We start from the raw sequence: 142,733 nt of genomic DNA, 5'->3' as shown, positions 1-142,733 counted from the left end.
TTCAAAAAAGAGAAACAAAACACACAAAACGAATAAAATAATTAAATTTAAACGAATGAGGCGTAAAAACTCTACGGCCCACAAAAAAAAAAAAAAAACCCAAAATTCAAAATCTGGGAAAAGCAATCCTCTACCCCTACATTGGTTAGAGCATCTTTGGCCATTGCTCAAATTTGAGTACTCCTAAAATTTGAGCAAAATCTTTATCTCATATGAAGTACCCAGTGGACAAATCAAAACATATTTACAAATTTTTTAATAAAAGCTTTATTAATGACATAGATGTAAAATTATGAAGAACAAAACAAGCCTTCAAAAATTTGAGTAAAAATTGTGCAAAACTTATCTGATACTACTATAAGTTAGCATCAATGATTAGAGTGCATTTAGAATGATTTTTCTCAGATTTTGGTTCTGAGTAAATTAAAAATTGTAAGAACGGAAGATGCTGTTACTAACTAGAGTCCTAGGCTCTTAGCCTAAGACAATATGAAAGTTTTGAGTGAAAATTTGAGTTTCCTTTGATAAAAATGTTGAGTAAAACTCAATCTGGTAATACATTTTGAGACAATGGTTATAGTACATTTAGAAGAGTTTACCTAGATTTTGGTTATGAGTCGATTAAAAAGAGCAAGAAATGGAGATGCTTGCCGAGCAAAAAAAACAGAAAGAAGAAGAAATGGAGATGCTCTTAGAGCATGTAAAATTTGATCTAAAAATGCTAGTGAACAGTTTACATTTTGCTATCCATCATTTTCAACACGGTACCAATACTTTCTATTTTACCTATACTCTATTACATTCCCTTTTTTTTTCTTTTCTTTTATATTATTTTCCTTCTTCCCCATACCAGATTTGTATTTGAAGCCCTAGCGCAAATCGAATTCCACCCAATTCCCTCGTGCACCCAGATTTGAGACTTTCACCAGGGGCACAATCCTCCATCCAATTCCCTAGCACATATGGGCAAACATTAACAATCAATCCTTTCCATGCTAACAGATGAGTACTAAAACTCTAAAAGGAATTTGGAGATAGCGGCATAAGAGTTGTATATCGTTTGATATTCGGCACCAATAAATTTAAGGCCGTAAATGAACTGAGCCATTTGCAAACTGTTCGAGGCTCGGTTCGGCAAGAGCTTGTTCGAGTTCGATTCGTCTGCTAAACGAACTGAACCTGAACCTCAATTCTAAGCTCATTCCGTAAATGAGCCGAACCTGAGCCTAACGGTAGTCAGCTCAGTTAGGTTCACGAACCTATACTTAAATTTAATTAATAATTCAATAGGGGTCTATTTGTAAATGTAAATTTTTTAAGGTTGTATATATAATTCAATACTTATTTTTCTCCCAAATTCTATACAATCAATGAGAGAGTTTGGGTTCGCTTGAGTTTAATGAACTGAGCCGAACCAAACCTGAGTCTTGACGAGCTCAATTCAAACTTAGATTCGGCTTGACTTGATTCATTTGAGTTTAACGAGCCTAATTCGAGCCAAGATGTACAAGTTCGAATCGAACCCGAGCCGAACTCGAGCCAGACTATTACCTTAACAAACCCAACCGAGCCGAACCCGAGCCATGAAAAATTTTAACGAGCCGAACTCGAGCCAAGTTGTTCAGGCTTGAATCGAACTCGAGCCGAACTCATACCTTAACGAACCCGAGCCAAACTTAACAGGATTCAACTCGATTCAGTTCGTTTACGGCCCTAGGCACCATCAAGCAACGTATCATGCATTACAGGAAAAAACCAGCTTCAGAAGTTACATGGCCGTAGTTTGCACACGACGAGGAACAGCCAAACCAGAAGGTTCATCCATCAAGCTTTTTATGTTTTTAGACCAGTACAATAAGCAAACGGAGTGTTCATAATTCATTCAACAAGGTAAGACAAACTTAAAACAACACAAGCAAGTCCAAAGGCATCGAAGTGGATACTAAATCCCCCACAAACCAAGGAAGGGACACTGCTTCCAGGCATGTTCAAGTAACAGTTTGGCTGGCTGCTCCAGATATGCTCCTTTCAGTTCTACAACCAAAGCATTCTCATTCAGAAAGCACGCAAAAAGAATGAGAAAAGTGAATAAGCAAAAGGTGAAAACAAACCTTGAGGTTTGAGGCTGAAGAGAGAAGGCACAAGGACGGCCATTAGGGAGACAAGTATATATTAAACCATGAAGTTCAACAAAGAATGGGTGGATGAAAGCTTTTAAACCATAAACTAAACAAACACATGGTAATACTACAACCACCTTTAGCACTTCTAGTACAGAAGAGACTAGAGAGGTCTCCCATGATGAAACAAGAACTGAAATTCTACAATTGCTTTTACTGTAGCAACTGAGGTGAGCAGCATCCTTTAGAAATCAAAACAACTCGAAGGAATCAATTTCTATAAATGAACAGCTCTCCTTTGACATCTCTTGAGGAGAATGATTGTATTTTCTATTCTCAATTTCTTGATTTGCCTTGAAATTCAACTTAATTTTTTAAACAAAAAATCTATATGAGCAATTCAAACATAAGACACAATATGTTAGAACTTATTGTGCAACCAAGAATTGCTCTCAAACGTTTGTTAGATACAAAAACAATGCATTTGGACAAACCAAAAGCATGTAGGAAACAGCATAGGAATGATCCGTCTGCCCCCCCTCGAGAGAAGGGAAGGTTGCCAGGTAATTCCAAGGGCGTGACACTGCATTCGGGAGGTTTCTTCATAAACTAATGAGGGATAAGAGACTTCAAGAAAGAGGGAACGTATCACTTTTCTAGGTGAGTGATAGAACTACTTCAAACACATTATTGGTTCTTCTCAAAGGTAATTTGACTGGTTCGATGCTCCACATGTCTCTTGAATATTTGTGAATCAGTTTGTCACTCATTAACTTGTACAAGCCGGCTGTATTCAAAGTTGACATTATTGTCCATCTCTGCTCGGCCACCAATCATAACACAATTTTAGGCAACAACAAACTCAGAAAAAGAAAAAGGAAGAAAAGATTATGATAATCAACATGGAACATAAATGATGCTATAATATAGCCAAAATGAGTGTTTCCATGTCAAAATTTTGTTCAAAAGAAAAATAATTCAAATTAGGATCTTGCACATTGTGTAAATCATGTTCTAAATTGTGCAAGCATAAATCTATATAGAGCTGGAACATATGTCTGGTGTAAATACCTTAGCAGCACAACTCAGAGCATGCAAAGTATAGCAAAAAGGTCAATTTCCATTTTAACAGCAGGATAAACATAATGTCTTTAATTGTAATATTGTCATGAATATTCAGAATGGTTCACAAAGACTCAACTATTTGCAGAAGTCTCAATTTCTTGTGTGATCCAGGAAATACTGAAGGATATGTTAAGAATATGTAGTGATTAACTTTTTTTAAGTGTAAAACACATGGAAGCTACAAACGTTTTTATTAAATTATTTTATTTTGCTATCGAGGGTATCCAAAGCCCTGCCTCGACTAATTGCTCCGGTATATGCAGTCCCCTTGTCCTACATATACCAGGTAATTACCGAAATGCTTTGTGGTCCCTCACCTTCGGTCCACGAACAGAAGTGACAAACATGCAGCAACAGAAATGCTTTGGTCGCTCACCTTTTGGCCTCAACATGCTTCATCGACCTTCTCTTGGCATTCTAATTCTATGTAACTAGGGAGGTCCTTTCCCCACAAGGAAATAGTCTGCACGGCCATACCCTTCGCTTCCTTCTAAAGATCCTATTAGTTCATCAGAGTCATACGGTCCAAAAACACCACCTCTAACAATCCCTTTACTTTTTCAAAACCTTGGTCGGGGAAAAACTACATCAACCAATAAAATAGAGGTCAAATCGGTTGGCGACCAAAATGAAATTCATACAGAGTGATAAAGATCAACATTTACAGCTTTCTACTTTTGCTTTCTTAAGAAGAAAGACACCGGTGGCGCACCTACTGAATCTTACTAGTACACATTCCATGGTAAAAACAAGGACTACATGTATGCCTTGCCTCATCCCTTTCTTTCCTAAGCCCCACAATCTCATGAGCTTGAGCACCGAAAAGACAAATGTTATCACTTCCAACCTCTTGCCTTATTTCCATATAAACTCCATCCAAGGTCCCAATAAAGATGCAACAGTTCATGATAAGCTCCATGTTGCTGGATCCACTGGCCTCCATCGCAGCATGAGATACATACATATATATATATACATATATATATACATATACATATATATATATATACATATATATATACATATACATATATATATATATACATATATATATATATATATATTATCTGGATTGATCGACCATGACTACATAAGCCAATTTCAGCAAAGCACGTCAGGGAAAAATGCATCAACCACATAAGTTAGTTTTCAATGAAAAATCAGAAAGCTCCCAGCAAGTGTTTCCAAATTTCAAAATGGCTAGAAAATATTTAGCTGAAAGCTTAAAGAAACCCATTTCAAATCTACCACTGGAGCAAATAAAATTTAGCCACTATAGTTAGAATCTCTCTCCTAATTCTCTTTGTTCTTGCTACTGCACCTATCATGAATTAAGGGAGCCTATTCTTATGCTCTTGACTGCAGAGCGAGTGGATCAAGGAAACAGCTAAGCAATTGCTACAAATCTTCAATTCTCATCGCTATTACACCTTAAATGGAATTAAATGAGAGAGAAACCAACCAAATTTCCAGATCAATATTTCATACTGGACATGATCGTGCAACTGAATCACTAGCATCAAACAATCAAAGAAGTCCCCTATTTTTAGAGAGCAGCCTAAGTGCCGGGAGTAACTTTTTATACATATAGCTTGGGTCAGATATGTGCTCCATATATCAAACTTGGTTTATTCCAACTCAACCATGTGCTTCCTCACAACCTTAACTCTATATGGAAACGGAGAGGATAAGATATCTGAACAAGAAATGTGGTCCAATTGGATGGCAATCATAAAAAAAATATGCCTTCTGGTTCATTCAATTTTCGCTATGCAAGTCAAGCTGGGTATCCCCACAAGTTCAATTCCAAGCACAGAAACTGAGCTTAATCCCCTCCCCATAATATTCTCAGCTAAGTGACCCAGCCTGAGCTTAGTAAGCCGTCATGGAATCAAGCAAATTTTTGGCAGCTAAGTTTAAACAGCATGATAGTATAGCTTCCAAAAGACCAAAGCTACCATTGCGTTTGGTAACCAAAAGCTCCTGCTACATGATGTTTATTGTATACCAATATTTCATAAGACAAGACAATAGTATGCACAGGTAACCACCGTAGCCGCACTTCAAATGAAGCTCATCACAATGGACACTTCTACCAGCCTTGCTGAACAAGAGGGGCTAAGAAATTGAAGCTAGATAGCTAATTCGGGCTACAGCTCCAATGACAGAAAAACCATTTCATCATCCACTTCTATCAAAATGCAGAAATAGAAGTTAAAAGTACGCAATATGGAGAGAATCGATGCGGTGTGGTTGAAGGCTGACAAACCTACTATAAATAAACACAGGAACACAGAAGAAACAAGTTCACTCTCCACACCTTCAATTACCTATGCATCTTGGAAATCTCAACCTATGCATCTTTTCCAGTTTCCTTTTCCATTTTCAATTCGTGAAGCAAATTTAGTATGGATAATCATAGAGCTTGCATCTTTATGTGTTTCCTTTTACTTTTTCAATCCATGAAGCAAATTTAGCATTGACAATCACAGAGCACAAACTAGATTCTTGATGCAACACGAAAATAGTGACATAAAAGTACCATACAAGCTTCATTCACCAAATCTACCCCATAACCAAACAGAAACAGATATATCATAAACAAGAAATCAAACGAAAAGTACATGCGAGAGAGAGAGAGAGAGAGAGAGAGAGAGAGAGAGAGAGAGAGAGAGAGAGAGAGAGAGTACTAACATGCCCTGGGGTCCAGAAGACCAAGGTAAATTGTAGATGCACAAGGTGGATAATAGGTCATGCGAGTCTTGCACCTAGTGCTGTAGAGTTTTTGGTGATGTGATCACCATAACAACTCAATCTGAAGGATTTACTGCATAGATCAACACGTTTCTTCAAGCCAATCCCTAAGCTTGAAGTTACCTACTGGTGGTATGCACACCATAAGAACTCTCTTTCAACAGGCCAGAGACTATGCAAAACATAATGGTTCACTATACATAAACCTACTACAACATGAACACAGAAACACAAAAGAAATAAGTTAACTCTCCACAACTTCAATTACCCACACATAAAGCATTTACTGCACGACTACCGACAAAACGAATCAACAGTAAAACAAGGATAATAAGTGTTCCAGCTGAAAGGTCCGACCACTACTACAGAACTAACAACTTCACTCACGTCTGTCGCAGCCAATGATAATAGCTAGTAGACGCATCGATCATTGCATATTTACTCCACTAACTTCCCTAAAAGGCAGATGATCCTTCCGAATGCTCTGCCCCCAACTTCCCATTCCTGCACAATAACATTCATTAAAAATAACGAACAACATGGAGGACCCTCCTCAGTAGACTCCAGTGCAGCCAAACAAACATATTCTCAGTGAGAAAAAAGATTGTGCATGGTTTACAAAACAGTGTTACGGGTTGTTGAGAATGATGCATACTCTTGTGCAGTCAAACAAACCTATTGTGAGAGGGAAAGTGAACACATAAAGATGATTCAAAACAATGTTACAGGTTGTTGACTATGATGTCGAAACATAAAACATACATCCCATGAATCATTGAAGTTATAATCTTCTTCGACACAAGTGAAAAGATGAGGATGGAAGAAAAGCAAGAAGAAGAAGAAGAAAGAGAGAACGCAGCACCAGGTGATGTGTTCAAGCACAAAGAATGATGAGGGTCGTTTATAACTTAGGGAGATCTTTGTTTTCTAAAGTGGCCTCTATTATTAGTAATGATTCCTGGTGTTGGCCCAGAAGTCGGAATGCTGTCACCAAAGAAATCATTGAGCACACTCCTACTACCTTGGTCCCTAATTCTGGTCAATCTGATTCTGTGGTTTGGCTACTGAATGCTCACGGGTTTACTATCAAATCTGCTTGGGATAGTATTAGAGAGGTTAAAATAGATGTTACTTGGTGGAAAGTGGTCTGGTTTAAGGCTCATATTCCTCGTTGGGCAATTATTCAGTGGCTGGCTATTCATGGTAGGCTTGCTACGAAGGATAGATTGCAGAATTGGGGTACAGTGCCCAATACTTCGTGTTCTCGGTAATGCATCTCTTGAAAGCCATTTACATCTCTTTTTCATGTGTCCTTATTCTTCCTATATTGTGGGGCAGCTTTTGAGAATCTGTGGCTATAGGAGGGGCTTGATTAGTTTGGATCAAGAGATTGGTTGGGCTAGTCAACATATGACTGGCAATGGTTTGCAGCAGTCTTCGTATAAGATGGTGTTGGCTGCCTCTCTTTATCATATATGGCTGGAGAGGAATAAGCGAGTTTTTCAAGGCTCTCAGAGGGATGCTTTATCTCTTGTCTCAGTGGTGAAGACTGATATCAGGAGTTGTTTGAGTCTTTGGAGGAAGGTGAAACGCAGTGCCAAGAACCAAAGGTTGTGTGCTATGTGGAATATCTCTAAGGCTATTTTCTCCACCGTTTGATGACGGGTCTAAGTATTTTGTTGGTGTTATCTTTGTTTTGTTTGGGTGAGTAGTTGGTAGGCTTTGTTTTCTTGTTGTTGTTAGGGTAGGAGCATGTTCCTAGCCCCTTTTCCTTTTTCTTGGCTGTATGCTGTGTTCGGGGGTAGCTCCTCTGTTTTGTTATAAATTTTTACCTTACCCAAAAAAAAAAAGAATGATGAGGGGGACAGACGGCTTATTCAATACAACTTGGAACACTAATAAACAAGTAAATCTCAACCTATGCATCTTTTCCAGTTTCCTTTTCTTTTTCAATTCACGAAACAAATTTAGTATGGATAATCGTAGAGATTGCCGCTGTGTTTGGTTGCCATTTTACTTGTTTTTGTTTTGTTTTCTAATCATTACTTTATATCTTTCTCCAATCATTACCCTATATCTCCAATTATTAATTTCATTTCTCTCTCTATCTTTCTCCAATCATTACCCCTCCCTCCAATCATTACCCTATTTCTCTCTCTACCCACTACCAAAACTAAATTAAATTAAACTACCAACCAAACAGAGCCTGCATCTTTTCGGGTTTCCTTTTGCTTTTTCGATCCATGGAGCAAATTTAGTATTGATAATCACAGAGCATAAACTTGATTCTTGATGCAACAAGAAAATAGTGACATAAAAGTACAATACAAGCTTCATTCACCAAATCTACCCCATAACCAAATAGATCTATCATAATCAAGAAATCAAACGAAACGTACACATGAAAGAAAAAATCGAGATCTAAGCATCTAACCTGATAGCAACACCAATCCGTAGAACTTAAGGGCTTGACACTCAAAGTAGGAAGATCGACGAATATTGCACTATACGTGGTTTTAGATGTTAGAAAAGGACAGTGGCAATAGATGGCCTTATACACAGCTGGAACTGTTTCGTAAAACACACTCGATCAACTTGAAATCCATTGTTGGGAATAGAGTTTGACCTATTTGAGTTGGAGAAGCTTTGGGAACTTCACACGGTATAAGAACGTAAATACCAACACATTGTCGGGAATGGACTTTGACCTAATTGAGTTGGAACTTTGGCTTTGGCAACTTCACACCATTAGAAGAAATACCAACACATTAGGGATTAGGTGACCATTATGAACTATAATGTCCCCACCCAAAAGGCATGCAACGACTTCTCCCAGTTATAATCCCTTGGGAACCCCTAAAAACACGAATACCCTAGGGCACAAATCCCAATTGCATGCTACTATCTTCAGTTGAATTCCAACGTTCCAATTGTTAAACCACCAAACTAGCAACAGAGATATATGACTTACAAAGAATTGAAAACATAAAAGGGAAACGGCATGAATAATAACTTCCCCTGCCTGTGCCTGGTCTTATCAAAGATAATCCAAATATCAATGGAAAGCATCATCAAGCACTTTGTGCTGAGTATCATCATTCTACCTCATAAACATATTATGGCGCATAGCAAAATGCAAAGGAGCCATAAATTTGGGGAAAGGAAGGAAGCAAGATGGCATGGGGTGTAAACTCACAGCACGGGGCCATGCTTCAGATAAAATAAACTTTCCTTGTTTAACTGCTTGTACCAATGAGAACCTTCTTCCTACTATGAAAGGGAATTACGCATGTTGGATATCCATAGTTATGGTGTATATAATTCTTGATGCAACATGCAAAAGTTAATGATCTAAACCAAGATAATTATACCGCGTGATATATAAACTCCGTTGAGCATTTTATGTCAAAGGTAAATAGATCAACGTCAATATAGTGACAACAGAGGAAAAAAGGAGATAACTAAGTTCATCATATGCTACCTCAAAAACCACACAAAACATAAACAATCAAACTCAGCCATATGTTATGAAGAGAAATGGCAATAAAGTGACAACAGATGAAAAAGGGAGGCAACTAAGTTCATCATATGGTACTTGAAAACACACACAAAATAAACTAAAAACTCCTCACCATATGTTTCACTGAAATGCAAATATGTCACAATAGCTCATGGGATAGAAGATGAATAGACACAGAGGGAGAGGCAAAAGGGGAGAAACCTCTACCAAGCCACCAATCCTACCACAGAACAGAAGCGAGATTTATAATTCCCGAGTAGATGGGACTGGAATCCACCAGAAGGAGAAATAACTCTCAAGAGAAATATTATCAAAGACGAAAATGATTGCAGGCCTTATGCCTCACAAGAATATAAGAGCTGCTAATATCATAGCATTATGTCCTGCATTGGGGGAAACCCTATGATTGTTAGGGGCCTTGAATACGCAACAAGAAAAAGAGAAAAGGGAGAAGCCGAAGAAATACATGGAGACGCAGCTCTAACAAACCTAGGAGTTTGACACATCTTTGCAAGTCCTATTTGTAGAATCTTCAACAACAACAACCGAACCCATGTAGTCCCCAATGTTTGTAGAATCTTCAAAATCCCAAAATGTAAAGTTTGACAAGTAACCTTATCCTAACACTAATATGTATTAAGGCATTTTACCAGGCCATTACCATTACCTAACGCAATGGTAGTGGCGTGATTTTAACATGAAATTGGACCTGTAAGGGTGTAATGGTGCTAGGGAAAGTTGTCGCCCAATTCTTTAAAAACTCGCATCTAGGAACAATTCAAAACCCACTGAAGGCTGCAAGCCAAGCAATGGCCTTCTCCTAATTGAGTCTTGTACTTTGGTTTTGGGTGTGACAAGCTAATATGGGATCAAACCATTAGGATGGAAGGAACAAAGTTCAGCACCAAGGGAGTTCCTTTTGGTGCAGTCACTATGCAGGAAACCGTGGCAAGCGGTGGGCTGTCCACAACAACTTGAAAGCGCAAAAATGAAAGGACCAAACCCAGAGTGCATGGATAATAGTTCAAACAAAATGCACAAGGAGATAGGTATAGGATAGGGAGGGGTGAACTTACAAGACAAAGGCATTGCGCCAATTGATGTCTACTGGACAATCAATGATGCAAGTATTGCAACATACAACGGAAGCCTTGAACCAACCTTGGCGCGAAACTTGAAACTTGGTGCAGCAAACTTTGGTACGACCTTCGGGGAGATCTTTGGGGGTGATAAAGCAGAAGAAGTCACCCTCCAAATGAAGCAAAGTTGGTTCATTAAGAAATTGTTCTTCGAATTTTGAAATGTTATAATACTGAACAAGTCCAGAATCTACATCCCGGGTCTTCATATCTAAGGAGTAGAAATGTCCAAAAGTTGTCCAGTACAGGATGTTGCCAACACTGGTCAAATTGCTAGTAAAGTTGCGCATCTGCTCTGGGGGGCGGAATTCTTCCCAAGTTTGGGTATCCACATGGTAAATATACCGGCAGCAACTCAAGATTATCTTCTTTCCTTCCCCAAGACAGCCATAAACGACAGGGTTATAAACTAAATCGTGCATGAGACTATCATCAGGGAGTGCTGGTAGAGGCTCCCATTTGTTTTTTTCAGGGTCGAGAAACTCAGCCCATGGGCGGGTGGTAGAATTTTTATCTTCCACCATCTCATTATTTCCCCCAAAAACATAGATCTTACTTTCAACAGCCACGGCTTTACAACTACATCTGGCGTTAAGCATATCGGGGCCCTTAATCCAGCCCTCTTGGGTATGATTGGTATCAAAAAGGAATACCTGGTTATGGAATGCCCATTCCTGTTCGTTTTCAGGGTCATCTTGTTCATTCTCAGGATCTTCAAGCATACCACCAAGGGCGTATAAAACCGAGCCAACGACGACAGACGTGTTATAATATTCCGGTCGTCTTACCGACTCCGCTGGAGTAATAACCTGCATTCCAGGCCGCCGCTGCCGCTTTCCGTTCTCATCCTCATCCACTTTGTCATCTCCGATCTTACTTTCTCTCTCATCTAACAAGTCTAACAAGTTGAACAAGTACAACACCGGCCCCTTCTTCCCTTCGGGCCCACGCCCGAGAAGGCAGAGACATTTCTCCATCTCCGTCGCCCTCAACGTCTCCATCTCCCTCGTCTCCGTCTCCGTCTCCGTCTCCGTCTCCGTCTCCGTCTTCCTCATCTCCGTCTCAATCATCTCCCTTAACTCCGTCTCCCCCGTCTCCTCCTCCAACTTCTTCCACATAAGATACATCTTCCAAAAGTTTATTTCGCTCATCCCCCACAGCTCCCACATCTTCCTCTCCCTAATCTCCCTCATCTTCTTCTCCCTCCTCTGCTTCTCCCTCATCTCCTCTACGGCCGCCATCTCCTCCTCTTCAATCTCCTGCAAATCGGAGCTGGATGGCCTAGATCTTTTCCCCCCTCCCTCGCCATCGCCATCTCCGTCAACTGCGACTGCGTCCTGCATGACTGCATCCTCTCCCCCCGCTTCACCATCAGTCCTTCTTTCTAGCTCTAGGGTTTTCGAATCGAAGGGGGTAATCGTCGCGTCTACTACTCCTCCCTGTATGTAGTTTGTGGGGTAAGATACACCTGACCTCCCCTGATATTTCTCTACATTGCAAAAATCTGCCTCCAGGTTTCATAAATGACACAAATTTTCCTTCTTGTTAAGTTTCGGTTACAAAGTTCCCCTTCCGTTAGTGCACTGTTAATGCGTGAAGTCAGCATGTTTCTCACATTTCATTTCCACTTTTGCCCTTATTAGGCACGTGTGCATACATGACCATCTTCCAAAGAAAGATATAAGCAACCTTTTTATTTTCAAAAAATCACTTCAGATTATGGAGTAATACCTTATCACTTAAAAGCAATATATTTAAGTCTTTGTCATCCTGAGATCGCGTATTCAAATCTCACGGAAGTAAATGTTGGGGCCGCTTTGTCCAGTCGTTAACTTCATAGCCTTGAAATTAGTCGAAATGTGCGCAAGTTAACCCGGACATCTGGTCATAAAATCAAATCTTTGTAAATTCAAGGGAAAAAGCATGACAATTGTGAGAGGAACATCTTTTTGGGTTGAACAATTTAGTTGAATGTCTCTTTAAAGAATTACTCATAATACAAGTGCTAATTAGTCTACTGATTTATTATTGACGGGTGACCCAATGAGAATTGAATTGATGCCTCCGTTTCATATTACTTCCCCACTCCCTTAAAAGTGTCTATAAATTAACGTCACTTTCTTCAACCAAGAACCAACCCATAAAAAAAAAACCCAAAAAAAACCTCCATTGCATAAGAATTAATCAGGGTAACGTATTCAAAATCACGAGGCCCAGTCAGAGGGTGTTCCGGTTTTGTAAAAAAAGAACTTTTAGAAAAGAAATGTAATTTCAAACTCAAAAATTATGTGTTTATGCAAATAATTTTTCTACTAATATGGATCTTATTTGATAGATCTCATTGAGATCTCTTAAACAGTGCAAAAAAAAATTGAAAATTATTTTTCATTTTTATTATATTTGAACTTGAAATTACCTTCTTTTTAAAAAGGAATGTTTAAAAAAAAAGCGGAACGAGGCCTCAATTTATGATAGGGTGCATAGTACTGTTTGATTATGTATATACGTTTGCAGAGAAAAACTTCTTTATAGAGTTTTTTGTGAAGAAAATTTTCGGAGCTCAATCTCGGCTGTCCAAAAGTATATTGGATGGTCCGGATTGAAAATAATTTATTAACGTTAACGTTAATAGATTATCAATTAGCGGTAATAGATTGTTTTTAATTCGGACCATTCAAAACACTTTTGGACGGTTGAGATTGTGCACCTCCGTAAAGCGGCTGCATGAATAAGTATCTCTCATGTTTGCGTTTCCTCAAAAAGCTTATGATAGTTAATTATATATATGTATTCTATCAGAAAATCTGGCATACGTTGACCCGGAAAATATATCATTCGAAGTACTTAAGTTTGACTTCAATTACCCTTTGAACTAATTGAAAAAAAAATATGACTCCAGCAATGAAACTATCGTTCAGCTACAATCAGGACCCAAAGAACAATCAAATGTTTCTGACTAGCTAAAATTCCAAATTTACTACTAATATTAAAATTTATTTTTTAAGAAAAATACCCGAAACAATGCGGGGGCCGTGGCCCCATATGCCCCTCCGTTCATCCGTCTCTACAACGGAAGATGACACCACCTAAAGATAATGCCCCAAATGATTTGCTCCACAGTCATACTACTACCATGGATCTTCACATCTAACGCTTGGATATAATCATATTTTTCTATGTTAAAAAGAACGAGGCACTACTGAAGCAAACGCAAACTAATAGCTTTTTTCTTTCTGGGGGTGACTTTTTATGTTGACAAACTTAAGTGGAAAATGAGTAAAACCGGCTTGCACTTGTATATTATTAGATGGTTAGCTGCTTGCTTTTGCCAATTCGTGCGAGTTGCTCGTTTGTTTTGTGAGCCTATTCTGTCCAAGATTAAGGATTTGGATTACATTTGCTTGTTTTGGCTTTTTATGTTGAGAAACTCAAGGGAAAAATGAGTAAAACCAACTTGCCTTTTCCTCTTCTTTAGTCTTCCTCTTTCTCACGGTTATTAATCGATGACCTTTGCTATAACATAATAGGTAATATGTTGAAAACGTGCCTTTCATTCAATTGGTTTCTCAACCTTTGTCCAGGGATGTAGAAACTAGACAAAACTAGGATTAACAGAAGATGATTTTCATACGGGTTAAGCTCCCGATGAAATTAGCATGTGCCTAGAAACCATGTATGTGCTAAGCTTCCTTTAAATTTCATAACGAGAAAACCTAAATTGCTTGACATTGTGACCAAAGCCTTATGCTTAGGAATTTACTTGCTGCTGTGGTTTTCAGTTTGAAACCTACCTAGCTATTAGCAACTTCTTCGAGGCTAATTCATATAGACGTTTGCTAGAGTAAACAATCGAAGTGGCATCTAAAAATCAATTGAAAATAGTGCAACATCACATGCCAGATAGAAAATGAATTTCCTCCTACAAAATCATTTTTTCCATCTGCTTTCCAATGGACCTAGAACAATGTAACATTCCAAGTGATACACTTCTTCATCCTATCGCTCTATTTCCAGCACATTTTTTAAAGTTCCAAATACATTTCCTTTAATTACACAATAAATCTAGCTTCCCTTCTATGCTACACCGCCAGTTTTCCTTGCCTATCAGAAAATGCAGGCTACAATTTATGTATATATCTGTTTCTTCTTCATCGAAGTTCTTATCATTGATACGATATATAGTCAGCCCTCTTCCCTTGTAAATTTTTAGACACTTAAGCATTATGGCAATGATATTTTTGTGTTTTTGGATTCTATATTTTTGCTTTTCCTATTTGGTTTGGTTGCTTATTCCTTGGGTGTGCTTAAGAGCGCATTTTATATTTATTCATATTATATTCTGAATATAAATCTTGACAACGTACCGTAGTGCATTGTTTTCAAATAAGAACTCCCACTCTACTTGCTTTTCTGCACCTTCAAGTTCAGTTTTGCCACTTCTTGGCTGTGCTTACACAAACTTCACTTTAATTGTGATAGTTAATACTATCATGATGGGTTGTGTACATATTTTTGAAATAGGAGGGGTTGCCATCTATCTATGGAGTATGTCAGAATAGAAGTACCCGACGTCATCTTTCTTTCTTTTTTTCCCTCTATTTATATAGATAGATTAAAGAATCATATGATAAGAAACTTACTTTTAAATTGATCAACTGAAGTCAAGCAAAGTGAGGCCAATATTGATAATGACATTAGTAAAGGAGTATAGTTTAGATAATGCACAAGTCTGAGACAACAACCTTTCAATGACTTCTAACCATAGAGCAGTTATGTTCTGCCTTCAATAATTTTCACGTCAGAGGATTCAGCTCTCTGTTCAACTCAACTGCCTTATTGATGCTAACCAACATCACTTTATCAAACTCCTTAATAATACCACCATCTATGTAGCACGGACACGGATACAGATACGGACATGGACACGGGACATGGCAAAATGGGGATACGGACACAGCGGGAGGACACGCCACGTGTATAAATAAAGGCATAATTATAGTTTAACCCAAATATTTTTGAATAATTTCATATTAACCCTCAAAATTATATATATATATATATATATATATATATATATATATATATTACATTTTGACCCCAAGCCGTGTCCCCGGCGTGTCCCCTATCAAAAACTAATAAAAATTACTGGACGTGTCCCCGTGTCCAATACGTGGACACGGCGCCCTTTTGGAGTGTCGATGCTACATAGACCACCATGATTGCTTTATGAGTGGCCAAGTTTTTTCTTTTGATACCTGTGAGCAATTTCAGAACCAGGATTCCAACCTCTACCGAAAATTCCCTTTAGTTGCCTCTTATATCATTCTTGCTTGCTTCCAATTCCTTTCTTTTTACCCTTTTTATTTGCCTTAGTTAATGAACTAACTTTCAACTGTTTTAATTAGCTGTTCATGTGATGGTGTAATCACATTTTGGCACAAATCATGCCCTTTTATTGGTGAATGTTCAATCTTTGGACTTGTTTTAATTATGGTTCTTGATAAATGTAAAATATACTGAATATCAATTATTTTTTAGTTGCTTGAAATGACAAGGTTTGACACTACTGGGCTGATATCCTCTCTTTTAAGAGCTCATTATGCACATGATCCAATCATTCCTATGGCATCAAGATACTTGCAAAGGTGATTCATTAATTTCTCATTCATTCACTTTCAGTGACTATTGCTTCTCTCTGTCGCTCTTTATTTGGTGTAACATTTCTTGATGTTCTACCCATGATACGTGGCCTTCACAAAAGGTTTTGCTTATGTTAAAAAAATTCATCTACCATTTTAAATCTTGCTGAGAGGTGATATAAACAAATGTTGTGTGTGTGAGATTTTTGCGTGTGTTGAGAGAAGTTAACTCATGTGTTTGATATTTGAGGCACAACCTCTGGTTGAGACACTGGGTGAGGCAATTTTTGGTCTGTGGAAAAATCAAGGGTGTAGGTCATTGAGCTATACTTTGGTGGGGTTCCAGTTGGTTTATTTGAGGTTCAGCCCAGTTTGTATGGGGTGCTCAGTTAAGGAGATGGTCAATTTACTCATGAAAATCAGGTATCGTCGCATACAAATCTCAAGCCTTGTTTTCATGCTTTGAGGCTGCAACAGCTTAGTCATTTCTCCATTTGCAATCAGTTCCTGTATTTTCTGCATTCGTATCTGTTCACTTTCTATTATAGTCTAGCTTAGTAATGCAATATGCGACTACATCAGATAGTTTGATAATGTTATTTCCATTCTACTACTTTTATTCACACTGTACTTATGCTTCATGGAAACTCACCTGCTGTCCAAGTTTAAGACTACGGATGATTGTAAATTATAAACCCATGTAATTATAACTAAATTGTAAAACTGTATGTTCGACTTCTTGCTATCAATGTGTATAGCTTTATCTTCTCTTGGGTGCAATACAGGATGCTTACAGGTGGCCAACCATCAAGAACCACTTTAGCGGTTAGCCTCAGCTGCTTCAGATCCTACCCACAAGCACACCTAATAAATGCACCAAAACAATGCGCACGAAAATTCTCGTGCCGGCTTTGATAAAGAGAAGGGTGGTAATTTGCATGAGAGCAATATTTGTGATTGATAAATTCCCGGTACAAAACTTGAAGTTTCATTTCAGCGATGTGAGGGAATTGGAAGGTTTTAGAAATTGCATTTAGTCTTAGTTTTTCTTCTTTTATGGTGTTGTTTCTTTTCTACTCCAAATTGGTACTTACCAACAATTGACGTGAAAAAAAAAAATTTGCCATTCAAAAAAAAACAATTGGCGTGATTTTGGCTTTGGGCAAATGTTTTGATTTTGGTTTTGGTTCAGCACATGATTTGATCTGAATTATCCTGTTATTGGTAGCTTCTTGCCTAAAACGAACACTCCTACTTCCTACCCCTATTCACTGAAATATATAGGGGTATTTTCAAGTTCAAAACCTTGTTATTTACTGAAATAGGGAGCTAAGTTTGCGAGTTAAGAGCACTAACGTTTACCTCTCAATGTACACGCCTTAAACTTCCTCAAGCATAGAGTACATCACAAGCACAAAATTCACAGGCATGAGACTACGCGTGCTAGCACACGCAGTTCACCTAGTGTTAGAATTAATTGTGAAACCAAGAATTGCTCTCAAACGTTTGTTAGATACGAAAACAATGCATTTGGACAAACCAAAAGCATGTAGGAAACAGCATAGGAATGGTCCGTCTGCCTCCCCCTCGAGAGAAGGGAAGGTTGCAAGGTAATTCCAAGGGCGTGACACTGCATTCGGAAGGTTTCTTCATAAACTAATGAGGGATAAGAGACTTCAAAAAAGAGGGAACGCATCTCTTTTCTAAGTGAGTGATAGAACTACTTCAAACACATTATTGGTTCTTTTCAAAGGTAATTCGACTGGTTCGATGCTCCACATGTCTCTTGAATATTTGTGAATCAGTTTGTCGCTCATTAACTTGTACAAGCCGGCTGTATTCAAAGTTGACATTATTGTCCATCTCTGTTCGTCTACCAATCATCACACAATGTTAGGCAACAAGAAGCTCAAAAAAAGAAAAAGGAAGAAAAGATTATGATAATCAACATGGAACATAAATGATGGTACAGTAATATAGCCAAAATAAGTGTTTCCATGTCCAAATTTCGTTCAAAAGAAAAAAAAAATGTTCAAATTAGTATCTTGCACATTGTGTGTAATTCATGTTCTAAATTGTGCATGCATAAATCTATATAGAGCTGGAACATATGTCGGATGTAAATACCTTAGCAGCACATCTCAGAGCATGCAAAGTATAGCAAAAAGATCAATTTCCATTTTAACAGCAGGCTAAACATAATGTCTTTAATTGTAATATTGTCATGACCATTCAGAACCGTTCACAAAGACTCGACTATTTGCAGAAGTCTCAATTTCTCGTGTGATCCAGGAAATACTGAAGGATATGTTAAGAATATGTAGTGAGTACTTTATTGAAGTGTAAAACACATGGAAGCTACAAACGTTTTTATTAAATTATTTTATTTTGCTAACGAGGGTATCCAAAGCCCTGCCTCGACTAATTGCTCCGGTATATGCAGTCCCCTCGTCCTGCATATACCAGGTAATTACCGAAATGCTTTGTGGTCCCTCACCTTCGGTCCACGAACAGAAGTGACAAACATGCAGCAACAGAAATGCTTTGGTCGCTCACCTTTTGGCCTCAACATGCTTCATCGACCTTCTCTTGGCATTCTAATTCTATGTAACCAGGGAGGTCCTTTGCCCACAAGGAAATAGTCTGCATGGCCATACGCTTCGTTTCCTTCTAAAGATCCTATTAGTTCATCAGAGTCATACGGTCCAAAAACACCACCTCTAACAATCCCTTTACTTTTTCAAAACCTTGGTCGGGGAAAAACTACATCAACCAATAAAATAGAGGTCAAATCGGTTGGCGACCAAAATGAAATTCATACAGAGAGATAAAGGTCAACATTTACAGCTTTCTACTTTTGCTTTCTTAAGAAGAAAGACACCGGTGGCGCACCTACTGAATCTTACTAGTACACATTCCATGGTAAAAACAAGGACTACATGTATGCCTTGCCTCATCCCTTTCTTTCCTAAGCCCCACAATCTCATGAGCTTGAGCACCGAAAAGACAAATGTTATCACTTCCAACCTCTTGCCTTACTTCCATATAAACTCCATCCAAGGTCCCAATAAAGATGCAACAGTTCATGATAAGCTTCATGTTGCTGGATCCACTGGCCTCCATCGCAGCATGTGATACATATATATATATATTATCTGGATTGATCGACCATGACTCCATAAGCCAATTTCAGCAAAGCACGTCAGGGAAAAATGCATCAACCACATAAGTTAGTTTTCAATGAAAAATCAGAAAGCTCCCAGCAAGTGTTTCCAAATTTCAAAATGGCTAGAAAATATTTAGCTGAAAGCTTAAAGAAACCCATTTCAAATCTACCACTGGAGCAAATAAAATTTAGCCACTATAGTTAGAATCTCTCTCCTAATTCTCTTTGTTCTTGCTACTGCACCTATCATGCATTAAGGGAGCCTATTATTATGCTCTTGACTGCAGAGCGAGTGGATCAAGGAAACAGCTAAGCAATTGCTACAAATCTTCAATTCTCATCGCTATTACACCTTAAATGGAATTAAATGAGAGAGAAACCAACCAAATTTCCAGATCAATATTTCATACTGGACATGATCGTGCAACTGAATCACTAGCATCAAACAATCAAAGAAGTCCCCTATTTTTAGAGAGCAGCCTAAGTGCCAGGAGTAACTTTTTATACATATAGCTTGGGTCAGATATGTGCTCCATATCTCCAACTTGGTTTATTCCAACTCAACCATGTGCTTCCTCACAACCTTAACTCTATAAGAAAACGGAGAGGATAAGATATCTGAACAAGAAATGTGGTCCAATTGGATGGCAATCATAAAAAAAATATGCCTTCTGGTTCATTCAATTTTCGCTATGCAAGTCAAGCTGGGTATCCCCCCAAGTTCAATTCCAACCACAGAAACTGAGCTTAATCCCCTCCCCATAATATTCTCAGCTAAGTGACCCAGCCTGAGTTTAGTAAGCCATCATGGAATCAAGCAAATTTTTGGCAGCTAAGTTTAAACAGCATGATAGTATAGCTTCCAAAAGACCAAAGCTACCATTGCGTTTGGTAACCAAAAGCTCCTGCTACATGATGTTTATTGTATACCAATATTTCGTAAGACCAGACAATAGTATGCACAGGTAACCACTGTAGCCGCACTTCAAATGAAGCTCATCACAATGGACACTTCTACCAGCCTTGCTGAACAAGAGGGGCTAAGAAATTGAAGCTAGATAGCTAATTCGGGCTACAGCTCCAATGACAGAAAAACCATTTCATCATCCATTTCTATCTAAATGCAGCAAATAGAAGTTAAAAGTACGTAATATGGAGAGAATCGAAGCAGTGTGGTCGAGGGCTGACAAACCTACTATAAATAAACACAGGAACACAAAAGAAATAAGTTCACTCTCCACACCTTCAATTACTTATGCATCTTGTAAATCTCAACCTATGCATCTTTTCCAGTGTCCTTTTCCTTTTTCAATTCATGAAGCAAATATGGATAATCATAGAGCTTGCATCTTTATGCGTTTCCTTTTACTTTTTCAATCCATGAAGCAAATTTAGTATTGATAATCACAGAGCCTAAACTTGATTCTTGATGCAACAAGAAAATAGTGACATAGAAGTCCCATACAAACTTCATTCACCAAATCTACCCCATAACCAGACAGAAACAGATCTATCATAAACAAGAAATCAAACGAAAAGTACACGAGAGAGAGAGAGAGAGAGAGAGAGAGAGAGAGAGAGAGAGTACTAACATGACCTGGGGTCCAGAAGACCAAGGTAAATTGTAGATGCACAAGGTGGATAATAGGTCATGTGAGTCTTGCACCTAGTGCTGTAGAGTTTTTGGTGATGTGATCACCATAACAACTCAATCTCGAGGATTTACTGCATATTTGATCTTTTGCTTATAGTGTGTGATAACTATTTGTTTGTTCACCGTAAATGGCTTGTAGTCGAGGACTCCATCAGGGAATAGTTTCTACAATCTTATTCCATTTGCGAAATACCCATACAAGGATGACCCTCTCTTTGTCCTCAAGTCCAATTGTAATTTCTATGTAGCATCCAAAAGAACACGAAGTTTATGATATCAACAATATTGCCATGCATTTGTTGATTGCAGAGATTCTGACTATGGAAGTGAGGAAGTAGCTGAATCTGATAAAGAAAAAAAATTGAAAACAAATGTAGGCTATTGCTGAGGACTTATTCAACAACGAGAAGGTGAACACTGGAACTTATATTGTCTAAAATTTCAACAACGATTCCCTGATAACCTATCACCTTTTCATTATTGGATTCCAGGGGCGAAAACGAGTAGTCACTGGTTCTCTCCATGGAATTTTTACACGTAGTTGACACAGGTAATTTGCTTTCTCTGCTATTAAGGGCATTACATGAATAAACCTACCTTCATTTTTTCTTGTAATTTTTTGGAAAACATGTCAACTCCTCTATTTTCAGAATTGTGTTGTAGTTGTTGGAAATTTACGGAATTTCGGTTGAATGAAACCGGGATTTTGGAGGGTCTTCCGAGGCAACCAGTCCCGGGTTCGTTGTATCTGGACGCACCACCACAATCAATAGACGTATTGATGTGTGTGGCCGTAACTCCCGCAGCATTACTCCTCCCCATGATGGCCATGATGATGTTTTATTCAGCAATTGATGGCTGTTATATTCTTGTAACCTCCAAGCTCTTGATGGCAGAAATCAATACTGAATTCAATGGGCAGAATTCACTGCAGGAGTTATTCAGCCCTCCTCCACTCTATAAATTGAAGCATCTCGGTTTGGAGGAGCATAGGCAATTCCACAATCCTCTTGCATATTCTGAAATTCGTTTTTTGAGAGAGAAAGACAGGCAGTAGTCAGTTCGCCAAGGCGGTCGACGGCGGTGTTCCGATGGCTTGCGGTTTAGCCGAGCCAACCCTGGGAGGAAGACGCCGAACAAGAACCTACAACACCGACGGTAGGCGGCGAATCTTTCTTAAGGAGACTGTGGTATCACACAGGACTCGGTTTGATTTTCATTCAATCTGTTTGTATCTCGTTTCATAATCTGTCTATTGTTATGTATTCTGTAACTTCGAATTATCAATGGAATTGTTCTCTGGAATTTTTCTGTTATTGCAATTTTTCCCAACAAGCTTAAGAAAGATTTTTGTTCTCTGATCGGCAATGGATTCCAGAAAATAATTTCTGTTTTGGACTAACGTTTGGGTTGCAAGAACAGATTCTAAACAGATTAGTTCTCCATGGTGGAGTTCCACTGGTGTAAGGCGAGAAAGCAATCTGTTCAACTGTTTGGGCAGATTGGCTTTCATGCGAGATAATAAAACAGAAAGCAATGTGTTCAGCAGATTAATTGCTCACTCCATCAAACCTGGTTGCAAATTGGCTACGGCCATGGCCTGTCGTGCGCGACATGGCCACTGCTCGGAGATGAAATTAACAGAAAGGCTACGGCCTAAGGCAGTCGTGCGCAGCTTGGCCTTGGATCAATTTTGGTTGGCCTCTGGGGTGATCTACTTGGCGTCTGCCTGGACATCGCCTGGCCTTGATCCCACTGTTATGATTTGCTTGGCAGAGGCGATTTGGGTGCTAGGCATGTGATTAGCCAGAGGTGGCTTGCGGCCTTGTGTGTGCCTTGCCTGAAGTGATTAGCCAGTGGTAGGCGTGAATCACTCAGCCTTGGTGCGCGGCCTATGTGGTGTTAGCCGGTACCCAAATTACGCTGCTTTGCAGAAGGGGAAGTCAGATGGCCACAATCATGCTAGTAGCAGATTGTGTATACCGTTGGTCGATCCCCGCTGAGGGCGCTGCCCTCAGACTCCCGCCCAGGGGCGCTGCCCCCAGGACCCCCGTCAGGGGGCATGGCCCCCTGAGACCCCCGCCAGGGGGCGCGCCCCCTGGGACCCCCAGGTTACATGGTATTGTGGGGGATGTTAGACTTAGCTTATTTGATAGATTGTTAATCTATGCTATATAGCTTGTCATTTTGATATTGAGATTTGTTCTCTTATATGTGGTTGTTCCTAATTTCAGGAAAAGCATGACTACTGAGCAAGGGAAAACTACTGGCACTGGCACTAGCAAAGAGAAAGAGACTGGTAATGTCAGTGGCAATGGAAAAGGCGGTGTGGCTATTTCAATTCATGCTCCTATTCCTGGGATTCCCTCCGTTCCAATGTCTCACGTGGAGAGACCGGGCAAATTTGTTGGGGTCGATTTCAAAAGGTGGCAACAGAAGATGTTGTTCTATCTCACCACCTTGAACTTGGCAAAGTGGCTTGTCGAGGAAGCACCCGTTATTGCTGAGGACGATCCTGACACTCAGAAGCGGATTGATGTGGCTAGGTGGAAAGAGCATGACTACATGTGCAAGAATTACATCTTGAATGCTCTAGATGATTCGCTGTATTCTGTGTATGGCGAGGCTCCATCGGCCAAGGAGTTATGGGAATCCTTAGACAAGAAATACAAGATCGAGGGTGCTGGGTCCAAAAAGTTTGTTGTGGGCCGGTTCCTTGATTATATGATGGTGGACTCCAAGTCTGTGGCAGTCCAAGTCCAAGAGCTGCAGCTCCTGCTCAACGAGATCAGGACTGAAGGGATGATTCTGAGTGAAGCATTCCAGGTGGCCGCGGTCATCCATAAGCTACCTCCAGCATGGAAAGAGTTCAAGAGCTATCTCATGTTCAAGAATAAGGAGATGACCTTGGAGGCTCTTTTCATCAAGCTCCGTATTGAAGAGGAGAATCGAGGTATGGATAGGAGTGCAAAGGCCTCCTACATGGCCAAGGCAAACATGATGGAGCATGGTCAATCTTCCGGTGGGAGGAAAAATCAGAATGACAGGCGTTCTGACAAGCGTTCTGACAAGCAAGCTGGCAAGCAGAAGGACAAGAGTGTCAATCTGGGACCGAGAGGTGGTGTTACCAAGAAACCTAGAGAAAAGTTTCAGGGTACTTGCTTTAACTGCAACAAATTCGGGCATAGAGCTTCGGAATGTACGAAGCCACCAAACCCTCGCACTCAGGCGCACTTGGCTCAGGTGGAGACAGGAGTGTCCGATATCAACCTCTCGGCTATGGTATCTGAAGTGAACATGGTTGGTTCAAACCCGCAGGAATGGTGGGTAGACACAGGGGCTACATGTCATATCTGTTGTGACAGGCAGTTGTTCACTACCTTCGAGCCGGTTGCTAACGGTGAGAAGCTGTTTATGGGGAATTCAGCTACCTCGGATGTTGCGGGGCAGGGGAAAGTGGTCCTGAAGATGACTTCGGGAAAAGAGTTGACTCTGAATAATGTGCTGTTTGTGCCAGATATTCGTAAGAATTTGATTTCTGGTTCGCTGTTGAGCAAGCACGGCTTCCGCCTGGTTTTCGAGGCTGATAGGGTCACTCTGACTAAAGCTGGAATGTATGTAGGGAAAGGTTACATGACCGATGGTCTCTTTAAGATGAATGTAATGACTGTTATCCCTACTATCAATAAAAAGAAATCCCCTGTTGCTTATGTGCTTGAGTCTTCCTTTTTGTGGCATGGTAGACTAGGTCATGTTAATTATGATTCTATGCGTAGATTAATTAACTTGGACCATATTCCAGCTTTCCAATTTGATAAAAAACATAAGTGTGAGACTTGTGTAGAGGCTAAAATGCCGAGAGCATCTTTTAAAACAGTTGAAAGAAGCACAGAACCTTTGGGTTTAATCCACACTGATGTGTGTGATCTGAAATATGTCCAAACTCGGGCCGGTAACAAGTACTTCATTACTTTTATCAATGATAGCACTCGGTTTTGCTATGTGTATTTGCTGAAAAGCAAGGATGAAGCCCGGGACAAGTTTGTTCATTACAAGACTCAGGTTGAGAATCAACTGAGCAGAAAGATTAAGGTGGTCAGAAGCGATCGTGGTGGTGAATTTCAGTCACCATTTGGAGAATTCTGTGCCCAACACGGAATTATCTATGAAACCACGGCACCTTATTCGCCTCAGACTAACGGTATTGCTGAGCGCAAGAATCGTACATTGAAGGATATGATGAATGCAATGTTGATTAGTTCTGGGTTGCCTCAGAACATGTGGGGAGATGCCGTTCTCACCGCTAATTATATCCTCAATAAAATACCTCGCAAAGATGTTGGTAAAACCCCGTATGAATTATTTAAAGGTAGGAAGCCTACCTATACATTCTTACGAACATGGGGTTGTCTAGCGAAGGTGGCTGTACCTCCTCCTAAGAAGGAGAAGATAGGCCCTAAAACCGTTGATTGTGTGTTCATCGGCTATGCAGACGATAGCAGTGCCTATCGATTTCTTGTGTATGAGTCAGATATACAAGATATTCACAAGAATACTCTCATGGAGTCTAGGAATGCAGTGTTTTTTGAACACATATTCCCTTATAGATCCATTGGAGAGTCAAGTTCTGCTAAACGAACCTTGCATTCGGCTAATGAAAGCAGACAAGACCAAGAAGAGGAAGTTGATGTTGAACCACAACGTAGCAAGCGTGCTAGAACATCAGCATCTTTTGGTCCAGATTTTCTGACTTATCTGGTAGAAAATGAGCCTCGGACGTACCAGGAAGCTGTAAGCTGCCCTGAGGGTCCTTTGTGGAAAGAGGCCATTAAGAGTGAGATTGACTCCATACTGCAAAACCATACGTGGGAATTGGTGGATTTGCCACCAGGCAGTAAGCCTCTTGGCTACAAGTGGATCTTCAAAAGGAAGATGAAAGCAGATGGGTCAATTGATAAGTACAAAGCTAGGCTTGTTATCAAAGGATACAGACAAAAAGAAGGCCTAGATTACTTTGATACTTACTCACCAGTCTCGAGGATTACTTCCATCCGTATGATCATCGCAATCGCAGCTTTGCGGAACCTTGAGATACATCAAATGGATGTGAAAACAGCTTTCCTGAATGGCGATTTAGATGAAGAGATCTACATGGAACAACCTGAGGGTTTTTCTGCGCCAGGCCAACAAGGGAAAGTATGTAGGCTTGTTAGATCTTTGTATGGTCTAAAGCAAGCACCGAAACAATGGCATGAGAAATTTGATAGTGCTGTGCTGTCAAGTGGTTTCAAGATCAACGAATGTGACAAGTGCGTTTACGTCAAAGACACAGACGAAAGGTACGTCATTTTGTGTCTCTACGTTGATGACATGCTCATTGTTGGTAGCAATGAAAGGGTCATTCAATCTACCAAAGATATGTTAAACTCAAAGTTTGACATGAAGGATATGGGCCTTGCAGATGTCATTCTGGGTGTCAAGATCACCAGAACATCTGTCGGACTTGCGCTGTCTCAGACACATTACGTTGACAAGATTCTTGAAAAGTTCAACTCGTCTGATTCAAGTGTCGCAAGAACCCCTGTGGATTTAAGTCTACATTTATCCAAGAATGGGGGGGAAGGCGTATCTCAATTAGAGTATTCTCAGATAATTGGGAGCCTGATGTACCTGATGAGTTGTACAAGGCCCGATATAGCTTATTCGGTCAGCAGACTAAGCAGATACACGAGTAATCCAGGTCGTAATCACTGGAAGGCAATAGTCAGGGTTCTGCACTATTTAAGGTATACTCGTGATTTGGGGTTGCACTTCACCAGATATCCAGCAGTACTGGAAGGGTATTGTGATGCAAACTGGATATCCGATATGAAGGACTCAAAATCCACAAGTGGATACGTCTTTATACTTGGTGGTGCAGCTGTTTCTTGGAAATCCTCCAAACAGACGTGTATAGCACGTTCAACGATGGAATCAGAGTTTATTGCTCTAGATAAAGCATTTGAGGAGGCCGAGTGGCTCCGTCAGTTTTTGGAGGATATTCCAAGATGGCCGAAACCTGTGCCAGCAATCAGTATCCATTGCGACAGTCAATCTGCAATTGGTAGGGCACAGAGTAATATGTATAATGGTAAGTCTAGACATATTCGACGTAGACATAATACCATTAGACAACTACTCTCAAGTGGGGTTGTCGCTATTGATTATGTGAGATCAAAGGACAATATTGCAGATCCGCTAACCAAAGGGTTAAACCGAGAGTTAGTTGAGCAAGCATCGAAAGGGATGGGGCTGAAGCCACTACGCTCATAGTTACCGCGGGGGTAGCCAACCTAGCTGACTGGAGATCCCAAGATCTAGGTTCAATGAGACTATCTTTCGCGAGTAGCTGAGAACGATCACTGAGGAGACTCGGTCTCCTGCCCATTCCTATGGTGTAAAATAGTGATACCTGTAATTGGAAAGAGGTTAAGCATTGCTTTTAATGACTCCTATGCGCTGGATTGCCAGGCGGGGTATAGCAGGATACCCTTTATAGGAAGGTCACCTATGTTAGTATGAAGTGGGGCCGCTTCTTTGAGAATTGTGGCAAAATTCTCGAGAAAATACTCGCAGAACCAGGTAGGGGGTGTCATGGCCAAAATGAACCCAACAGTGAGAACTGAACTACGTCAGGAGAAGTCCTGTGTGACGTCTATTGTCTCGGTTTACATCGACGGCGGAACAGTTCAAAGCGGGACCGCACACTGGTTTGCTAGTAAATCCGATAGGCTATCACAAGGGAAGGTTCCAGGCCAAAAGCCACCTATCCTATGCAGGAATTATCTGTTGTCGCTCTTTCGGATCAACTTTGTACTCTGCACCAGATGCCTGCCAATTCCATTCATGGGGCGGATTGTTGGAAATTTACGGAATTTCGGTTGAATGAAACCAGGATTTTGGAGGGTCTTCCGAGGCAACCAGTCCCGGGTTCGTTGTATCTGGACGCACCACCACAATCAATAGACGTATTGATGTGTGTGGCCGTAACTCCCGCAGCATTACTCCTCCCCATGATGGCCATGATGATGTTTTATTCAGCAATTGATGGCTGTTTTATTCTTGTAACCTCCAAGCTCTTGATGGCAGAAATCAATACTGAATTCAATGGGCAGAATTCACTGCAGGAGTTATTCAGCCCTCCTCCACTCTATAAATTGAAGCATCTCGGTTTGGAGGAGCATAGGCAATTCCACAATCCTCTTGCATATTCTGAAATTCGTTTTTTGAGAGAGAAAGACAGGCAGTAGTCAGTTCGCCAAGGCGGTCGACGGCGGTGTTCCGACGGCTTGCGGTTTAGCCGAGCCAACCCTGGGAGGAAGACGCCGAACAAGAACCTACAACACCGACGGTAGGCGGCGAATCTTTCTTAAGGAGACTGTGGTATCACACAGGACTCGGTTTGATTTTCATTCAATCTGTTTGTATCTCGTTTCATAATCTGTCTATTGTTATGTATTCTGTAACTTCGAATTATCAATGGAATTGTTCTCTGAAATTTTTCTGTTATTACCGAATTTTTCCCAACAGTAGTATCCTAATTGGCGTGCCCTAGGTCCTTGTATTTAGCCCGTGAGTATCTAGTTTCTCTAGTCATTTGCTTTAGGAGCCCCTCAATCTTTCATTCTGTGGATATTGCAGTTTGTCTACTTTCCTTTAAACATCATGATTCGTAACTACTACAGCTCCTTCACATCAATTTTGATGTCACCAGTATTCTCTTATCCTATTGGTGTGATCTTATCAGAGCTAGCAAATGAAATGTGCCACAGGTTTGTGGAGTTGGACCTGGGTAGAAAGTTTGTATATTAACTATGATTTTCTCACTCTGTTGTCAGCCCTTCGAGATCATTGGACTGGCCTATAGTCTGCACTTGGTCTATTTTCCAAGCTAATAAATGACATGCTTCAAACAGCTAAACCTCATGCCTAAGGTTCTGGCTTCATCACTCCTAAAGTCATAACATTCCCTCCCCCTTTTATTTTGATTTTCCTTATTTTTTTTATATTGGCTAAGGAAAAGATCTTTTCCAGCAATCTTTTCTAAGCCTACTCTGTGTCTTGCATTACTATGTAGTTTGGTATTTTGGCTATGGTTACTACTTGTTTTTTATTGGTTAAATTGCGGAAAATGTTAGGAATGCCAAAATACTTCTCGTACATTTCCTCTCCCTAGGAAGATGAACGAGAATTGTGTCAAAGGCACGATCCAAACACTACGTAAATTTGCTCAATCTCCCACTCCTTTATCCTACCAATATGTTCCCTCACTCTCTATGTTTGTTTGATCCGTTCACAGGGCCGCCGACATGATGAATTGCAGCTTAACACGGCTCCAGCCTTTTTTCCTTGGATTTTTCCAACCAATATACAAGAAGAGATATCCATGTAGCCTTGTACTCTTTCTCAAATTGTTGCTAGGGCACTGATTCCCTCTCTCATCCATTCGTTATCGATCATGGTTAGCTTTTGCGCCATCTCCTTTGTGGTGGTGATTTAGGGTTGTCTGTAACTGACCAACCATTTTATGTTCTTAGTCCCCTTTTCCGTTGATGCTAGGGCTCTGATGGTCTTGTACGTGTAATATAGTCCCTCCCGGAGACATGAATTATCAAATGAAAAATGCGAAAGTCCCCCTTTTGATTTTTGCTGGATGTGTTCTTAGAGCCCGTTTCAGAAACGAAATAAGAACTTATTTTTTGTGTAATAAGAAGGCTTGTTCCTGAAAATAAGAAGACTGCTACTTATTTTGGAAGAATTTATATAGGTACCGACCGGTCGGGGAGGGAAATCGTACCGGCAGTCGCGCCTGACCGTCTCCGGCCACCGGACGGCGGATCCGAGCCGTCCAAAAATTCTATAAAAAAAAATGAGGGGGCTCTCGCGGGAATCAACGGCATCCAAGGTGTGTAGGGTGCTTGATCCGAGCACCCCTTTTCCGTGTAGGGTGCTTGATCATATATACACGGAAAAGGGGTGCTCGGATCAAGCACCCTATACACCTCGGATGCCGTTGATTCCCGCGAGGGCCCTCTCGTTTTTTTTTTTAGAATTTTTGGACGGCTCGGATCGGCCGTTCGGTGGCCGGATACGGCTCGGCATGGCCGCCGGTACGATTGCCCTCCGCCGGCACCCATTATCATAGCAACAGTCTTATTTTTTGTATAAGGCAACTTCAAACTCATAAATTATGTGTTTACGCAAATAATTTTCCTACCACTATGGATCTTGTTTGATAGATCTTATTGAGATCTTTAATACGGTGCAAAAAAAAATTGAACTTTTTTTTTTCATTTGCATTATTTTTGAGTTTGAAAATGTAAAAGGAATTTTTTATTTGAATTTTGTGGAATGACCCTTCTTATTTTTGAATGAGAAGTGGCAAAATAAGTATTTATTTTTTAAGAAGGTTTCCGGAACGGAGCCTTACTCTCATGTGTTTGATTTCCATTTCCAGAACAACTTTTTCCAAGAGGTGGGTTTGGTTAGTACCAGTTACAAAAAATTACAGTTCCAAATTGTATTTGGTACTACCCTGGCCTTTGGATGTGCAAACTCAACTGGAGGATATTGTGGGCTTGGTGGGCTCACTACAAGCTATGATCGAAATCGTTTTTGGGCACTCAAGCAAATCATATGATCGATAAATTAGGTTGACTGAACGATTATAATTGTCGCAACTTACAAAGAGTAGGTCATGTTGATGTTCAATAAAACAAATGGCGATACTGATTTTGAAGATAGACCGTCAGTTTCTTTCTTCCTTTTGGCCAAAAACTTTTCCCCTTTTTTGAAGCGGGTGTTTGGGAGCTTTTCCCTTTTTTGCATTTTAAATTGTGAATTGTACATTTTTTTTTATTATGGTCAGTATAAATTATAAATCTGCACGTCCTTACTCGTTATGAATTGTTCCTTGGACATTAATTTCAGACGGACAGACAGACAAGAAAGTTGGTAAAGGGGAAGAAGGGAAGGGGAGAGAGAAGAAGAAGCCAATGAGAGTAATGTTTCCTTTTTTTTCATTTGATTGGGTGATTTTCCTTTCGAACAGGGTAAAACCATGCACTAATAATATCAGTAATTACACTTTATTTTCCATTTTACAGTTGCTTTGGCAATTTTTTTTATTACAAAATATAGAATTGTAATGGTACTTAAAACTCACAAGCGCACTAAATCCAAACGATAATAATAAATACAAAGATGAATGACGAAACAAATGACCTCTATTCAGAAACATAGATTGACTCCTTCCAAGGCCGGCTCATAAGTTTTGGAGGTCGGAAGCGAACCTCTTGAATGAGGCCACCCTATATTTTTCATACAAAAGTGATCTACAAATTTTACCAATTAGGTCAACTGGTTAAGATAATAAAAAACTTACTTGGTAGAGGTGAAGAGTTGGAGATAGTAAAAGAGAGGCCTCGAGGAATTCCTTGTGCAAGTGTTTTCCGTCCACAGTCGTTGGTTGTTGTCTTCCCTCCCTTTCGACTCCTCAAGCATGAAGCGTTTCTAGTTCCTGCCGTACTTACTCCTTATGATCGGCTATATCTTCTTTTTCTTTTTTGATTGGCTATATCTTCCTTGCTAGTTCCTGCCAACCCTTAAGTTATTTTCTTTTTCTTTTTTTTTAATGCATTAGTGTTTCTAATGAATAATTCCACAATTTGGGCTTATTTTGTGGCTCCTAAATTTCAATTGGGCCTATTTTGTGGCTCCTAAATTTCAATTTGGCCTAATTTGTGTAAAGAAGTTATATATATATATATAGGAATCCTAAAACTTTGGGGGCCCTCATTTTTTATTTTTTTCGGAGGCCCGAAGCGCTCGCTTCCCTCGCCTTGGCTATAAGCCGGCTCTGACTCCTTCCAACAGAAGTCGTTTCCTTTTTATTTTGATTTTATGGCGTAGCAATGATTATTACCTACATTATTTTCAAAACTTTTCTTTTGAAGGTTTCATTATTTCAAAGCTAATAAGCCGATAACATCATATATTTTTATGTTTTCAGGTCTGCAAATAAAAAGTTTAATACGCACATAAATACGTTCATAAATATATAAAGTGATAAAAACATATGCATAGTAAGTTTTTAGTTATCTTATAAATGTTTATACTTGTACAAATTCAAAAAATTTCATTATGCATATAAATAAAATTCTCTTGATATAAATATACTTCAGGTTTGCGTGTCTAATCGAGCCGAATACCGCTAAGTTCATGTTTGACTCATTTATGAAACGAGCCTAAAATTAAGGCTCAGGTTTGTGTTAGAGTTTTAAGATCGCACATAAAGAGTATGGGTTCTTGTTGATACTTATTAAATTCTTGAAATTTATGTGTTGTTGGAGTGTAGAGTTGTTTAGTGTTGGGAATATACAAACTTTATTTGAGACCTTGTATCCATGTTGCGCGTTGAACATTTAGAGGGAAAAAAGTATGTTTACTTGAGGAATTAAGGTTGGTTTAAGATGCAAATACGATGACACTTGCACTTTTAGATTTTATTTTCTTACGACTTGGGAAAGTTACATGTGTCAATTTGGAAGAGTTTATGTGTGGTTAAAATTTATTGAACGCTTGGGGCTTGGATACTTGGTTAGGACTTTTGTGGACGATGTTTGGATGTGAATTATTCTATTCGGTGGGATAGGTTGAGATGATTGTGCTCGGATTGTGCTTGGATTATGTTGGTCTAGATCTAGGTGGTGCACCAAAGAAAAGCAAGTCGGGCTTGGCGAGCTCCTCGGTGAAAGATCAACAATTATTGGGGTGGTACACCGTACCTGATTACCCCGGTGTAAGGGTGTTGCTTGTATCCGATTACCCCGGTTCATGGGGTGGTACCTGTACCTGTTTTGTAGAGACTCGTCCCTAATTTTAATTTTTATTTATTGATGATGTGGTTACGTGGAATTATAATTTGATAATTTTGTGTGCAATGAATTTTATTTTATATATGTAGATGTATGTTTGGTCGTGCGAGCCCGAGCCCGTGGGCCATAGGGCGAGAGTGTTGGGAAGTGGGAACCCATGTCGGATAGCTTTTAAAATTAGTTAAGACTTATTTTTAAAACTCATGGGGTATTAGTGTAGCTACATATTAAATTCTAGGACTTGAGGAAGTGCCTATGGTAGTTGAGGGGGTGTAGTGTAATAACTACACATAAATCTCTAAAATGGGATCAGAGAGCCAATTCCTCATTTCTTCTTCGTTTTTTCTTTTCCTGCGTCTCCTTTCTCTGTATTCTCTCTCTCAAACCCTAGACTTCAATCCCAAAATCGGAGGCCAAGACTCGCAAATCTCGCAAAAAGGCAAGAAGAAAACGTGATCTACGGACAAAGGGCTATGCCTCTATCCAAACAAAATCTCAATCGGTCAAAGTTCGAGATTCTTGCATTTTGGGGATTTCACTCCTTGAGGTAGGATTTATGCTAAGTGATTAGATATGGGTGTGTATATGCCTTGGTGTGCACTTAATTTGAGTTTTGGTTAGAGTTAATCAAATGATAGAGTAAGCCCTAGCTTATTTGTTTGGATATGTTTGCTACACATGAGTTTCGTTAGAGATCTGGTAATAATATTCATAATTATGTTTGAGTCATGCTATTTTCTTTTTTACTGTATTGATATTCACATGTATAGGGTTCTCTTTGCTAGAGAAATTATGACTTTTTTTTACTCTTAAGCATGGGCTAGTCATTACCATGCACTGTGTTTAAAAAAAAAAAGCAAGTAGCGTAGATGGCATATTTATATACCAAGTCTAATTTTCTTGTCAATTTAGTAAGTATGTGGAAGGTACTTGATATATGGTTTGGGTACTTGTTAGTTAGTATATTTTGTGGACACTACATTGAACCTATTCTATATTGACTTATTTTGAAGCATTTGGGCGAGTTATTCAAGGAAATTTGGTTGATTTTATCCGATTTGGGCTTTAGGCCAAGTATTGAGATATTTTGGGATATGATAGTTTTGTGATTTTAAGTTGGGTCACCGGGGAACTTGGGTCAATTGTGACGCCGTTGGTGAATGTCCGTAAGCCCGCGCGGGGTAGGTTGCTTCGTCCTTCGGGTTAGTTGCCCATAAAGTGCATGTGCTAGAGATGTCTAGCACGGTTGTCGATTGGTTGTATCGGTGAGCAACTCATAGGATTTAATTTTATGATTCGGTGTTGAGTGAATTGATATTCGAGTTGGTTGGCTATTATATTTTGGACTTTGTTATATTCCGTATTGAAATTTATGGGTTATTTGCTCTATTCGGGATTAGATTTGATTTGTTGGCCTAATAGCATTCTTTAGATTATTAAGGAAAAAAAAAGGAATAGAAACAGTTAACATTATGCCTGGATTATTTTCGCTTCTTCGTACTTGACATTGTATTGGAAGATTTAATAACTTCATTTAGAACATCAGACGAAAGGAAGCATGGAAAACTTTTCAATACTTGTATATAAAAAAAGTATATTTTGTATATCAAGCTTTGCATGTTCATATCTTTTCATTTAGCGTATTTCCTGCACGAGCTGTGGCTCATGTTGTTGTTAACCCAAATTTTTCAGGTTTGGAGGTGGATTCGAGGCTTAAGAATCATGGGTCTTTTTTTTAAGAGCGTAATGGAATACTTGTATATTTTTGACTCGTAAGACTTGCAAACTTTTATTTTGGGTTGTAAGAACTTGAATTCTGAGATATATTAATTTGGTAATGTAAATTTGGATATTGGAAGAATAGGGCTTGGATGTATATAAAAAATAGCGTATTTTGGAATTTATTTCTAATAAAAGGCGGGTCGTGACACGTCTACCCTTGGTTTGTGAGGGTGGTGCTTGCACCCGATTACCCCGATTCATGGGGTGGTACTTATGCCCGGCTACCCTCAGTTAGATATTAGAGTTAGCGTATGGTTATGAATGAGTTGAATGTAGGAATGTTGGGCTAGGTTGATTAGTTGGGGAACGTATGAGGTCATTAATATGGTAATTTATGGACATTTGAGAATTATATGTGGATTTTTAATTTATGATTATTTTACGGCATTTATGTTAAACTTGAATATATTATTTGGTTTAGTCTTGTTTCCTACGGGCTCCGGCTCATGTTGTTTAAACCATTTCAAATGAAGTGCCGAGTACTTAGTGAAGTGTAGCTACATGGAGTCTCTTTTGCCTTGTTATTTTGTTAGCATATGTCATGAAACGTGCAAGGCCATAAGGTCGTACTTGATACAATGTCTTTTGTGGTTTGATTGTGGAACCGAAAACTTATGTTATTATTTTAGAATTGTAAAATTAGGAATTATGTACTCATCTTTTGGGAAGCTTATCTTATGGCTTGTAGAACTTCTTTTTGGCACTAAAGATTATGTAAAGAACATGTTGTTTTGTAGACGTATGGGAATAAAATTGTATGGTTTGATTATGAAGAGTTATGATTGATGAAATATTTTTTAAGGCATAGAAAACTTATTTGTTTTGTGAAAAAATATATTGAAAAAAGATAAATTGCTTTAAGATTTTAAAGAATGAAAAGTCTTTAATTTGGTCAACCCTGCCAATGTTTGACGAAGACTTGACTTTTCAACGCAATATTTATGCATTTATGACGTGTGTTAAGGTTGAATTTTTCTAGGCATTACATCGTGGTTGTTATGCGTATCATCGTCACCCCTCAACTCCTCGTTGTAAAGCACATCTCTAACAAGGCTTGCCCAAATCCCTTCCCTTCTCCCCATATCTCGTCCATTCCTATTCAGATCCTCATGTATTGTTGTCTCGCCAATATAGTAATACCGTACGTCGGTGGTGAGTACTTCTATTTCCCTTTCCCATCTCTCTAACGATTTGATGATAACAGAAACAAAAACAAAAGCAATCCGCTAATCCGAGTTCATCCTGCTCCGGTGAGTTACTGCAATTGGTGGAACTGTGAAAGTGGGGCTGTAAATTGAGATTGTGTTCGACGAACTAAAACCCTAAAACTCTAGGGCTATAAATTGACCCTGTATTTAGGGTTTTAGTTCGTGGAACACAACCTCAATTTACAGCCCTAGTTTTCCACTCCCACGGTTCCACCGACTGCAGTAACTCACTGGAGCAGGATGAACTTGGGTTAGTGGATTGCTTTTGTTTTTGTTTTTGTTATCATCAAATCGTTAGAGAGATGGGAAAGGGAAATAGAAGTACTCACCACCAACGTACAGTATTACTATATTGGCGAGACAACAATACATGAGGATCTGAATGGGAATGGACGAGATATGGAGAGAAGGGAAGGGGTTTGGGCAAACCTTGTTAGAGATGTGCTTTACAACGAGGAGTTGAGGGGCGACGATGATACGCATAACAAGCACGATGCAATGCCCAGGAAAATTCAACCTTAACATGCGTCATAAATATTGCGTTGAAAAGTCAAGTATTCGTCAAACATTGGAAGGGTTGTCCAAATTAAAGACTTTTATTTCTTTAAAATCTTAAAGCAATTTATCTTTTTTCAATATATTTTTTTCACAAAACAAACAAGTTTTCTATGCCTTGAAGGATATTTCATCAATCATAACTCTTTATAATCAAACCATACAATTTTATTCCCATATGTCTCCAAAACAACATGTTCTTTACATAATTTTAGTGCCAAAAAAAAGTTCTACAAGCCAAAAGATAAGCTTCCCAAAAGATGAGTACATAACTCCTAATGTTACAGGTTGTTGGTTGTTGAGTATGATGTCGAAACATACTTCCCACAAATCATTGAAGTTATCTCAAGCTTCTTCGACACAAGTGAAAAGATGAGGATGGAAGAAAAGCAACAGGAAAGAAAGAACGCAGCAACAGGTAATGTGTTCAAGCACAAAGAAGGACGAAGGGGAACAGACTGCTTATTCAATACAACTTGGAACACAAGTAAATCTTAACCTATGTATCTTTTCCAGTTTCCTTTTCATTTCATGAAGCAAATTTAGTATGGATAATCATAAAGCTTGCATCTTTTCACGTTTGCTTTTAATTTTTCAATCCAAGAAGCAAATTTAGTATTGATAATCACAGAGCATAAACTTGATTCTTGATGCAACATGAAAATAGTGACATAGAAGTACAATACAAGCTTCATTCACCAAATCTACCCCATAACCAAACAGATCTATCATAATCAAGGAATCAAACGGAAAGTACACAATAAAGAAAAAATCGAGATCTAAGCATCTAACCTGATAGTAACTATACTCAGTAGAACTTAAGGACTTGGCACTCAAAGTAGGAAGATCGACGGATATTGCACTATATGTGGTTTTAGATGCTAGAAAAGGACAGTGGCAATAGATGGCCTTATACACAGCTGGAGCTGTTTTGTAAAACACACTCGTTCAACTTGAAATCCATTGTTGGGAATAGACTTTGACCTAATTGAGTTGGAGCTTTGACTTTGGGAACTTCACATAGTATAAGAATGTAAATACCAACACATTGTCGGGAATGGACGACCTAATTGAGTTGGAACTTTGGCTTTGGCAACTTCACACCGTTAGAAGAAATACCAACACATTCGGGATTAAGTACTGACCATTATGAACTATACTGCCCCCACCCATAAGGCATGCAACGACTTCTCCCAGTTATAATACCTAGGGCACAAATCCCGATTGCATGCTGCTATCTTCAGTTGAATTCCAACGTTCCAATTATTAAACCACCAAACCAGCAACAGAGATGTATGGTACAAATGCAACTTACAAAGAATTTAAAACATAAAAGGGAGACAGCATAATGACACCTTGCCTTGCCTGGTCTTATCAAAGATAATCCAAATATCAATGGAAAGCATCATCAAGCACTTTGTGCTGAGTATCATCATTCTACCTCAGAAACATACTATGGCGCATATGCAAAGGAGCCATAAATTTGGGGAAAGGAAGGAAGCAAGATAGCATGGGGTGTAAACTCACAGCACAGGGCCATGCTTCGGATCAGAGTAAATTTTCCTTGTTTAACTGCTTGAACCATTGAGAACCTTCTTCCTTATTGTGAAAGGGAATTACACATGTTGGATATCTACAGTTATGGTGTCATACATATAAGTCTTGATGCAACATGCAAAAGTTAGTGATCTAAACCAGGATAATTATACCACACATTCTATGTCAAAGGTAAATAGATCGACGTCAATCTAGTGAAAAACAGAAGAAAAAAGGAGATAACTAAGTTCATCATATGCTACCAGAAAACCCACACATAACATAAACAATCAAATCCAGCCATATGTTACAAAGAGAAATGGCATACACCAGGTTCATTTAGGCATTTTACCAGGCCATTACCATTACCGAACATAATGGTAGTGGCATGATTTTAACATGAAGTTGGACCTGTATGGTGCTAGGGAAAGTTGTCAGTCAATTCTTAAAACTCGCATCTAGGAACAATTTAAAACCCACCGAAGGCTGCAAAACAAGCATTGGCCTTCTCCTAATTGAGTCTTGTACTTTGGTTTTGGGTGCGACGCGCTAATATGGGATCAAGCCATTAGGATGGAAGGAACAAAGTTCAGCACCAAGGGAGTTCCTTTTGGTGCAGTCACTATGCAAGAAACCGTGGCATGATCTCTGCCCCGTCATCCTCAGCAACCGAAGTTGTGCGTCCTGATTCAAGTCTTTCCTTCTCCCTCCCTCCCTCCCTCTCTCTCTCCCAAAAAAATCGAAAACCTCTTCTTCCTTTGTTAATGAGCTTCCATCCTAGACATGCTGCCAATTCTACCGAAAGCCATTGTGTTCTATTTCCCCCGCCAGCAACTGCCCTTCTTTCCCGACCCATCCTCAAACAGGTGATTTTTTGTGGTGGTTGTTTTTGAATTGTTTTTTTTTTTTTTCCCTTCTGGTTTTTCATGTTGATTGACGATAATGTTTTTTCATGTTGATTGACGATAATGTTTAAACGGTTAGAATGTTGTTGGCTTTCAAAGATATCTGTTATGGAATTGAGATTGTTTTTGGCATGCTAGAGTGTGTTTTTTTTGTGCCCTTGAATTAAGTAAAACAGCACCATGTTTCAGGTTTGGAACGTAAGAAATTGCAGAAGCAGATTGTTGGGTTGCGAGTAAAGGGTGTGCCATACTTGACAATACTTGGTCAATTACAAGCTCAAACTCTGTAGATCGAGATGCTTCATTTGTCATAGAATCTCACTTGTAAAATCAAGTAATTTATGTTTAAATTTTGAGGTGTGACAGTGTGTAGAACAATGAGCCCTGTAGATTTACTACACAAGTGTTGTGCTAATTAGTAGTAGTTGAGAATTTGTCTTATATGGGGCTCCCTTTGTTACCATCTAGAGTACTAATTTGTGTCATGCCCGAACTAAGCTTGAACCGTCAAAGGTGGTGTGAGGTAGGGGTGGACCCCCTGATTGTTGGAATTGAACAGTCTAGCCTCCCGTGTGCACATCAATATCTGGTTATATACGAATAATCTTTATCATCAACCTTTTTTCTTTTTCTGAAGGAGAGCGGTAGAACACACATATAGGCCGGGTGATATAATTTTCTACTAATGGGATTTGGAAAAGACTAAAACAAATGATGCAATCACATCCACATCGCAGCTCGCTTTAATTCTGTACATACGTCATATTATAACAAGCGACAACAGGAACCAAGGGTCTCTGGTTAACGTTCAATTGAGGATTATATATGCCTCCAATTCAGGGAAGACGCAAACAATGAGTTGGTGTCATTGCCTATCCCTAATGTCTAGTTTGGAAGCATTGTAACCTCTCGTGCCATTGGGCTTTAATGTCACTGTTTGGCACCCACTATAAAAACTAGAGCAAGTGAGAACTACTTGATCCAAATAACTAAGCCGCCAAATTTATACCACAATACTGGTTTGAAGCTTCTTACGAAGAGAAGTTCGAAATGGAGCGATTGAGAACCACTTATTTAAGGAAAAACAATTAATTGGTTGGTGGCGCTATGCAGAATGATGCTTACATTACTTCCACGGTTTCACCACGTATGTCGTTAGATATCAAAAGAGAAGTCGGGCAAATTAAAGTTCCAATTCACAACCTTTGTGAGGGCAATATAGCTCTATTACGAGTTTCTTTTGACAAAGGATTGATGCATGTGCTTCTGTCATATCCCACTTGTTGGCGGTCTGTCCCTACAAAAATTCACTTTATGACATTTGATTATCATTAATTCGAGATCTAGGGCCTAGCAACTTGGAAAAGCATCCTGATCTGTTAAAAATGAAATGTGTCTCATATGGGGTTTTGCTGCATTTTTACTTGCAACTTATTCAGGCTTGGGCTCGCTACCACCGCTTTTTATTAGAAGCACTTTATATAGAAACCAGAATAACAGCGAATGAGGCTTTAACAAAATTTAAGAAAGCCTAAACTTTTCTTCCTGTCACATATCCATAAGCAATGTACATTCAACTAGAATATGAAGAAAACTTTTCTTCCTACACTAAAGTTCCGCATTTGGTTTTCGTTATCAAATGGGTTAGTCTGAGTATTAACCTTATTTTCCGGTTAACTAAGAACAAAAGTAAAGTGAAAAGTAAAATTTGGAAATTAAAGTGAAGATAAGTGGGCATTTCTTTTGAATGCAGCAATTTTGTGATATGGTGTTTTCGTCGGGGGGTTTTGGTTCAACGTTCATTGTTGTCCAAGTTAACTTACACGCAACTCTCATATTCCCTCCCCTATCCGGTCAAAGACAAATCATGCAAGCCGAGACTAGGGAATTCTTTTGCGGCTTGTTCAAGAATCCTAACCCTCGTTCAAATAGATCTATGGTTAATAGATCTATGGATTTACATTCGGGATACTTCTCATTGATGACATTTGCCATGATAAGTGAGCTTCATACATTGTGATTCACTATGTCAATTACTCAATTCGGAATTGTTTTGTTCATACTAATATAATGTGTCGTGCTTCACACGTTTTCACGTGCTCATTGGTATAATTGGCAGTTAGAAAGTTAACATACGCATGGTGGTTGATCTAATAATGTTGGTATCTATTGTCGGAAGATATAATTGTTCTTGTAGTGATGATAAGTAGAAAACAAACATGAAATATTCAACACAATAAGTTCAGAGCTAAGATACAAACTACTTGAGATTACTCCTTAAAATGTGTGCGGCAATTGGGCCTCAAAATGACAGTTGATTATGCCCTTGTAGGCTTGTAGCAACACAATGACAAACAATTACTCCCTCCGTCCCAAATTGGATGTCAATTTTTGATATCTGTGCCAATTTCAATCACTTATATCTTTCAATATAGATCTCAAAATATATGCAATATGGATCTTGTTTAATAGTTCTTGATTAGCTCTATTATACAAAGTTTTCAAACTCATGAAAAATATTATAGATTGAAAGATATAAGCGATGAAAAATGACACAAGTTTCAAAAATTGTCATCCATTTTGGGACGGAGGGAGTATTTTTTTTAGGGCAAAGTACGGATTAGCTTCCTATGGTTTGATCGTTTGACAGATGACCTCCCTGAGTTTTAATGACCAAATCACCTCCCTGTGGTTTTGGAGTAAAATGCATCTCTAACTCCGTTAACAGAAAATATTAAATGACTATAATACCCATGTACTTTGTTTTAGGATAAATTACATCTATATATCTATGTCTTCTCTTCTCTTCTCTCTCCCTCTCCTTCTTGCCTAGAAAACGTAAATTGACAAAAAAAAAATGTTTTAATTTTTCAATAATGTTGGCCTAATTGTTTCCTGTTTTAATTTTCACATTTTTAGAAATTAAAGGAATATTTAAATATCCATCCTCTTTTTCCATACTACGTAAGAATTCATCCTCCCTTTTTTTTCATGTTTATGTTTTCATCCTTGCAATGGGTAAATTACCTTTATTACCCTTTATTTATATATAGATATAGATATTAAACATATATGAGAGAGAGAGAGAGAGAGAGAGAGAGAGAGAGAGAGAGAGAGAGAGAGAGAGAGAGAGAGAGAGAGAGAGAGAGAGAGAATTCCAATCCCTTTATTTGCTGCTCAATCTTGGTTCAAAAATAAGATACAACCGGGGGAAGGAAGGGATGAGTATTTTCAAACTTTCAAACTTCCCACAAATCCCACTGATTGTTCAGTTCCATTTTTTCCGGATGATATCGACGGTTTTCCCCAGTATTTAAGTCCCACGATCTCGTCTTGCTTCATACTCGTCCTTCTTCATCCTCATCCTCATCCTTCTTCATCCTATTTTCCGCAACAAGGTACACTCATGGTTAGAAAAAGCGTGGTAAATTTCGTGAATGTTCATGAAGGTTTCATGACCACACAAGATTGGATAATGTATGAAACATTGAATTTCTACACTCAAAACTGGTTGTGGACAAACTTATGTCATGCAACGTGGATTATTTTGCAACAAAATGGTTTTGACAATATTTATGCATAATAGATTAAGTTGCCCAACTAGACATGATGCAGTGACCATGTTAAAAGTGTGCATGACAAAGTGACCATATTTTATGAAATACTAACAATTAATTATTATTGGCTAATTTTTAAGTAGACTGGTCTTGGTCAATACATAAAATGGAAAATTTACCACCTGCTAGCATGTGTTGACAATGAATTCTGGTTGTCCAATTTATTTCATGCAACAAGGTATATATAGCATCCAAAATGTCATTGGTGAATTTAAATGATAAGTTTACCACATATTTGCTGTACATTCTTAATTGATCAAGTTGGCAAACCGGACTACCAAAAGTCATATTTCTCATTGTTTTTGTTTCACGAAACATGGCTAAATTACCATCAAAACCCGAAATAACATGACATAATCAAACCGTTACATGGTTAGATGGTTAAATTACCATGATGTTACATGGTTACATTACGTACCATGACGATTACAACGTTACATTACCGTTCCTAATCTACCTTTGAACCGAGTTAAAAAAACATGACATAAACAATATAGCATTCGGAATCGATTTTTTCAGGAAGATAACATGATAAGTTGACCACATCAATGAATGTTTTCTTCATTGTTCAAGTTGGCCAACCAGACAGCAAAAAGTCATTTCTTTCATGTCTGTTGTTTCACGGATCATGGCTAAATTACCATTAAAAAGAAAACCTGTCATACTCAAACCTTAACATGGATAAATGGTTAAATTACCATGACGTTAGATGGTAACATTACCATGACGATTATAACATTACATTACTGTTCCTAATCTAGCTTCGAATCCAACTTAGAAAGAAAACATCGCATATCATATCTACTTCATGACATATCTACTAAAGGAATCGATATTTTTAGGTAAACATCACATATCTACTTCATGACGAAATCATGAAATTATGAATATCGGCTTCAATCTTAATTAGGGACACGAAATCATGAATTGATGAATATTGGGTTCAATCTCACTAAACCCAGTCAATTACCCCACTGATTCATGCCTAATTGTGACACACAGCAACAAATTTAGCACAATGGACATAAACGAATCAGTTTTATAAGCGTAACCGAACTCCAACTGGCAAATCCAAACAAAACAACTGAAGAACAGAATGGGGTTTAAGGGATAGACTTACGAAATCTTGCCATGTCGGTTTCGTCACCTTCTTCTCTGCCAGTTTCTTCAACCATGTACGACTTGATTGATTTTTGGCGTCGTGAAGTTTTTCGGTAAAAACCCCATCCGGAAAAGACGGGGGAATGCATTCGCCGTTGGGCGCCGCCGGTATTTGAAAAAATGGACGACGGACAGGATTGGGTTCTCCGACTAGTTTGGGTTTATACAGACTAGGGTTTTCTGCAAATTTTGAGCTCTAAAATCGAATGGATTGTTTCCGTTTAGGATGGATATGGTTGATTGATATCAACAACGAGAATTTCGGGATGAGGACGCGATGATTTTGGAAAACTGCTTGCCGAAGGAATTGGGATTCTCACGAGGATGAAAGGCTTTATGATTTCGTCCCCAAATACACGTCTCTATATATATAATAGATAAAACAACAATGAAAGGGCAAAAATGGTATAAAAACTAGTAGGAGGACGTAATCATAAATAGTTAGGAATGGAAGGACGAAATCATAAATCTGTTAGGCTTCTAAGATGAATAATTAAGCCTGAAAGTATGTAGTTGAAAAAAAGAGACTTGCTATTCAAAAAAAGAAAAAGAAAAAAAGAATTGCAAGGAGAGAGAGAGAGAGAGAGAGAGAGAGAGAGAGAGAGAGAGAGAGAATGGAAATTTCGACACCCAATTTCAATCGGATACCCTTTGTAGCATACCCAATCCAAACCCCAAACCAAAATTATACAATTTCTATTTCCATTTTGCATTACTTGAATTAATTTCTACCGATCAGAAATTGGGCATCATACCTCTATCTGAATTCTGAACCCAAATGGAATCACAAATCGAATCGCAAATGGGTTAGTACAATTGATGCTTTCCCAATCAAAAATTGGTATTATTTTGCATTTGAGGAGATGTTCCTCCATTGGATTGTGGACCAGCTTCTCAAATATTCACGCTATGAAGTTGGAGATGTCCTCCTTCTCCTGGTGTGCTATAAAATCAAATGGGGTAGCTAATTGGGTTGCCCAAGCCATGCGTATCAAAAAACGGGACCGTGAGAGAGAGAGAGAGAGAGTCCAGTAGTGGCGTCAATGCTTATACCAGATCTCGAATCCCAACCTTCTATTCAAGAACAGGTTCTTCCATTTGAAGAACTGTTTGGGGATCGACTTCTGCACTAGTTTTGATCCATTCGGTCACTCTTTTAATTGATTTCATTTTCTGTACATTCGGTTTGAAGAAGCACAAAGGAGTCAACGGGATGCAGAGGAGATGGACAGTGGGTGGTGATTTCTAGATCTATTCCGGACCATGGTGGAGTCTGGCAGAGAGGGTTTTGTTGTTTGGGAGGATGTTGTTGGGGAAGATAATGGAGAAAGGTAGTGTGGACATCTTACACCAAAATCCATCTTTATTTTAATTTTTTTTCATTCCCACTCTCAAAATAGGCGTGTGTGTTTTACACCTTCCGTTAGTTTGGAAGGAGAATTGAACAGTAGCATTTTAGTCCAAAACCATAAAGAGGCAAATTGGTCATTAGAAAAACACAAGAATGTCATCTGCCAAAGGAAAGTAATCCGTACTTTGCCTTTTTTTTTATCTGCAAAAAGATTGATATATTAACGAACTCGATAAGGATACATCAAGAACCAACTCCTCGCACAACAAAAACCTGATATGGGTTGAATCAGGGTTTGTGGTGAGGGATTGGATAGATTTAGGGATTTTTGGTTATATTGTGGTTAAATCTGGAGCTTTTTGTAGATGTTGACTAACGGTTTTACCCACGACATCGGAGCTCTTGAATAAGAGCACTAGATTTCTTCTTGCTTCATGTTCTTACACTAGGTTTCGATTGTGCAAGTAAGTGGTTTCTTACCCTGTTTTGTTTTGGCCTCTCTTTTTTCAATTCCACAAGGTTCCCCCTCCTTTTGTGTATTTTCAGAGTAACACAGGTGCGAGATTTCAAGTTTATCTGCCTAACTTAGGTGGATATAATGGAATCAGCGTACAAGACATGGGAAAGAGAGAAGAGAGAAGGGCTAAATATCAGAGAGAAGTCGTCGGTTGAACTTTGTAGGGAGTTCCAGACTGCTTTAGGCACCGCAAAATGGCAGGTTTGTTTCCGAGATTCTGTTTCTGTTTTTTTTAGGTTGGGTTATTCTTATGTTTCTACGAAGTATGTGATTTGATAATTTTCATGGTTTACAGAAAGAGAAATAGGGTACACCAAAAGAAAAAGGGTCCAAACCTGTCTTGTGGAGGCGGGAGTGTGGAGATCGTCGAGAGGCAAAGGGAGGAATATTAAGATACTCCCTAAGGTTAGATTTGTGATCTTTTTTAAGAATACAATCTGCCTATCTGGTTATATTTACATATTTTGTTTGTTATGAAGCAAAGAGCTTTACTTAGCAGCCTCTGTTTGAAAACACTTGTTGATAGGCTGAATTCGGTTCAGGTCGATGAGGTTATTGCTATTGAATTATTTTATTTGCTTAAGAATGAGGATGGGTTGAGGAAGTGCTCACAACTGGTCCGTATACCTAGATATGGAGAAACTTAAAATTTGCTAATTCAATTGAATAAATCAGATGTCAAAGGAAGGAGTGGTTAATCTGGAAACCCCAAATTGGTCCTGAAAAATTTTGAGCAAAGGAAGGAGTCTCACTTGATTTGGATAAACAAAATTTGGGTAAAATTAACTTTGATACGAGTTTCAGTCAATATTTGACTAAGAGTGGAGGATGCGCTAAGCTTTGATTCTAACAGGAGGAGCGCAATGTATCGTGCAACTGCGACAACTTTAGCTAATGTGGATGTCGTTGTCTAATAAAATATGGGTGTCGGGACAACTACTGTAAGCAACAGGTGTGTGTAATATTCCTAGAGAACATTAGGTCGTCTCTTATTCTCTTTTCTTAACCTTCCACCTTGGTATGGCTTGTCTAATGTGGAAAAGGTTTCATAAATGACTTGAAGATGTTCTAAGAAAGAAACTGCCAGTAGTTGCATAAGTTGTTTAATATTTGACTAATGTGGAAAAGGTTTCATAAATGACTTGTCTAATATGGCTTGTCTCCTTCTTATTTGGGCATTGTTATGCTTAGTTTATGTTGGTTTGCCTGGCTGTTTTGTGGGCATGCTCAGTTTATTTTCCGATTACGAGTCATTTTGAATGATGAGAAGTTTAAAGGCTACAAATAACCATTTTTTACCAAATTATGGAGTACCTTGGAAGAAACACCACAAAAAAATGGAAAATTAAGAAACTGAATGTGATACTTGATTCTAGAAACTGAGTGCTAAGCTAGGAACTTGGGTATTTGTTTCTTAGCATTAATTTGACACATTAATACTGTTTGATACTCTACGACAAATCCAGGGAACTGAAATTACCTGTGAAGAGGCTGGCATGTGAACAATTGAGCTACTATGGGCAGGTACAGAAAATTATTCAATTTGTGTTGGAGTTTAAGTTATCATTGTGCAGTTTGCTGGGGTTCTTTCCATTTGGTTTTGATTTATGTTGTTTTGACTTGTTTATATTCATGAGGCTAATTTTTTTTTCTCTCAAGACTGCAACACCAAAAGATTTGGTTTTTCTTGATTTCTCTTAATTTATCGATTCAAAATCCGCTTAGAGAAAAAGATTCTTCTAAGTTCACTCGTTTAAGCTCACGGTAGCTAACACCAAAAGATCTGGTTTTTCTTGATTTCTCTTAATTTATAATTCCAGTGCTTATGTCCTATTTTTCTATTGATGCAGTTGAATTGGCAACTGAGAATGCAATTTGGGGTCCTTACATGTAAAGTGATGCCCTCTCTATTGACAGTTAGGCAATTTCTCGATAGTGACCCTCATGGCAGGAGGCTCAAAGAAATTTCTTTATATCTTGGTTGTATATTCTTGTTATCTGAATGAGACAATGTACCATAACTTGCTGGAGTATTATGTAGTGTACTATAAATTGCTGGAGTATTTTTTTGTCCAAACGTAAAGTCATATTTGTTGGTTGTGGCATGAGAAGATAAACTGATTGGTTGGACATCTATTTATATATTTTTTTTTAAAGAATAAAGCTTTTCCAGCAAAGGCTTTGCCGGACGGAAAAGTTGCCGATCAAGAACTTATTCCCGTAGTGGAGATGGGAAACGTTACAAAAGAAATCACATCCGACAGAGTGTCGAAGAAGAATACAGGAGGAGATGGAGAAAATAGAAAATATCAGTCAGCAGTAGCATTCACCAATCCCTAGTATAAGCACATCAGCATGGCTCCAATTAAGTAATAGCAGCAGCACATTGACAACATCATTGGGGCATGCATGGCCTTTGTAAGTAGACAGTAAATCCCAATCAGTGTCGAGTATCAAGCAAGAATACTAGACAACTCCAGGCACTTTATTAGCAGCAACAATAGAATACAGTCTTCAGGAGTATGTAGCAGCACCCAAATGATTCACCTCCGCATCAACAATGCAGCAACAGAGATGCATAAAGACTCCTTCCCATATGCACATCAGATTGCACAACAGCGAAAATGACGACATCATAAGATATTCTGCATCCAGAATAGCCTTATTGCAGTACCACGGTTGACCAAGGAATCCATTAGCATCCTTACACGAATAGCTTTATTGCAGCAACCACGGTAGACCAAGGAATCCATTAGCTGAATCTCAGACTATTTGACAAACACACACAGACCAACAAATACTCAACCAAATATGGACTGGTAGTGAATAAGTTGTAGATGGATATTATGTGAGTGATGAAAAAGTTGTTGAGACCAAAACTTGTTGATTAGTGTGAACGAGATGATAAAAACGCCTACGTTTTTTCCTCAAATTCTTAGTGGAAACAGAAGTGCAATCACTCACAAGGAGAGATTAGTAAACTGACTTTGATCCCATACCCAAAAGAAGCTAGACAAGAATATGAAAACGAATCACAAAACCACCATACAAATAATAATATTTATGCCAAACGAGAGGGGATTATTTTCTCTGAAATCTAAGCATCTATCCACAAGCCTAGAAAATAACATTAGATAAACTTCCAATTTTATAGTCCTCCAAGAAACAATTAAAGCCTAAATGGATTGCACCAACAATCTTTAATGATGGTTGGAAGATGACACCACCTAAAGATAATGCCTCAATCGATTTGCTCCAGTCATACTACCATGGATCTTCATATCTAACGCTTGGATAGAATCAGACTTTTCTATGTTAAAAGGCAAGAGGCACTACTGAAGCAAACGCAAACTAAAAGCGAACCTATCAACAACTTCTTTTCTTTTTCTTTTTTTTGAACGGAATTTTTTTTGAACGGCAAAAAGGTAATTTATTAGTCGAATGTAAATATTAAAGAGACAAGCGAAATTGGCATCGCAAGTTGCAACGAGAGAATAACATCCAACGAGGTTGGCATCATACCCCCGCAACAATCATATGTGACTCGAGCCCCAAAGGGTACAAGGTTTGCAAGAAATCAACCAAACAAACATAATAGCAATCGAGAGGAAACATGTCTATGAGAAACCCAGACATGACCAGACAAAAACAAAAAAAAAAATCGTGATAAAAACTTCCCAAGCAAACTGCTCCTAAACAAAGTCTCCATGGAACAGAACAGCAGTATAAACCAGCAGCACAGAGCAGACCAAGACTGGGCTCAGCAAAAGCAAACAGGACTATGCGCACCGAAGGCTGCAAGCCAAGTAATGGCGTCCTAATTGAGTCTTGTACTTTGGTTTCGGGTGAGACACGCTAATATGGGATCAAGCAGCAATGATGAAAGGAACAAAGTTCTTCACCAAGGGAGTTCCTTTTGTATACCATGGCACTTGCTAGGCTGCCCAAAACAACTTAAAAGTGCAAAAAAGAAAGGACCAAACCCAGATTGCATGGATAATAGTTAAAAGTTCAAACAAAATGCATAAGGAGATAAGTATTGGATAGGGAGTGGTGAACTTACAACACAAAGGCATAGCTATAATCGATGTCAAGTGGATGACCAATGACGTAAGTTTCGCAACATACAACGGAAGCCTTGAGCCCATCTCGGTGCACAATCTACATTTCGGGTCTTCACATCGAAGGAGTAGAGAGATGTTGCCATCATTGGTCAAATTGTGACTAAAGGGACGCAAACTTTATCGGGGGGGGGGGGGGGGGGGGGGGGCAGAATTCTTCCCAAGTTTGGACATCCACATGGTAAATATAGTAGCTGCAACTCAAGAAGATCTTCTTAATTGCGACAGGGTTATAACATAAATTGCGAGTGTGAATAAGACTATCGTCAGGGAGTGCTGGTAGGGGCTCCCATTTGTTTTTGGCGGCTGGTAGAATTATTATCTTCCACCGTCTTCCCCAAAAACATAGATCTTGCTTCCAATAGCTACAGCGTTACCATTATATCTGTCGTTAAGCATATCGGGGCCCTTAATCCAGTCCTTTTGGGGATGATTGGTATCAAAAAGGAATACCTTGTTATGGAACGACCATTCCTGTTCATTCTCAAGGGTCTTGTTGTTCATTCCCAAGGTCTTCAAGAACACCACCAAGGACATAAAATCGAGCCGACAACGAAAGACATGTTATAATATTCCGGTTACCTTATTGATTCAGATGGAGAAATAACCTGCATTCCAGGCCGCCGCAATGGCTTTCCGTCCTCATCCTCTTCTCCGATCTTACTTTCTCTCTCATCAAACAAGTTGAATAAGTACAACACCGGCCCCTTCCCTTTAGGACCACGCTCGATAAGGTAGGGACATTTCTCCATCCCCATCTTCTAATCCGGCAACGGCTCGGGTTCCTTCTCCTTCTCCTTTTGCCACATCTCCTTATCCTTCACCAACATCTCCTTCTCCCAGATCTCCTTCATCCACCACATCTCCTTATCATGTATAACTTTTATAAAGTCAACATGAACTACACAACTGAATTTCTCCATGTTTCAGTTTTGATATGCATATGTAGACATATTAGTGCTTGATGTTATGGTTGTTGTGTCTTCTCTTTAATGTTTCTTAGCTTGCATTTTCAGAGTGGTTTAAAGGACTACATTCAACCAACCATAATCAATGAATGTATCCTACCCGAACCTCCAGCGCTGAATTCAATTTACCACCTTTTCACGGAGATGAATAAATTTCGAAAGTACACAAACTTAGTTTTAATTTGTACTTTAACCAGGGATTAGGTGCATGACACCCAACAAGTATCAGTTAACCCTTTTTTAAGAGATACATAGACAATAAAGGAATTGAAACTAATTGGTAAAAGTGAATTGAGTTGCAAATTATTGAGTAAACCTATCTTATGCTCTCTTCTATTTCTTCTTTGTGTTGGAATATCTTTAAACGAAAACCAAATTGAGGTTATTAATTACTAATTTCTTGTTAATATGTATGTGATATATGTTTACCAAGAAAAGGTTAAGCAAACATTCAATTAAAATGTGTTTTTTTTATTTAAATGAACCCCACACTAGAAGTTAATCCTCAAGCCAAAAACAATCTCGAAACACCTCAAAACCCTTTCGATGTTCCTAATCTCGAACTAATCAGGCATAGGGAAAAACGTTATACTTGTATTGTATGGAAATTGAAGGTGAAAAAATCTACGACCATCTCCACCCATTGTATTCCTTAATTCAAATCATTGCTTATTACGGTGAATTACATGCAGAAGATTAAACTTTAACCAGAAGATTTCTTGTTAAATTTTTTTAGGGATTTCGCCACGTTTACCTATTGGGCCCCGATCTTTTACAATTGGCGGGATCGGAAAGACTTTTTCAACATCGTTGAGCAGTTCTCATTGCAAGACATTAACATGTTTACAGGAAAACTAATTTAAGATGACACACGCAGACTCTGTACTTGTAGAAGACAAAAGACATGTGATTTAATGATCCCTACATGTCAAAAACATTCCATTCTGAGCATGAATGATTGGGCGAACAAAGTTCCTCAATCAGCCACCAATCCACTAAGGGAAGTACTTGCATTCTCTTCGCAATCCAATGCGCAATCTGACAGGATATCCATGTTATATAACTATTCTGGAGGGATTTACCAGTTTCACCGCAATTGTCTCTACCATTACAATGGCACTAAGGACAAAGATTCCAATCAACGAGCAATGGAGGATCTTCTTAATGTGTTTTCCAATGCCATTCCGGCGATATTTATATTTAAGGCTCTGATTGATAAGTTACTTTTTCTGATGGAGTTAACTTATCAATCAGAGCCTTAAATATAAATATCGCCTGAATGGCGTCGGGAAACACATTAAGAAGATCCTCCATTGCTCGTTGATTGAAATCTTTGTCCTTAGTACCCTTGTAATGGTAGAGACAATTGCGGTGAAACTGGTAAATTCCTCCAGAATAGTTATATAACATGGATATCCTGCCAGATCGCGCATTGGATTGCGAAGAGAACGCAAGTACTTCCCTTAGTGGATTGGTGGTTGATTGAGAAACTTAGTAAGCCCAACCATTCATGCTCGGAATGACATGTTTTTGACATGTAGGGATCATTAAATCACGTCCTTTTCTTCTACAAGTACAGAGTCCGCGTGTGTCATCATAAATTAGTTCCCCTGTAAACATGCTAATGTCCTGCAATGAGAACTGCTCAACGATGTTGAGGAAGTCTTTCCGATCCTGCCAATTGTAAAAGATCATGGCTCAATAGATAAACGTGGTGAAATCCCTGAAAATTTTTAACAAGAAATCTTTTGTTTAAGGTTTAATCTTCTACATGTAATTCTCCGTAATAAGCAATGATTTGAATAAAGGAATACAATGGGTGGAGGTGGTAGTAGATTTTTTCACCTTCAACTTCCATACAATACAAGTACAACGTTTTTTCCCTACGATTGATTAGTTCGAGATCAGGAACATCGAAAGGGTTTTGAGGTGTTTCGAGATTGTTTTTGGCTTGAGAATAACTTCTAGGGTGGGGTTCATTTAAAAAAGATAACACATTTCAATTGAATGTTAGCTTAACATTTCCCAGGTAAACATATATCATACATATTAACAAGAAATTAGTAATTAATAACCTCAATTTGGTTTTCGTTTAAAGATATTCCAACACAAAAAAGGAAAAAAGAAATAGAAGAGAGCATAAGATAGGTGAGCCATTCCCTTTTCCCCACAACCTGGAGAGTTTACTCAATAATTTGCAACTCAATCCACTTATACCAATTAGTTTCAATTCTTTTACTGTCTATGTATCTCTTAAAAGGGGTTAACTGGTACTTCTTGGCACCTAATCCCTGCTTAAAGTACAAATAAAAACTAAGTTTGTATACCTTCGAAATTTATTCATCTCCGTGAAAAGGTGGTAAATTGATTTCAGCGCTAGAGTTTCGGGTAGGATACATCCATTGATTATGGTTGGTTGGAAATGGTTGAATGTAGTCCTCCAAATCTCTCTTCAAACTACTCTCAAAATCTGAAAATGCAAGCTAAGAAACGTTAAAGAGAAAAGACACAACAACCAAAACAATCAAGCACTAATATATCTACATATGCATAAAAGCATTTCAAAACTGAAACATGGAGGAATTCAGTTGAGTAGTTCATATTGACTTTATAAAAGTTATACATGATAAGGAGATGTGGTGGATGAAGGAGATCTGGGAGAAGGAGATGTTGGTGAAGGATAAGGAGATGTGGCAAAAGGAGAAGGAGATGTGGAAGAAGATGAAGGAAAAGGAACCTGAGCCGTTGCCGGATTAGGAGATGGGGATGGAGAAATGTCCCTACCTTCTCGGGCGTGGTCCTGAAGGGAAGGGGCCGGTGTTGTACTTATTCAACTTGTTTGATGAGAGAGAAAGTAAGATCGGAGAAGACAAAGAGGATGAGGACGGAAAGCCGTTGCGGCGGCCTGGAATGCAGGTTATTCCTCTATCGGAGTCAATAAGGCAACCGGAATATTATAACATGTCTATCGTTGTCGGCTCGATTTTATGTCCTTGGTGTTCTTGAAGACCTTGGGAATGAACAAGAAGACCCTTGAGAATGAACAGGAATGGTCGTTCCATAACAAGGTATTCCTTTTTGATACCAATCATCCCCGAAAGGACTGGATTAAGGGCCCCGATATGCTTAATGACAGAGATAATGGTAAAGCCGTAGCTGTTGGAAGCAAGATCTATGTTTTGGGGGAAAATAATAAGACGGTGGAAGATAATAATTCTACCAGCAGCCCATGGGCTGAGTTTCTTGACCCCGACAAAAACAAATGGGAGCCCCTACCAGCACTCCTTGACGATAGTCTTATTCACACTCGCAATTTACATTATAACCCTGTCGCAATTAAGAAGATCTTCTTGAGTTGCAGCTACTATATTTACCATGTGGATGTCCAAACTTGGAAAGAATTCTGCCCCCCCCCCCCCCATAAAGTTTGCGACCCTTTAGTCACAATTTGACCAGCGATGGCAACATCCTGTACTTGACAACTTTTGTTCCTTGAGACTCGATTGCCATGGATCACCTTGTAGATTCAAGAAATACCAAGCCTTGCATAATTAAAAGAGATGCTACCGAACGCCCCTTTCATACTATCAGGTGCCTTGAGTTGGACTTTTGGGTTTGGGTTGTCAGAATACTCAGAACTTCCAGCCATGGATTTAATGAAAATATACGGCATCTGAAGGCCATCTCGGCTTTCAAAAAATTCTGGATACCTGGAAAGATGTTTCACGGGTTGGAACAACCAGACACATGATCACAAAAGATTGTTATGTGTGTCATCTTACTTTTCACCCATGTTCATCACAGATGATGAGCCAGCTTTGAGTTTCCCTCCCGAGGATCTGTTTCAAGATGCAGGTAATAGGATGAACTAGACCTTGACGCTGTACAACTTCCACAATGTGCATCGATTACCAAAAACACTTCCAGAAAGTGGATACTATAAGGTCTTCCGGGCCGAATGGTTTTTGTATTCATTTTATTCATGTTTTTTGGCCAGGAACACATGAAATGGCAAAGTTTCTCGGTTTGTGAGCAGATCGGCGAACTTGCTCATTCACATCTAAACATCTTCCCAATATGTTACCCAAATACAATCGTATTACACCGCTGCAGATGTTGGTATCACCTGCATCTGCAGCAACAGGAACACTGCGGCCAGCATCTATGGGATAATCTCAGTCACATTGTTACTAGTTTTATTGAGTCCCATTTAACTTTCCGCATCAAGGAGATACTCGTATATGTTTTGCAATGCTTGCATCTGCGGAACAAATTATATGAACATGGAATGGAAACAGAAAACGGTGTGGGAAATTATCACCTTCAGGCATACGTCATCACTAGAAGAGAGTGTTGCATATGAAGTTTTCCCTTGATCTTCCAAGACTTACAATACAACTTGTCAATTTATGCTCCACATTTAATACTTTAACAAAAAGTATAAAAAAACCTATTTATTTGTTCATTTTATTCTTTTTTTCTATTAAACTTCTAGAATTCCCAACTAACATAAAACTTAACGAAATAAGACTATATAAAACATGAAACAGATCGAACAAAATATGAACTAGAGAAAAATATGTAGACTGGGACGTGTACAGCAGCATTCATGTGATCCAGATACAGAGGGTGCAGGTTCATGGACAAAGGATGAAACTGTGAAAGGGCATTACCTGCAAAGATCTGGCCTTTGTTACAATCTGCATGAAGATACTTTTTAAACAAGTTGAGGCTGTTCTTGAGAACTCTAATTCTGTCACTGCAGGATGTGCTCAACAAAGAGTTACCAAAACAAATAAGCAACCCAAGACGGAAAAGAGAGTGCCCAACTAGCCGAAATTTAACAAAAATGGTCATTTCTAAGTTTGTCTAGTTGAAAAAACAGAAGATCCTTTCTCCGATAAACATCGTAGAAAGCATTAAGAGAAACTCAAATCAACATCAAGGATAGTTCAAAACCACAAAATTGTCTCGTACATAGGAAATGGTACATCAAAATGGTAGTCCAAAGCTAATTATCGGTCGATGCAGGATGACTCTGAAAAACATAGCTATAATCTCAAAGTTTGTTCATAACCAATGAACTCTGACATGTTCAAAATAACCGAATTATCCAGCAAGTATGGGTGGTCCATTGGATTACAAAATCCTTCTCAAATGCAAATAATTGGTAGGTAAAATTCTTCTGTACTAACAAAACTATCACTAATGGCAAAACAGATGACTTTCTAACAGGCACAGAGGGTGTTTGTTGTGGCTTAAATTTAATGCCGCAGTTCATGGATTTTTCCTGTCTCGTAATCCGTGCCAATCTATTTGTCACAACTTGTGCTTTGTGGCTTATGGGTAAAAAACAACTCTCTTTTTTCTTTTGATATATGGGCAAGGCAAATCCTACAATTAATCTATTGTTGTGGAATAGGATGGTGGGAGTCGAACTCAAACTCGAACTCACCACCTGGTGGATGGAGGAGGCGAGGAGCCCTATTTTTGTTTTTTGGAATAGCGAAGTAGACTTTTATTAATCTATGAATACAAAGACTAAAGGGAACTTGGTTCTCCGGTTGAAGTTAGGGTTTTGGAAGTGAGATAGGCGGTATTGGTATTGAGAAGAGGTTCTGCCGCAATTTTACCATCAGGACAATACACTGAGTTAGCCCAAGACATATGTTGAACTGAACAGAGAAACATCAATTGTACACCTCGGAAACCCTGATGTACCAATTGCCCATTTCAAGTCACCAAAACTAAAGCAAATCTAATTTTGGATGTAGCACACGTATTTAACAAAGAGAATAGTACCAAACATGCCGACTAATCAGTCCTATTCCTATTGAGATTCATACTTCTGTTTTCTCCCAAGCTGGAACAAGAACTTGGCATAACATACCCACAAATTAACATTCGATTACACAAGAGTTGATGCATTTCAGAACTATACGTTACTAATAAGAATTCATTCTTCTCTATGTTCCATTAACTTCTTAATCAATTTAGGCATAGAGCCTTCAGATTTACTAATCCGTCCCCAATCACAAAGTCATAAAAATTGCCTTTTGATGCATGTTTAACCTTCCCTATTCAGAACACCCTTGACCGTAGATTACACAAGCCCAAAAACAAGAAATCTACAAATTGCCTATGAGCACTGTTCCATTATTTATATCAACCGATTGAACGAAACATCAAGAATAAAGAAACTTTCGATCTCTCCTATCATTTTAAAAGCAAATCTCCACCATCGTTTATTTTTCTCTATGCATAACATAAGCTGCGTAACTTCTAAGCAGGAAGGGAAACAGATTGTTCTTAAATGAAAAAAAAATTCAACTCAACCAAAATAAAATTTCTCAAGTGTAAATGAATAAAGAGATTAAGATTTAAGTATTGAAAGTTTAACCAACCACATAAGGAATTTTACCCACCACAAACCAATTTGTCAGAACTTCGACATCCCAATGTATTAAACAAACTTGCAGATTCACCCTATACTTCCTCCTCACAACTCGCAAGACAAATTATTAGGCATGTGTCATGCCTCTCAAGATATGCTAAAATCAGAATGATTTGATCAAACCATTGATCAAGGGATACACTAGAATCACTCCATGATTATAGAGATCTGTTGTAATTCTTCTTTCCTTATTTAGCTTATTTTGCACATTATCATGATGTATATATATGTATGTAGCCAGAAAATGCACAAGGATATTGCCAGGGGTGTGCACGGGGCGGGGCGGGTTTGGCCTGAACCTGTCACCCGACCCGACTGTCAGGTTAAAAATCCCTGAACCGAAACCGAACCAAGTAGCTGGAAGAACCGTCCAAAAAAACCAATTCTTCCCGTCGGGTCGGGTCGGGTTCGTCGGGTTGAACCAAAAGAGGCATAAAAATGCAGATCGGAGGAAAAAAAACAAGAAAACGCAGAAAATATCAACAAAATTGCAGATCGGAGGAAGAAAGACAAGAAAATGCAGAAAATATACCGATTTGCCAAGTGGGTCCAGTCGGTGGTGCGGGAGTAATCGACGGCCGAGGTCTTCGATGTCGAGTTGATGAGGTACCACAACATCGACGAGGAGATGGTTCGGCTCCTTCAGATCGCGATGGCTTGCGTGTCGAGTGTCGACCGTGCCGGATCAGTGGCCGGACATGCCGGAGAGGAGGAGCGTGGGGGTGGGACCTTGGGTGGCTTTGGGCATTGACTTTGAAAAAGTGAAGATCCACACCAAACTCTTTATTTTCTGGGTTACGAGAAATGTGCACTTTTTTTATTGTAGCCAGTGCCTTCTTAGAGCATCCGCATTTGTCTCGTTACTTCCCCTCTCTACTCTAAACTAAAAAGCCAGACCCCAAAAAACCCCCAAAACTCAGCTTTATCAGCCTCGTGGGATTAACCTGAGAAGTAGCTCGAGCTACAGTTACTCGTTGAAACACACGAGGAACTGTTCACTCGTTTCCTTTCTCCTGCCCATCTGCACTTTCAACTGGCGCCAAAATGGAACATATAGCCACAAGTGAGAGTCATTCTCTCTCCCTCATCAGCTCTCACAATAAATCCATCTCTGGTAAAGTGGTTTGGGGATTGTTTGCTGGTTTTTTGGGGTTGATCGGAGGGAATGATTTTGCTGGTATGAGAGAGAGAGAGAGAGAGAGAGAGAGAGAGAGAGAGAGAGAGTGAGGTCGGTGGTTTGGGGTTTCATTTGCTGTTTTTTTTTTGGGTTGATCGGAGGGGTGATTTTGCTGGAGAGAGGGGGTTCGGTCGTTTGGGATTTTGTTTGCAGCTGGTTTCTTGGGTTGGAAAGAGAGTACAGAGAAAGAGAGAGAGAGAGAGAGAGAGAGAGAGGTGGTTTGGGGGGTTTTGTTTTGCTGGTTTTTTGGGTTGGGAAGAACCGAAGAAAGAGTAAAGTTTTGGTTTCGCCGGTTTCAAAAAAATTCTGGTTTTGCCGTTGTTTTCTTCTTTTTTTTAGAATAAAGGAGTAATATTTTTATTGAGATAATTTTAATATAGAGAGTCTGATGCAGTAGGGATTTTAAAAATGAATAGCTAAAATAATAAAAGTAGATTTTGAGGATTAATTTGGTCCAAAATTTGCTGAATCTTGTGCGGATGCTCTTAAACTCTCCCCACACCAGCCTCTTTACTCCCGCACCAATCCTACCAAACCCCAGACTACAAACCACCTCGACGCCATCGCCACCACAACAGCCGCACTTCTCACTCTCTCTCTAGTAATCTCTCTCTCTCTCTCTCTCTCTCTCTCTCTCTCTCTACTTCCTCCCACCCTTCAAATGGCCGATCTAGAGCACAAAGACGCAGAAGAACCCACCCCCAACAAACCCTAACCGCCGGCGACGGCGGCTGGATTGATCGAGCGCCAGGAGGCAGTAGAGTAGATCTGCGACAAAGCAGAGCCTTCGAGCACGAGCGGAGCAGCCTGCTCCGAGCAGGTAATTAATAAAATAAAAGGATAACTTATGAACAGTACCTCATGAGAAGAAACGAGGTACTGTAGCTTTGCTACTCCAATTGCAAAGTGGAGAGAGAAGTACTGAGCCTGATGCAAGAGAGTTTTGGGAGGGTTTTGCTCTTTATTATAGTGTGATGGAGGAAGTACCGAGAGAGATGCAGATGCTACAAGAGCTAATTTTCTAACCAATTGAAAATTTGAAATCCCTGGACTCGTGTTGTGTATCAGGCCTATATGTGGGCCCCTAGTTGGAAATATTCCCATTGTTTGGGCTTTTCCACTTCGGAGAGGAGTGTCTGCCACAGCCATTGGGCACTTCACCGACAAGGCCCAGAATCGAACGGCCCACCTATTTTTTTCAAAAATAAAAATAAAATTGTATTGTGAAAGTTAGGCTTAATATCTCTGGAGAAAATGAATTTCATTCCAAAAACCCGAATAAGTACTTATTTTTTAAGAATACAATTTCAAGCTCAAAAATTATGTGTTTACGCAAATAATTTTTCTATCAATATGCATCTTATTTGATAGATTTCATTGAGATCTTTTAAACGGTGTAAAAAAAATTATTGAAAAATAATTTTTCATTTACAATATTTTTGAGTTTGAAAAATGTGAAATAAACTTCTTATTTTTTAAGAAGGTTTATGGAACGAGAAGAAATAACAGTAAAAGTCTGTGTTTTGCTAAGTGATATTGGGAAAGTAAAAATTACTAGTAATTGTTTGTGATTTCAACATTAATCGATCATGGTCTAGGGCGAATTTGGTAGAGATCTATATTTTAACAAAAATAATTTTATTTCATTTACTTCTTCCGTTCCAAAACGATAGTCTTGTTCACAAAAAGAGGGCTTAAAAATAGTAATTCTGTCTTGATGAGCTGATCGTAGCTTGGTTATTTGATCACTTTTCTGTCCAATGATTGAAAACAAATGTGATTGTTGAAATAGATCATCGATCTCTCTTTCAATGACAAATGTAGCTAAATAACATGGCTATGAGATTAGAATCAGTTTAGTTGTTGGCAAGATTTTGATATTACTGATCATACAAAACAAACAAAATGAATCATCAAAATAACTTTTGGTGCTATGAATCCCTACAGCACTGTCCAATAGAACTGTTGGACCGTAGGAAATCTAAACCTCATTCATTTAGCTCCAACAAGTGATTTGCTAGGACAAGAAAATTGAAGTTGGCATTGCTTTTCAAGTCATCCCAACCTTGTATAACTTTTATAAAGTCAACATGAACAACACAACCGAATTCCTTCATGTTTCAATTTTGATATACGCTTTTATGCATCTTATCTTGCATTTTCAGAGTTTGAAATTTGTTTCAAGAATGATCTAGAGGACTTGAAGTCGCTGATGGAAACAGTAGTCGAACATTCCCAAACCAATCACAATCAGTGGATGTTTCCCACCAAAAACTCCAGCGCTTGCCACTGCCGGCTCTAAGCTAAGCCGAGTAAGGTGGCAGACTTAAGACCCCGAAATTTGGCGAAAAATTAGGGCCCCTGTACCTAGATACGTAATATGGCTTCCAGTTACCAGAGGAGATAACTAGCCAAGTGGTAAATTTAGGTCCTGATATCCAACAGATTCAAGGTTCAATTCTCAGCCCAAGGAACTCTTAACTTTTTTTCCCCTTCTTTTGTTTTCCTTGAGGTTTATTTATTTATTTTTTTTAAAGAAAAATAGTGCCCCTGTTTTTAAGTTCGACTTAAGCCCCAAGAATCTTAGGGCCGGCCCTGCTGGTTGCATTCTACCATAGATGAATAAATTACAGTATACAAACTTAGTTTATTTTTTTATTTATTTTAAAGAAAAACAGGGGCTTTGTTTTTAAGTTCGACTTAAGCCCCAAGAATCTTAGGGCCGGCCCTGCTGGTTGCATTCTACCATAGATGAATAAATTACAGTATACAAACTTAGTTTTAATCCGTACTTAGGTACATGAATAAACTCTCTAGGTTGTGAGAAAAGGGGATGACTCACCTTTCTTATGCTCTCTTCTTGAAGTTTCTGCGGATTGTATTTTTTCCAAGGGCATTGGTAAGGCTCTACTCAATATATTCTTCACCCCCTTTGTTGCCAAAGAGTGAAGTTATTGTTGCCGTTGAAAAGCTCGATCGCGAACTCGTTGTATTTTCCCATCGTATCGTAGTACTTCTGATACCACTGTTGGGAAATAATATTCGACCCCACCTACAACGGAAGCGCAACAAAAATAGAAAGATCACCCTACAAGAATAAAAGGACACACGAGAATATGCATGGTTCAGCATCAATGCCTACTCCACAAGAGAGACACCAATTTTCACTAATATTGAATGAATACAATGAGATAAAAAAAAATACCCGACCCAAGCCCAAGCTCACTTGCATTTTTATCTCTCCCACACTCACCAATATTCTCACACTATTTTCTCTCTCACACAAAAATGCCTACTTGTAGACTACTATTTCTGGCCCCTTTTTTCACTATATATACTTAACTCCTTGGCACAAAGCCCCCTTAAATACGCAACATTGACAGAAACACAGAAAACTCTTCAACTACCTAGATGGATCTAGAGCCAACCACAACAACAATCATTCTACAATCACACCCAAGCACTTAAGAATAGAATATTTTAGATAACTATACCACATAGGAGTATATACATATATTTATGTTTGTCTTGTGATTTGTGAGTGATGCTATCTGCATTCTGCACTATGGAGTACAATGGATCCAAGCTGGAATACCACACTTGACTGCCCACTAGCTATGTGGGGTGGTGGTGGACGGGCCTTGGGCTAGCTTCAACTACATTATCACAAATCCCATTATATAAAATTTGTTTAAAATGGTGTTTGGTAGATGCTTACTTAGAGGATATCACCGGCCGCCAAATTAATAACTTAAAAGTTTTATAACTAGTAAATATAAGTCCCACAATAGTTGGTATGGAATGGGTCGTCATTTAACATATATAATATTGAAACCTCTCCGCTTAATAATTTAAGGTTTTTGGTTGAATTTAAAGTTTCTACAACGTTAAACCTCGTAACTTACGAGTGATAATGAATGTCTACATGTACATAAACTTATATTATTCGCCCAACACATTCATTTGAGGTTTTTTTGGGATTCTCTCCATTCTGTTAGAAAATAGATTAGTCGTAAGAACACATGCAGGTCCCGTTTCGCTAAGGATTTTATTCTATCTTACGAGACAAATTATTCTCTCACAATATATTATCTTTAATTTAAAAATTAAGTAGTACTTATTTTTTCAAATAAGTAATTGTTTTAATTAGTGGGACACACCCGCAGAATGATGGCAAGGTGTGTGAATGTGTCCCTCCTCTGAACTTTCCTTTTTTGTTCTCATTTGGTTCCAAATTATTACCAGCCCATTTTGTTTAGAAAAGTCTTTTACTATTTTAATTTGATTAGGTTTTAACTTAACAGATCCAAAAGCGTCCCAACTTTACTCATAATTATCATTCTCATAACTAAATGGAACCCACTGGAAAAAGTTTAATATAAAGAAGACAAAGCTTAGGGTGACCATAAAATGATTAAGTACAAAAAAATCACTGCCGAGGTGGTAGTTGATCGAGTGATTGGAGCAGCTAAGGTTGCTCCTCTCCCAATGATCTCGAGTTCGATACTTGAAACCAAATGATTGAAAGAGAGGGCTCCAATTTAACTTGCACTTTGATAAGGACCTGATGATGAAGCCCACGGCCTGGCGATGGATTAATAATTCCTTCCTATCAAGTAGATTCCCTAATTGATCAGGGGTCGCTACACTAATTCAATCAAGCGAAGATTGGACTGTAGCTAGGGTTTATTATTTTTTCCCACTAGGGCACCAGAGGTAGTGGGATGTAGAGACCCGTTAAAAAAATATATATATTATATAATCCCGACGTTTCATAAAAATGTTAGAATATGGTTCAAATGTGATATGCGTTGTAATTATTTGTTTTGGGGTTAATGTGATAGCAGGTTAGTTAATGTGATAGCAGGTTAGTGGAAGGGTGCTAGTGTAAGATGCATGAGTGTATGGGTGGATGTGTGCGTAGGGGATAGTTTTCCCCATTCTTATATCTCAACACAGGACACACACACACCTCAATCTCTCGTTCTCCCCACTCTCTCCCGAAACCCTCTCTTCGGCTCTCTCTCCCTCTCTTTTGCTCTCAACCAAAAACCCATCAAAACAACATGAAACCTACACAAACCCATCTCCATTTTAACTTCTATATGCATTATTGAGCCTTAATTTCGTGGGTCAAGCTCGGGGAAGGAGGAACCGGCTGATTTTGAAGTTTTGGAAGTTAGGGCTTTGTTTGATCTCATGAGTTCGGCTTTGAAACTTGAGGTAGGAAAGTCTAACTAATTTTATGTGTTTATGAGTTGATATAGTGTTTGAGACTTGCTATTGATCATTGTATTGAGATTTGTTGTTGAATTCCTTTGAAATCCCCAAAATCTGCTGCTGTCCCGTTTTTCTGCTGCTGCCCATTTTTCTGAGATTTTTCCCAACTTCGAACAGTCATAACTTCCTCGTCTGATATCGAAAACGCCCAAATTATATATCGAATTCGAGATCTTGAAGTCAGCTTTCCAGGGCCACCAAAATCACCTTAAAACTCTAAGTACACAGAAAGTTATGATCATAGGAGTGAAGGTGTGTCAGCTGCCTCGTTTTCTGCTGTTGCTGTCATTTTCTGGGTTTTTGCCCAACTTCGAATGGCCATAACTTCCTCGTCCGATGTCCAATTAGAGCGTATGATATATCGATTTCGAGGTTTTGAAGTCATCTTTTAATTGCCACTGAAATTACGTTGACAGGTTAAGTATACAAAAAGTTAGGACTATAGAAGTGGAGGGTGGTTAGTTGGCTCAGCTTAAGAATGAGTTCGATAGACTTAAAATATTGCACAAATGTTGAGTTATGAATTTATGATGAGTGTTGGTTGAAATGTGGTACGATGACACATGAACAATAATTGTGAAATGATGACGATCATGGAAAATGCGAGGTGAAATGGTTAATCGGTAAATTAACGTCAGAAATGGTGATGTGACGACTTATTGTTGATATGAGTTATGTTAATGCAAGATGGGTTGATTGTTATACTCGTTGGTATGTGGGTGTTGCCTCCTTAATGACTGCAGTACATTAGACCCTGTTATGAAGTCGTATCGACAAGTTTGCAATGTGAGTAATTGTGATTATGGGAACAGACCCGGGTAAAGCCGTGGTGACCCAAGTGCCTCGTAGATGTGGGAATAGACCCGGGTAAAGCCGTGGTGACCCTGTTACTCTGTGAGAGTGGGAATGGACCCGGGTAAAGCCGTGGTGACCCAACTGCTCTGCGGATTTGAGAATAGACCTGGGTAAAGCCACGGTGACTCTCTTCCGGTTCGACTTAGAGAAAAGACCCGGGGAAAGCCGTGGTGACTCTAAGGGCAATGTTGGTTGTATTGAACTAAGAATTTGGGATATCATTGCAGTGTATGGTGACTTGTGGTAACAGGTTTCGTGTGGGATTTTAAGTATGCTATTCTTATTATTATCTGTCGTTCGATTTCTCATTTGGTAGAGTGTTTGCCAAAGAGGCATAGATGACCTACCGTAGTGTGACACGTTGAGGAAGACCGGTATAGGCATTCGCATGTTAGGCTATAAACGGAATCTAATTGTAAGGATGTGTTAAACGATGAGACGTGGCACGAGAAAAAGAGGGTTAATGCGGGAAATTCCTTGATTAGAAGTCTTGATTGTGTAGTATATTCATATTTGGCTCTAATTGCTATTTTCTATCGACGTGAATCTCCTTCTTTTCGCACTTGTCTTCTCGTATACACATAAAGTTAGCATAGATTTTTCTACTGGGCTAGTGTAGCTCAACCTATCATTTTTCAGGTACAAATCAGAGGCTGTGACATGGGTTGCTGTGCTTGCATGCGATCCTACATTTTGAAAGCGACTTCAGAGAGTTAATTTTGCATCTCTTTTTAAACTTTATCACCGGATGAAGAAATTGTAATCTTATTATTATTATTATTATTATTTTTATTTTTTGTTAAATGAAGGATCCCTGTAAACTCTTAACTTTCTTTTAACGTGATCTAGTGGTTTTAGGCCGTTAGGCCAAAGATGTAAATTTGGAAATGCTTTGGAGTTTGGAGATGATTTGCGAACAAGGGGATTAGAAATGGCTTTTGGGTAATATTTGTATTATTGTGAGGATTTTTATTTATGAAAAACCTTTAATATTTATGTTGAGAATCGAGGGCGTGACAACTTGGTATCAGAGCTTAGTTTTAGACTACCTCGAGACCGTGGGGAGACTCTAGTCTCAAGGGTTCAAAATCTTTGGCAAAAAAAAAAAAAAGGAGAACATGTGTGTGTGCTTGTGTGAACAATATTCTTTCGACTATATGACATTGCATATACGATAACGTAGAGTTCCATGGTGTTGTTGACCCGTGTTGGGGAGAGTTGGCAACTTGATCTCACAATGAAGTTGTAGTCGTTGCCATTGATTGTTTTGTGTTTTAAAATTTTGTAGCACAATGCGTCCGAGACAAGAAAATAGACGGGATAGGATTGGAAACCGTGGTCGCCAAGGGCGTGGGTTTAATCGGGGTACGCCATTAGAGGATGAGGCGAGTCATCATGGGGAAGCTCCGCATGAAAATCCGGGAATGGGGGTCGGACATAATCATCTTGCTAGGGAAATTGTAGCGGCACTTGCAGCATCGAACCTTCTGAATCCAGCACTTCGGGCTAACAAAAATGACCGTGCCATGGAAGCGATGAGAGAGTTTCGTCGTTTTAAACCTCCGCAATTTGACGGGGAGGGTGATGACTTTCTAAAGGCCAACCATTGGCTTGCTGAGATCCGCAAAATTTTCAATGCACTAATGATCACAGAGGATGACCTGAGGGTCCGTCTAGTTGCTTGTCAGCTTGTCGGTGAGGCGAATGAGTGGTGGGAATCGGTTTTAGGATCTAGGAGAGACGCTAGGAGGGCGGCTAGGGCGGTGAACCGAGGGAATGAGCCGGATGAGGAAAACCTAACGTGGGCCGAATTCGAGGAGCTCTTTGAGAGTCAGTACTTTCCGGAAACATGTCGCGAGCAGTTGAGGGACCAGTTTGAGAAATTAGAGCAAGGGAATATGACCGTTTCAGAGTATGCGTGGAAATTTCAGGCTTTGTCTCGTTATGCACCGGAACTAGTAGCAACGGAAGAAAGGAAGTGTAGGCGATTCGAGAAGGGTTTACATTCGTCAGTGAAGAGGTTAGTAACGGCCCAACGCAAAGTGAGATTTTCAGAAATCGTCGAGTGCGCAAGGAGTATCGAGATACCGAAAGAAGCACACGGGAACACGAAGATTTGGGAACCAAGGCAACCAACCATTAACATGAATATGACATCGGGGAATTTTGGGAGCCATGGGAGGAAAAGACAAAGAGAACCGAATCAGCTTTCGCAAAACCAGGCAAATTTTAGGCCACCTACTTCGTTTGGGCATCAGGGAGTTCCATTGCTTAATAGGTCTTGTTATACTTGTGGCGAACCTGGTCATATCGCGAGAAATTGTCCTCTGGGACTGGGAGTGTGTGGTGAGTCGGGCTCAATGCAGCAGCGCAAACGTACACCGAAACAACAACAAACACAGTTCTATCAGGCTACCTCCGGTCGAGAGTTACGTGGTGGGCAGAGGCCTTTATGATTAACGCAGCTAATTCACCACCTCCTACCACTTTCTAGCCTTCAGAGACATCAATTGTGCTGGGTATTTTCCTCTCCTTATTGTTAAATTCCTTTGTGGTAGTTCATTTGACTAGAGCATTTCGTTCATTCATAACAATATCTTTGTTTGTGATCTGAAATCTAAAACCGAGGACCATAGTCTACCTTGTTTGTTGAGTAATACCCAAGGTTGCATCTACCGAGGCTGTGAGTTAATCATTCCTGAGTGCCGTGGTCTGATTGATTTCCTTATTCTGCGTATGACGAGGTTTGATTTGATTTGGGAAGCGATTAGTTATACCTATGATAGTTGGTGATATTCTGAATATGATTCCACAAGAGTTGCTTCTCTTATTAATCCTTTTCAGTAACGTAGCTGAATCTTGTTGAAATTGTGTCATGATTTGCCTTCCGTGAAGTCTGTTGTGCCGTTAACCTGTTATAGTTTTTGACATTTGAGTTAGCTATCACCTTACCTTTCCTAATATTTCTTGGTGCTATTTGGATTCTTATGATGAAGTATTCTATGACATATGCTATTGATGTTGATGAATGCTTCTCGTCCCTCATTCGAGTTCTACTTTGGACACTACCGTGTTTGGGATAAAACTTTGTCGGTTAGCTTGGCCACCTCTATTATGAGTGTCAGTTTCGTCATTTGCAATTGTTATTTTACGCAAGTTCTTACGTTGCGACTTCTATTTATTAAAGCCAAATTTGGTGGTCATGTGTCTCACAATACCAGTTGGTTTAATAGTGCCATTAAGTTCGGATTTCGTTTGCCATTGTTGTCTGCATTGGCGTCACAGTTTGTTAAGATATCTCAACTTTGAAGCCCCTGATTTGAACTTGTTTCCGTGTTATATCTGTTTGCTTGCCTAGACTTTTTGGTTGGTTTGGATTCCATCATTGTAGCTACTAGTCTATTTGTTGGAGATTGCTACCCCACTGAAGTTCTTATGTCATAATTGGAGCCAAATCTTGTGGTGATATATTCATTGATATTTATTTGTTGGTGCTGTTCAATTCGAACTCACTTACTGTAGTTGATTTTTGTGGCGTTAAACTCTGTTATGGTTTCCCAACTTCGGAGACTCATGATTCGTTCTATAATGTTCAGCTTCAATATGTTAGAAGTTTTAAATGTTCCGATCTTGTACAAATTTTGATTTTGTATTGGTTTGCCTACCTAGGCTCTACCCAATTATTGTGTGTTTATCCTCGAAATCTCTCATTTGCGTAAGGGTATCAAATAGCTTCTTTGACATGTGGAATAGAGGAAAGATTATGATTGATTATTTCTAGATTTCTTGGATTGTTATGGGATGGTACGTTTTGTTTGTTGCCTAACCATTTTGAAGATTCCATGTGTTCTTTGAATTTCGTATACTTCGTGACCTTTCATTAAATTCTCGATTGGCGTTGTCTGAATTTTGGAGATTGCACATTCCATTTGGGATACCAACTGAATCCTTCTCATGATCTAGAATGACCCAACTTAGTGTGAGAGTTCGGTGCATCTTTCGAGAGGAATTGGCATGTGTTCTTGGCTCTCTAGAATTAGTGTTAAGGGGTGCGATGGAATCTATTCGCCAACAACATTTGGAAGCTCAAGGGATAATGACTGACAAACCAAGATAGTTCGTCGAAGATTGCTAACCGCGTAAGGCTGACCAAAGGATTGTGTTGATCGTTGTCGTCACCCAATATAAATTGAAGAAGGGGAATCATGTGTTTTCGTAAAGCATCACCGCGTTGGGTTTTGTCTCGTTTTAGGCGGAAAGGGAAGTTTTCACCGTTAGAAAGAAAATGAGAGTTATGGGTTGAGTATTGGGATACGGTGTGTCTTTTGGATTACCAGACGACGACTACCGATGAAATCCAATTGGAAGAGGCATTTGATCACCACCCATTCTAGGTGGAAGTCTCGGGAAGTCAATTGGACTATTGAGTATTCGTTATGCGTTTTAATACATAGGTATTGAGGAAGTATGAAACAAATCCATTACATGTGCTAGAGAAGTCCGAACTTGAGTTAGAACCAACGTGTCCTATGATAAGAAGCTGATATGTATCCTAGAATTGCGAAAATCAAGTTTTCAGAGGTAAGACGATACCGTTAGTGCAAGTTTACGTGGGAAAGGGAGGACAAAGTTAGAGAGAAATATCCGCATTTGTTTCGGTTTGGTCGATGTGAGTCTTGATGTAGATTTCCATGATTTTCAAATTGTTGCATGATGAATAGTGTTACGGTTGATGTGTATCTGTGCGTTGCATGTGTGGTTGGATGTTGGTTTAGCAAATTTCGAGGACGAAATTTTTTTAAGGAGGGAAGGATGTAGAGACCCGTTAAAAAAATATATATATTATATAATCCCGACGTTTCATAAAAATGTTAGAATATGGTTCAAATGTGATATGCGTTGTAATTATTTGTTTTGGGGTTAATGTGATAGCAGGTTAGTTAATGTGATAGCAGGTTAGTGGAAGGGTGCTAGTGTAAGATGCATGAGTGTATGGGTGGATGTGTGCGTAGGGGATAGTTTTCCCCATTCTTATATCTCAACACAGGACACACACACACCTCAATCTCTCGTTCTCCCCACTCTCTCCCGAAACCCTCTCTTCGGCTCTCTCTCCCTCTCTTTTGCTCTCAACCAAAAACCCATCAAAACAACATGAAACCTACACAAACCCATCTCCATTTTAACTTCTATATGCATTATTGAGCCTTAATTTCGTGGGTCAAGCTCGGGGAAGGAGGAACCGGCTGATTTTGAAGTTTTGGAGGTTAGGGCTTTGTTTGATCTCATGAGTTCGGCTTTGAAACTTGAGGTAGGAAAGTCTAACTAATTTTATGTGTTTATGAGTTGATATAGTGTTTGAGACTTGCTATTGATCATTGTATTGAGATTTGTTGTTGAATTCCTTTGAAATCCCCAAAATCTGCTGCTGTCCCGTTTTTCTGCTGCTGCCCATTTTTCTGAGATTTTTCCCAACTTCGAACAGTCATAACTTCCTCGTCTGATATCGAAAACGCCCAAATTATATATCGAATTCGAGATCTTGAAGTCAGCTTTCCAGGGCCACCAAAATCACCTTAAAACTCTAAGTACACAGAAAGTTATGATCATAGGAGTGAAGGTGTGTCAGCTGCCTCGTTTTCTGCTGTTGCTGTCATTTTCTGGGTTTTTGCCCAACTTCGAATGGCCATAACTTCCTCGTCCGATGTCCAATTAGAGCGTATGATATATCGATTTCGAGGTTTTGAAGTCATCTTTTAATTGCCACTGAAATTACGTTGACAGGTTAAGTATACAAAAAGTTAGGACTATAGAAGTGGAGGGTGGTTAGTTGGCTCAGCTTAAGAATGAGTTCGATAGACTTAAAATATTGCACAAATGTTGAGTTATGAATTTATGATGAGTGTTGGTTGAAATGTGGTACGATGACACATGAACAATAATTGTGAAATGATGACGATCATGGAAAATGCGAGGTGAAATGGTTAATCGGTAAATTAACGTCAGAAATGGTGATGTGACGACTTATTGTTGATATGAGTTATGTTAATGCAAGATGGGTTGATTGTTATACTCGTTGGTATGTGGGTGTTGCCTCCTTAATGACTGCAGTACATTAGACCCTGTTATGAAGTCGTATCGACAAGTTTGCAATGTGAGTAATTGTGATTATGGGAACAGACCCGGGTAAAGCCGTGGTGACCCAAGTGCCTCGTAGATGTGGGAATAGACCCGGGTAAAGCCGTGGTGACCCTGTTACTCTGTGAGAGTGGGAATGGACCCGGGTAAAGCCGTGGTGACCCAACTGCTCTGCGGATTTGAGAATAGACCTGGGTAAAGCCACGGTGACTCTCTTCCGGTTCGACTTAGAGAAAAGACCCGGGGAAAGCCGTGGTGACTCTAAGGGCAATGTTGGTTGTATTGAACTAAGAATTTGGGATATCATTGCAGTGTATGGTGACTTGTGGTAACAGGTTTCGTGTGGGATTTTAAGTATGCTATTCTTATTATTATCTGTCGTTCGATTTCTCATTTGGTAGAGTGTTTGCCAAAGAGGCATAGATGACCTACCGTAGTGTGACACGTTGAGGAAGACCGGTATAGGCATTCGCATGTTAGGCTATAAACGGAATCTAATTGTAAGGATGTGTTAAACGATGAGACGTGGCACGAGAAAAAGAGGGTTAATGCGGGAAATTCCTTGATTAGAAGTCTTGATTGTGTAGTATATTCATATTTGGCTCTAATTGCTATTTTCTATCGACGTGAATCTCCTTCTTTTCGCACTTGTCTTCTCGTATACACATAAAGTTAGCATAGATTTTTCTACTGGGCTAGTGTAGCTCAACCTATCATTTTTCAGGTACAAATCAGAGGCTGTGACATGGGTTGCTGTGCTTGCATGCGATCCTACATTTTGAAAGCGACTTCAGAGAGTTAATTTTGCATCTCTTTTTAAACTTTATCACCGGATGAAGAAATTGTAATCTTATTATTATTATTATTATTATTTTTATTTTTTGTTAAATGAAGGATCCCTGTAAACTCTTAACTTTCTTTTAACGTGATCTAGTGGTTTTAGGCCGTTAGGCCAAAGATGTAAATTTGGAAATGCTTTGGAGTTTGGAGATGATTTGCGAACAAGGGGATTAGAAATGGCTTTTGGGTAATATTTGTATTATTGTGAGGATTTTTATTTATGAAAAACCTTTAATATTTATGTTGAGAATCGAGGGCGTGACAGGGACTGTGTGGAAAAGTACCCGTGATGTCAAGCAATTAAGTCCAGTGTTTCATTGGGTTGGAGTAGACATTTCATAATGTGGTCCAAGTTTATCAAACCTATATAATACTATATCTATATGTTAGGTTTGGTTTGGGACCTTGGGTCCCATGCTTTTTAAAGGAATCAGCATTGGAGTGCCTATAATGGCACCGTTAATTCCGCTAAAGTTTTTATTTTGTAAGTACTTATATTTTATTTTACGAAATAGGTCATTCTCTTATAATACATCAACTTTAATTCAAAAAATAAATACTTATTTGAAAAATAAGTAATTATTTCCCTTAGTGGAACAGAGCCTATTCTCCATGGATTAAAACTTATATGTTTCCTCTATTTTCGCCGCCAAATTTGGATATGAACAACTTACCCTCCCTATGATTTGTATACATCCCAAAAACCTTGTGAGATTTATTTGTCTGTTGCATATTTAATTAGGACTTTAAAAATTATATAACAAGACAATAAATGTGTGATTTTCTGCAGTAATCTAATTAATCAGTAAAATAGATGGACCCCATGAATATGAAGTAAGTCGTTAGGTACTTCTGACTTGGGATTTTTTTAACCATAGGACCACAAGAAGGGAATATTCTGAAATAAGTACTGGATAGTTGATACAAACAATAGAGAGAGGGAAGAGAATATGTTAAGAAAAATTCTAAAACTACACTAACACTTCAAAAATTATATAACCACACACAAACATTTACACACACCCTATAAGGGACCACATACTCTGAAGACAGTGGCGACTCCTAGATTTTTAAATCATGGGGTCATTTATAAGCATAAATTCTCTTATCAATTATATATATTAAAAAAATCAATAGTAATGAGAATTAATATCTAGTTTAGACAAAAAAAACACATCAAAAGCTCAACAATCATTTCACTAAAACAATAATCTCCTCTTTAATTTCACCAAAAAAAAAAAAACTCACTAAAAAATAATCTCCTCTTTAATTTCACCAAAAAAAACTCGAGAACTCCAACAATTGCATTCGACGGGTTTCATATTTTGAAATTGCTGCATGAATGCCATGAGACAGCCCTAGCATCCTGTGCCTGTGGGGTGAGAAGATGGAAAGTGATCAGCGGTGAAAGTGGTGGTAGATGGGTGGAGAGGACCCACCTGAATGGCAGTTGCCACCTAAAATACGAATTTTGATAGGAACTTTTGGCCCTCTTATAGAGGTGGACTAATGATGAGTATTATTTTTACAATGGAATTGGAATTGGCCTTGTTGACAATGACTTCTAAACGAATCCAGAGGTGGACTAATGATATTTTTACACCTTCCTGTGTTTTCTGCTTTGGTAATTACTGAAAACATGAGGGATCGATGAGAACTACTCCTATATATAAAAAAAAAAAAAGGGCAAATGTAACACAGTACATGAGTCTCGTGTCATTGTGAGGTTTGGGAAAGGGTTGACGTACGCAGTCTTACTCCTGCAAGTAGAGAGGTTATTTCCGCGACTCGAACCAGTGAAAGTCGCAATGGAACAACTTTACCGTTGTGTCAGGCCCGCCTTCTGGGATAAGAAGTATATGCGCTAAAAAATTTGATGGTACACAGTCTTAGTAGAATGATTTAAAAAAAAAAAGTGTCGGTCCAACCATCAATGTTACTAATATACAAAGATAGATATTTTTCGTGCTTTGATATGGAGGACTTGCATAGATTTGAACTTAGTAATGTTTTCAGTGATGTTGATATGAATTGAATTAAACTTTGTCACACAAATTCCAAATACACACAAGGATGGTACAACTGAAATGGGTTGGAAAACAAAATGGTAAGCAGTTCAAAAGCAGCTAAGGCTTTCCAATCACTTTTGGGAGATACAAGAAATAAACCCCGGGAGATTTGCACTACAACACGGAAGGCCTATTGCGAGGAAAAATGGCGAGGAAAAGAGATTTCGTCGCTAAAAGTACACAATCTGCGAGGAAATTCAATTTCGTCGCTAAAAAGTTACATTTAGCGAGGAAATTTAATTTCCTCGCCAAAAAGTTACATTTAGCGAGGAAATTATTATTTCCTCGCAAAAGGGTTACATTTGGCGAGGAAATAATAATTTCCTCGCCAAATGTAACCCTTTTGCGAGGAAATCTGTTTTTCTTGCTAAATGTAACCTTTTGGCGAAAAATATTTTGTCATCTTTTTTAGGACTCATTAAATTTTTTATATGTAAGTCATTATTAATTATGTTCATGTATCTTTAATATCACGATGGTAAGGGATAATCAACTACATAGTTCAATATCATTAGCAAATTTATTAAAATAAAAAAGTGATAAATGAAAAAAAATAGTTTCCTCGCCAATCGCATTGAATTGATGAAATAAAAAATATGTTTCACACAAATTATATGAATTCACTTTTTTCCAACTGAAATTAATTGTTAACAATGTCAGTATGTTCAAATTCTACTAAAATTTATTGTTTGAATACAAAGATTTTTAAGTCGCTCAGGGTGATTTAACCGTCCAATATATTAGCACCAGGGATCAAATTGCCGATATTTTTACACAAAAGGACTTGCGTCTTCCCGCATCGGACACTGCGTTTCAATGTGAAGGTCATGCCTCGACCATCAGCTTGGGGGGGGATGTCAACCAATCAGTGCAAATCAATTGATCAAGAAAAGAAGTCCTAATAATGTTAGCCATTTTAGTGGTTATATTTTATTATTTGCAATATCTTTTGTAAAGCTTATCACTTGTAACCGTATTTGTATATAAATACCCAAGGAATAGAACACTCTAGGTAACAGAGTGCATTCATCAATTCTATCGTATTGTTCTTTTGACTGTTATAAACCCAAAAAAAGGATTGGACATAGGGATTATAAGTTTGTGGATGAATGATGTGCTTTTCAGAAAAAGAATGCATGGGATTTATGGATTGCTTTTCGTAGAGATAACTGATTATTAATTCATACAAAAAAAATTAATGAAAAGCTAAACAAAAGATAAAGTACTTAATAATTGCGAAATGTATTTTCAAAATATCACTAATCTATTTTCAAAATATGTAAGGTTAACCCCATTTAAAAAGAAACATAACAAATTATTACTATTGTAATATTGTAGTTGAGTTAAAATTGTTATGGGCGCATATACACAGTAAGAACAGATTAACCCACCAAAAAAAATATCGTATTTGTAGAAATTTAAAGGGCTCAAACTAATTTAGGCACTACAAAAGGTTACTAAACTTAGAGAGAATTAAAACGAAGTATAAAATAAACAAATTAGAAAGGTATAAAGATTTATTAAAGATATATAACAAAACATTAAATTATAAAAAAATTCAATAAAAGCGAATAATGGTAATGATTTAAAAAAATAAGTTTAAAGAAACACTACGAAGGGACTAAAATTAGAAAGAAATGTTTAAAGAAACAAATTTAAAGAGGTGAAAGGATGTACAAAATGTTTATATATAAAAAAGGCAAAGGTTTGAACTGGAAAGAAAGTTGGTGTGATGGATGGAGTGAATGCCTCCATACAGGAGGCCACGGTTCGAATTCGCGCGGAAGCAAATGAGTTGGAGAACTATCTATTTTTAGTTTCAAGAGTTTTAGCGAGGAAAATTTTCCTCGCCTAAACTATAATTGGCGAGGAAAAAATTAGTCTAGCGAGGAAAAATTTCCTCGCCTATTCTGTAAACATCGTATTAGTCTAGTGAGGAAAAACTATAGCGAGGAAAAAATTTCTCGCTAATTGGGTCAGAATAAGCGGGGAAATTTTTTTCCTCGCAAATTCTTTTTGCGACAAGCTTTTTGTGAGGAAAACGAGCGAGGAAACATTTCCTCGCAAATACATTTTGCGAGGAAATCAGCGTTTTAGCGAGGAAACTAAATCCTCGCTACAAGCCTCTCATGTTGTAGTGTTGGCCCGGGAGATTTGGCTAAGTTGGCATGAGAAATCAATAAGTTCTTATCTTACATGAGATCGCATGTTCAAATTCTTTGGAGGCCGAAAATTCCAAACATCGGAACCACCGGAGGGTTTGCTAGACTGTTAATTAACTTCAGGACACCGGTACTAGGCAAGGTACGTGCAAGCTTGCCCGGGCATCCGGTTATAAAAACAAAAACTAATCCATAACGTATAGGCTGTCTAGTCCACCTGCATATATGTGATGGCAACAGTAAAGGCTAATCTTAGCTTTATTAGTTAGTAGCATGTTATTAAGTACGTACCTACCAAACTAGACATTAATATCATACCAGCAAAAACCAACCATGGGCATTACAACACCAACTAAACCTAATAATAAATGAATTACTAGTACTAAATTGGTGGCACTTTTCTAAAAGTTAAAAATGGTCCCAATAAAGTAATTATAGCCATGCGGCACCATTGATTATGCTACTACCTCAATTTGGAATTACATGAATTTGTCACCAACGAAAGTCCATGGCTTGTGGGCTATGTTTTGGATTTTATAAGCATGCATGCATGCATGTATGTGACCATGTTGCTGTTGGGCCACTTTACTCTCCCCACAAGGAGAGGCTTCCATGTGATAAGAAGTCGTGACCAAATGTGGGGTTACTTCAGTGGTTAGGAATTTGGACTTGATTGGATAAGGATCAATCCCATCATTTCCACCCCGTAGAAACTATGAGATCACCCCAAGGACGCCTTCGGCATCCAGAGGTCATGAACTGATCATAGAATCTTGCTCAATATGTGGAACGCATTAGTTGTCCACTCTCAGGTTGGGTAATAAAGGTCAGAGAAGGGCAATCACTGACTCTTAAAACCGGCACTCTTAAGACCAAAGAGTCGGGCCAGGGGAGGGGAAAGCTCTCTATCCCTGGTTCTCCTGTATTTGGATCCTCAAGAACCATAAGAATCCATAATTAGAATGAGATTTCAACTCAGCACCCCTTGAGTTAGATTTTGAAAAGAATTGCTCTTTGGAGAGCACAATACGATGAAAGTTGCAAGCTGTATTCGGGGTCAAGGTTCAAGTCCCCATGATCTCTCAAGGCTATACATACTAACCCCCCATTGGTGGACCTTAGTTTCAGTCCCGACATAGGTGAAGTAGGGTCGCCAACAATTTTGTGATGAGACAATATTCTTTGGTGAAAGCCACAAAGTACTATACCCGCACTTTCCCTCTGTACAATAATAATAATAATAATAATAATAATAAAGAGTCATGCTGTCTCATACTATTGGCCACCATCATGTTATCTGGCTTTTTCATCAATTGGAAAAAAAGAGAGGGAATGATGATCCCCACTTTTGACACTATACTCCGTACCCAAAAAATGTTTGTATAAATAGACTTTTCGGTGATAACCTTGAAAGATCTCTTAAGATTCTAAACGTGATTCAACAGTCGAAAATGCACTAAACAATGGCATACGCATTTTTTTAGAACATATAACGTTTTTAAATTCCACTTTTGAGACCCTTCATAAAATGGTGGTGTAAACTGTAATGGTATTTGTTGCAAGTGTAGCAAATTGCATAAAAAGTACTCGTACTAATATTGTCAAAGTATTAGCAAACCTGTTTGTTTGGCTGGATATAGTTAGAACTGCTTGACTACTTAAATTTTATTTTAGTTTGAGATTACACTTAAGAATCCTCTTTTCTGTTCGAGTACAATAGAAGTAAAAGTTGGCTATCTTATATTTTCCCAAATCCCATATGGTACATCCCAATTTAGAGCGATTTAAGATTATGACATTTCTTCTTCTTTTTTTCCCCTCTTAGAACCATAAGGACTTCACATGATTATTCCACAGTTATGCTTTTTCTGGTGATGCCATGTGAATTATATTACGACATTAATGACATCACATTTGGTTTTCTAGTCAGGGATGACAATTGGCCCCACCCCGCCTCCATCCCAATCGGGCGGATTTTCATTGAATTTTGGGGTACCGAGCAGGTTTGGGGGAAAATTAGAAAAACTCGATTGGAGTCAAGTAGGATTCATTTTGATATTATTCTACCCCTTTTTATCTGCCCTGAAGTGTTTTTATATGTAAGATTGCATTTCGACAATAATAAACTCGTCATTATACTTAAATAATTATAGTTTTACTCTAATATTACTTCTATCATTATACAAAAATATTATATTTTTACTCTTATATTTTCACCATATATATATATATATATATATATATATATATAGCTATTTCCTTCCATTTTGATTTTATGTTAAATTTTCGTCCTTATTTCTTGCGGGCCGGGGCGAGGATGGGTGCGCTCAAGAATTACACAGTTAAGGTTGGGGGTCGAGACCGGGGCTGTGTGGTATTTTTCGCGTCGGGCTGGGTATGGCGAAACCCTCTCCACCCCACCCCATTGCCATGCCTAGATTTCCACTTTATACAAGAGTTTTATTGGAAGGAGAAATGCAGCTCATGTATCATTTTCAATTCTTCGTTTGTTTCTGGGGTAGAACAATTGAGTTAATTTTAGTTGAATGTCTCTTTAAGAATGTTTCATGGTACAAGTGCTAATTACTCCACTGCTTTAACATTGACGGGTGACCCAATGAGAATTGAATTTGATTCCTCCGTTTCATATTACTTCCCCACTCCCTTTAAGTGTCCATTAAGTTCACTTTCTTTCTTTGATGATAATACGAAAGGGGGTTCGCTTTCTTCAACCAACCCGGCCCCCCAAAATTGTTTGAGTATTGAATATTATCGGAGTACCAAGTGGCATTGTCTTGCAGTACTTTCGGTGAATAAAATATCGTTACCATATAATGCGGGTAACTCTTTATCTTCTAAGCGCCTAAAAAAAGTGAATGATTATGTCCCTATCGGATACTTGCCGCTACGTAAATAGTTGGGAGTATCACGCAAGCAAGGCCACGTGGTACTTTGAGAGTGCCGAATAACTACTCCAAAAAATCTCTAGGATTTAAGTTTTACGAGGGTGGGGCTTTGGGAGCCAATGTTATGGATAGCCTGTGAACCCTTCTGTGCTTACTCTAATACCCTCCATTAACCCCCGGTGACGTATACAGTGTTGAAAAAAAAAAATTCAAGTATAGAGTTTAAAATAAGGAGGCCCTGCTTGCTAGTAGTTGTAAGTCAACTTGTGATTATTTATACGTGTAATCTATCTGAAAATCTGGCATTAACCCCCAAAATGTATCGTACAAAGTAATTAGGTTCAACTTCACTTCTTCAAACCATTGAACTAATCGGACTGAAAATGAATTGTGTGATTCAATCTTTTCTACTTAGTTCGAAAAGGATGGAAAGTCCATTTGAATCGTATAATGAACTTAAATATGGTTTGGAATAGGCGAGACATTTCAGATCAGGAACATTCATTAATACAATGATTTGAATTCATTCAAAAACTATTCCATTACAGAAATAGTCGGTTCATACATGAACTCTCGTTTGGACCGGAGAGAATCCATTTCGGTGGCATTATTAATGTCGTTGGCAAATGTTTGGCGCGGAATCTAAATTTTTCTTTTTCCGGCATCTCTATGGAGTCAAGTCAACCCTCCTGCATATCCCAGTGTTTACTCGCCCGCGAAGATCGCGGGCATCATCGTAATAACATCAAGTACCCCAAGGCCTTTCAGTCATTCCAACAAACATGCACTCAATAGTATTTGCGGGACTTACGTGTCCGCTCACATCCATAGAAGACAGAAAGGCACCCAAACACACATAGACCCACAGTCCCAGAGAGAGAGAGAGAGAGAGAGCATAACGGAGACAAACACCAAAGCCGAGAGAGAGAGAGAGAGAGAGAGAGAGATTGAGGTGCTTATACGGTGCTCAAAGTCCTTCTGTTTCAGAAATCTCTTTCTGGTGGATTGCAGGAATCTACGTCCTTGGTTCTCTTCGATTCATTATTTCTCCTGTATATCCACTTGAAAAAATCAGAACAAAACTAAAGAGGAGATTTCGGAACCCTGGACAATCGAAGGTTTTGCGTTGGATAAAGGTACAGCTCTCCTCAACACCACCTCGTTTTTGTCGACATTTACACACACATGCAGCAATGCATTTTTGTAGTTGTAAAGAAAAATGTATACACATACTGTACTGAATGGATGATAGATAATAGATTAATGTGGTCGATTTGGATTGCCGCGAAACACAGTGAGGCCAGCGGTTTCACCAAATTTCAGCAATGTATTTATTTTTATTTTTTTGCTGGAGCTTCCTTTTTGTTGATAGATCTAGTCAGAACTTAGATTATTCTATTTTGTTTTTGTTTCGCCTTTTTCCCTTTTATTTTCCCCGTTGAAAAAGAGAAGTCAAGAAGCGTCTTGCATAATCCTCTAGATTTGTTGACTCATTTTATGAACTCAATTGCAGTTGAATTTTTATGACTTTTATCTGGTTCATACAAATGTATATTTAAGAGGCGTCACTAGATTTTGCTGTGTATTTTTTATTAGTAGTTTCTTTATGTTGGATAGATCTAGTCAGAACAGGAATGATGTATTTTGTTTCACCGTTTTTCTTTTTCTGGTTCATTTTCCCTGTTGAAAAAGAGAGTCAAGATGCGTCACGGGTAATCCTCTAAGATTTATTTGACTCATTTCTGAATTTAATTGCTGTTGAATTTTTAGAATTTTATTGAAGAAGATCTGCTGTGGAGCTTTTGGGTTTCTCTTGAAATAGGAGCATTGATATCAGCTTTGCCTTTTGCTATACGTTAGGCTCTTGATTTTCATATTGACGTTCAGTTACACTGATACTGGTATTAGAATTTTACCAGATTCTGATTCTATGCATGCTGGTTGGCCTAGTATATTTTATATAGGCTCCTTTTTTGATGGATAAATCTAGGCAGAAATTGAATGGAGTATATTTTTATTTTATTTTGTGTCACCCTTTTAGTTGTTCTGGTTTATTTTCTCTCTTGAAAAGGAGAGTCAAGAAGACTCACAGGTAATCTTCCAGTTTTCTTGACTCATTTTTCTGAATTCTATTGCAGTTGGATTTTCTGAGAATTTGTTGAAGGAGATCTGCAATGGAGCTTTTTGATTCCTCTTCAAATAGGAATATTGATATCAGCCTTACCTTTGCGACATTAGGCTGTTGATTTTTTATTGATATGCAGTAAAAAGTGAAATTGGCTAGTGGCATTGGAATAGCAGATTCTGCTTTTCCTACACTTTTGAAGGCGTACAGAGAGATCTTATGAAGCTTTTGTATTCCTATCGATTCAGGAAAAATTGAGATCAGCTCTGCTTTCTGTTACGGTTGCCTTCGAACTTTTAATTGCCAGGTGGGAAAAAGTGCAATTTGAGATGTGGTGTTGGAACTGAAGATCTGATTTTCCTGCGTTTTCCGAAAAATCTGTGTAAGAAGAAGGGGGAGAAAAAGTTAAGTTGGTTCCTAATTCGAGTGATTCCATCAAGAGATGTGTATTGGGTGGTCATTCTGTCAGATTTGAAAAAATGAGTTTAGGTAAGTAGTTTACAGAGGTAACCGTTGGGTGGTGGTGAGGATGGCAGGAGCATGGGAGCAAATAGGGGACATTGCGAATATAGCCCAGCTAACTGGCCTTGATGCCTGCCGGCTAATTGGGATGATAGTGAAAGCCGCAAGCACGGCTCGGATGCACAAAAAGAATTGCAGGCAATTCGCACAGCATCTGAAGTTGATTGGTAATCTGCTAGAGCAGCTCAGGATCTCGGAACTTAAGAAGTATCCGGAGACCCGGGAACCACTGGAGCAGCTTGAGGATGCACTGAGGAGGTCTTACATTTTGGTCAACAGTTGCCAGGACCGGAGCTATCTCTATCTGCTTGCGATGGGATGGAACATTGTGTACCAGTTTAGGAGGGCACAAAATGAGATCGACCGATACTTGAAGATCGTACCTCTCATCACTCTAGTGGATAATGCTCGAGTCAGGGTACTGATAAGTTGATTATTTCTTGTCCCATTTCAATTTCCTTGATGATTGTTTTATGATTTCCCATAGTATGTGCTTGTTTTTATTTCTTCCTTGCATTTCATGTTGTATTGTGGGTTCTTTTGGTATAATTTGAGCATGGGAGAGACGTGAAGTCAGGTTATATTTGTAGGCAGTAGTTGTGACACAGCGGAATATACTTGGGATTAGATAGTGTTCTAGCAAACGAGAAAATGCTCAATCCACGAGCAAATCTTGAAATTCACGAGGAAAAGAGAGAAAAACTCTATAATCTTAATGAAGGAAAGATTGAAATATGCCCACAGGCTACGTTCTTATTTACAGGCTCAAACCCTAACTCTGCAGAATATACATGGGATTAGATAGTATTCTAGCAAAAGAGAAAATACTCAATCCACAAGCACATCTTGAAATCCACAAGTTAAGGGGAGAGAAACTCTATAATCTTAACGAATGAAAGATTGAATATGCCCACAGGTTACGTTCTTATTTTTATGCTCAAACCTTAAGTCCATTATGAAACAATAGATTTGCTAACCAAGGAAAAGAATAAGAAAATTAAGAAAGAAAAATTCAAGACTAAAAATAAGATATTTAACTTGACATATGTCAATTAAGACTATTAACCAATGGAAACATGCCAAAAGAAAGTGACACAAAATTAAAGTTTCCTAAACCAAGTTATTACTAAGTTTTCATATGAACCTTAAGATCGTGTGCTACATCAAGTTGGTGGATGTAAACCTTGTTGAAAAATTCTTTTTAATCAATTCTTATTCTGTTTTGAGTATATTACCGCCTGCTGTTTTGAGTCTAGTACCGCCTGCCTCAGTGGTCTGCCCTAGGATTTGTTTATTCTTATGAACATTTAGTCTTGTTGTTCTACACTGTCATGTTGTACTGCTTTGTTCTTTGGCTTGATTTTCCTCTTCATGAAGTAATAGCGTGAAGTTTATTGAGAATGACCAATCTTTTGCTGCTTCATTTCTGTTGGAATTGTTTGTTGACAGTAGTCTTTTTGTTTCCACTAATTTGGAAGGGGGTAGAGAATCTGTTTGTAGTAACTTTTCATGATTTGGAAGAAAGGTCTCTCTCTGATGATTACAAGGAATTGATGTTTAGTTTCCAACTGATAGAATGTACTAACTAAACTTCCTATTTAGAAAACACTCCGTGTAGCACCTTCTGTAACGTTGTGGCATGCAAATGCTGTTGAATGCATATGATTGGGATCTTAGTGCATCATGATATAATGAACTCATGAGCACTGTATTGGTTTATGCATAATGTGGTGGCTGTTTGTGGGGTTTGTTTCTCTTAGGAGTTTTGGCTTTGACAAAAAGGGTTGGTTTCTTATTTGTTGTCTCAGTTGAGGATAGTTAATCCTGCTAGGCTGGTGGCCAAAACAATGAGAATGTTAACCCAGATGTTATTTATTTCATTTTATTTTTATTGTTGTAGTTATAGCAACCAACTAGCATGTACAGTGTTGTAATTTTTCTTACGTGATTCTGTTAATTCGTTAAAGGTACTTTCCAGTTTGTAAAAGAAAATAACTTGTTCTAAGTTGATCAATCTTCACTTTCCCACAATTGGCAGGAAAGATTGGAGTATATTGAACAGGATCAACGTGAATACACATTGGACGATGAGGATAGGAGGGTGCAAGATGTGATACTTAAACCAGATCCGGACGCTATGGTGTTGAAGAAAACTCTTTCTTGTTCCTACCCCAACTTGCCTTTTAATGAGGCAATGCAAAAAGAAAATGAAAAGCTTCAGGTAGAACTACAACGCTCACAAGCCTGTATGGATGTAGGCCAGTGTGAAGTAATCCAGCATTTGCTTGATGTCACTGAGTCTGTTGCTGCAACTTCTCTGTCTCCGAAGAATTCACCACCCACATATTCAAAAATGGCGGAGCATAGTTATTCAGACCTTAATAGTGATAAGGAGAATGCATATGACGAAAGCTATACTAAGAAAAGTGGGACTAAATCAACTTCGAGGTTTGTTGTCTCTCTCTTTGTATCTCGAGTGTAAGGGGTTATGTATCAGTCTTTGGTCCTTCAAATGCATTGTGTATCTTGGTGTCAAATGACCTATATTGTCTATCAGTTTGTCTTGGTGTCAAATGACATATTTTCTGTTGTTTTTGAAACTTGCCATATCAGAAAAACAGTGGCCCAATAATGTAGCTAGCTCTATCATCAAGAGATTGTTACCATAGCCTGCTTTGATTCATGGCTCAGTCATATGATATGATGAGAATGTTTGTTAAATTATTTGCAGAAACACTTCTTCAGTATCATCTGGACAAGATCTGCTGTCTACTAGAGGTTCAAAGTGGGATGACGAATGGCACTCGGATTTGCTTGGCTGCTGTTCTGAACCTCTTCTGTGTATGTTTCACCGATTTGCATTCCACTAAATGATAGTAGAGTGGTAATCTATTTTGTGTATTCAACATGAGTGCATGCTTGTTGGCCTCGCAATAGTCAGCCGTCACCAATGATATGTGCTTGAAAGGTGAAAATCCAAAACAACCTTGCTTTCCTTTGCTTGATCGATGAAGAGGTAATATAGAAGTGTTCTTGTGGAGCAACTTCTGCCCTTTCTTTGTCCCCTACACATAGATTATAGATATTATGGGGGCATAGGGAATTCCGGATTTACTCTGATAATTGTTTTCTTCTTTCTTTCTTCTTTTTTTCTTTGTTATCCATTGAAGTGAATCTCATTTTTCATTCCTTGAGAGGTAGATGCCCACTGAGTTAAATCTTAGTGGGAACGGATAGTGCCGATTTGGGTTGGAAGATAATAAATTTTTCTCTAATCTTGAAGGGAATTTGTCTTAGTAAAAAGAAATAGTATGAGTATTTTAGGAAAGCAAAAACTCATTGCTTATACATATGGCCTCCTTAAGATTTCATTTCTTAGGTATTATCTGCCGGTAATGAAATAGTTTGAATTAGCCAAAATGGTTAGCACAGAGGTTGGGTCTGGATTTATGTCTGGCAAGATTTTTTTTGCTCTCTACCGTGAGTTTTTATTCTTCTTTAAATGTTGTGCCTGTACATTGATTTGGACTATCTATTCCTGGATGAAGTCATTCAAACATCATGCTATGGCAAATTGGCAATGCTTTATCATGGCAGGGGATACCGTGAATGTATTGGTGGAACATTTTACGATCACTGGATATAAAGAATCTATTAATGCAAATCTCATATGGCAATGATAGACTACGGGAAGTGGGTCCAGAGATTTCAATTTTCATGAAAAGCTACATTTTTAGTGTTGTTCCCTTTTTTGATGGAGCACATTAATTGAAGAAAGGGCTTGAGTTGGCAGAATGAATTTGCAAACCAAACAAACCATACCTTATGTCCCGATTAATAGGGGTCAACATTCTGCTCTATCAGGAGCTATATGCTCAGTTTAATTTAACATATTCATGCCATTTTAATTGGAATATCTCCTGTCAATGTAGGTCTAATTGCAACTTGCTGCATGACCTTTTACACTCATAACTTTTAAGCTACTCATGGCTGCATTGTAAGGTTTTACCTTTGTTTGAAACCTGCACCGTTTGCTGAGTTGTTGTTTATGTAGTTGTTTCCCTTTTTACATCAATTGAGAAATTCGTCTGGTAGCCTTTGCAAGTTACAAATTACAAGACAAAAAGAAACAATATTTTCATGGTTTATTCTTCTTTGTGTCCTTCATGCACTTAATGTACTCCCTCTCTAGGATCTGCTCATCAACTTCGTAAAATATGTGGTATGTTTCCTCTCTGCCTAGTGCCTTCCAGGTGAAGCTGTTTTGCTTTCACTGCGCCAAATGTTTAGTGCAGATAACATTCCTGTTTTGAGTAGTTGAGGGGTTAGTATTTTTTAAGTGTTTTCTGAGATGATTATCTTTACTTTATAGGTATAAAAACTTGCTTCTGTCCTTGTGGGACCTTATCGAAGATTGCTAGTGTGGCAACGGACAGGCCCATCTGTAAGTACCTCTCATACGGCTTATAACCTTCTTACTAGAACTAAGTGTAACTGGGATTAGTACTTTGGCTTCAGCTAAATAGGATGCTAGTTTAATATTGATGCAACTCTTGCTGCAAATTTGTTGATAGCTTCGCTCCATTAATAACTCTGGTCTGGACTGTAAGAGCATTCTGCAGATTTGAGAATTCTCATGTTTCTATTGTCATTTACTCCTTATGAATGAGCTGCTGTGTGAAACCGGGAATGTTGAATTATGGTTATCAATGCCAAACATAGCTTAATATCTCTCTGTATTTGCCATGATTTTGTATTATATGGAAGCTTACGCAGAATTTTGCTGTCTCTAATTGTCAGCTTCTGGAGAAGCATGCAATGATTTGATGGCTTATTCATTGATATTATCTTGCTGTTGCTATACTTGCTGCATCCGAAGGAAGCTTCGCAAGGCGCTGAACATCACGGTAGCCCCTCTATGCTGCTGCTCACCATAATATCATTATGTGGTAGATGACACATAGGAGACTTGAACTGGATTAGGTTCAAAAGCAATTGCCTATGCCAACCCCACTCAAAAGGGGAGGGGAAAAACCTAACCCTGTTAATGCTTCGTGCCACATGTATCACAGTTTAATTGAGCTAATTGCTACCTTCACTTACAGCGCAAGTTGTAGTCAATGATTTCTGCATTTAACTTGATTCCTTTAGGACCATTTGACTTGAGATTTTTTACAAGTTCCCTGCAATGGTCATGGTAGAAAGGCATTTTTCTTAAGTTTCAAGGTATTGTTTTGTTTTTGCGTTACCGTCTCGATGTCTTTGATACTCAATCCGAGTGTGTGCAAGGAAGGGAGTGGTCTGAACAAATTTCTCTAGTTCTGTCTACTGAAGACATTGTCATTCTCGTTTCTGCTGTTGTGCTGTCCGAGAAGTCTTAGTTCTTGATTTATTTTATTTTATTTTCTTGTGTTTTTTGGTTTGTTTTGGTCCTTGCTTTCATTTCTTCCGTTTGTTACTTCCATGATTTACTTATGCAAAAACGGAAAAAAAACACTTCTCATCTCAAGTCTCCGATCCAATTTTTATGACAGGATTTCATAATATTCAAACTTCAATTTGCTCGAGTTATAATTGTGGTTCCTATTTTTTGTAACATTATTCTTATTCATTCTCTCTCCTTCTCTGGCAGGGAGGGTGTGTTGACGATTTTCTCTCACATTTGATGTGCTGTTGCTGTGCCCTTGTCCAAGAATGGCGGGAAGTGGAGATTCGAGGGGCTTATGGTATGTCGTGTGCATAATGCATTACTTCACTTTTTCAAAACAGCACGGTTTTCTTTACGTAAACGATAAATAATTCAAAACTTCCCAGTGTTCACCAGAAAGTTTGTGATACCAATTTTTTTTGGAACACATTCTTGCTGAGTTTGTCTACTTTCTTTGTGGTTCTAGTAGCTTATTTTTTGTCTGTGCTATTAATTTGTTTTCCATTTCTGGAAGACGATATAGTTGTGATTTCGTGATCTAAATTCGGCTTTTACAGGTCCTACGAAGACAAAAACAAGCCCTCCACCCACTCAGTACATGGAATCCTGAGATGGGGAAAATTGTTTAGCTGTCGAAAGACTTCTGTACTTGAGTGTCGTTAAGAGAGAGCATCCATTTGCCACTTTTTCTTAGAACCTTTGGTGAGATTCCTCTTCCGCCATTAGCTTACGTAGATGTAAAGAAGCTTTTAATATATCTACTTTCAGATTCAGAATGTGTTTCATAGAAAATTCAATGGTATCCATTAACTTAGATGTAAAAAGTAACTTTTACTATCTTCTTTCATATTCAGCATATGTATTCAAATTGCCTGGGTGATTGTGCTTATATGTTTTCTTTTGTATACTTGTTTCTGAAATTCTATGTGGACTGTTTATTGCACTGATTCGGATACAAATGTGTCTGGAACCTTCCGGTGCATGTGGACCTCTCATTATTTTGTGGGACGTGCTTCGAATGGTTTTCGACACACGGGTACAAATCTGTGCACAAATGTGCATAGTGTTGGTTTAATCGTTTTCATTTGACTTCTTTATAACCATTCTGAAGTAAAATGTACTGTTCATCAGTTAAAATAATATGGCAGAATCATATGTGAAATGATCTTCTCTATTGGCAATATGTATGCAAGAAGTGTTTTTTGGCATCGTTGTATGCACGAAGTTGCAAAAATTAAAAGACGCGAGCTTCCGGTTGCGTTTTCCATGAGCCATGATGCAAGTTTTTGGGTTCAAGTTGATGGAGTAACATGAATAACATCTCTGGAAAAAAATCCACTTCAAGTAGAATTAAGATCTTATGTGATTCTTCTACAGTATTATACAGTGGAACTTATTATACGAGTAATTGCATTGGACCATTCGAGCAACTTATTTTGCTAGTTTTGATAAGAGACTGTCTTATTTATGGATGGGTTGTAGCTTGTTTACAGCACTAACCAATTTCAGCTGTCTATTTGCGCAATCAATGGCTAAGATTTATTTTTAATTATGACCGGTAACAATTAATTGTTTTCCGGAAAAGTTTCATTAACATTTTGACTATCCAAAAGTATTTTGGACGGTCACGATTGAGTTCTGTAAATACTTGTTTACAGCACCTCTGTAAAGAAGATTTTCTCTTTTGATAATTAACTTAGTTACACCTTGTTAATTATTAGAACAAATCATATTCACCTTGAGGAAAATGAATGGTTAAAAGGTAAAGTTAGACCATTCATTTTTTTCAAGACGGTTGCAATTTTCGAACCCGTGCAAATAGCATCCGACATGATTTTGGGAAGAATGTTTTTTCATGTGTGAATAATTTGCAAAGTGAACGACCCAAGTCATTGCCACGTAAAAGTACTGTAAATCTCATGCCTCACTTGAGCAGATCTCTATTCCTCGAAGATCCCAAGCTATGTATTATATCGTGTTTTTCTCAATTCTAATCCGATCTTTTTAATTTTTTGTGTTATTGTGTCATGCCATAATTGTGTTTCATATCAGAAATAGCCCACCCGAATTTACTAACTTGTGTCCGATCGAATATTTTCACCCCTACTCGAGGTAGAACTTATCTAAACAAAGTTTTCCATTAAAGCAGGCCCTGTAATTGGTGGCCCTGGATTTGTCCAGTCAATTTTGACAGAACTTGGACTCTACAGCTTCTTTGACCTAACTTTTTCTCGAATTTTAGTTTACACCGCTATGTTGTTGTTTTCCTAAATTTTTATTAGATTTTGCTTTTTTATATTCTTTTTTGGTATTTTCTTCTATATTATAGTAATTTTTTTCAACTTCGATCAATATTTTTATTTTTTAATTTCTTTCATTGAACTAAACGATGTAATGTAAAAATTACTCCTATACTCTAAGATAAAAACCAAAAGTACATTAAACCCATGCCAAAATGTCAACAGGAGATTAGGCCAAGAGGAACCTGGGGTTTATGCACGTTGAGCTCATCTAGACCATCTATGCTCAATAATGCACGGTTCGAATTTTATCTCAACGAAACAAATCTCAGCCGTCGATTAGGATGAAATTTGAACCGTCTATTATTGAGCACGAACAGTTCAGATGGACCCAACGCCCATGCTCCACCAATTCGGCCAAGAGGGGGGCCTTCATATGCGTATCCCAATTGCCCACATCTGAAGATATCGCCCTTTCGAACACACTCTCCGTTATTGCCACGTACCCAACATACATTTTTTAAGAACACATCCAATGAAATACATACAGCTCACGCCATCTGTATAAACCACAACAAAAGAAAACATTCCCAAAGGTCTGCTTCAGTTGGTGAGTTTGCTTACCACACAAATAATTAAGGTTGGGAAAATCTTCAATACACACCCCTTTAAGGTGTGTACCATATACATCCATTGTGTGGTTCATATTGTGCCACCTCATAAAAAATTACTTGTAGGACCGGTCATTCATAGAGTAACATTTTATTTCGTATCGTAACTTTTATACTAAAAATTCGTAACTTTTCAACAATATGATTCGTAACTTTTTAGCAATAGATTCGTAACATTTTGGGATTCATAATATTTTGGTGTATTTTAATAAGGGTGCATATGATACATACTCAAATAAGAAATGTGTATTATAGCACCTCCCGTTGGGGTAGGTTTTGATTGTTGGTGTTAGGTTGCAAATATAAAAAATATTCATGTGAATTTCTAGTGCTGTAGTGGATGACTTGACCGAACCAGTGAGATAATTAAATAAGATTCGGGTAAGCTAACTTGGACATTCTTGTCATTCCAAAAAAAAAAAAACTCACTGTCCAAATTTTTTAGTTCAATTTGTGCAACTTTTCAATTGATAATTACAGTATATATCATAATCTATAAGATTTCAGGTGATTTTAAAAACTTTATTTGATAGTACTAATCAAAATTTATTAAATAAAATTCATATTACATATAAAAAAGTACTATTACTAATTAAAAAATATAATAATTAATTATCTGGTTTGGAAAAAATTGGGGCCGGAGGGAGGACTAGAAAGAAAATTGATTTTGGCACTCCTGTTTTAGCTACTGACACTTTACCTTTTTATATCTTGATTAGGTCATCCACAGTGGTATAATCAAAAGTCAATTGTTGTTAAAGTTAACAATATTGGTGCAAAAAATAGCTCACAATGGTATAATCAAACTTAGCAACATCCTTAAAAATAATCAAACTTTGGACTTTGGATAACCAAAACTAGCAATCTTTTTTAATAATCAAAATTTGTGAACTCCACACCACATAAGTTAATTGATTCCAAAATTTATATACACGTGTATTTCAACTAGTATTTTTTTTTTCTCTTCTTCACCTGCTCTATATCTTCTTCACTTCAACCACAAACTGTTTCTCTTTCTTTTCCTCCAAAAGTGAAGCTCATATTTCTCAATTATCTACAATTTAACCCATCGTTGCCGGATTAAGGTATTTCATTCTTTTTTTCCGTTTCTATTTTAGGTTGCATTATTATGAACTTAACTTAAATCTGAAGATTGTCTTTATTTAAATTTTTTTTGTATTTGTTAGTTTTGCGCCAAACTTTTATGGCTTATTGATTCGTCTCGATGAGAGGAATCAGAAAAGTAAATTTTTTTTTTACTTTAACCCAAGTATTTTAAGAAATAATTAATTTTTAGCAAAAATAATAAGTTTTTCGACTAAAAAGTGGTTATTCTTTTTTGTTCCTCCCCTTATGATTAAGTAAATGAAGAACCTTGCAAAAAAAGAAGAGGGAAGAACTTTGCATTCTTTTTCAAATTCAAGAACACATCTGATTTTTTTTTAAAGATTAAGAGAGTGGTGGATTTGTAATATAGGCTACAGGAATAGGAAGAAAAAAGAGAGTTTCGGTGTTGTTTTGATAGATAACACTAAGAAGAACACCATATGTTTGATATATTTTCGCCAAAAAAAAAAACCATAATAGATGGAAGTAAATAGCGGGAAAAAGAGGGATGTTCGATATATTTTCGCTTACAAAAAAAAAACCATAATGGAGGGAAGTAAATGGCTGGAAAAAGAGGGGGAGAGGTAGATTGTGTGAAATTGTAGTGGACCTTTTAATTTGGTTATGGACTAGAAGTGACCATTGTGAACCTCATCATTATTAAGTTTAACAATTTATTAAAGTGAAAAATCAAAAGCTGACGTGTCAACTTTTGGTTATCCATTTTTTATTATAACGCTATGGATAACCTTATGTCAGATTGCAAAATAAAATACGGAATGCTACTGACTAAAAGAGCCCGTTTCAGAACACCTTTTTAAAAAATAAGTATTTATTTCACATTTTCAAACTCAAAAATAATGTAAATGAAAAATAATTTTTTAATTTTTTTTACATTGTATTAAAGATCTAATGAGATCTTTCAAACAAAATCCATAATGCATATTTTTATATTTCAATAAGCCCATCATTTTTGAGCTTGAAATTACCTTTTTAAAAAATAAGTACTTATTTCGCGTTCCGGAACCAGGCCTAAAACTAAAACTAGAGTGCCAAAATGAGATCCCTGCCGGAAAAGAAATACAAACCAAACCCTGTTGGCCTATTCGCCCCATCCAAATCTCATCTTCTCACTACGCCTCAGCAGTTAGAGAGAGAGAGAGAGAGGGCGTTAGGGCTTCGATCGACAGAGAGAGAGAGAGAGAGAAGCGAACGAGAAGCTCGAGATGTCGATGGCGTCGAAGAAGATCACTCTAAAGAGCTCCGACGGAGAAGCCTTCGAGGTGGAGGAAGTGGTGGCCTTGGAGTCTCAGACGATCAAGCACATGATCGAGGACGACTGCGCCGACAGCGTCATCCCGCTCCCCAACGTCACCAGCAAGATCCTGGCCAAGGTGATCGAGTACTGCAAGAAGCACGTTGAGACTCCCAAGACCGAAGATCGATCCGCTGAGGAAGAGCTCAAGACCTGGGACGCTGAGTTCGTCAAAGTCGAGCAGCCTGTCCTGTTCGATCTCATTCTGGTATATCATCTCTCTCCTCTTGATCCCCCTTTGCATGATCTTTTTGGTGCCCTTTGCATGATCTTTTTGGTGCCCTTTGTTGACGCTTTTAGGATTTCTACTTTTGTATTTAGTATTTTGTTTCTGTTTTTTTTTATAAAGAAACTTGTGTTGGGTTTGTGTTGAGCACTTGGATCAGGGCAAACAAAAAAGAGGGGTCAGAAAAGGCGTTTTTCTCTTTCTGAAACAACTGACTTTATTGTATTAGCTTTGTCGATCTGAACTTTTTTAATTTTGATTCATACTGTTGTACTGTTTATTAAATCTAAGTGAACAAGTAGCCCGTTCTAAATAGCCCTGGACAGAGATGAATGGTAAAATAGGATTGACCAATTGATTGAGATACAAGGCTCGTTTGGTTTGGTTATTATTGTACTGTTCTGACCTTATTGTATAGTTTTTTTTAGGGCTGTCCAAGAAAAACCGGGAAATGTGAAACCGGTCTGGACCGAACCGATCCGATCCGTGCCTTTTGGATTTTCCCCGTGGATTAATGGTTCGGACACGGATTCGAAAATTAAAAAACTGTGAGATACGGATTAGGATTGGATTTTCCTTTCAAAACCGTGAATTAACCGAATCGGACCGTGAGATATTTAAAAAAATAAAATTAAAAAAAATATACATGTGTATGTGTAATATTTGTAAATAATTATAACTTTACTAATTGTTATGATTTTTTTTTAACAACTTTACATTAATGTGACGATATATTAAACTTAAGGGATAATAAGTGTAATGTTATGGAATGTCATAACTAATAAGTGTTTGCACTTTGCATTTTAGTTGGCAGTAGCATCATTTTATTTTTATGGAAGGAAATCCGTGGATAAAATCGGGACCGAACCGTGACTCACGGTTCGGATTGGAACCGAACCGTGAGACTTTTGGATTAGGATTGGATTGCATTTTCTAAAAACTGTGAGATACGGATTAGAATTGGATTCATAGGAATCCGATCCAATCCGGACATGGACAGCCCTAGTTTTTTTTTCCCTCAAAATTTTTGACAAAAGACTAAACAGAAGATCACTAAAAGTGAACAATACGACTGTGGTTAAGGAAAATTATTTAGGCCTCTCACCCCAAGTTTTTTTGGGTGTGTGTTTTCTTCGTATCTCCATTTTAGGTTTTGCTTTTGGTACCTTGGTAATGATCTATTTTGGCTAGTTACTTGCTGATGGTTGTTGTATAATTCTCTTTTGTCGATGGCTATGTCTACTGGTGTTATTATTGACCACTACCTGTAGTTACAAGGTTTAGGCTTGTATGAGGTTACCATCTGTTCTGGTCCCTTTGGTTGACGTAATGTAGCTTCCGCTTTTGAGTGATTGGTTTTCCTGTTCTGATTTGATCTCGATTTGATTTCCTTTCGGTGAGTTAGTAACGATCTGTTTGACTAGTTTCATATTGCGTAGGGTTCTCCTTATTTTCCTTTGGCCTTGTTCAGGGATTTCAATCGTGGATACTGGTGCTGTAATAGAGCATTACTGTTAGATAATGAGGTTTAGATGCTTATGATAAAGTTTTTGTCTGTCAGTGAATTCAGAGCTTCTGGGGTTAAGGTGATGAAATTTTCTGATCATGTTTGGGTGTGGGGGGTTTGGAAAGTGTACTGAGGTAATTTGTCTCCATGCAAAACTGTTTTTCTTGTGTCTCATTGCTTCTGTCTCTTGGCTATGGTATTGCTGTCCTATTGAGATGTAAGTTGGAGGTAATTAGTAACCCAAACTCTTATCTGTGCTGGATTGCGTGTGTTTCTTAGTCCTTGTAGGAAACTTAGCGCAACTCCTGGGATTCAATTGCTTAAGCTACTTTACCGTTGATGACTAGTTATTCAATTGCTTATTTTAATTTTGTGTATCACTTCGCTTGTAACAATCTTTGCTGAGATTGATTTATCCAGTCGAAAACTGGCAGGATGTGGAAACATAATATCAGCTAAAGCTGTTTATGTGTGTTGAATAATATACCAAATACATTGCCTTCGTAACCAGCACCGTTTTAACCAGTTATTATAGATACATTTGTTCCTGGCTTATATGATCCTCCCGCTTTATCTGTTTCTTATTTTTGTTTTGTACATTTTTACTGTGCCCTGTTCAGGCTGCAAACTACCTGAATATCAAGAGCCTGCTGGATTTGACATGCCAGACAGTTGCGGACATGATAAAAGGGAAGACTCCTGAGGAAATTCGCAAGACCTTCAACATCAGGAATGACTTCACTCCTGAAGAGGAGGAAGAGGTCCGTAGGGAGAATCAGTGGGCATTTGAGTAAGAAATTGGTAGTATGGTGAAGGCAAACTTGCAAACAATTGGTAACGTAAAGATATGGTGGATATTAAAGACTTTGGCTGTCTCTGTTTAACTACTCTACCACCTATTTTCAAGTCTTCGAACGTGGAAGCTCTTTAAAATGTAAATAACAGCTGAATTCCAGTGGTTTTATGGGTGGTGATTGAGACTTTGAACCGCTTGCAATTCCACCATTGTTTCTGTCATGATTCTCTGGTTTGTGTGTTCATCAATTTGCTCCTTTGTTGCACTGTTTTCGGTCGTCATCTGATGGATTTGAATATTGGTGGTCACGTGATGTTTGCCACTCGGCTATTGCTTCCTGTCTCCGTGCTCGTGTGGTGTTTGTGCTTTATTCACCACCCCAAACTCCAACCTGAAGTTGAAACCACTTTCTCGCGGTTTACCTGTCAAACAGACATGGGATCCTCTGTCCCAAAGATGGTAGTCACTTTTCTCAGACTACCTCCAGTCTAATGACCGTGCCTTGAGATTTGTTCTTCCTTGTTCAACTTGTCTGAATGCAATTCCCCGTCCCTTAAGCAATTCTCTTGCAGTCTAACAACCTTGACGGCATAGTATCGTTGCTTTGAAGCCTGAGCACAGGATATATTGTTGTGAATTAGTTGTGAAAGCCCAGCGTTTCTCTCCTCGGTTCCCTGAGTAGAGATGGCCACCTGCATCCAGAATCCAGATACTATGTTGCTTCTACCGTACACTGTGTTCATGGCAATATGAAAGACACAACACAATATAATGTAATGATGTAACATTAGGTGAATGATGCGTCATCCAAAAGGGAGTTACCAATGAATAGTTACCATGCAAGGAAAAGTACTTACAAACTCGATCCGCCAATTTAGTTAGAGAAAAGAAAAACTCTAGATATGATGCTGAACCCTGCAGAATCTCAAGAGGTTTCTGTATGGTCGAATTCACTCTCTGGACAAATACAGACAATAATTTGGAACTCCCTTGCTCACTAAAACAAGATCCACTTCTGGTGATATGTGAACGAGAGGCAAAGTGGAAGTACTTCCCCCAATTTCCCGTCTTGGTTGATCAAGAAGACGAACTAGTGTGCTTCATGTTGCACTTTTATGATGTTCCCCATAAGGGTATCGGCAGCTGCATTCAACGAATCTAAACCTCGATGGTTGATGGTTGAGGTAGCATAACCTTTAATTGTGTTGACGTGCTTGTCTCGCACTTAGGCAAGAAAACCAAACCAAAATTGTGTCCTGAACTACCACGCCCCTATGACATCTGCCTAGCAAAACTGGAATAACAAAGGCAACTTAACGAAGCAGGTCAGATAAGAAATCGCATGACCCACACCATAAGGAAGGGTTGTTGGCACCACACCTGACATATCAGTGGCATTTAACATTTCCCCGGTCTGCGACTCTGTGAGGGGTTGGGATGCTCTCCACTTCACAGAGCAAACGGACACAGGTCAATCATGCTTTCGGACTACGGCTCAAAATGATAATGTGGTTGGCAACCATGCTTTCACTAAACTTTAGTGCTTCTAAGTTTTTCAATATGAAGCGATGGATAATGAAATGATTTCAGGAAATGGAGAGGATCCAAATCCCATCAGATATGCCAATCCCAGAGTGGCCTTGCTTCCGCAAAGGAAGTCCAAAAAATCAAGATTGGTTCGTAACAGCAATATCGTGACTATCACAATTACTTGCTTCTAACATCAGCCTTAGATGGGCATAAGCAACAAATGCATTAAAAGTCTGTCCTCAATGAAGTTTGCTCTATTGGAAAGGTGGCTTATTTTGTTGGATTCATGTAACACAAAGAAATGGCAGTCGCTAATGATATTCTTGAACTGCTAGTGAACAAGGGATACGTGTGCACCTATACCATTTGTTTGTTTAAGCATCCCAACATGGATATCTTGAAAGGTTCACATCTCCTATAACAATCATACCCACACAATGATCATTTGATTCCTACATAAGCATTTTGATAGCTAATTGGATGAAGTGACAAAACCCAGATAGTGAAAGCACGCATTCGCATTCCAATAAATGAGTAGTTTCTAAAATATTACCGGGGTAATGTCCTGATCTAATCACAGTTATCCTGAATCAATACTTTGGGCATCTTGGGAGAGGGGTGTTGGGTACAAGTTTAGGCGATTACAATCGCGTCATCGAGATATTTGATGTGGAAGTCATTGTATTGCTTTCTGAAATGCTCAGAGCTATCTCATCTGAGTAAATTCAACATATCAGGGAGTGTCCAATTCTCATGTTAATCTCCGTTAACAAAAACAAAGTTATCATATATTTCAGGCCTGGGCCTGCTACAGTATGAGTCTGAGCTTCAACCAAAGAAAATCAATATACTACCATTCCCCAAAGTGAAAGCAATGTGTGAGAAGATTGTTTGTAGATCAAAGAATCTTTTTGAGAACAGTCAACAGTTTACATGAAAGAGATGCCGAGCCAGACCACATAAGAAAGAGAATGGTGTAGCCCAGGTCTCTATCTTGTGCACCAGTGTCGTTAAATGTTCGTGTTTGAACCAGTTATTCTTCACCCATTAACTTGTTTCAGCTCCCCTCCCCCGTTCTTCTTCCAACGTACGAGGTCTTGCTGGCCAGTTGAGACTTCCAACGTACGAGGTCTTGCTGGGCAGTTGAGAAAGTGCACTCATCTTCATCACAATTTGATATATTCAGCAACATTTAACATCCTCCTCATGAGCCAAGCCGATCAAAAAAACAAATAATGAGCCAAGCCTTGTCCAGTATTCAGGGATGGCCATAATTCACCAACTGTTACCATGTCAAGGGCAGCGAGATAAGCAGAAACAAGGTTTTGATTTCCCGTTGATGCATACATTAGCTTTCGGTTTTTGTTTTGTGCAAAGGTAGCTTTTGAGAATTGTTGGACAAGCAGCTTAGCCGCTGAGCCAGTTCAGCCATCATGATGTTCACCTCCTGCATATGCTGTCGGCAACTATCTCCAAACTTTAAGTTGTGAACAACTTCTTTTAAGTCAAAGAGACTACAACCGGCCATCTTTCTAATTCCTCGCTCCTTTATCATCTGCTTCATTTTAGCAACATCCTCCCATTGACCTGCTACGGCATACACATTCAACAACAATGCATAACATAAGGAATTCTCAGGCTCCAATTCAATTACAGCTTTGGCAATTTGTTCTCCCAAAATCACATTTCCCTCAAAACGGCATGCACCAAGCAATCTAGCCCATAACAAGGATTCAGATGATTCGTCCTCATTGACGGGCATGCTCCTAATGATATTCAATGCTTCTTGTACTAGACCAACACCAGCAAAGAGATTAGCCATACACCAATAATGTGCAAAATTGGCCTCTATGCTAAACAAGTCAAACATTTGGGCGAAGTAGGTTCTGCCCTCTATCAACAGCCCCGAACGAGCACAAGCACATAAGATACCTACAAAGGTAATTTTGTCAGGTTTAACATTGTTGTCCAAAACTGTTTCTTCGTCTCTTGAGCATGTTGTACCTAGCATTTTGGCGTATAGAGTTAGACCATCTTCTGGATTACCATGAATGCAATGGCCCAAAATCATTGCATTCCAACAAACCAAATTTCTGCCCGACATCCTATCGAAAACTAGTTTGGCAACATCCACCCTCCTGCATTTACTATACATATCTATCAAAGCTGTGTCGATGATCAAACTCGAATGTGCGAATCTCTTGATGAGATAACTATGAACTGATCTTCCTTCCTTCAGTCTTGCTGACCTACCACAAGCAGTGAACACACTCATCACCGTCGTGTCACTTCCTCTCAATCCCAGACACATCATCTTCCTAAACAACATCAAGCAGCATCCAGGGTTCCCACCATTCAAATACCCTGTAATCATAATGTTCCAAGAAATAACATTCCTCTGGGGCATTTTGTCAAACAACTGATGCGCAACATCCAATTCGCCAACCTTGGCAAACCCATCTACGATCGAGTTCCACGACACCAAGTCCCTAACCGGCATTTCATCGAATATCTTCCTCGCAAGATTAATAAGCTCACAACAAGCATAAAAATGAATCAGCGAGTTCTCTACAGGCAGAACACAATCAACACCATTCTTAGTAGCTTGGCCGTGGCATTTTTGGCCCGACGCCAAGCACCCAGCTTTTGCACATGAACTAATGAGCGGAGCAAAAGTAAAGCTATTTGGAACAAACCCATTTCTCAACATATCAAAATAGAAAGCCACAGCTTCTTGTGGTACATTACTACAAGCATATGCCTTGATAACACTATTTATGCAAAAAGTATCTGGAAATTGAATGCACTGAAAAACCAAGATTGTGTAATTAAGATCACCCAAATCAGCTGCACACTTCAATACTCTGCCTTGAAAATATGGTTTTCGAAACAGACCGCAAGTTATCAAATGGGCTTGGATTTGAAAGAGCTGTTTCCTGTTGTAACATGTCTTGAAGAGGTTTGTTGGGTTTAAGTCCGAGGAAGCTGAAGAATTGAATGGAGATGAAGGGGGCAAAGTGGGTTTGGAATGGACTAGAGTGGGATGAGAGAGAAAAAGAGGGTTTTTTCTGAGACGGAGGATTTCTCCAATGGAGACTACTCCTCTTGCCATTCACATTTGAAATCTGGTTTGGACGATTTGCTATCAGTTTCTGTTAATGAAAGACAAACCAAGATGCTGCAAACAAATCGAGCCGCTTCAGAACAGCTTGTGACTCGGCTCGTTAGAGATGAACTTGACTTGATTAAGCGAGTCGAGCGCGAGCTCGAGTTTTAGACTCGTTTAAATAGCCGATCGAGTCGAGCTCGATTTTTGGGGTCGTTGAAACAGGCCAAGCTCAAAGTTCAAAACTTGGCTCGGCTTGCAAAAGCTCAGTTCGTTTGTACAAGTCCGATCATGTAAAGTAAAGAAACTTGTTAAGTAAATTACCCGAGCCTAAATTACCCGACTCGATTTGTTAAAAGCTCGGCTCGTTTACAAAGGCAGTGAGTCCAGTCCCATGAATCCCTTCCGTAACTTCCTCAGATGTAAGAGCGTGATGAAAATCCAGAAGCTCCTTCTCTGCTCAACAACCGCATTCTGCCACTCTCTCTCTCTCTCTCTCTCCCTTCCTCGGAGTAATAAAATGGGTTTGATCCAGTATGGTTTAACTTATTTTCATAAAGATAAATTCTCTCAAATCATCTCTAATCATGTACAAATCTGTATTCGATCGATATGATCTTCAACACAGTTTGTCTTCTTGACAAAATCTAGTACAACTTTAACAGTTTCGATTACGGAAATAACCCGGCGTGAGTTCAAAATCGACCAATAACTTGTTTTGATAAACCTCGCATTTTCAGGTTACGAAGTCATAATGAAACCAGGTGACGTCGTTTTGTAAAACCTCGTGTTCTAAGCGCGACTTCTTGCTGGTCTTCGTCCCCCTATCTCACAGTAACAAAATGGGTTTGATCAATGGCCAAATCACGAGATTGTATGTTTGAATCCCACATAAGTCAGCTATCTCAAATCTTGAGACCATTGAAGATTATGCCCGATCGTAATATTTAGATTCTTGGAATTAGTCGAAGTACGTGCAAGATTATAAGAAAAGATAAAAAGGGGGATTTCAATTGCGACGTGAACTTTTTAAGCTAGAATAGTAAATGAGCCGAACTCAAACATCACATGTTTGGTTCTGCTCGGCTCAGCTCGACTTGGTTCGTTTGCACCAAAACCTTTTGGCCCGTTTGGATGACGGATTTGTTTTAGGTGAATTTGAGGGTGGATATATAAGAATGGTGGATTTGTATATCCGGTGTTTGGATATTTTATGAGAAAAATGATTTGAAATGTGGATATGATGGAATTAGATGTCAAATAATTGAACTGCCCCCACTTTGATTTTTTAATGCTCAAAATTAATTGGTGTATTTCTTATTAATTAGAATAAATTAATATTTATCATTAATTTTAGGATAAAATAATTTCATTTTAGAATACAAAAGTTGAAATTATGTTTTTTATTAGAAAGAATATGATTTTCCGACCAAAATTAAGAAAACGTAATTGAAAAGGGAAAAAAAACCAATATAACCCATTTTCAGCCATAACAATGGTTAAAAAATTAAGTGTTTCAATTTTTAGTCCGTTTGAATCGATGTGAAAATCCTAATTTTTTGATCATTTTATCCTAAAGGATCATAATTAATTTTTGACTCTAGGGCTCTCATATGAGAACCCTAAGAGAGCCGAAGAACCAAATGAAGAACATATACTTAATTATGAGAGACCTGTAGACAAATATTAATTATGACTTTCACGATAAAATAATAAAAAAAATAATATCTTCGCTTCGGTTATAACGGGTTGAAAATTGGATTACTTAATTTTTTTAGATTGTTTATATAATTAACAATGATCCAAAGAACATATATATTCTTTTACCGGTTATCGATTTTCATTTGAATTGATTTTTACAAGAGTCTATTTATTTAATATTTTGAATGTTCATGTAAAAAATCAGTTCAATCTGATATCGATAGAGATGTTTTCGAAATACACACCACACACAAATGAGAAAGATTCAGGAGCACAATGGATCAAAACCCACCCGGATTTGCCAACGCTGGCTAAAACCCAATCCTATATCCACCTCCAAGTGGATATGTAATCCCACCATCCAAAGACCGGACTTGGTTGTTTGGGATAGACTAGAGGCTGCGTCCAAACGGGGGTATTAGATGGTTTTACGAGTTACGAAAGCGTTAGAAGAACTCTGAGTTTTTTTCTTCGAGGTTCGTCTCTCATGTCCGATTCCCGTAATTGCTTAGACTCTCCCGCAGCCGGTAACCGAGAACCCTTCTTTTGTATGCGTAAATTTCTGCATTTTGTGGTTTATTGATTCAATATGTGTTCCTAGTAATTTAATGGATCTTGGCCGATAAAATTTAGATCTCTCGTTTTGCGAATGATTTTTGGATCCACATACGTTTATGTTTGATATGTATTTGAAATCGAATGAATTGATTCAAATTCATAAGATCAAAGGGGATAAGAATTCACGAAATACACAGCGGAGCAAATAAAGTTTGAAGCCTTTTGTATTGATGAATAATAGCCTTTATTCTTCGACTCGAAATTTACTCTCGTAATATGATGATTCTTATGTACAGAAAGGTCATACCATTATTATGTGCTGTTTAGTTTTTCTAATGAATGTGTGGAACGGATGTCCGAATCTTATCGTCAATGTGCACTATCCCTATCTTTTTTTTATGCTAATGCTTATCGCCACGTGCATCGTGAGGTGCCGCGTGGACAACTAACAGCCCCCCCCCTTGCTGTCATTCCCACTCAAATGTGTCATGGCAAATGCGAGCCCCATGGTGCGCTTTGCCCAATGTAGATGGCTTGGTTTAGCATGCTGGCTAGCAGAATACCTTTAGCTGGCCTAAGAAATCTCAGCTCGGGTAGAGATTTTCCAAATTGATTGTATCATGATATGATGACCACACATGCCCCCTATTGATTCGTACAAGGCACGAAGGTCAAGACTTAGGAGTAGGAGCTAGGAACCCCGTGTGAACACTCTTGGACATAGAGTTCAGGAAGCATCAAGGTTGATTGGCCTATCCTTGTCGGATGGCACCACCTTGACTAGTATAGGACAAAGGGGCAGCTGACTTAGATGTTTGAGGTTTCAGAGCACATATCGCGTTAAGGACAAATCGTATACATCCCATGGTACGACCCTGGAGTCTCTCACCTAGGACTAGAGTTAGGAAAGAAACTTACATATTGTCGAACCAAGGGGAACATGTCGAATATCCAAGGTACGTGGCCCACCACCTATGGTTCAACTCCTACATAAAGGTGGTCTATCCCTGTGTTACCTAAATCGCAGATTGTTCTCGTACGAGAAAAAGGAAACACAAATGTTGAATGAATGCACTTAACCGATAAACATCAAATCAAATGTAATACTTCTATTTAAGTTGACTAGGTAAAACACACATGTAGGAGTATTATGATCAAATTTTTTCACCTTTTTGTCTTGCCAACAGTGTTCTAAATGGCACTCGGCGGTAGTCGGGTGGCGACCCGCCGTCAAGCGCCTAGGCCACCAAGGTGCCGCCAAGGAGTTTGGCGTTTTTTTTTTTGTGGTATTGTTTTGGTATTTTTTCATACTTTTAGTGTATATGATGGTATTAATATATACTAAAAGGACTTCTTGTGTAATTTATCATAACACACACACACACACACATATACTACTATATATATATATCGATTTGATAAGACTTCCTTTTGCCGTACCCCAGAAGTACCGCAATATATATCAAGTAGTACCCAGCACAAAGATGAAACTAATTTGACAAGACTTCCTTTGCTATGCTTAGCATGATTGTACAATATCAAGTTTTGGTATAAAGGTTCTTTAGTATAATGGCATTAAACTCTGATTTGTACCCTAAATTTGGTGTTAAACTACTATTTGATGTTAGATTCCGAATTGCCCAAGTCATTTAGCTATTTCCTTTAGTTGAAGTGTAGTTATTACGTGTAGTACATTGCTTTAAGTTATAAAAGTATATTTGTTATAGCCGTACCCGTACCCTGCATTTTTTTAGGTTTTGCCGTATCGACATACCCATACCCGCAGTCGTACCAGTACACGTGCTTCTTAGGCGTGCGACAACCTTTGGCCTTCTGGTCTACTCCTTCTTAGGCGTGCGACAACCTTTGGCCTTCTGGTCTACTCCCTCTTTTCGAAGGCACTGCCTCCTCATCTCTTCCAAGAGTGTTTAAGTCTCTCATCTTCCACCTCCCATTTTGCCATATCCCCAAAAGGTAAGGTTGTGCCACACCACCACCATTCTACTACATAGTGCACTGGTGGGTCTGAATATGATTTTGAACATCTATAGGGGACCCATCATATGTAAGGTGAATCAGTTTTTACTGCAGCAGCGATTCCTAGTTCTATTCTAGTGAGATAATCATCGTTGTTGTTCTTTTGCATGATGGGGAGTTTAAAATATCTTAATCGGGATGCTTGATTCCTCCAGCTCACAATGATTAACCTGATATACAATATCGTATGTGGTAAAGAGCTAAAGCACGAAAGTCTTTCCCAGCTAAATCCAGGAAAGTTTTCCCAACTTGTATAGTTGACTGTAGTAATGGTTGACTGGTTGAATATAGGCTTACAAGGTGAGATGTGAAAGCACTCACTGGATCCCAAATGAATGTTTTGTTTCTCAAACAGGGTGCCCTGACTGTTAAATGAGTGATTTCTTTGGTGATACCAAATACTTGGTTCTATCAGTAAGTTCTTCACATGCTGGTTTTAGGTACCTGCATTTCGAATTTTGATTGCTCATAATTGGTTTTTCATTTATAGGAAGATAATTTTTTTGCCAGTGTAAGGCTGTGTGTTAGTTATTGACTGGCTGAAACTTTTGCCCATTCATTAGAGTTGCTTGGGCTTGTAAGGATAAGTTCACAAGTTACTAATGCGTTTTTCGGTCTTACAGGCTATTTGTGCAATTGTTCTTTGGTCTCTGATTGCCAATTGTAGTTCGTAAGGTACCACATAGCGACAAAGAGGAACTAAAGGAAGGTTAGAAGGGATATTATAGTTATAAAAAGCAAGGAAAGATGCCTGCCCACAAGATTGAAAGTGGTCACAATGACACAGTTCACGATGTTTCCATGGATTACTATGGAAAGCGCTTAGCAACCGCATCATCTGATACCACTATCAAAATAATTGGTGTTAGCAACAACTCGACTTCACAGCACCTCGCGACTTTAACTGGACATCAAGGCCCTGTTTGGCAGGTTGCTTGGGCTCATCCCAAGTTTGGATCAATCCTTGCTTCCTGTTCTTACGATGGTAGTGTAATAGTTTGGAAGGAAGGTAATCCAAATGAATGGACTCAGGCTCATGTGTTCACTGAACATAAATCATCCGTCAATTCAATTGCTTGGGCGCCTCATGAACTTGGTCTCTGCTTAGCTTGTGGATCTTCGGATGGGAATATATCAGTTTTCACTGCCAGATCTGATGGTGGTTGGGACACCACCAGGATAGACCAAGCCCACCCTCTTGGAGTGACCTCGGTTTCTTGGGCCCCATCTATGGCTCCTGGCGCACTAGTTGGATCAAGCATGATGGATTCTGTTCAGAAGCTGGCTTCTGGTGGCTGCGACAATACTGTGAAGGTTTGGAAGCTTTATAATGGGAATTGGAAGATGGACTGCTTCCCTGCCTTGCAAATGCACAGTGATTGGGTTAGGGATGTGGCTTGGGCTCCCAACTTGGGCCTTCCAAAGACTACTATTGCAAGTGCTTCACAGGATGGGACAGTGGTTATATGGACTGTCGCCAAAGAAGGTGATCAATGGGAAGGTAGAGTTTTGAAGGACTTCAAGACTCCAGTTTGGAGGGCGTCGTGGTCTTTGACAGGAAACTTGTTGGCTGTGGCTTCTGGTGACAACAATGTCTCTTTGTGGAAAGAAGCAGTTGATGGGGAGTGGCAACAGGTGACCACTGTTGATTAATAGTTTCTAGATTTTTTGTTTTATCTTCTAGTGCCATTTCTGTCTTTTGGCATTTTGAAGGAATATTTTGCTAGTTTTCAGTACCATCTTTGTTAGAGTATCTTTTCCTTTTTTGGGGATAGTTTCGATTGTATGGGTTAATGGGATTGATCGCTTATGATATATCGGATTCTGGTGTGAAGGAACAAGATTGCTATAATCCATGTTTTTCCTTTCTCCTCGTGTATTAGAATTAAATGATTCCCCTTCAGTACCCAGGTTTTGTCTGCTGTCATCCATTTATTAAACTAGGTTTTTGTACCACTTATTGCATTTGTTGAGTTGGTTTCCAATTTTGCTTTTCTTCTGATCTATCGGTGGAGAGTTGGAAGATGGTGGCTTTGGTTACTAAAAAGGAGTGATTTTTCTTGTTTCTTAAACCTCCTGTGCCTACTTGCTTGTTTTATGAGACTTCCCAATCCTAGCATTTACCCTCTATTTGTTTTGATTTGGTTATTTCCATTTCTATTTACTATCACTTTGGTTGTTGGTTTACTTGGTTAAACTGGAAAAATGCGAAACCCAACTGAGGCTGTAGTTCTTTCCAATATAGCTAAGGGTGTTGTGTCCCTGCATCAGTTTTGCTGATGAGCTGGGCCAGCTGGGTTCTTGAGTTGTGCCTTTATAAAGCATTAGTTAGCAATTGCAAGACTCCTGATTAGTAATATGCTGCACTCCTTGTTCAGCCATAGGAACAACTCCAATTTAGGTACTTCCTTAAAAAACTTGAGTCCTGATTTGAGATTCGAGTCTTAAAGCAAAAAATTAACGCTTCTGTGAATCACGTGACCTGCACTTAATGCAGTAAATCAGAAAAATGAAGAATCCGTGGGAAAAGTGAAACAGAAGTTCGTCTACTTACTTCCCGGCAAGTTATTTTTCCGGATTTTTATATCCACACCTGTTCTTTCAGCTTTTGTTGAAATCGAAACCCCGTCAAAATTCAGTTTTATTCAGGTTCATAACTTTCGATTACTTCTACATTGCCTCATTTTTGCATGTTTGATTATTAGCTCATGCTCTACCTTCATTTATACAAAACTGCATGATCATTGTCCAGGCTGTCCCCGTCCTGTTGAGGCCGGGGAATTGATAATGTCTTCTGTTTATTCAGTTTTCATTGCACTTTGATGCATCTTCTGTTGGGATGAAAGATTTAAAATCCCAGTGCTGGAGGAATGAGCTTGACATAGGTTCAAACTGTTTATGCCTTCGTCCTCAATTCCTTTGCCTTCGGGACACGGGTTAAATCTTAAAACACCTTTCTTCTTGTTGTTGTGGGAAGATCATATCCTTGATGTTTTTAGATCCATTGTATCCTTGATGTTGGTGATGGTCCGCAACGGAGCCGATGTTTTTAGAGCTAATGTATCCTTGATGTTGGTGTGGTTAGTGACCGGAGCCAATTGGCGCTGTGTTTTTTAAGAACTAAGTTCAATTTGTTATATTTGTGTTTTGCATGAGGAACAGATAATTGTTATAAAAGTTAAGCAATTTTATCCGATGGCAGAAAGTAAAAGAAATACCAAACACACACACACACACACGCATTCATAAAAGATAGTTTCTCAAGCAAGGAGTAACAAAATAGATCTTCCAGACCTATCAGATTAAGATTTTACTCAAAAGTATCTCTTCTAAAATTTCTTTCTTTTCTGTGTTTTCGATTTTTCTGATTCTGAGTTATTCATCCTTTAACACTTCACTTTTATAGGTAGAAATAGTTTCAAAACAATAATCAGTTTTCCAATTTCACCTACAACAAGCTATGGCTTTCTCAGCCATGCATATTGGTTAGCCTAGCCGTTTCATTCGAGACAATCATTAATATAAACGCCGACGTATTCTCTAATTCTCGTCGTAACTAAAGCTGCCCGGCAAGTTGTGAAGGATGTGCTCAATCTTGCTTTTCTTTAATTTTGCTAAGTACGCTTATGTAATAGTATAGTTTTGTTTAATGTATGGTTATATTTATGGTTAAAACTAAAAAAATATGTACAAGACCAAACTAAATGATCAGTCAACGACCCAAACTCAAATACTTGTGTGTAATTTCCATCATTGCGTGGACGTTGCGAGTCCAATTTAACACCTTTGGTTGGAGAGATTTTTACTAGTATTATTATAACCCATTGGGGAGCGAGAATATCAAACCTTAGGCACCCAAGAAATAGGAGAAGGCAGATCGCGTGCTTGTTGAAACCGAACACTCTTTCTTTTCGTATCCTTAATTGCCTATAACTAATATCTTTTAACTGCCTAGGAACCTACCAAGAAAAGAAAAGCTTTATTAAAGGAGGTACACTGAGGCTCTGTTTGGAACCTATGGAAAGGAAATGAAAAGAAAGAAAAATTAAAAAAAAATTCCATTCTATTGTTTTGTTTGAAAAGAAAAAAATGAAGAAAATAAGAATTTCAAGTGTAATAAATAATAAATTTTTCCTCTCATTTTCTTTTTATTTTATTTTTATTTCCTTTCATTTTTCCTATGTTCCAAACAGAGCCTAAATTTCATCAGAAATTCAGATAATTAACTAGTAATCTTTTTACTAACAGCCTAAAAACCTACCAAATTTGTCTTTCATTTTTTGCATCAACACTATATGCAAAGGGTAGGCGTCTATTGTATCAATATATGTACATAAATCGGTATGAATTTAAAACCCTAGAAAAGAGAGTCAAGAATGGTGAAAGTGAGTAGAGTGCTTCTCAGAGATGGAGGGCTGGTAATAAGCAAAACCCTCTCAGAAATACTGGTTTGTCCGCTCTCTAAACAGCCCCTGAGGTTAGCTCTATTTGCCGAATAAACCCTCTCTCTTTTCTGTCGTTGGTTCTTCTTAAACCCTAGCAGTGGATTTGGAATTTTTAAAAAAAAAATGTATCCTTTTTTCTTACATTCTAACCCAATTACTCATTTGCGTCGAGTGATTTGGTAAGAAACTCTAATACTTTATTTTTATTTTTCCTTTCTTTTCTTACCAAATCATTCAATTCAAAGGGGCTGTAACTAAATTAAAACATATGCATTTCCAAGCAGTGCCTTAGAATTTGCCTGGTTCTTTGCTTTCTTGGACAGGATATGTGAGCAATCGAATTCTCTGATCAGCGATGCCACGGGAGTTTCTTTTCCGGTGAGGTTTCGTTCTTGAACTCTCGTAATTCTGAATTTATGATGATTTCGATCTTGATTCTGTTTTTTTGGTCAACGATTTTTACTTCCAGTGGTAGCTAATTCGCAATTGAAATGCTTTTGTTAGTGGGTTAGCTTCAATTAGCTAAAGATCGTTATTCAGACCAATCGATTTTCTGAAATTTGATAAGAAATTCAATGGAAATCCCGGCTAGGATTTCCTTTCTCTATTTGAATGTGATGAACAAGAGAGATAATGATTACTTTTGAAGTCCGTGATGTCCTCATACGTTTTATTCAACGATATTACTTGTCATTTGGGCCAAGCTGCGAGAGAGTCTCTTATGAATTCTTTAGCCCGGAGCGGATGGCTTGCCTTTGACTAGACCGGAAAGTGATTAGTCCAAGTGTGTGTAAGTTGGCGGAACAAGCCTTACCGCTAAACCAGAAAAAAGATGTTTTTGGGTAATTAAAATTTTTGGACCATTTCTTGATTTGTGCGTGTCATCCTTGCGCAGGCTATGCTAATCTTCTCTGTGTCATTCCAATTTTATTGGATGTCCCTGAAGGGACAAAAGATGTTACTTGTTAGATAGTAGTAGTAAACTTTGAAAAGGTAGATAATCTAGGTTGAATAATTTCAATTCTTTTGAAATTCACCCATTCTTTGAAGGATTTCAGGATGACTTGGATTCCCTTTTCATTCTGACAATTCAGAACCTGAGTATGGAATAACAATTCTATGAATTCCAGTCATTCCAAAATGTAAAATGTGGGTAGTCTATAGTAAATAGGATGCTGACTGGGAAGTAGAACCTAGCTCACATGAGACTCTACCCTAGTATCTATGGCTTTCTTATCATATGCTGCAAATTTTTATCCTTCTTATTCGTTTGATAGATTGTGAATGGGATCCCTTGCCTTGTGCCAAATGATGGGAAGATAATTGACACTGATGACATGCCGAAACATGGGGGTGCTGCTATTGATTCAACTGACGAAAACTCCACATCAAGGGGTAGCTTGTAGAATGTGGGATCAGATGGAGAGGTATCCATTGTGCTAATATATTGGACTTGCGTGATTCCACATTCTACTAGGAGTAACGTTTACTGGTTTTCTGTAATCTTCATCTTTGTATTGCATGCATTATTTTCCCTTGGAGAACTACTTACACAGCTTCAATGATTTGTTAGAGAACTACTTATACAGCTTCAATGATTTGTGCTATCATCAGTTATTTCTACTGGTGATTGGATTTTAACAATAAAGGCAACAATATTTTAACATTTACACTTCAGGACGTTGACATCCTGATGGGGACGAAAAAAACTAGTAAATTGCTAGATGAGGGTATTTTGTCAGTTGCCGAGACTCTAATCAAGAGTTGCATGGTTCGTACAAGGATTGATAGATCAAGGATCATCCGTAGTAGTTTGGTAGTTAAAGGGTCATTATTAATTTAGTGCTTGCATTAATATTCATCTAGATGCATTAAACACATGTTAGTAGGTTCAATGTATGCACTTATATCTAGGTTCATTCACACATCGTTTTGAATGTATTCATTAATTAGGTTCATTTCATTTAGAATTTTAGGAATTCAAAGAGTCTTTCCCATGGATTATAAATTGAGATGTAATCTTTCTTTTGGAACATTAATATTCATCTAGATGCATTAAACACATGTTAGTAGGTTCAATGTATGCACTTATATCTAGGTTCATTCACACGTCGTTTTGAATGTATTCATTAATTAGGTTCATTTCATTTAGAATTTTAGGAATTCAAAGAGTCTTTCCCATGGATTATAAATTGAGATGTAATCTTTCTTTTGGAACAGAGTTGATTAATGAATTGAGTTTACAAGGCTGAGGCCATTGTAATTGGGGTTTGGGCTGCGGTCCTTCCTTGCAGAAACCGCCTAACCCTTGCGAGGGTGAAGCACATCTATCTCTCTTTCTTCTTTGCGCACACTCTTCTCCTTCTCATTCTTCCCTTTCTTCTTTTTAGTGCACTTATCCAAAATTCCAAATAATATTCTCATTTTCCCACCCAAAACCACCACGATTCCAATTGTAGGCAGCAATACTAAGGGTTCTAAATTCGTCCTACATCAGTTGGTATCAGAGCTTCCGCTCCTGCATCTTCAAAGTTGATCTACTTACAATGGTGACAAATCGCAAACTTAATTCCAAGGTTGATGCTCTTTCCAAGGTGCTCAGGCTACTCGGGAAGATATTGCAACTATAAAAAGTGATGTGCGGGAGATAAAAGCATTACTAGAGAAATTGATGGTTGCTCTTCTAGGAGGAGCTTATGAAGCTTATAAAGTTGATCATGTGCTTGAAGAAGTTACGCAAATCGACTATGAGTATACTGCCGTTCATGAGGGCATTCAACAAACAAAGGCAGAATTTGATATTGCAGTCAAAGAAGGCATGAGCGCGCATAGTGGCGAAGATTTGCCGCTGAAGGAAGTCATAATAGTCAATAATACTTCTGCAGTCTATGCTTTTTTGGGAATGAAAAATGTTCACGTTGAGTTTGTTATCCCACATAAGTTCGATGGAGCCAATGGGCAAATGAAAAGTTTGGCATCTTGGGTCTTCTCTTTGTTGTTCAAGAAGGATCGATTTGAATGGTTGAAACTCGAACACTCCTCAATTTTCGTACTGAGATACTACAAAACTCAAGGTCAAGTTTTCTCTAACCAAGAGAGAATGATGGGGACGAAAAAAATTAATAAATTGCTAGATGAGGGTATTTTGTTAGTTGCCGAGACTCTAATCAAGAGTTGCATGGTTCGTACAAGGATTGGTAGATCAAGCCATCAAGGATCATCCATAGTAGTTTGGTAGTAAAAGGGCCATCATTAATTTAGTGCTTGGATTAATATTCATCTAGATGCATTAAACACATGTTAGTAGGTTCAATGTATGCACTTATATCTAGGTTCATTCACGCATCTTTTTGAATGTATTCATTAATTAGGTTCATTTCATTTAGAGTTCTAGGAATTCGAAGAGTCTTTCTCATGGATTATAAATTGAGGTGTAATCTTTCTTTTGGAACAGAATTGATTAATGAATTGAGTTTACAAGGCTGAGGCCATTGTAATTGGGGTTTGGGCTGCAGTCCTTCCTTGCAGAAACCGCCTAAACCTTGCGAGGGTGAAGCACATCTATCTCTCTTTCTCTCTCTTCTTTGCACACACTCTTCTTCTTCTCATTCTTCCCTTTCTTCTTCTAAGTGCACTTATCCAAATAATATTCTCATTTTCCCACCCAAAACCACCACAATTCCAATTGTAGGCAGCAATACTGTAAGGGTTCTAAATCCGTCCTACATCACATCCTTGCAAATTAACTGAAGCATTCATGATAGCTCCATCTGAAATATTTTAGTTGGTAGGATTTTTAAGTCTTTTTATGGGCTTTTCTTGGTGCAATGCTTGGGGTGATCGGTGTGAGAATGTGGGCTCGTGTTTGAGAGAATCCCTTTTGTGCATATATTTCCAAAAGTTAGGTCAATCTCCTAGTTCACCCCTCTCAACACCCTTGATTTACGCAACTAATTCTAGGTAATGGCCTGTTAGGTTGTCTTTTAGATTGAAACATGGCGCATTATGCTTTGGCATGAACCACTAATTTGCTCCAAGTTCGAGTTTAACCCTCATCTATGTCCAAAGTGATGTGAAATTTGGCTGTCGTGTTACAATGTAACAGCTTATACAAACAGAAAGTCTGTTCGCAGACTTTTTAAAACAGATTGTGCACAGATCACAATGTGGGATCCGGAGTGGGTCCCACAAAAACAATCCAATCCGTTCATTAAATGTAAAACATTTTTTCAAGGGTTCTTGCAAAAAATCAGCTTAATCCGATCCCTCTAAGTGCTCAATTCAATCATCTAACTTTTCATTATTCTGAAATTTGAATGAAAAGTTAGATCATTGAATCGAGCACCTATAGATATTGGATTGAGTTCATTTTTTTCAAGAATCCTTGAAAAAATGTTTTACATTTAATTAACGAATCGGATTATTTGTGTGGGACCCATAGTGGGCCCCACATTGTGATCTGTGCAGGATCTGTTTTAAAAAGGTTTGTGTGAGTAGCAGCTCTCACAAACAATGAGGTCTTAATTAAGCCCAAAATGTGTCACGTAGCACTTGAATCTTTTCTAAGTCAAGTGATGTAGTCCTGTTAGGGATTATCTTGGAGTTTACTTGGTTGCCACATGCTATCTATTGTCAATGTAGCACAACTATTGTCCCCTATGTTATGTGGGTTGTCTGTGCATAAAATGGAGTACCAATATCAGACTCTAGACACACCTGCACTCAGATAAAGGTTTAGGATGAGTGTCCAACATATTTAGTTGGACACTCATCCAGTAAGCATATTTTTTATTCAAATCTACTATGTCTAGGATATTATGCCTGAAAGGCCGTAGCTAATGCTCCTTGTGAACACAATTTATTCATCAAAACCAAACGAAAATACTGGGAAATATGAATACTCCGGCATGTCCTCACGTCCTTGAAATAGAAAGTAGATGCCACACCTAGACCCAAACCTATACCCGACACCTTTATGATCTGAGACCAGGTAGCACATATTTTTCCTCGTCTGTGAGAATTAGGCTTTCCCCAAGGGTAGAAATGTTATTATCCCCTTGTAGCCTTAATAAAATAGGAAAGAACATAATTATTCCACTGCTTAACTATCTATTCCCTACATTTGCCTTTGACGTCAAGTAGAAAGCCTGCACCGTTTCTCGATTCCAAGTCTCTACCTGCATCAATGAACATGTATTCTTTCTTCTAGGGGCTCAATGTACTCCTTTTGTGAATACTTTTGCTCTATTGCTTCCTTGTAGTTTGTGCAGAAATTTGAAAGGAACAAACCAATTACTAAGTTATTTGAACATCGAAGGATTTTGCACGCAAGAGTGTGGAATTCTTTAGATGATAGGTATTTTTTTTTTTCTCTCCTTTGTGAGAGGTCAAGGAGTCCCTAGTGCATACAGAAACCATAACCGGAGGCCTATAGTAACAAAGGCGAATTAGAACAAGCTGCAGTTTTTAGGGGCTTCCATGCAAATGATAGCTATATATTTCGTTCTCTCCTTTGGCAGCCTCTTGCTTTTAGATATATTTCTGCTATGCCTGGTTCCATCTCGGGTTTTTTTAAGGAAATTTCACTCTCAGGTGGTCCCATCTGTGAGGACCAATTTTGCGTTCAGCCAAATTAGGTCGCAATCGGAATAATGCAGTAATGCATTTTCCTGTACCAATGAAATTAGATCGCGGATTCTCGTACGATTTCCTTTCCTTTTTCCAATCATGGGGTATCTCTGTTCACTTTTACTAGTTTCTCTGACTATCAAATACTCCTACTAGAAAAGAATCCCCTGGAAAGTGATTCTACAAGTGGAAATTCTCGGTGGAGGTAAAGTTAGGGGTCCCCTTGCCTGTGCCCCCAAGCTTGGGTGGAAAATGATTCTTTCTTCTCCAGATTTGTCCATGATGCAACAGGGAAATTGTGGAGAAAGCATTGCATAGCAAGGCATGCATATTTTTGTACCAAAAGCAACTTTTAGGACACGGGTTGGATATCAGTTCTTCTTCCACCTTTCCTAAAAGCATAATGGCCAGAAGATATGCGAGGCTCGAGAACCGACAACAGGGTTCGACACTTGGGCTATGTTTGGTTGAAGTGAGAAGATATAAAGGTCTAAGTTTATAGATAAGTAATCCATCAGGCTTAATAATGGCGGATCGAGTCGATTGACAATGCCTCAACTTTCAAAATGTTGTTTATCCCATGTTATACGGCATTAGTTGTTAGAAGGATCTGTGACTCTTAACTACCTCCCAAAAGGAAAAAAAAAAGGATCTGTGGCACCTCCCACAGTCATGTTCAAACGTCGGAAATGCATGCTCGTGAAATACGTATTTCAGTCTTTTGACGAATCTAGCAAATCAAACAGGACCTAACAGTTTTTGGGAAAGAGACTAGGGCGATTCAACTTGCCTCCGACCCAAATCATAGGTTGCGTTACCAGTGACTCAGTGAGGCGTCCTTAATCACCGTGGTCCGTGGTCATGCTTGGTTGGGATAAGCCGTAGAGCATGTTTGATACCGGAATTGTAATCCCACATCCATGGTACAAGGTACATGTTTCCGAGAATCAGCTAGTCCCACGTTTGTCGCGTGGGACTAAAGATAAGATTGGGACTAAAGGGATGACTCTTTGTCCACTTTAATACTTTATGTAAGGGATTATCCAAGCCCATTATCCAATATCACCTGCGGGTTGTATTAGTTAATCTGGACCTTTGGGATTATTTCCCTCTTCATCCTATGATAAAAAGTTAAAAAACGATTCTTTATCCTATGATTAGTTTCATCATTCTAATTTTTTTTAAAGTAATCCGGCAATCAAATGTGTACATACCTTATTACTATGGACTAATTAATATTGTACTACTTTTGGACAGATAGAATTACACCGGCGGCTCTCTACAATAAAAAAAGATTGTAGAGATGCCGCAGTGGTCCAATGCTACAAGTATGTGAAATTAATTTGTTCTCCTCCTTTCGGTAAATAAAACAACCATGTACTTCTCTTTCCGCTATCAATTATAAAAATAATTTAAATGAAAATTCTGAATAACTTGAATTTTCTCGATGAGATGAAACTAAAACTTGTTTAGATTACAAGAAACTTGTTTTGTGAGTGCCGCTGGGCGGTTATCAATACAATCTTCTCACTTTTGACCAAAAAAAAATATAATTTTTGTGAAGAGAAAAACTTCTTTGCAGTCGTTTCCGTGAAAAAAAGTTTACAGAGCCCAAATCACGCGCGTTCAAAGTGAATTGAACGATCCGGATTTTAATGTACTCCCGGAAAAGTTTTATTAAAATCTGAACCGTTGATTGCCGAAATGGATGGCTATGGTTTGGCACCTCCGCAAATGACTTGTTTACGGTTGCGCCGTGAATAAATATCTCTCATTTGTGAAACAACTTGAAGTCAGCTTCACAAAATACAAGGAATAAGGTTGAAGCATTAGATTAAAAATTAATGAATATAGCAAATGGTCAAGAGTGACATTCTTATTAGGTGGAACAGCTTTGTGTTGAACTCTCAAAATCCCTTCTCTCACCATTTCTCCGAACCAACCACCCTTTCAAACCACGCAAAACTACTGAGCAACAAACTTGCACACACTTTTCCCTAATTTAAACTTATCTCCTCTCAAACTCCTAACAACAAAAATGATTAACCCCATTGCTGAAACAACCCAATGGTTATCAAAAACTTGGTGTCCTTCATCTGGAGTTTCATCGGCTACAGAGGGCGGAAAAGGATCAAAAGCTCGTCTCCACACGAAGCGATTGGGCTGAAACTCTGTGAAGATCTTGATGGGGCCGAGTTGTGTTGCGTGTGTCTGTCGAGTTTAGAGGAGGGGGGATCAGAAGATTGTGGCACGCGGGTTCTTCCTTGCTTGCATGAGTTTCACAGGGTTTGTATCGCTACGTGGTTTAGCGGGCGTCGGAAAACGTGTCCGGTGTGCCGCTTTTTGGTGGAAGATGAGGAGAAGCCTCAGACCAAGGAGGATTTGACTGAGGAGATGGTCATATGGTTTTCTTCCTTCCATGTTGCTGGTTTTTGAGTTGTGTATGCACGTACGAGCGAACGAAATACTCTCTTTCTCTCTCATGCTTGCTAGATACTTGATGATATAAATGTGGATTCGAATCTGATATTCCAAATGAATGATTGCTCTGAAATTGTTGATAAAAATTGCTAATATTGTCGTATCGGTTGGTAAGAAATTATTTACAAATTCACTGATTGGTTAGTTAGACGATCAAGAATTTAGACTGTCCGGTACAATCATAATCTAATCCCGCCATACCGGGAAGATCCAACTCCAATCTAAGTAACTTCACTTGTAGTCAAAATCCAACGTTGTTCTAACCTCTGCGAAAGAAGACATCGTAATCAACTCTAATCGGCCCGTTCCGCTAAAAAAAATAAGTACTTATTTTTTCAAACAAGCTTTTTTTTTTTTTTTTTAATTAAAGGTGATATATTGTGAGAGAATGACTTGTCTCGTAAAACGGAAAATAAGTACTTAAAAAATAAGAATTTTAGCGAAACGGGATTGGAAATCTTTCTATTCTAAGGGGGAGGGGAGGAGTTGGTGAGCATCGAACTCCCGACCAGGTAAATGGAAGAGCTCCAAGGGAAGCGAGCTCAAGACTGAGCTATGCCTCAAAATCTCTTATTTGAAACGAGAATAAATTCTTTACACCGCCGGTATAAACATTTATTTCCTCCAAATCAATTGCATTGCGATACGTTATCATGTTTTATTAATTGAGACCACTGTTTTGACACGTGTTACAATGCAATTGTTTAGGAGGAAACAAATGTTTACACCGTCGGTGTAAAAAATTTATTCTCATTTAAAACATGTTTCCTCTGTTCTTTAACTACTAATAATAAAAGTGTTTATTTGGTGCCTCACCTAATCTGTTTTTGTATGGGTTTTGAGCTGTCTAAAAGGGATAATTTGGCTCTTTGTCAGGGAAATTCTATTTTCACCCTTTATTTTCTTCCGGTACCCATCCAATACCTAAAAGGCAAATATACAAATCTACTAACTAATGAGGCTGTTTTTTTTTTTTTTTCTCCAAACAATAGGATAAAATTTTATAAATAAAATAGCAACGAAAAACGTTAGACTAAGCATCCATCCCCATATAAGCCGAATTAAACTAGAAATCAGATTAAAGATCGCACGGGGATCACACCTCGGGTGCTTGCATGCACCAACTGGTAATGGAATTGGTCAAGTGGTCTTGGCCTGGGGCTTGGGTGTTTGCTCCATCTTGAGATCTCAGGTTCGATTTTTCTTGCCAACAATTCTTGGGGTCACCTCACCTCCACGCGTAAGCGTGTGAAACAGCTGTGGGAGGGGCTATAGGGATTAGTCCGAGGTGCGTGCAAACTGGCCTAGGACACTCTGCATTACCAATAAAAAATGGTAAAGGAATTATATATCTATTAGACATTCAATCGTAAAATATCACGAACTTAATATATCCAGAAACGGAGCGCAATCTGTGGCAGATGCCTAATTTTCAAAAAAGGGTGTCCTATAAAATTTTTTATAAAGAGTTTGATTGGTTGAAGAATGATTATTCATTTTCAGAAAGATAATGACAATATTTTAGTAAAAAACTTGAAAGGGCCAGAGTCCGATTTTTTCAAATAAATATACACCACAATTAATATAGGGTACTTTCTAACTTTTCAATAATTAAAATAATTTTATAACCAAACTCAAACACTTACGCACACACTGTAGTGTGTGTGGGGCCCATTTCCTTTGTAAATGTGTGTGGTTGTAGAATGGTTGAAAGAATTAATTATTAAATCTTCTGTATTATAATACAGAGCGATTTTTTTGTCTACCCATACAAATATGAGCACGTCTATAGCCATCAGATCAAAATTCCAATAGGCTATAGCCGTTGGATTGAATCATTGATTCCAACCTACTTCACTCACGCATGTCTACCCAGCAGTTTTCCTCTCTCTCTCTCTCTCTCTCTCTCTCTCTGAACCCACTCCTCGGCGTACGAAGAAGAGCTATTGCCTTCCTCGGCGTACGAAGAAGAGCTATTGCCCACCAATTAGCCGGAGAAAATCATGGTCGCATACTTGAATATGTTGGCTGCAAGGTCGTGTCTTAAACTTTTTGGGCTTCTTAGGCTTGATTTGGATTCGCATGTTTCAATTTTGAGTATAAAAACAATTGAAATAGGTTTAAAATAACTTTTAAAAATCTTAATTTTTTGTGATCCAAATTCGGACCGATTGCCTCAATCTCTGTACGCATCTTCTCCATATCCACAAAATCAATTTGGTTCTCTCTCTCCGGTAATTACCTTTGATTGGGAATTTGATTTCCCACTGCTAATACACAGCCTTTGATTGAGAGTGTTTTTTCTGCTAACACACGGCCATTGATTGTGAGTTTGATTTTCCAAACTTTGATTGGGAGTTTGATTTCTGCTAATACACGGCCTGTAAAGTTTTCTAGCTTGGATTTTCGTTCGGTTTTGAACTTCGAAAACTGTAAAACAGTTTGGTTCGATTGGTTCAATAAATCGATTATTCAGCGTGGTAGAATATCAGTTCTTCATGTCATGGCCTCTTAGTTTATACATTAAAAGTTTTGAGTATAAATGAAAGGCCAAAGTAATGGTTAAGGAAAAACAATATTAGGAACCGTTGCAGATAATGGAAAGAAAAAGATAATCGCTACGGGGAAGGAAAAAGAAAATTCATGTCCAACGGTATGGCCTCTGATAGTTTTTTTTTTAATCATCTACAACGTCTTACCTAAACAATTTTTCCCGTTCTATTGACTTTGCACATATAGGTTAAGTTCTTCGAGAAAGAAATACTGTGCATGTTGTGATCCGCGATGAGCAAGTCATTAATCTCATGCGCTTGCGTGCTATAATACTACAAGCCAAAGCTGGTTTCTTGGTTTATACATTAAAAGTTTGGTATTGATTTTACTCTTTATTGTCAGAAAGGATAAATGAAAGGCTGAAGTAATGGCTACAGAAAAATAAAAAGGAACACTTGCGGATAAGGAAAAGAAAAAGATAACCATTGCAGGGAAGGGAAAAGAAAAATTATGTCCACTGGTATGACTTCTGATAGTTTTTTTTTTTTTCCTATGTAGTGCAGTTTTTTTGTTACTTCATAGACTTTTTTTTTGTGGTACTTCGGAAGTTTTTTTTATAGCAAACAATGAAAAATAGGTTTGCATATTTCATAAACTTTTTAGGTACCCAACAATAATGTGTCATTGAAAGCTGCATTGGCTCAACGTGCACACGACGAGAAATAAAAAATTATGTTCTGCATTGCCACGTGAAAGAGGACAACAATTGCGACGAGAAAAAGAGCTGTTTATTCAACCGTTACAAATTATATATTTTCCTCCTCTAACACCATGTCGCTGCCCCTACTCTTGCTTTGAATAATGAACAAATCAACCCAATATCAATCCATCAGCACCAAAACGGCAATTGGTTACACACCCTTCTATTTGTCCAACCGCTATACCAAGTACACCTTACGCTCCACAAAGGTACTAGACATAATAGTTGTACTAACTTACATCTCTTAATCTTTACCATTTAGCAATCATTTATGTTCTTTAAATACTTTAGGCCTACTCCTACAACATTCAGTTAAATGTAGATTTTTGTGGGACCCGAAATGGGCTCCACATAAAATGTAGTGTAACGTGTAGTATAACTATGTAGTGTATGTAGCATCTCTCAATTTTTTATGTGGAGCCCATTTCGGGTCCCACAAAAATCTAGAAAAATATGAATAAATTCTAAATTATTGTTTTATGGGGTCTTGTAAATAATCAGTTCCAATGGATATTGGTAAGTATTGCTTCTTGATTCGTAGGGATGAAATTGCTCAACTTTTAGATAGGTATACTACTTTTTTACACTACATAGTTACACTACATATTATGTAGGGTCCATTTCGGGTCTCAGAAAAATCTAAAAAAATACCAATAAACTTAAAATATTATTTTATGGGATCTTGTAAAAAATTAGCTCTAATAAATATTGGTAAGTATCATTTTTAGATTTGTAGTGGCGAAACTGCGTAGTTGAGCAATTTCATTCCTACGAATCAAGAAGTAATACTTACTACTCCGTAATATCCATTGGAACTGATTATTTACAGGACCCCATAAAACAATAATTTAGAATTTATTGATATTTTTTTACATTTTTGTGGGACCCGAAATGGGCTTCACATAAAATGTAGTGTAACGTGTAGTGTAACTATGTAGTGTATGTAACATCTTTCTGAGTGAATTGCTTCAGGAGGATGCATGTGCTAATAATAATGTGGAGGATTGCTTCAGGAGGATACATGTGCTAATAATAATGTGGAGGGTGTTCCTCTTCCAAGAGTTACACACCCTTTCATTAGTCCCACCTCTCTGCCAAGCACCTTTTATGCTCCACAAAGGTACTAAAAAGACTTAATTCTCTTAATCTATTACACTTAAAAAATATTTATGTTTTTGTGTTTATGATAAAATACTTTAGGCCTATTCCTAAAAGCGAAATTGCTTCAAGAGAATGCATGGAGTGATGATGGTATGGAGGGTTTTCCTTCAATGGTCAATGCTCAGGGTCAAGTAAGTCCACGTCGACATTTCCTTGCCAAGATAGGTGTATTGTGCATTATTGTACATTTTTTTTATATTTTTAAATTATTCTATTCTGGATGTATGTGACTTATTACCTGGCTATTTGTTTTTTCAGCTTGATGAGCAACTGCCGAATGACAAAACAATTGGAGGCGGTGAAGACGCTTTTAACACACTCTTCAGTGAATTGGGGCAAGAAAACATGTCCTCTGTGCCATTTTCAGGTGTCAGTAATTTGGTGCACAAATTAGAGATGTGTCGACTCCATCTCAACTCTTTAGTATCTTGGTTATTTGTTTGGGAAGGTTACAATCAAGAGAGCCAGAATTCTTGGTTATGTTAGCTTCAGAAAACTGTTATGTAAATCGAGAATTCTTGGTTTATGTTAGGCTCTGTTCCGCTAAAATTCTTATTTGTTGTGTCTTGATGCACTAATGGAATTACCCATTTTTATAATATAGATGTCATGTTAGACTATTCTATGAATTTGAAATTTCAATATTTGGACTTGATGGGAGCAGGGAAAGATCCTCTATCACATGGGGTGGGATATACACAGACACGGAACTCATTTCATGTGAGTTCGAGTTAAAAACAACCGTTGTATCCAAAAAAAATTTAATAAAAGTGGGGTTTGATACTTCATTTAAACTGTGCTTAGAATACGTTGCGCCAAGCCTGAAAGCACGGACATGCACTAGTAGTGTAAAAAAAACTTGCCATTGATTGTCCACGCCACCACACTCCACGGTAAAGTGAGTGCGAGTCCCACGCATCTTGTGAGCGTATGCGTATTGGTTTGCGGCTGTAGCAAAGTTGTGTAACGTATACAACTAATCAATGTTGCCTCATGCCCGATCGGATATTTTTGAAGTTCCATCATACCCGCTCATATATTGAGTAAAAGATCAAGTAATACCTGCCTCCAAATAGGTGGGGCGTGCACCCATTTGTGGGAAATTGACATCCCTAAATCAAGGTTTTAAAAAACGGTAGCGAGACACGTAATTGGAATCGGTGTTGCACTCGTGAATTTTTAAAAATCATTTTTGACCAAAAAAAAAAAAATTAAGTGCCAAAATCACCCATGATGGTCAAGTATCTGTCATACCAACTGTGAATCGGTAACAGACTGAGACGTTACGGAAACCGATCGATATGCGTGCGATTTTTTCTCACACCACTATATCAGGATCTATCAGCGGATTTTGAAATCCTTGATACTAATAACTCATCCTCTTCTTTGGTAGAAAATTCAATTCAATAATGCAATATACACAACGCTCAACCACAATACTCTCTCATATAGGATCCACGGGTTGGACTCATGGGTCTCACTCACCCGGGTTGGACCCGCGAATCCCACACCTATGCTATGCGAAAGTGTTGTGGTTGAGTGTTGTGTACATATCTTTATTGAACGGAAAATTCTACAACCACAAACTTTTACACAAAACACTTAACACACTCACATTTCATTTCTTTACGACCATGAGTCTCACACACACTACACACTGGAGGTGTTGTGTGTGTGAGACCTCATGTGAACGTGAGCGTTTGTGAAAGTACAGTACCACTGTAGTAGAATAGTAGGTTTTTTGTTCTTTTTTACCAATAGGTGATTTCCGCATTTTTTGCTGACAAATGACAAGAAAGGACAACAGGGGGAAAAACGTGTTTTCACTTCACGTTGGCATGGTCCAATTCTGCCGTTGTGGTCCTATTATGGAGCCCTAACCTTTTGTGGTCCGCAGTGTCCGTATTCTCTTCTTCATCTTCTTCTTCTTTTTTTATACGAAAAAGGATGGCAGAGACAACCAACGTAGCAATCCTTATTGCAAGGCAGGCTTATGGCAAAGGCAGGAGAAGCCTCGGCTTCCTGCTCCCAAAAAAATGTCAAAAATGTGGGCCTCCAAAATTCTAGAATCCCTATATATATATATGGTCCAAAAAAAATTTACACTAACCTCCTCTACACAAAATAGACCAATTGAAATTTAGGAGCTACAAAATAGGCTCAAACGGTGGAATTACTTATTTGAAACACTGAGGTGTTTAAAAAAAAAAAAAAAAGGGAAGAAAATGAGAAATGGGAAAAAAGAAGAAGAAAGAAACGCAACAAGCTGCATTTTTTTTGGATAATTATATGCTTTTATTTTGTAATGGTAAATCTTTTGTAATAGTTTTTTTTTTTATGAGACTCTTTGTACACCACTTTTGTATGAAAAATATAGAGATGTCTCATTCAAAAGATTCGCTTCCAGCCTTCAAAACTTATGAGCCAGCCATGCCTTCTTGGCACGTGACCATAATGGCTCCCTATCTGCAAGTGAAATATCCGGTTCAAGCCATAGCTACGGTCCGTAAGGACAAACTGTCACTATATATGACACCACCTAAGTACAAAATGACATAAGCACCACTCCTGTCATCGGGGAGACTGAAACTTGAGCCTCCGCTATTGAGTGTGGCATACCCTACCATCCAGACTACCACCGTCGGCGGTGTGTCTGTATTCTTCGATCGTACAAAATTTATTCATGGGGCTAATAATTAATTTTCAATAATTTTGTGCGTTACTGATTTGCTCTGCGGCTTTTGAAAAACAGTTTGAATAGTCGCTATGGTCCCGAAATGCAACAGCCTAACTAGCTCACCTTTTTAAGAACCAGACAGAGAAAGAAGCCGAATCACGAATTCCCTCCGTCCTAATTTTGTTTATCCCGAGTTCTTTTTTTTAATCTATTGTATTTTATAAGTGCATTGTAAATCTTGCTTAATAAATCTCAATGACATTATGAAATAAAGTTCTACAATTGTATAAACGTTATAAACTAAAAGATATTAAGAAATTTGGGCACCCTGTTTTTTGACTTTTTGGATTTTTGTTTTGTTGATTTTTTGATTTATGGTCACAGCATATGTTTTGAATCTGATAGAGTATTTGAGAAATATTTGCAAAATACATTTTCAACATGATTAGTGTTTGAGAGACATGTGCAGAATATCTTTTTGTTAACCAAAAAACAAAAAAAAAAAGAGTAAAATATGAGAAGTCAAGCTCCTCTCCCCCTACTTCTTTACTTCTCTTCTATAAACCCAAAAACACATTTTCGCATATTGTGTTCTTGGCTGTGGTTTGCCAAACACTCAAACGTAGAAAATGGAAAACTGAAAAATGTAATAAGTTGCCAACCAAACACCTCTTAAAATGAGCGCGACAAATTTGGACAGAGGAGTACTAGTTAATATGAGGAATGAAATTATTGTCCTTCGGTACCTCGACAGATTTTTCTTGGCATGCATTAGATTAAATTCACAGTACCTGAGTACCACACCTCGACCGGTTGTGCCGTTATAGGAGTAGCAAAATTACGAGTTCAACTCTTACGGGCATGCTTTTTCAAAAAAAAAATCAATGGACAATATACTTTTTCGGAAACCTGGGACCAATTATGGATTATCTTTGTATGAATCATCATTTAGAAAACACAGTACTTGTAAGACTAGGGAGTGGTTGGGTCACAAAATGCTTTTTAAGTCATTGGAGAAGTGATTCAATCCAAACAACATTGTTTCCCACGTCTGAATCATGGAATGAAGGACAAGAAAGCAAAAAAAATTGGCCATCTAAATACAAAATACAGAGCATCTAAAAGGACAGTAATAATCAAAGCAAAGAAAACAGGAGTATCATTGGTAGCAAGTGTTCATGAGTTGGAAAGGAAAGAGAAGAGATAAGGAGATGATGAAAATGACAGGCAATGAAAATGTCCCCTCTTTGTTACTATCCATATTCTATTCACGTAATTACTCAATGCTCTTGGGGCATCGCCACGTGGTGCCTCAACAATCTTATCTATCACGCGCTTCAGTGGGGTACACTGAGAAAATGTGCAACGGATAAGAGTGTTGCGATCCCACGTGCCCAAGTCCACCGAATAATTTTACTGTTCTTGGAGCCATATGAAACTCTCTTTACTAGCAATTGCATATGCCTATTGGAAAGAATCATAACAGAAGAGGGAAAGAAAAAGGCTTAGGGTCAAAGCAAGAAAATAAAGCAAACAAATGGCCCACCCACAAATTCCCTTGCCTTTGGAATTATACATTTTAGCCCCCTACTCTAGTGGAATGGCTAACTTTTAGATTACTTTTTTCTCACTTGTGGGCCAAAATGAGAAATGACTATACATTAAAGGGGCAAAGTGAACTTACAATTTTTCAAAAGTAAACGAGCATGTGAAAACACAAGAAAGTGTGAGGCCAAAATATGCCAGGAATGATCTATTTGACAGAGATATAGATAGAAACATGAGAGCAATAAGTGAGAAAATTTACTAAAAATGTGCCAAGTAAATAAAGCCATTCGACAGACGAAAGGGCTGGTTTGCTAACAATCCAAGAGTTGAAGAGCTATTGCAAGAAAATTGACGGTTTGCGGGTCAAAATGAGAACACTATGATAATACTTCAAGGGGCAAAGAGTAGTTAACCTTCTCCCAAGATTCATACTTGATACTACTAGTATATATATTATAATATTAACATGACAAAAGAGGAAAAGGAAACATAAGGTCCCCAAGACCCCGGCCAAAAAATATTCCCTTCCCACTTTGGAATGCAAGCAAAACGCCATACCCCTTTTCACCAATGTCTCCTCGTATTTTCCTAAAGCCACATTCTTGTAATAGTAAAAGACTACAACCCATAAATTTCTCCCCCTCTCTCCTCTTTCTCTCTCTTCATATCCATAGATGGAAAGGCATTCTCAGAATGGAGCTGTTGAACTTCGGTAGAGAGTTTTCCTTTTGGGAACCTGAGCAGCTGCAGCTAAACATAACTGCCACACACAAAGAAACATTTGCATACACAAGAATAGATCAACATAAATAGACACCCAAAAGGAGAAACTTAACGGATATTAGCTTCTTTTGTGGCGATGTATGGTGGCCCGGGTTAGTTTGCGCGGACCTCGGACTATCCTTAAGAACCCCTCCCACACTCGCACATGAGGTGTGAGATAACCTCAAGAGTTGATGGCAAAGAGAATCGAGCCTGAGATCCAGTGCCGGCCCACCCCCAAGGCCCAAGAGGCCGGGGCCTCGGGCATTCCAAAAATTCCAAATTTTAGGGGCACTTCAATATTTTTATTGTTTGGGTTTGAGTAGGACTCTTTTGATACTTTTGCTTCTAAAAATGCAACACAAGTAATATTCAAGTGATACTCATGTGTTCTTGAGATAATATGTATTAGCCTATTTGGAGACTTTGTATTTTGTGTTCACATGTAAGAGTAATGATTAGTAGAACTTTAAATTGGTTTGACTTTTTCGTATTGTGATTGTTGCTGTAAAAATTGTTAAGTATTAACTCTTTACGGGCACACTTTTTTTATTAGGCCTTGAGCACCAAAAACTCTTGAGCCGGCCTTGCTGAGACCTTAGGAGGAACCAAATGCCTAAGTTTTAGGTCAAAACCCCCATGCAACCGGTCCATTTTAATTAGTTCAAAATTTTCAGATCAAATGGGTATAGAAAATGAAGCAGGATAATCCCCAGAAAAACACTGCTGAGGTATTTCGTGAGTCTTTTTCGAGCTCATCTCCATGATTAAGATCATTTATCTTTAAGAAAATGTCAAAAATCATATCGGTCAGATATCGATAAATAGATCTGTCTAATTTCTAAACTGGTCCACGATGTGCCCCCCAACAGAACCGTCAAGTTCCTAAAACGGGACCGGAGAATACCATGATTTGTATGAAATCTCTAACTGCTACTCAAATGCCTAGAGATTTTTACCTGTTGCTGCTGTCTTTTTAGCCTGGTATTCTCTTCCATTAAATTGGCGACTTCTAGCTCCAGCTCATTTGTGTAAGCCTGCAATGATTACACCAAAAATGGAAACACCAAAAATTATTACCTACCATCTCCCCGATCCTTACCCATTTTAAAACCCAAATTCAAAATTTAGGCAAAAACCTCAAAAACCCATCTCCAATGCTTTACCCAAGTCCCTTCCCATTTTGGGTTTTACCCATTTGTTTCTCCAAATCTGACAACCCAAACCCTTCCCCATTTTCCCAACGGCTCTATTGACTTAATTCCTTATTTACTGTTCTGCCATTTCTTACATTGCAGCCATAGTTTCCGGCGACTCGACCCTTGCTCCGTCGACCACTTTCATCCACCTTCCTGAACTTTAACAAGAAGACAAGAAACACAACATTCACTTCAATTTATCGGATTCATCATTGCGTCGGAGTTGGAGTGGTCGGCGGAGTGCTGTCGAAGTTGCCGGAGTGCCGTTAGATTAGAGGCGAGAGAGACACAGAGAACAGTGTGAGGTTGAGAGAGAGATGAACTTGGGAACATAAAAAATTTCAGTAAAACTTCATTTTGCAATTGGAGTGGGGCAAACCCAATTTGGGTTTTTACCCAAAATTTTACCCAATGGGAAATTTGATCCAAATTTGGGTAAAATTTTGGGTGAACGGTGGAGATGCCCTCAACATCATGAGCACAGACCAATTTTGTTAACTTGACTTGCTAAAAATGCCTAAAAAAGTAAAAAAGCAGTCCTATTACAAGGTAGGAAGAAACTACAGCTCTCCTACATTTTTCCACCGAACCATTCACAAACTATGACGAATTCCAGACAAGAGTCATAGCCCATAGGTATCGTAAACCATAATACGAATAAAGGATAGTGATTTTCACTCGCTCCATCTATTCATATTTGTCTTTATTTGGGTGGGTGAAATTATCACATGACCCCATTATTGATTCAATCTTTTACGTGCCAAAGAACATTCTCAAACTCACACGAATAAGTAATTAAGATTTTAAAGGAGGACAACAATAAGAAAAAAGAGTACGGAAATACAACTCTAGATTATATCATTCCAAAGTGGAAAAAGAATCACGCACAAGCAGCACAACTCTTGTACAAAATTCCACCTTTGGCAGTGGCATTTTCGTTTTCTAAAATATGCAAATAAAATGACAGGTAATGTAAAGGATCGACAACGAGCCATGTCATTCTATTTCTGTCCACAGAACTTAGTCAGTACAACATGTCTCCATATGCAAATGAGCTATCATGATCCCCCTATATATCACATGCATGCATGTCACTACAATTATTATGGGCCAAGCATGATCCCCTAAAAATGTAGGGTAAGTACGTACCATTTCTTTTGTGTCCTAAAAAAATTTACCCGCAGCGTAGGAGTATTTATTTCTAATGTGGTAAATATCGCTCAAAGGCGGCCTGAACGCAACGGGCACATTGCCCTAGTGTGACGTGACGGTCACAGATTCAAATCGCGAAAACATCTTTCTCAATACATACAACCCCTTCCAAACCGAGTTGTAGTCCTAGTAGCGGGAGACTGGTACATTGGAACTAGAGTAGCTAGCCATTTTTAAAACTAGAAGTGTTTGTTTGGCATTTTAGTTTAGTTTAGTTTTAGTAGTAGGTAAAAAGACAAGTAGGGTAATGATTGGAGAGAGGGGCAATGAGTAGAGAGAGATAGAGAGAGATAGAGAGGGATGACAAAGTAATAATTAGAGAAATTTGGTAATGATTGAAAAAAGAAATAGGGTAATAATTGAAAAACTAAACTAAACTAAAATGCCAAATAAACACAACCAACTAGCATTTTTCTCCAAATTAATATGTGGATTAGAAGAGAAAACTGGCGCTAAAAGGCTAAATATTTTTTAAAGTTAATCTAAGGTGTCTCGTGTAGCTTACGTGCACCTCGGACGTATCCCTACAGTCACTCCCACATGTCAAAATAAAATTACTAGAATCGTGACCCAAATACAAGAGTACCGTTGCTCCGGTGTGACCTGACGGTCACGGGTTCGAATAGCGAAAACAACTTATATCCAATAGGGTACCCCCTTTCAAAACTAGAGTATTCTACCAATTACTAAAACAAATGCTTTTTTTCTTTTTTCTGTTTTTCCGAAGGAACCACCTCACAGCAGCGACTAATTAAAACATATATGGATTATTAGAAGAGAAACGAAGCATGCCTGTTTTCTAGCCCTCGATCGAGCGGCGGACTCGCGGTTCTTGATCATGCGCTTGTGCCGCCGTTCGCCGGGATTCTGATCGGACTCCGGGCACCGTTTCCTCTCCAAACACGGCAAACTCGAAGCCGAAGCCAAACCCTCAAACGAAACGTCCAAACAGGACGCACTCGAAATGGGCCCCAGCAGTGGGCCCTCCAAGATGGAGCTGAACTGGTGGTGATCATCTGGGCCCGAATTCAGCCTCAGAGCCACGGCGGCCGGAGGGGACGGCGGAGATCCGTAGCCGCCGTGGAGGGGTGGTGGTTGTTGTTGTTGTTGAGGTGGTGGTGGTGGGTTTTTGGCGGAGAGGAAGTCGAGGAAATTGTGGCCCCTCAAGGTGGTGGGGTTGTCTGCTGCGGAGCGGCGATGGCGGTGGCGGTGGGGGTGGTCGTGGTCGTGGAGGGAGGTGAGATTGATGTCGTTCCATACTTCTTCCATGATGAGAGAGAGAGAAAGAGAGAGAGAGAGAGAGAGGTGATTATGGTTGTGGGAGAGTGTTTGGGGATTTGGTACTGTAGTAGTTGGAGCTATTCTACACCCTCACCTGAGGCTGACAACGTTGGAGAGGGGGAGAGTGGGGGCCAAATAGTGGCTTTACTTCTTGTGTCTTTTCAGAACCAAGGAATATAAAGAGTGACTTGCTGTTGACTAAATTGTATTTTTTGTATTTTAATTTTAAAAAACCACTACTAAATGGTTTTTTTGGGAGTATTTTTAATGAAAGTAAGACAAAATTTGGAAGACAAAAATTATAGCGTGAACCCACTCTTACGCATTTTTCTCTCAAAAGTCTCCGAACACAACTACAGACGCAATCGTTTGATTCATATGGATCTATGGGCATCAAACAACTCCGGACACAGTTGCGTTTTGAAATTGTATATTATTTTTCTTATCGAAAATTTACAGAAGTGATGTGTGAGCCTGTATGTCATACAAAAAGTCTACACACACAGCAATCTGTGCACAGATTGTGCACTGATCTTATTGTGGGGCCCACCATGGGACCCACAAAAATCATCCGAGCCGTTTATTAAATATAAAATATTTTTTCAAGGGCACCCGTAAAAAATAAGCTCAATCCGATACCTATAGGTGCTCGATCCAACCATATAACTTTTCATTATCTGAAAATCTGAATGAAAAGTTAGATGGTTGGATGAAGCAATTATAGGTATCGGATTGAGCTTATTTTTTACGGAGACCTTTGAAAAAATGTTTTACATTTAATGCATGGCTCGGATGATTTTTGTGGGACCCGTGGTGGGCCCCACAACAAAATCTGTGCACAGATTGTGCACAGATCTGCTGTGTGTAGCAGCTCTCTATGTCATAAGTGATCAGAGTCATTTTCAATTGGTAAGAAATAGTATGGCCTTCTTCACAGGTTTTTTTTTTTTGTTGTTGTAAACATTCAACTCAATTGGATACCGTTAAATAGTAATCGATTAATTCTTTTAGGATTATTTTCTACGGCATACAAGAAGCCTGCACATCATATCTGTACTATTTTTATACCCCAAATTCTATACCCATAATAGTAGCATTAAAGTAAAGTGACCAGAGCTCTAAAAGTGGAGGGTATTATTTGGCCCAAAAGTGCATAATGGTTGTGTAAAACATAATACACAATTAATTTTTAACTGTTCATTACTGTAATAAATAGTTAGAATTCACTCAAACTCTTTTCCGGTCCCTAGAAGATTTTTTTTTTTAAATTTAGATCGTCAAAATACATCTGGACGGTCAGAATTACACGCACAGACAACACAACGATTGTTTGCGTAGCATTTTTGTGGTATTTGGCGAGATAGTTGACACGCGTAAACGCAAGTATAGCCCTCATTGTGTTCGGTCCCTCTTGCCAGTTTGGCAGTCCTTAAGGCCTTGGATCCAACCTATTTTAGTATTTTGCTTGCCCACTCAAACCCATTTTCTCCTTTAGTTGCTACCTAGGTCTCGGTCGGTAGTGCAACTCAGTAGGATAAGGTGGCTCCAAGAGTTGTTGACAAGGAGAATCGAATTTGAGACTTTAGAATGAAGCAAACACCTAAGTCCCAAACCAAAATCACTTGGCCAACCCATGGGGGTTCTATCTTTTCTTTCATTATCTGTTCGTATGGCAGCTTCAAGGGTATGCCATGGAATATCTTACGCTTATCTTTAAAACACGTTCGACCTTGTTATAGAGCATCAATGGCAGACTAGGCAAATGGATGTGCTTGGCTATTTATACCTAGGCATGACTCAACAGACTAGGTAAAAAACAAGCCACTTTACAATTTGGTGAACAGTAACTAGGTATTCTTGTTGATCAGTCATTGTTCATGGTTGTCGGGTTTTGGTGGTGTGTTTCCCTTTGGGACAGAGAGAGCGTATAATTATCGAGGTGCTATCGAAGTCGCTAGAGTGCCATCGGAGTAGAGGCAAGACAAACACAAAGAACACAATGTGAGGTTGGGAGAGAGAGATATGAACTTGGGCACGGACCAATTTTGTTTACTTGACTTGCTAAAATGGCTAAAATAGTAAAAGCAGTCCTTTTTCAAGTTAGGATAGGATAGAAAAAAAAAATCTAAACCATAAGGTCCGTGTCACGCTCTGCCCCGCAAACGGCATCCAAAGTGGGGCCGAGTCGGCGCGACCACGTGGCATTCCACACAGAAGACCAAACCACACCTCACAACCTGTCAGAAATAAACACCCAGCGGAAGACTTATCATCTTAACATGAAAATTAGTCAACGTATTAACCAACCAATCATAACATCGCACAACCAAGAAACTACATCTGCATTATAGTACTTTAAAAACTCTATACTTCAACACATTCACCGACGACTTACTTACAACTTGAATAAACCAACTTCTTCATCAACTACCTACAACGAACTCGACTATCCACAACGTCCAAGGCTAACCTCAAATAGAACGCCAGTCATCGACCAAACTTAATTACAATCTGTAAAATTTAAAAGCTTTAACTATCCTTAGCTACAACTCCTTACAAACTAAGTTCTGCACCAGCTAAAACACCCCACAACAACGTAACCAAAATCCCACCTGACGCTAGCAAAACACCTCAACACGACGACCGGTAGTGAACCCACTCTAAGCAACCTGCTACCTGTCATACCAAAAAGGAAAGCCCAGAGTGTGTGAGATATAGAAATGTTCAACATAATACGACAATACCCGAAGGAATATCAACATAAATACATGATAAGTGCCAAAATATACATATTTTGACTCTCCAATCTACATTTATTAATATTTTATATTTGTTAATTGATATTTATTATGCGCTTTTGTGTTTATAGGTTGCTCGAGCCCATTGAAACTGAGGTTAAAAGAAGTTGAGGGTCAAAGTGCACAATGCTTTGAAATTGGATGTTTACTTATTACCTCAAAAACGTCCAAGGGGTCTTTGTGTGTTAATGAATTCAATTCTTATATAAGCTATGAAACCTACTGGACTTCGGCAGCTTTGGAAGAACGGGGAATTGGGTTTCAACGTGAACAACAGCCTTGGAACGGGGAATTGCTCAGGAAGCATTGCCGTCGGTACAACGCCCGACTGAAGAATATGGAGACGGATTCAATATCATCTGATTCTCTTCTCTCTACGAGTAACTAATCATTTCTCTTAGGGTGTGATGAAACCCTAACCAAGTAATTATATTTTTATTTTGATTATGGATTTCGATTGCCGAAACGATGGTTGTATAATATTCAGACTTGTTTTATGATTCGAACTCGTTTTTCCAATCTAGTTATATGTGTTTGTTTTCTATGATTACAAATACATAGTTATGCAACGGTATTCTTTGTGCATGAAATTGAGAATTAGAATAATCTATGCCTAGGAAAGACGAGTCATGCCTAGATTAATTAGTTGTAGAATCGAAAATGATTCGTGCCAACCGAAGATGGATTATGTCCAGTTTTCAATCACATGCAATTTTCTTGGCGATATCACTAGGGCTTGTAGCTTTTAGTGAATCAATATCGTTTTGGCAGTCAGTTTTTTAAATTAACATAATCGTTTGGTTACGAAATTAGGGTGGATTCGAAACCCTAAGGCCTTTTCCGTATTTGAATTCAATATCACTCTTGCTTTTAATTATTTAGATACTTTTAGTTAATCAAACTCCAATCACTCTTTCTTGAATTGAATTAAGAATCGATTTTAGAAATAAAGAACTTAGCCTCTTGATCCTCGTGGTACGATACTTGGACTTAAATCACTATTTTATTTGAATTGAGGTTTTCGCTCAGTTTTAATTATTTATTTTTGGTGTGAAAACGACCTACCAATACACATCACCAATGTAACTAAAATACTAAAATGTATACAACGGTTATAACCAACATATTCACCCGACTAAGCAATAATAATCAATGCGCAACAATATGAATATAATCACATCACATGCAGTGGCACGTCTGCCACATCCCATATACCCAAGATAAAGTGTCCCACATACCATGCTTCTATCCACCGACAATTAGCCGGCATGACATACGACATGGTATGTCTCACACGCTAACCTTTGGCAGTTCAATCAACACCTATCAGCATGCATTTTCATCAAACCGCATATCCCAACCAAATCTTGTGTCCCACACACCATGCTCCCAACCATCGTCCATTGAACGATATAGCTTACGACATGGTGTGCCTCACACGCAAACTTTCACAACATATCAAAAGCTAATCAACAATAGCATGATATATACTCCTCACTACAACATCTCAATAAAAATAACCATTTCGAAAGCTAATCACGAATAACTGATAAGCACCCGAGAATGTAATGCAGGGTGCGCTAGTATTTAGTTTTAGTTAAATTTAGTTACTTATTAGTTATTATTAACGTTGTTTGCTCGTATAGTGTCTAGTCCTATTTTGTAGGTAAATCGCCAAAAAGGGAGCTTTCGTTGCACTAGACAAGGTTTTGCCCGAGCAGAAGTTGAAGTTGCCAAGGCAGGAACTCATTGCCCGAGCAAGAAGCAGATTTGCCCGAGCAAGAGGAAGGCGGCCAAGGCAATGACCCACTATTGGCCTCGGCAGCGATGTAAACTTTTACATCCCATCGATGCCGAGCCCCTTAGTGGCAAATACCCCTTAACCACTTCGGCAGCGATGGGACAAATCATCTTCCATCGATGCCGAACCCCATAGTAGAGCATTCTAAGGCCGTTGCCATCGATGCCGAGGGGCTTAAGAGCGGATTTTCTGAGCATCTTGGGAATATTCCAGGCGCGGACCTTCGGAGTATAAAAGCCTTTGTCATTATTTTGTACAAACAAGTAGACTTAGATTTGCTTACCTAATTTTAGATCTAGAATTAGATTCAATTTGCATTTTGAATTGTTCTTGCTGTTCTTCATTTTTCCAGCACTTATATTTTAATTTTCTGCCCTTAGTTGTTAATTTTTGTTATTGTTGCCTTAATTAAAGTTGTTTATTTTCTCCCGATCTATCTTAGTCTCTAGTTTAATTCAAGTCTTGTTATTTCATTATGGTAGCTAGATTTTTGCTTGCTCCTATCTCTCTAGATATGGGTGAGTAGTTTCAAGGGTTAGGTCATGGGATGATTAGCATCTCATGGCCCGGGCGAAAATTGCATTTTACACCCAATAAAGCTTCAAACTTTGATTTGAAAATTGATGTGGGGTTCGGGTTTGTTTGATAAATCACCGAGGTGTTAACCTCTTTGATCTTGTGTAGGTGGGAGCGTCGACTACCCACCACATAAGATGCTTAGAGCTCTTTCGCACGAGGTATTTGTCAAATGAATTCTAGAGCTAGCTTGGTTCTCAAATCATTCGATTTTCCGACTTGAGAACTTTAATCAAGTATCTTAAATTGTGTAATTGGGTGAAGAGTGTAGTTTAGCTCGAGTCTTGGGTGTTAATAATTCCTAGACCTAGCCTATCTTTTCCCTAGTTAATTCGCTTTAATTTAGCCCTTTTATTTCCACCTTTCAAAGTAAAACAAAGTTGGCCGTCTAAAGGCCGAAAGCCCTTACTTGCATCTACAAATCCGACCAAGCCATATAATTTTTCCCTTGGGTACGATCCCGGATTTCCGGTTTATTATGCTTCAACCGACGTGTTAAGCCCTACGCTTGGGGTATTATTCCGCATTATTATTATCATCGGAGCGAACGAAGCAATAACAAAATATACACTCACCACCACAACAATATTATATGGAGAAGAACCATATCAAACACACTCACCTTTGTATCGACTGAGGTACGTCAAACTTATGATTTCAGAACCTCCCCAATTGACTGGTTTGTTACCTAGTCACAAGCTAACTATATCAGTTTATTGAACGCTTAAACGTTACCACAAACTCCTGAAAATAATTTATAACACTAACAATAGATTAACGATGCTTAACGCATACAAGCATGTCCATCTTAAAGGTTTATAAGTGTCCCTAAACAAGCGTAACATTCAAACACCACATCACCCCTACATTTGGTCTGAAATCTACAATCAGCCTGTCATATTCTACATATAACTTCTTATAGGTTTGAAACAAGATCATGAAACCACCACCATTAGAAAGTACACCTCCGGTACATGAATTTTGATATAAAATTTGTTAAAAATGGAGTCCGAACGACAAAGTTATACTCGTCCGAAATTACACAGTAACCTGTCCAAAATCACAGGTTTTTGTACGTCTATCAACTTCAAATCAAAAACTGATATAACCTGCTACAAATTAAGCCACAACTCTCACATATTCCGAAAGACATACGAGTCTAGTTTTAGAATCAAAAACCTGTGCGCAAACTCAATACCCAAGCTAAGAAATATGACAAATTTTTCAAAATGTGTTAGTGCAACAAATACAAAACTCAGCAGGAACACACCAACTTGTAAAATGAGTCAAACTTAGACCATATAACAAAATGACCTGAAATTTGATAGAGATCATAACAACATCTCAAAGTTTATCTCTAATTTTTCTCATATTTTTCACAATAAAGGAATTTAGTCAAAATCACCCCCAAACTTAGAAATTTTGTGTAGGGAAACACAATTTCCACAAGAACAGTCTATGCTCGAAAATTCATTAAAAATCGAATACTCAATACTTTTTAGTAATTTCAACACTAAAACATCCTCAACTTATCAATCTTTAAAACCCATAAGGACCCATAATCAGAAGGGTCGCTTAACTATAAAAAAATTGATGAAAGACACAGCTTTGTAAGCTGTTTGCTCAAAAATAGAAATTCAACCACAACTTGATTTACGATTTTTATCTTTTTCCACACTTCTCAGAAAATTCTGAAAATTTAACACGAGATAATAGACACACAAATGAACTTTTAATAAAAATACCAGAAATTTAAAAGCTTTCTAGGTACCTTTAATAATTTCGTAAAGAACAGACCATAGTCTCTGGCCTCCTCTTCCTTCTCTTCTGCTCCCTCTCTCTCTCTCTCTCTCTCTCTCCTGCCGCATCTCTCTCTACGTAAAAACAAGATACGTATAGAGAAAGATAAATATCCCCCAGAGTATTTTGCTATATAAAGGCACAGAAGAATTTATCACATGCAATCACAAATCACACATAGTTCAATTAAAAGTAATTGAAATACCGAAACATCCGGAATGGGTATTACAGTCCGGACGACTGAATAAATAAAATCTATGCAGCGTCCAGCCTTTTTCTGCTGGGTTTTCTGAATTGTCATCATATTAATGTACAACCAGGTGATCAATAGGATAGGAAAAAATTTCTAAACCATAAGGTCCGGACGACTGAATAAATAAATATATGCAGCGTCCAGCCTTTTTCTGCTGGGTATTCTGAATTGTCATCATATTAATGTACAACCAGGTGATCAATTGTAAACCACCACAAATCTACCTTTGCAGTAGTATTTGTTTGTTTCCTTGTGAGACTTTAAGGGGATTGTACATTGGTCTGAGAACAATTGTTTATCATTTTCTCTTTCTACTTCCACCTTTCCGGCCACACAAAATTTGCCATTTTCATCTTTCTTGGGTAAAAATGTTGCCTTTCAGTTTGCTTGATAATCATTTGTGGTTCCCATTTTTGATTGGCAAGGCTAGTTCCACTCAGGGATTTTTGCGTTTTTTTTCTTAAAGAGAAACTTATTCATGATTCTGTGCAATCTCATATTGAGGCCCCGTTTTCTTCTTCAAAAAGAATGTAATTTCAAACTCAAATACAATAAAAATGAAAAATAATTTTTCATTTTTTTTGCACCGTTTAAAAGATCTCAATGAGATTTATCAAACAAGATCCATATTTGTAGGAAAATTATTTGCATAAATATATAATTTTTGAACTTGAAATTACCTTCTTTTTCTTAAACTTCTTTTTTTCTAAAAGTGGAACGGCACCTCAACGCTGTAAAACTTATGATAACAAAATTAGCGCAAAATTAACAAACGTCAAAAAAATTTATTCCCTCCGTCAAAAAACTGTAATTTCCAAATACTAGAACGAACGGGATGGAGCCCTGCTACACATAAAAATCCCTGAGTGGAACTAGCCTTGCCAATTGCCAAACAAAAATGGGAACCACAAATGATTGAATGCTGTAGAATTTATGGTAAAAAAATTGGCGCAAAATTAACAAACGTCAAAAAATTTACTCCCTCCATTCTCAAAAAAAAAAAAGAAACTGTAATTTCCAAATATTAGAACGAACGGGATGCAGGGCAAAAAGCAACACCCCCCATGCCCGAACCAAATGGGGGAGAGGAAAACTGACGAGGGAACAGTGCCAGCAGAGGTAATTGCACGGGGAAAGGGCAACTGTTTCGGACATCGGTAAACAATCTTCTTTTTCTTTGTTGAGAGAGAGATCTCTCAGAAAAATGTGCAGATTGAAGTGAAAGATCATTGGTCCATCTCTTGATTTATGGATTCTTCCAGGACAGGATACATCATCAGCAATACGAAATTTATGGATTCTTCCATCTGTAATTTATGGATTCTTCCATCTGTAATAATGTATTGTTTGGTTCCCATTTCAAAAAATAAAAATAAAAATCTGATTGTTTCGTTATCTGGTTTTTTTTTTGGGACACGTGTTTTTTCATTTTTAATGATTTTTTATTAATCTTTTTACTTTTTGGATCTTTATAGCGTACTTTTATTCGAAAAGTTAAAAAATTTGTCTGAAAACGAAAAAATATGCAAACTTATAAAATATTTTTATCTAAAAAGATATTTCAAAAGTGAAAAAAAACAAGTGTGGTACACAAGAAGTGATGAATTGGAGAGAAATATAGCAGGGGAGAAGAGATTTGGGGGAAAAGGGGTTGGATTTTTGCAGAGATTATCTCTCTCTAGGTAGTAGATAGGGATACGCAACAGTACTCTGTCAAAATGTTTTGAATATAATTGTTCTGATTTCTGCAAAAAGTATTTTTTGAAAAAAAAGATAATTTTAAACTAAAAAATTATGTATTTACGCAAATAATTTTTCTACCAATATGAATTTTTTTGATAAATCTCATTGAGATCTTTTATACGGTGCAAAAAATATTAAAAATTTATTTTTTATTTTCATTATATTTGAGTTTGAAAATTTAACAAAAAACTTTTAAAATAAGAAGGTAAACTGGAACACGCTCATTCCGTTTTATTTTGTTTGTTTATTTTTGTTATTTGTATCGTTTTTTAAATAATTATATCTCTTAATTTATAATATTTTTCATAATTTTAAAAATTTTATATTATAAAATTAATCAAGAATTATTAACAAAATTTATATTGCATATTCTTTGAAGACTTATATTAGAATATGAACGATTAAAAACTGACACGATCACCAAAAAATGACAAACAAACAGAGAGATGGAGGATCTCTAATTAAAATGGACAATGGTTCTAGTACCACATTCAAATTCACACCCAAACACATACCCACTATTCACATGAATGGTATATCTCACACACACTACACATTCTAGTATGTGTATGGAGCCTACCACTCATGTGAATATGGATATGTGTTTGAGTGTGTCACTAGAATTAATACCAATGGTACTATTACACACCGGTTTGGAAAGAACAACGTTAATACTCGGGGGACAACGTTGACCAATATCCCTATCTCTCTCCTAAGTCATTTGTTTGGTAGTACAGTTAATAAAAATTGGAGCGGAGGTATGGTCGGCAAGGAACTATTGACCCGTTCGTTTCGCTACGCTGTTGTGTAAGGGACTCATTGCACTTATGTCAGAAATTGAAGCTTAAATCTCGCTATATATATTGATATTGAAGCTTAAATCTCGCTATATATATTTATGGTATTATGAGTATGTTTCAATAAGTTCAATAAGGGGCTATATATAATAAGGACTCGAATTTGGACATTGTTCAACTAAGTCTAAATTTTCAACCACTACTTATAAGGGGACCTTATCGCACTTACGTCGAGACTGAAGGCTAAGGTCTCACCCCATGCGGACAACACATTAGGACCCGTTCTTGTTCAATTAAATCTAAGTGTTCAACCATAGAACCAAGCCCCGGTTCGCTCGCAAGATCATTTACGTGGGCGGGCCATGTATTTATTTGTTCCACTAATTAAATAAGTATTTATTTTTTAAATTAAATATGATGTATTGTAAGAATGATCTATCTCGTATAAAGGAAAATAAATATATAAAAAATAAAAACCTTAGCGGAACGAGACCTAATTGATGGGTAAAATAGAAGATCGAAAATGAGCCATGTCGTTATATATATGTCTATAAATTTTGAACACACAATCTCTATCAATGCAACTGATCAGGAGATGTTTTCGGTAATGAAAAATTTATAGATTTTTATTTGTGATTGATAAATTGTTAGGTGTTTCCGATAGTAAATAAGTTGTTGATAGATTTGTGAGTAGAATTCTTGTAGCAAAATCAGTTTTTGTTGCCCATTTTTTTGTTAGTAGAAACGAGATGGTAAATGCTGAAATTTTTTTGTTAGTGAAAACGAAATGATAAAATGCGTTAAGTTTTTAGTGCTTTTTTGTCCGTAAAAACGGGGCCTGAGATATCATGATCCCCCTAACATCAAATACATTTCACTCCAATTATAATGGCTAGCTGGGAAGCTTGCTTTCTTAAAAATTACTTACGTTTTTGTTGAATGAGTATATATGGCCCAAGTATGGTCCTTGAATTAATACTCCTTCACAGACATGTGGGGTAAGTACCCTTTCTTTTGTGTCGTAAAAAACTTACCCGTAGGGTAAGTGTCAGAAATTGAGTTCTGGCACTTTTTTCTTAGTATTGCCTTTTCTCATTTTGGCTGTTTGCCACCCCATTCCGAAAATGAGTTTTGGGAAAACACATTTGCTCATTTTGCTCAAGGAGAGGAGAACAAAAAAAGTGGTCCCAAGGAGCCTTTTTCATTTTTGGTTTTTTCCATTATCGTTTAAGGTATGAAAATACCCTAACTTATTTTAACTAATCACCATTTCTACCGCACCCTTTAAGCTTATTACTTATATTCGGTTTCGAGTTTGGACTCACAAGGGAATTCGTTGTGGATGGTGTTTGGAACTACTGATAGTGTACGCCTGTACGGTATACGTTTTTATCACTTGTGTGTTTTTTTTTTACTTCAGTTGGTACTCTTAATTGTTTCCAAAGGGCAACATGGTAAAACTAACCTATAATTCATTTTCATCATATATCTCTCAAACACTTCACTATTCTTCTTGCAAAATGCATTCTGCACATATTCATCCAAACACCTATCAAGATTCAAAATACATTATAACCATAATTCAAAAAGCCAAAAAGCAAAGAGATGAAAATGAAAATTCAAAAAGTAGGTTTTCAAACACTCTACCACATTCTAACTAAAAAGCCAAAATATTAAAAATAAAAAGCCAAAAAATAAGCTCCCAAACACTCAAGTGGAGGGAATTAATTCGGCCAGACTGTTGACGCATTATACGAAAGTATAGCCCTCGTTGGGTTCGGTCCCTCTTGCCCAGTTTGGCAATATTGGGCCTTGGATCCAATCCAACCTGCCACTCAGCACCCAAATTTGAGCAGCGAACTTTTTAATTGCTCAGTTTCAATTATACGAATTTAGAAAATATATTTATGTGTATCCATTGGAGTTTATTCCATTCGTTCCTATTTTTTAGTCTCTTTTGAGAATCATAACCACTTTTCAATTGATTATATATTGCAATCTATAATCTTTTAAGGTAATTTTGAAAATATTATTTAAAAGAGTTGATTGAGATCTATCAAATAAGATTCATATTGCATATAAATAAAATTATTAATTAAAAATTATAATTATTTTTTATTTGATTAGGATTGGATGATGAGCAAAAGAATAGAGACGAAAAAAGTATTTTTTCGCAGGACTTCGTAAAAAAATTAATTTAAAATTTATGAAATTTTTTTATTTACATTTTCTTGATATCTGGGTGGACTCCACAAAACGTGCGTGGACTTATGGGGTGACTGCAACTAGGGCCGTAAACGAACTGAATCGAGCCGAACCCTGTTAAGTTCGGCTCGGGTTCGTTAAGGTATGAGTTCGGCTCGGGTTCGGCTCGAGTTCGATTCGAGCTTGAACAACTCGGTTCGAGTTCGGCTCGTTAAAATTTTTCAAGGCTCGAGTTCAGCTCGGTTGGGTTTGTTAAGATACTAGTCTGGCTCGAGTTCGGCTCGGATTCGGCTCGGGTTCGATTCGAACTTGAACATCTTGGCTCGAGTTTGGCTCGTTAAACTCAAATGAATCGAGCCGAACCGAATCTAAGCTCGAATTGAGCTCGTCAAGACTTATGTTTGATTCGGCTCAACTCATTAAACTCAAGTGAACCCAAACTCTCTCATTGATCATATAGAATTTGAGAGAAAAATAAGTATTGAATTATATATACAATCTTAAAATTTTTTACATTTACAAATAAACCCCTATTGAATTATTAATTAAATTTAAGTATAGGTTCGCGAACCTAACCGAGCCGAATACCGTTAGGCTCAGGTTCGGTTCATTTACGAAACGAGCTTAGAATTGAGGTTCAGGTTCAGTTCGTTTAGCAGATGAATCGAACTCAAACGAGTTCTTACCGAATCGAGTCTCGAACAGTTCACGAATGACTCAGTTCATTTACAACCCTAACTGCAACACAGTTGAAAGCTAATTACTTCCATTTCACAGTTCAAAAAAAAATGCAACACAGTTGGTAAGTGAAGTTACCTTTTTGACCTCCATTAAAAAAAAACTAAGTCGTGCCTACTTGTTGTGGTGGTGTCTGACCTTTGGTGCAGGCCCTTTTGGCTTGCCTGTCGTAGTGCTGCGATCCGCTGCGAGGCTCTTAGGCCATCCACAGTGGTATAACCAAAAGCCAATTGTTGTTAAAGTTAACAATATTGGTGCAAAAAATGGCTCACAATGGTATAATCAAACTTAGCAACATCCTTATAAATAATCAAATTTTGGGTTTTGGATAACCAAAACTAGCAACCTTTTTCAATAATCAAAATTTGTGAACCCCACACTACATAAGTTAACTAGTTCCAAAATTTATATACACACGTATTTCAACTACTATTTTATTATTCTCTTCTTCACTTGCTCTATATCTTCTTCACTTCAACCACAAACTGTTTCTCTTTCTTTTCCTCCAAAAGTGAAACTCATATTTCTCGATCATTTATAATTTAACCCATCGTTGCTAGATTAAGGTATTTTACTCTTCTTTTCCGTTTCTATTTTAGGCTACATTCTTATGAATTTAACTTAAAGTTAACTTAAATTTGAAAATTGTCTTTATTTGAATTTTTTTTGCATTTTTTAGTTTTGCGCCAAACTTTTATGGGTTATTGATTGTCTCAATGAGAGGAATCGGGAAAAGTGTTTTTTTTTTTTTTACTTTTACCCAAGTATTTTGATAAATAATCACTTTTTAGAAAAAAAATTTGATTTTTTCAACTAAAAAGTGGTTATTCATTTTTTGTTTCTGCCCACTATGGTTGAGTAAAAAAAGAACC

The 142,733-nt window shown here is 38.3% G+C and overlaps 9 protein-coding genes, 1 long non-coding RNA gene and 1 other non-coding gene across 19 annotated transcripts; 6 read left to right on the top strand and 5 right to left on the bottom strand.

Annotated features, from left to right (window-relative positions):
- Nucleotides 1-6,058: 6,058 nt before the first annotated feature.
- Nucleotides 6,059-12,220, bottom strand: LOC131302560 (uncharacterized). Its single transcript, XM_058329258.1, has 2 exons — nucleotides 10,596-12,220; nucleotides 6,059-6,503 (listed from the first exon to the last, which is right to left on the bottom strand). The coding sequence occupies exons 1-2, from the start codon at nucleotides 11,999-12,001 to the stop codon at nucleotides 6,455-6,457; spliced, it is 1,455 nt and encodes a 484-aa protein (XP_058185241.1). The 5' UTR covers nucleotides 12,002-12,220; the 3' UTR covers nucleotides 6,059-6,454.
- A 20,800-nt stretch (nucleotides 12,221-33,020) lies between these two features.
- On the top strand, nucleotides 33,021-39,581 carry LOC131302559 (uncharacterized). 4 transcript variants are annotated; one of them, XM_058329257.1, is made up of 3 exons: nucleotides 33,021-33,579; nucleotides 36,928-37,064; nucleotides 39,208-39,581. In XM_058329257.1, the coding sequence occupies exons 1-3, from the start codon at nucleotides 33,506-33,508 to the stop codon at nucleotides 39,306-39,308; spliced, it is 312 nt and encodes a 103-aa protein (XP_058185240.1). In that variant the 5' UTR covers nucleotides 33,021-33,505; the 3' UTR covers nucleotides 39,309-39,581. The 4 variants fall into 4 exon arrangements, 2 of the variants coding, with proteins under 2 accessions (XP_058185240.1, XP_058185239.1); XM_058329256.1 differs by having other exon boundaries at nucleotides 36,865-37,064; XR_009191806.1 differs by lacking the exon at nucleotides 39,208-39,581 and having other exon boundaries at nucleotides 36,918-38,984.
- A 14,662-nt stretch (nucleotides 39,582-54,243) lies between these two features.
- LOC131302557 (uncharacterized) lies at nucleotides 54,244-59,376 on the bottom strand. Its single transcript, XR_009191803.1, has 5 exons — nucleotides 59,029-59,376; nucleotides 57,740-58,990; nucleotides 55,075-55,512; nucleotides 54,536-55,014; nucleotides 54,244-54,463 (listed from the first exon to the last, which is right to left on the bottom strand). It is a non-coding gene; the product is annotated as an uncharacterized LOC131302557 (long non-coding RNA).
- A 19,834-nt stretch (nucleotides 59,377-79,210) lies between these two features.
- Nucleotides 79,211-87,598, top strand: LOC131302556 (protein MID1-COMPLEMENTING ACTIVITY 1). 2 transcript variants are annotated; one of them, XM_058329254.1, is made up of 8 exons: nucleotides 79,211-79,770; nucleotides 80,773-81,699; nucleotides 83,320-83,729; nucleotides 84,013-84,122; nucleotides 85,654-85,725; nucleotides 86,082-86,188; nucleotides 86,914-87,007; nucleotides 87,267-87,598. In XM_058329254.1, the coding sequence occupies exons 2-8, from the start codon at nucleotides 81,289-81,291 to the stop codon at nucleotides 87,317-87,319; spliced, it is 1,257 nt and encodes a 418-aa protein (XP_058185237.1). In that variant the 5' UTR covers nucleotides 79,211-79,770; nucleotides 80,773-81,288; the 3' UTR covers nucleotides 87,320-87,598. The 2 variants fall into 2 exon arrangements, with proteins under 2 accessions (XP_058185237.1, XP_058185238.1); XM_058329255.1 differs by having other exon boundaries at nucleotides 79,463-79,770; nucleotides 81,008-81,699.
- A 4,200-nt stretch (nucleotides 87,599-91,798) lies between these two features.
- On the top strand, nucleotides 91,799-94,792 carry LOC131302555 (SKP1-like protein 1B). The gene is made up of 2 exons (XM_058329253.1): nucleotides 91,799-92,250; nucleotides 94,396-94,792. The coding sequence occupies exons 1-2, from the start codon at nucleotides 91,954-91,956 to the stop codon at nucleotides 94,567-94,569; spliced, it is 471 nt and encodes a 156-aa protein (XP_058185236.1). The 5' UTR covers nucleotides 91,799-91,953; the 3' UTR covers nucleotides 94,570-94,792.
- A 2,023-nt stretch (nucleotides 94,793-96,815) lies between these two features.
- Nucleotides 96,816-99,895, bottom strand: LOC131302554 (pentatricopeptide repeat-containing protein At3g51320). The gene has a single exon (XM_058329252.1). It carries the CDS (start codon nucleotides 99,211-99,213, stop codon nucleotides 97,450-97,452), a length of 1,764 nt encoding a protein of 587 aa, XP_058185235.1. The 5' UTR covers nucleotides 99,214-99,895; the 3' UTR covers nucleotides 96,816-97,449.
- Nucleotides 99,896-101,255: 1,360 nt separating this feature from the next.
- LOC131302553 (protein transport protein SEC13 homolog B-like) lies at nucleotides 101,256-105,372 on the top strand. 5 transcript variants are annotated; one of them, XM_058329250.1, is made up of 3 exons: nucleotides 101,389-101,435; nucleotides 103,221-103,440; nucleotides 104,127-105,372. In XM_058329250.1, exon 3 carries the CDS (start codon nucleotides 104,251-104,253, stop codon nucleotides 105,154-105,156), a length of 906 nt encoding a protein of 301 aa, XP_058185233.1. In that variant the 5' UTR covers nucleotides 101,389-101,435; nucleotides 103,221-103,440; nucleotides 104,127-104,250; the 3' UTR covers nucleotides 105,157-105,372. The 5 variants fall into 5 exon arrangements, with proteins under 5 accessions (XP_058185230.1, XP_058185229.1, XP_058185234.1 ...); XM_058329247.1 differs by lacking the exons at nucleotides 101,389-101,435; nucleotides 103,221-103,440 and adding an exon at nucleotides 101,256-101,384; XM_058329246.1 differs by lacking the exon at nucleotides 103,221-103,440 and having other exon boundaries at nucleotides 101,264-101,435.
- Nucleotides 105,373-107,712: 2,340 nt separating this feature from the next.
- LOC131302552 (uncharacterized) lies at nucleotides 107,713-109,618 on the top strand. Its single transcript, XM_058329245.1, has 3 exons — nucleotides 107,713-107,980; nucleotides 108,272-108,326; nucleotides 109,226-109,618. Exons 1-3 carry the CDS (start codon nucleotides 107,880-107,882, stop codon nucleotides 109,352-109,354), a joined length of 285 nt encoding a protein of 94 aa, XP_058185228.1. The 5' UTR covers nucleotides 107,713-107,879; the 3' UTR covers nucleotides 109,355-109,618.
- Nucleotides 108,798-108,898, bottom strand: LOC131305753 (U6 spliceosomal RNA). The gene has a single exon (XR_009193315.1). It is a non-coding gene; the product is annotated as a U6 spliceosomal RNA (small nuclear RNA).
- A 6,025-nt stretch (nucleotides 109,619-115,643) lies between the features above and the next one.
- On the top strand, nucleotides 115,644-116,012 carry LOC131303222 (uncharacterized). Its single transcript, XM_058329987.1, has one exon. The coding sequence runs from the start codon at nucleotides 115,644-115,646 to the stop codon at nucleotides 116,010-116,012; it is 369 nt and encodes a 122-aa protein (XP_058185970.1).
- Nucleotides 116,013-124,929: 8,917 nt separating this feature from the next.
- On the bottom strand, nucleotides 124,930-129,305 carry LOC131302550 (protein FD-like). The gene is made up of 3 exons (XM_058329244.1): nucleotides 128,662-129,305; nucleotides 126,418-126,495; nucleotides 124,930-125,456 (listed from the first exon to the last, which is right to left on the bottom strand). The coding sequence occupies exons 1-3, from the start codon at nucleotides 129,136-129,138 to the stop codon at nucleotides 125,385-125,387; spliced, it is 627 nt and encodes a 208-aa protein (XP_058185227.1). The 5' UTR covers nucleotides 129,139-129,305; the 3' UTR covers nucleotides 124,930-125,384.
- Nucleotides 129,306-142,733: the final 13,428 nt, after the last annotated feature.

This window comes from Rhododendron vialii, chromosome 10a (genome assembly GCF_030253575.1).
Source record: "Rhododendron vialii isolate Sample 1 chromosome 10a, ASM3025357v1".
Classification (NCBI taxonomy): domain Eukaryota; kingdom Viridiplantae; phylum Streptophyta; class Magnoliopsida; order Ericales; family Ericaceae; genus Rhododendron; species Rhododendron vialii.
The sequence above is the reverse complement of the archived record's forward strand: the minus strand, read 5'-3'. Positions and strand labels throughout refer to the sequence as shown.

Coding starts and splice junctions, on each gene's coding strand:
- LOC131302560 (XM_058329258.1), bottom strand. CDS start 12,001: ATGCAGGACGCAGTCGCAGTTGACGGAGATGGCGATGGCGAGGGAGGG. Junction 6,504..10,595: donor TGGCGCAATGCCTTTGTCTT/GTAAGTTCACCC, acceptor GTTATTGTGCAG/GAATGGGAAGTTGGGGGCAG.
- LOC131302559 (XM_058329256.1), top strand. CDS start 33,506: ATGCCTCTATCCAAACAAAATCTCAATCGGTCAAAGTTCGAGATTCTT. Junction 33,580..36,864: donor TGGGGATTTCACTCCTTGAG/GTAGGATTTATG, acceptor CTAATGTTACAG/GTTGTTGGTTGTTGAGTATG. Junction 37,065..39,207: donor CAATACAACTTGGAACACAA/GTAAATCTTAAC, acceptor ACCATGTTTCAG/GTTTGGAACGTAAGAAATTG.
- LOC131302556 (XM_058329254.1), top strand. CDS start 81,289: ATGGCAGGAGCATGGGAGCAAATAGGGGACATTGCGAATATAGCCCAG. Junction 85,726..86,081: donor GGCAACGGACAGGCCCATCT/GTAAGTACCTCT, acceptor TCTAATTGTCAG/CTTCTGGAGAAGCATGCAAT. Junction 87,008..87,266: donor GGAGATTCGAGGGGCTTATG/GTATGTCGTGTG, acceptor CGGCTTTTACAG/GTCCTACGAAGACAAAAACA.
- LOC131302555 (XM_058329253.1), top strand. CDS start 91,954: ATGTCGATGGCGTCGAAGAAGATCACTCTAAAGAGCTCCGACGGAGAA. Junction 92,251..94,395: donor TCCTGTTCGATCTCATTCTG/GTATATCATCTC, acceptor TGCCCTGTTCAG/GCTGCAAACTACCTGAATAT.
- LOC131302554 (XM_058329252.1), bottom strand. CDS start 99,213: ATGGCAAGAGGAGTAGTCTCCATTGGAGAAATCCTCCGTCTCAGAAAA.
- LOC131302553 (XM_058329247.1), top strand. CDS start 104,251: ATGCCTGCCCACAAGATTGAAAGTGGTCACAATGACACAGTTCACGAT.
- LOC131302552 (XM_058329245.1), top strand. CDS start 107,880: ATGGTGAAAGTGAGTAGAGTGCTTCTCAGAGATGGAGGGCTGGTAATA. Junction 107,981..108,271: donor CTCTCTAAACAGCCCCTGAG/GTTAGCTCTATT, acceptor TTTCTTGGACAG/GATATGTGAGCAATCGAATT. Junction 108,327..109,225: donor CCACGGGAGTTTCTTTTCCG/GTGAGGTTTCGT, acceptor TTCGTTTGATAG/ATTGTGAATGGGATCCCTTG.
- LOC131303222 (XM_058329987.1), top strand. CDS start 115,644: ATGGTTATCAAAAACTTGGTGTCCTTCATCTGGAGTTTCATCGGCTAC.
- LOC131302550 (XM_058329244.1), bottom strand. CDS start 129,138: ATGGAAGAAGTATGGAACGACATCAATCTCACCTCCCTCCACGACCAC. Junction 126,496..128,661: donor GATCGAGGGCTAGAAAACAG/GCATGCTTCGTT, acceptor TAATCATTGCAG/GCTTACACAAATGAGCTGGA. Junction 125,457..126,417: donor TAAAAAGACAGCAGCAACAG/GTAAAAATCTCT, acceptor TGTGTGTGGCAG/TTATGTTTAGCTGCAGCTGC.